This window comes from Thalia democratica, chromosome 7 (genome assembly GCF_965202585.1).
Source record: "Thalia democratica chromosome 7, ktThaDemo2.hap1.1, whole genome shotgun sequence".
Lineage (NCBI taxonomy): Eukaryota > Metazoa > Chordata > Thaliacea > Salpida > Salpidae > Thalia > Thalia democratica.
In genome coordinates this window covers 17,573,954-17,718,132 of record NC_139171.1, presented here as the reverse complement: position 1 = coordinate 17,718,132, position 144,179 = coordinate 17,573,954, and the positions used below count along the sequence as shown (strand labels likewise).

Here is a 144,179-nt window from a genome sequence, read left to right as displayed (position 1 = left end):
ATGTTTAAAAATTTCATATAAATTTTACAGTTTTTTTTATTTATAAAATATTGTATTTATAGTACTCAAAAATTTTAATTATACGAGCATTAAAGATATTAAACCAAAACTCTGTTCTAGCTTTGTTTTTTTCAATCAATTGATAAATTGATCTTTTAACTAATTACATTTTGTTTGGAGTTCAAATGTTATTATGATAATTACATTATTACTGAGAAATAATGTTTTATTAAAAATACAGTACTGAAATATATACTTAGTTTCATAAAACCAAGACTATATAACAAACGTCAAGAAGTGCATTTTGTTTACTACACTGAGCTTTTAGTATATTAAACTATACATTACTGTTTTTATATATTTTAACAGTTTAATAACTTTCAATTTTCTGTTGAAGTAAGTTTAAACTACTTTTTATAAGTAGTTATTTATAATTATAACATCCTAATAGATATAACTGGAATCAGGGAAAACATGTTTTACTTTAAGATTTTTAGAAAAACTTATTTTATATGTAAATTTAATATATATCTCATTTTAATATAAGTATAATTCAGTTTTGAAACAAAAAGGTTTACTAAACAACTTTTACTCAAAATACTTGTCGCCGTAGAATTACGACTTTCAAAATTACACATGATAAAAGAGCACAGCATTAATGCCTTCACTGACAATTAAAAACGTTATTTGATTATATACATACTGAAATATCGAACATTTGTGGTTTTTTGTATGACGTCAGCATTGACTTTATCGCGTAAACTATTTTACAAATCGTAATTATTCAAACTTGAGTTTGCGACAGAAGTTTTCTTACAATTTACGATTAAAGCTATTTGTATTTGAATTTAATCTGTAAACCACAAACTAAATAAATATAAATAACACAAAGTAAGTTACAAAAATTTGTCTTATTGTTTAACACTTATAGTAACATTACAAAAAAAACTTTTTGTTTTTGTTTTAAATACTGAAAACTTTAGAAATTCAATGTGCTCATTTTTATTTAACTTGATAATTATTAATGTTACAAATTTATGTTGTAATAATATTTACAAAAGAATACGTTATGCAAATATTTTTTAAATATTTTATAACAACTAGTTTTAAACAAAAAACTATAAACCATTATTAATTTCTTTAAATACTCAAAAGTTTTTGACATGACGCGCAAATTACAGTTTTATTTGTTTGTTTAGTAATTATATAATTTTTACAGTTTACTTTTATTTTACTTATAAAAGATTGTATTCACAGTACTAAAAAGTTTCAATTATATTAGCCTTCAAAATATTTAAATAAAACTCTGGTTCTAGCTTTGTTTTTTTTGAATCAATTGATTCCCTAATTGCTTTTTGATTTGAGTTCAAATTTTTTTATTATAATTACATTATTACTGACATAAAATGTTTTAATCAAAAAACAGTACTAAAATCTGTTTATTAACTTTTTTAAAGTCGAGACTATATAACAAACGTCAAAAGGTGCATTTTGTTTACTAAACTTAGCTTTTCGTATACTTTAACTACTCATGAATTGTTTTTATATTTTAACAGTTTAATTATTTTCAATTCTCTTTTAAAGTAAGTTAACACTACTTTTTTAAAGTAATTATATATAACTATAATATCTTAATAGATATAACTGTAAACAGGAAAAATATATTTTACTTTAAAATTATTTAGAATAACTTATTTTATTTGTACAACTTAATATAAATCTTTTTTTGATAAAAGTAAATTCCAGTTTTAAAACAAAAAAAGGTTTACTAAACTACTTTTACTCAGTATACTTGTAGCCGTTGAATTACGACTTTAAAAATTCCACCTGATCAAAGAGCACCAGATTAGTGCCTTTACTATTAAATAAAAACTTCATTTGATTAGATACATACTGAACAATCGAACGTTTGTGGTGCTTTGTATGACGTCAGCATTGACTTTATCTCGTAAACTATTTTACAAATCATAATTATTCAAACTTGATTTTGCGATAGAAATTTTTTGAAAATTTACAATAAAAGCTACTTGTATCGGAATGTAATCTGTAAACCACAAACTAAAAAATTATAAATAAAACAAAGTAATTTACAAAATGTTGTCATTTTTTTAAACACTTATAGTAACATTAAAAAAGATTATATCTTTCTTTGTTTTAAATACAGAAAAGTTTAAAAATTCAATGTTCTAGTTTGCATATACCTTGTTTATTATTAATGACCAAAACTAATATGTATAATCACTTAACAAAGTATTGATTTTAATTACTTATTTTGAACAAAATAGTTAAACATTTATACAATAATTAAAGCAACTATTGTAAAAATTCAAAAAAGGATAAATAATAAAATAAGATTAGTCTTTTTTTAAAACAACTGATTATAACAAAATAGTTATATATAATAACTTAAGCAATCATGTACTTTTATAAATTTTTCATGCAGTTAAAAAATATATAAATAAGTTTGTCCTGTGATTTTAACGTCCTGTCCTGGACAAGACGTTAAAAAGTATCTGATTTTAGAAAATATTTTGTTATTTTTAAGTTTCATTAATATATATAAGCAATAAAAATAAAAGTAAATTTTTAAATTTAGATAAACAAAGTAAATAATATTCTTTCATAAAGAATTAACTGATTAGAACTTGTTTTTACCTTCATTTTATAGAATTTTTAGATGTGAAAATAACCAAGTTCAGTGTTTTATAAGCGCAGAAATTCTTTTTGTTTATTAAAAAAAGCAATTTATATACTCTTTGTGTTCATAACACTAGCAACTCACTAAATCAGATCTTGATGAGCATTTTTTTAGTCTAGTGTGCACAAATGTTAGCTTAAAGAACACTCGACAAACTGTTCAGAAATGTTTTTAATCTGATTTTAATTAATTGTTGCATTAATTAAACTATTATTTAAGAATACTTTTTTGAAGCTTAACAGAACACTACAAACGGACATCAACTTACAAGGATTGCTGGCTAATCTTACTAATTTGCTTTAAATTTGCACCGAAGAGCAAACCGAGTTTCTGCTGAAATTTAAAGAGCTTTACGTGAAATCAAGATTTCCTTTAAAACGCCAAAAATATATTCGATTGTCTTATTTTTAATTAAAATAAATAAGTTTGTAAATATTAGCGAACTGTAATCACTTTTAATTTCAAATTTAAAGCTCAATTATCATTAAGAAACTTAACTTATATATATATAGATATACTAATTTAATTCATTTGAAAACAAATTTCTTATTACACATAAAACACATGTCCGAACAGTTGATCTATAGCCAAGTTGTTTAGCACTGTAATATTGCACTATTTCAATGTACTTGTTTAAAATATTGTCTTGTTTAAACTTTTATTTTATATAAAAATAATTTAGCTAGTTAAATAAGTTATGAAATTATATAAAATTTTAACTTTTTGATTGATTACTAGTTTTTAAACCAAAATTTAACAAAAAACCGATGCATTAGCCATTAAAATTAAAAATCTTTACAAAATACAAAGATACTTTAGCTATACAAGTTTATATTTGTATTTGTTTTTATTATAATTAGTTAACTTTAAAAAATACCAACAAGTAAATGCTAACTTAAGCATAAACACGAAAAATATCAAAGAAATATATTTAGTGTGATACAATAATTAGTTTGTAGTTATAAAAGGTTAAAAACATGTGTGTCACAAGTTAGAATAGACACAAGTTTTTTATTCATAACACTACCAATTACTTTTAGGTCACCAACAAAACTATCATTCACATCAAGCACACCATTGATCTTAGAATGAGAGATGGGCCTAGTAGCAATAATATTGTTAGATATTTTGCACATTTTTTGCTTTTGTTTTTTTTTTTTTTGCTTACAACCTCTTTAAAATGAAGTTTTTTAAAGCATCCAATGACTCTATTCAGCATATTTCTATATTTTTTGAAACTCTAATGTTTTTGCTTTATTTTTGATGACGGACTCAAACATCTGATTTTTCTTATTAATTTAAACAATGATTCACTTTGTAATCCAAGGTTAAGTTCTTGATCTGTTTTATTCAAATTCTAAAACACTGTGCCATTAAATAAACATTCAAACTCATTCCAATACTCATTCATATCTTTATCTTTTGCAGCATTCATACTTAATTTACCCAAGTTAATATTAAGATCATTTTAAAATTACTCCAACATCAAGCTTACTAAAATCTTGAACTTATTTATGATAACACAATACATTTTCATTCCTTAAAAATTTTACTTCACATATAAAAGACTTATAATAAGATAAATCATAATCAACAACATTTACATTTAGCTTCTCTTGCTAAAAGCTAGAACAAGCATGGTCAATCAAAGAACTAGAGGAACAATTAGAAGAAAGTCTAGTTTGTGAATCAACAAATTGCTTGGCATTAACACTAGAATTAAATTTCAAATAGTCACAAGTACGTTGATCTTAATAACATAAGTTTATATTTATATCACCACCAACTATAAAATCGTTTTTCTTTTCATTTGTTTAATCTAAAATATCAAGAAAATATTCTTTTAAAGTATTAAATGTAGAGTAGGGAGTAGGGTGTCTGTACAAGTTACCAAATATAAGTGAATTATTATTTTTTATATTTATATTAATACGCAAATCACCTACATCACAAAGTTTAAAAGACACACTTTCTACGACCTCATAAGAGTGACAAGCTCTAACAAAAAATTTAACACGACCAGATTGATTACTATTAGACAACTTTTTTACAAACCTTAGCCATGCAGTTCACCCATAAATGGTCTTAGACTAGCAAATCAAGTTTCACAAACACAAATTATATCAGGTAGATTTTTAACTAATAACAAAAATTCCTCAATTTTATGTAGATTTGCGTTTATGCTTCTTATATTCATGTAAAGAACACTAATATTATTCTTTTTCTAAAATTCACACAACCTAAGTCTAAATTGGTTAATATTTCTTCTATCAATACTTATCTTCTTTAAATTTGAAAGCAATCATAGTCAAGATCATCAATAATCTGTAACGGAAAAACAGATATTCCACATAGATTACAATAAAATCTAAATATATCACTTTTAAAATGGTATAGAACCTTTTTACTAGTTGTATTCACAAAATGGTATTACTTTTACATAAAAACAACTTGAACAATTTTCTGAGTCTTTAGATTCTAAATTACATCTATAACTAATAGACATGTCTTAATTTAGTTCTAATTACAATTTAAACAAAAAAGGTATATCATGTTGATATATTTTAGTAAAACTCTTGTTTGATATACCAGGGTTGTCACACATACAGGGAAACTCAGGGAGTTTTCAAGTTATAGAAAATCTCAGGGAAACTCAGGAAATCTTTTTTAACTCAGAGAAACTTTATGCAGTTTTGGTTATTTCTAAAAAGTTTGAGAAGTTTAAAGTTTTAAAAAATCAGAGAATTTTTTTTCTAGATCTAGAACGAGATTTAGTTAATCAAGTTTCAATACTTATGTCAAAATAGTTATATTTATATATTTTTTAGTGCTTATTTAGAATTCTTTTAACCTTGCAGCTATTAATTTCTTCAATATTCTCGGAATTAACATTGTATTTTTTCATTAAAAAATAAAGTATTTATGGATTTCAAAAAAACTCAAAGAAACTCAGAGAAGTTTCTGGTCACTCAGGGAAGATTTTTTGACTCAAAGAGTGACAAGCCTGTATACTAATACATTTGCAATAAATCCATTTAAAACAACCTTCACAATGCATACATTTATTTTTAGAAAAGTAGCTTTGCTAAAAAAAAATAAACTAGCCAGAGTTGACCTGAGTTACCCTGAGTAAAATATATTAAGCCCACTTATTATTATTAACCTTATTCTTATTTATTTGTGTTGTTTTTTGATTTTTAAATTTAACTAGAATTTAAACTTTGCCAAAAATTCAAACATAGTACCATAATTTAACTTGTTTTGTTTTAAGTTAAAAATTTGTTTTAACTGTAAGCTTTCATATAAAGCATTTGAGCGGGAATTTAATTTTTAATAACGATTAAAAGCACAAGATTGTTCAAATTTTCAATAATTACGTCACAATTAAAATAAGCTACACCAATTTCAATTAAATTTTAAGCTCAATTCATTAATTACACTTTCGCTTAAGCAATGTTTAGTCTGTAAATTATCTAGAAGAAAAAAGAAAGCTACATACAGCTTTGATTATTATTATTATTGTTGTTATATTGATTTTAAAACTTAGCTAAAAATTTAAACTTCTACTAAAACTCAGTCTTAATATTAAAATTTGATTTGTTTAGTTTCTTAAGTAAAAATTTTCAGTAATAATTTGTTTTTAGTTTAATTTAATTGTTTAAATGCTATTTTCCATGACTGTCACATATCTTTTTTTAGATTTGTTTAAGCACTGACGAGGTCTTTGACCGAAACTTAGTTTGCAAAATAGATTTTTGAAAGAATAAATATATTACTTCTCCTCCAGCAGTTGAGATCTCTCTATTTCTATTATATCTTAAAACCAAAACATATAAAATTATCTTGGGTATACATATTTTGACAAGTACTCTTTTTACTATGCACTTCTTATTTAGTACACCGCTTCGGACCAAAATAAAAACTTTCTGTCAGGTTTCTATTAGACTTGTAATTCTTAGCTACAAACTTTCTATTAAAGAGCTGCAGTGTTCAGAATGTGTACGAAAGATAACTGTAACAATAAGTTATTGGAATGAAAAAAGAATAATAAACTTAATTCAGGGTCGTCAAATATCTGTTAATTTTGGCAAGTTTTCTCTAGGTCAGGGGTCGGCAAACTGCGGCCCGCGGGCCAATTGCGGCCCGCGAAGGGTAAATCTGCGGCCCGCGAGCACGGTATTTTTTTGAATGGAATGCGGCCCGCGAAAGAAAATTTCGTGGCCCGCGAGTATGTAAATGTGGCCCGCTGAGCAAAAATATATTTCAAGTTGAGTTTTTTTGGTAATTCAATTTAATTTGATTAGTTTGGTTTTAAGTCTCTGTATAATATTTAAAAATAATTAGAAGAAATTACTGCTTTAGTTTAAAAATGTGAAAAATACAAATTAGCATTCTAACAGGATATTTTTCTCAGTTTCATAATAACTCCTTTTTAACAACAGCAAGTAATTTTCTGAAAAAAGAGTATAAAGAATGCTCGGATTTAATAAATTAGATATATAATAGCTATTTATTAAATAAACTAAATGCAAATGTTTTCCATTTTGTACGAAAGTATTGCACAGTAATTAACTAAAGTGTCATTTCTTTATAGCTAAGATATTCTTTTTCAATATTTTTTATACCTAAGTTTCCTTTATAGATTTTTTTTTTGTAAATGTTATATTTTAGTGTAAAAACATTTAACATAACATAGTAATAAGAAATAAGGTTTATTTGATTTTTGTATTGACACATTTTAATTTTTCAAAAGTTTTCTCTGCATTTTGAATTAATTTCTATGCACACCAACTTAAAAAGATGCTCATACTTTAAACCACTTTTTATTTAATACTTTAGTTAGTTAAAGTTTAGTTTATGCTTAGTTTTCTAACATTGTTGTTTCTACATGTAATATCTAAATTATACACACACGTTTAAAACAATATGACATGAATTAATATAGTTTTTGTTAGGTACACATTTTAATTTTTCAAACATTTTTTTGTCAAATTTTTTATGCCTTGCATATTAATACACACAATTGCTGTTTTTTTGAGCTACCTATTTAATATAAACTAGATTTAGGGATGGTAAGTTTATTAAGTTTGTACATTGTTAATCAAAATATTTCGAATTCAAGCAAATAAACAACTAAACATTGTCACACACTCAGACTATCACTATTTGAAGACTTTAAATCTTGAGCCAACTAAGTCATTTTTTAAGTTTTTGGCTAGAATTGCTTTTTGTATACAAAAATATCAGGATGTTTTTGTTGACTCAGGGTGACTTTTTTGCTTGAAAGAGTGGCAAATTAAACTTATGATGTATGTTTTGCTCAATCCACAGTGTTAGTTTGAGCTATGATATATGTTAAATTTTAAGTCTTGCAGCTAATATAATTTAAAATGCTATTTATATTTTTGTGTACATTTAAGTGTGAACAATCAGTGTTGCCAAAAAACTTGAATCCCGGAAAAGATTTGAATTTGAAAACTTATGCTTAGAAGTTCTGGAAAAAAACTTGAAATTGAGAATTTTTGAAAAAACCTGTAAAGTAATAAAATTTCGATTTGACACAAAAAACTTACCAAATAAATATTTTTCATTAGAAAATATATTGAAGTAGCTTAACAGTATTTTTTAATATTGATATATTTGTTAAGTCATTTTTATCAACTTAAATTAAACTTTCTACTAACAATAAAAGAAGGAATTGTACTTTCAAAAACTTTGTTTTGGTGCTTTCAACCTTTACTTGTAAAATTTCACCGATTGTTGTGCTTCGCTTTGAAACTAAACCAAGAAATTCTATTAAAATGTCAAAGTTAGTAAAAACATCTCTAATAAAAATTCTCATATGAACAATAGTTTTTTTGTCAGTGCTCTCATATTAACAGATTGATTAAAGTCCTAATTTGATTTATGCGACTATAACCTTAATGCATTTCCTAAACACGACGTCTAGTTGTCATTGAAGAAATAAACAAAAGCTTTTCATTACCACCAACATAAATTCTTTAGAAAAGTCTTCAATTATAAACGGTATCTCATTTTAATTAATAAATTTTGCTACTTTATAATTTGCCTTAATAATTTTTTCTTATCATTCTGTAGTTACTGAAGATAATCATGTGCTTTATGGAAAAACTGACTTTGGTGATTTGTTTTTTATCGTTTCTCGCAATAACTCCTAACTAACGTATTTTTTATTCTTGTAGCTCATCTTATATTTTTCAATTACTATTTTTATATACAATATTCTTATTTCAGATAAAGAATTGCTAATATGCTTAATAAAAAATAAGTTTTTCTACTTCGCTAATGACTGAATAGAATTTTATACTTTTGTTAAATTTGTTTAAGAATCTTAGTTGTCCATTCCAGCTGACTTATATTTTTTTGGCATGTAATTTATTTACTGTTAATAACCTTCGTTATTTCTTTATGTTGTGAACTTTATTTTAACTGGGTTGCTACACAAACAGGCTATTTTAAAAGCTTGAAAACTCAGGTGTGTGTGAAACTTTTATTTAAATCACTTTAAAGAAATCTTTCAATTCTCAGAATAGTTTTTATGACTGTAGTGTAGTTTACTGAATGTAATTTTTTCTTTTTTTCTTACATTTTGTCTACTTTTTGATAATGATGATATTTTAACTAGGTATTTAAGCTTGATTAACAACTATTAAGTAGCTTTTTTAACTTTTAATAAACTCAGGCTGGTTTGATACAACTCAGACATTTTTGCTTTTTTAAGGGGCAACCATGTAAAATACTAATTACTAATAAGATATTTTATTAAAGTTTTCGAGAATTAATTATGTTAAAGAATTTGTTTTAGATTTTTGGAATACGAACATGTAATAATTTTATTAAGTTAACTAATTAATAAATTTTCTAATGAGTGTAAATTATTTAACACGCAAAAACTTTTTTTGAAGTAAATATTCTTAGAAATATGAAAAAAGGGTTGATATTATAACAAGTGTATTAAAATAACCCATCGCAAAAACTTTTTTTGAAGTAAATATTCTTAGAAATATGAAAAAAGGGTTGATATTATAACAAGTGTATTAAAATAACCCATAAATTGTCTTTCAAGGTAGGTTTTTATAGAGAGTTAGGTTGTACGTAAAATTACAAAAGTATTAAGTTTAACTTATTAAGTGCTTATGAAAGTACATAGTTTATTAAAACTTAAGTATAACAGTCAATGTAAATTCTATTCTAATAAATATTAATAAAATAGGCATTCTATGTATAGCTAAAAGTCATTAAAAAAATATGGTGAATAAAAGTGAAACCTTTCTTTAGTGTGACTAAAACTAAAACCAAAATATTATTCAAATGTCACTAAAACTAAAACTGCGGCCCGCGAAGACTTTGGAAACTTGAAATTTGGCCCGCGACCACCAACTGCCTGCCGACCCCTGCTCTAGGTTTTCAAATTTCCTTACAGGTTTTTAAATTTACTGGTTATAGGGTCTATTTTTAGTTTAAAATTAAATTAAAACTTAACACTTTCTTAAAAATATCAGCATATTGAAAAGATATTGTAAAGCTTCTTTAATGTGTTTTTTAATAAAAAAAAAGTTGATGACAAAACATTTTTACATTTACTATAGACTTTTTTCATCAGATCGAAATTTTATTACTCAACATGTAAAAGTTGTTTAAAATTCCAGGTAGTTCCAGGTTTTGTCAATTTTTGTTCAAAGTTCAGATTTTTCAGGATTCCATGTTTTTTGGCAATCTTGTTAATTATAAAAAATAATTGCAGTGAACTAGGTATACTCTTTGCAAATAATAATAATAATACTATAACATACTTTAAATGTGGGTTTAATAATAAAATTTTTTGATGATGAGAAATATTTTTGATCAGTATGGTAGATTTTTAATGTCAAATTAAAATTTTACTTTTAACATAAGAAAGTGTTTAAAATTCCAGGTTTTTAAATGATTGATGTTCGAAATTCCAATTTTTTTAGGTGACATTTGTTCAAAATTCCAGGTTTTTTCAGGATCCAAGGTTGTTTGGCAACCCTTATGTATTTTGAAATTGCTCAATTGTATATTTTAAGTTTTCAATATATTAACACAAAAATGGTTACTACCTAAGAAAATGGCATTAATTTTTTTAACAGAGTTCCCACAAACAGGGAAACTCAGGGAATTAGATTTTTTTTAAACGAACTAAGGGAAACTCAGGTCAGTTTTGTTTTTTTTTCTATAAATTTCAGAAAAGTTTTAATATTTTAAAAATTCTTTGCAAATTTGTTTTTATATCTAGAATGAGATTTAGTTAATCCATTTTCAATATTTTATTTAAAAAAAAAGTTTTATTTATTTTTAACTGCTACTTTCGAAAATTTTAGCCTTGTTGCTATTTCATTAATATTTTTATAGTTAACATTGTAGTTGTTGATGAAAATCACAGTTTAGGCAGCTTTTATTTTGATACACTGGACATCTCAAGCAAGTATAAAGATTTAACATAAGTCCTTGAGAATATGTTTCTGCTTTACAATGATCAGGCAAGTGTTTAAAGGGGCTTTAGCATAAATAAGGAATTAATATCAACTAATATGGGAGATATGATAATAAGGTCCTGAAAAATGATCAAAGATCATCTATATTCAAACAGTCTAAAACTAAGCACAGTGGAACTAAGTTTTGCCTTGTTTTTTTTTTGTTTTAGCAGATTTTTTACAGTAATTTTAAGCTTTTAAACTTTATTTTCTGCATTCAGAACATTTGCTAGGAAAGAAAAACATTAAAGTGAATACTTCATTTGGAAATTATCATTATGAATAATTTAAGTTTGTCATTTAAATTTTCAAAAAATTAAACTATTTTCTATTATGTGTAATGTTATTTAAGAAATTTACAAAATATTGTGAATAATTTTTATTTTTTACTCTCAATTGATTTAACCTTTAAACATTGAACTTTTTTAAACAGTTTTCTTTTCATAACTTTAGTAAGCATCTAATTGTGATCAAATTGTTATTTTTAACTTTTATTAATTAAACCTTTAAACATTGGATTCTTAAAAACAGTTTTCTTCTCATAAGTTAAGTAAGCATATAATGCAGAAGCACACACATATAACTTTCCTTTTATTATTAAAGAATAAACATGCGCTTGAGGTTTCAGTAATTTGCTCCTGAAGCAAAAAAAAAAATCAGGGAAGTTTATGGTCACTCAGGGAAGATATTTAGACTCAAAGAGTAGCAACCTTGTATTAAGTTTTTTGCATTGTCAAACTAAACTAGGGAAAAGAGAAAAGAACAGATTCATCAAAATCCTAACAGAAGTCTTTTTAAGCTTCACAAAACTTTTTTATACTAAACTGACTTATGTCTATATACTTATTATTTACATAATTCATTATATAATAAAACAAATCTTTATGCACTGTTTTGGTTTATTACCTGGTTTCGATGAGCGTTAGCTGACCTTGTCAAATAAATTTAAAACAGTAAATAACGTTTAGACATTGGCAGTAATGTGAATCTGAACTCATTGATGCGTAAAAACATAAACATTAATTATTCAAATTTTAATGAAAAATGCATAATTAGGTGAACTTAGAATTGGTTTTAATTAATGAAAATGAAAACATTTAAAAAAAAACTTAATGCAATATGAACAAAAATATAACAAATTCTTTTAAAAAACTAACAGATAATTTAAATGCTATTAATATTTAAATTATTAGGTTTTAGTTTCATTCCATTAAGATAATAAAAAAATTTTCCTGTGTGTGCATGAACTCATTACTTCTGATCTTTTATTAATAAAATTTTTATCTGCTTGAAGGATCATAAAAGTTGTTTAAAATTCCAGGTAGTTTATATCTAAAACAATGTTTAAACACCATTATTCTGTTTTGTCATAGACCACTGTTATTACAAAAATTGAAACTATAAGTAAAAAAGGTAATTCTGTTGGAAATTTAAAAATGTTTTTTGTATAAAATAGTTATTTTTTTAATACTTAAATTAAAATATTTACAAAATCTGTATTTAAGAACTTTTGAGTTCACATTATACAACCCAAAACTGTGGGTTTGACTAATTGATTTTGTAGTTTTTATTAATTACTGAGATTATTACAAAAAAGTTGGACCTATTTATCATTTATTGTTAAAATTATACTCTATAAGATAATTTTCACATAGCTGAGAAAACTTAATTAACAGTGAGATAAGGTCATTTGCATGTCAAGTATTCCCATTCTTAAAAAAAAAATTATGAAAAACCTACTTTTTGTGTTGAACAGTGTTATTTTAACTGAAAAAAGCAAGTAGATGTAAATTAATAGTTTGACAAGATATTGCAATTAATTTATATTGCATTGGGTGTTTTCTCTGTGTACACGAAGTCATTAAATGCAGTAAAGGCAAAACTTAAATCTATTGGTGAGTCTTTTAGAACATTTGTTAAAAGTTTCTAACTAAAAGAGAGGTAAAATAAACTAAATATGTTCCAATAATCAATGCAAGCTCTTTTCGACATCAAATCCAATGTGAAATAATTGGAAACCTGTGGGGTGTAGCAATTAAAAATGAAATTTTTGAAATTTATGATGTCATAGTTTTCTTAAGTAGGATAATTATATTCATTTGCTGTGGAAAATGGAAATTTAATACAAATCTTGATATTTTTTATGGATTCTAAAATTTTTCATTCACAAACAAGTCATGCTAGTTCAATCAAGAAGTCAGTAAGTATAATTAAAATGAATTTGGCTTTTATTTTATTTGCAAAAACTTAATTATTAATAATAAACTTTTTTAAATTTTATAAAAATTAATGATTTTTGTTGTATTTATAAAAATTTATTTTAAATATTGAACTTTTGACACTTGAAGCAAAATAAGTAAAACTTTGCACACTTGTCCTACAAACAAGGATTTTTAAGAAAAAGTCTGTTAAGACTTTTAAACTAAAGAAACAGCCGGTTAGTTGGTGAAAAAATAATAATCTAGATTAGTTTCTGTAATGTAAGTATATCGAGAACATAAATATGTATAAATTTAATATAAAAAGCCAGGTTTGATTCTATTTGTAGAAAGATTCTATTAAAGCGTTACCCGACAGCTGAAGAAAGTTTCAAGAGAGAAATATAAAAAAACGCTTTTTGATTGCGGTCGAGTAATATATTTATCATCAGTCGCTGATTGTCCCCGTGACATCTAACTGCAATGTTGCAAGCAACTTGTTTAGAATTATTATGTTTGCTCTTTTAAACAAATTGAGATGAGATGAATAAGCTGAGCTTATATTATTTTTAATAACACCTTAAACCTTATGGCATTTTTTCGTGACTAAGCTAAAAAGTACAAAACGAGCTTTAAAATTTCGATTTATTTAAATTCAACTTATAGCATCTATAAGGTACATATTTATTTTTTTATTATTAATAAAAGTTTATGATTTACTGCGAAAGCTTAACTTTTGATAACTTAATTTAGTTTTTATCCTACAACTTTCAAGCAAGACATTTCGTAGTACAGTCACATCTCACAAATTTACGTATTTTAGACTTTTAAAAAATATATATATGGTAAATTTTTGTAACTTCGTCAAAATTTAATTATTTTACATGTTAAATTCTTATAAATTCTACATAAATAAAAGTTTTCTCAAATTACAACTTTTCCAGTTTTTACCTGAAGTTGTCAAATATCAGAGACTAATTTCAGGTTTTTTGGCAACAATAATAAAATGAACATTTCAAGAAAAATTTAAGTAAATATTTTTAAAAACGTAGGAGATAAGTTTTTATGTGAATTTAGGTTTTTGCATTTGTCTTTGTGCCTTCCATAAAAAACCTGTTGAATTCAATGGCTTTGATATTTATACTTTAGGTGTCTTAGCCCCCCCTTTACACCTTTAAATCAAACAAGCTTCAATGTTCAAATTCTCATAATATTTATGACATTAGGTTTCATCTCAAATCATTAAATGTCTCACTTTTAGCTAATGTTTCCCTGGCCAACCTAAGATTAAACGTGTTTGCACGGTATTTAAGAAACAGTGTAGTATGTTTTTTCTCGACTACTCGTTTAGTTACGTTTTTTTACTGTCGACACAATGTACATAGATTCGCGAGAGGTGACTGTAATTAGTTACCAATCTAATGATTAAGGGTTCATACATTAAATTCTTGACCACAAATGATAACAGAGTGGTTAACATTTCATAAGTGTCCCAAAGTAAACTAAAACTGTAACTATAGAAAATATTTCTTCATACAAATATAATTGTGCGTAATTGTCAGAACAAAGTTAGTGCAACAGTTCTTTGTTAAACATTTCTAAATGCAATTTTAAACTTAATTCAGAGCTTTTATCCCAAACATTCTTGTGGTATAAAGAAGAAAATAATTTTAAAAAATATAACAAAATACATTTCACTTTTACTTAAATTTATTTAAGTACTTTCAAGTAAATTTAAAGTACTCAAATTACTTAAAAAAAATGTGTTTTGTTATTTTTTATAAATAAGTTATGCACCGGAAAAAAATAATTCAAAAAAAAAAGTATAACTGAACTTCTCATTTTTCAAATTTTGATTTCAGCAAAAACATTTTTAAACAATAGTTTGTATAAACATATTAAACTTAGTAATATGTTTTTTATCAGCAAAATTATAGCGCATAACATTAGCGCAGTAGTCAGTAGGCAATTGGTCTCGAGGGCCAAACTTCAAGTCTCAAAAATATCCGCGGGCCGTAGATTTAGTTTTAGCCAGTTTTTATTTTTAATCGGTTTTAGTCACATCTAGCTGCTTATAGGGGTCTGGCTTGTTTGAAGTATATTTTCATTTTGTTGTCTAAAATTTATATTCAATATAGAACTTATGTCCTAATATTATTTCTATCATTTTTTATAAATTGATTTAAATAAAAAAACAATTTTGATCTTTATATTACAACCTAACTCTTTAACAATAAAATAAGCAATCTATCAGATCAGACGTTTTGTGTTTGAAAAAAATTTACACGATACGCAACAATAAAAGATCAGCTACAAACTCAGTGATGCAATAAAAAAATTAATAAAATTTTATATCCGTTTCCTCTTCTAGTAAAGTTTCATAAAGGTTTTTTTTTCTCTTTCTTCTAGTTTTTTGCATTTTGTATAAAGCAATTTCACGTAGTCATTTAAAAGCAACTCTTACTGACATCTGTAAAAAATTAAGCTCAAAAAACAGATGTGGATCAATTTTTATACAATCAAAGTGTATATATTTAGTTATCATTTTAAGTTGTTGAAAATAATTTTTATATTTTCATTACATTGCACAGCACAAACTTAAAGTTTCAGTTATTTTGTTAAGTTAGCTAAAATATAAACAAAGATTATAATATTAATTTAATTTTAAACAGCGAAAGTTTTTTTTTTTTGACCGTTAAATACTTTAATAGTCTATTTAAGCTTTTCTTAATTGAAACTTTTTGAAAGAAAAAAGTTACAATCAGTTACATCAAACCAGTCAGTGTTTTTAAAACGAGTGTGAAATTAGCTTGACCGTTCTTTGAAATTTTTTTTAAAAGTGTCTAAACTTTGGACCTAATTAATTTCCTTATCTTAATAGCTAAATAAAAACTTTTATTTTTTTCTAGAGAACGTTTGACTTTGTCTTTAATTAAAAAAAGTCCATTGGATTGGAGTTTATTTTTTTGAGTGGGCCGCTTAGAAAAAATTGGGTTTTTTTATATTTTATAAGTTTGAGTAAATAAAAAAAAAAAATTCATCTTAATTATATGTGTATAAGCGACTATAATTTTTTTACTAACTGTCAATATTTTGCACATTTTGTTCTTAATTGGGTTTTTTTTATGAACTTAATGAATTATGATCTAAAACTCAAAAAAGTTTATAAAAACCCAAATTAGGCCAAATTGTGCAAAATATGGACAGTTGGTAAAAAAAAACTATAGCCGTTTGTACACATATAATTTTGAAGAATTAAAAAATATGTTATTATTTTTATTTTTTTGCTCAACCTATAAAGTATATAAATTTATGAAAAAACCTATTTTTTTTCTAAAGGGCCCCACTCAAAAAAACAAACCTTAATCCAATGGATTTTTTTTAATTAAAGACAAAGGACCGTTCTTTAGAATAAAAAAAAGTGTTTATTTAGATATTAAGATAAGGAAAATACAAGGTCTAAAGTTTGGACATTTTTTAATAATTCTTGAAAACGCGGTCAAGCTAACTTCACACTCGTTTAAAGGAAAAGAAAAATCTGAACTTTAAAGAAAAACTGCTAGAACTACTATCTGTCTTTTTTCGAATATTTAAGCTTAAAAAGTGAAGATAATAAATGGTTTTTAAATGATATCAAGAAACTATAAAACAAAACTAATAAAAATACTGTTTATTTTTCAAAAATGTCAACATAAAATATAGTTTTGTTTAGCAGGCCAAATTTACATGCTCGCGGGCCGCAGCTTTTTCTTTAGCGGGCCGTATTCCACTTGAATAAAAAACATGCTCGCGGGCCATAGATTTACACTTCGAGGGCCGCAGTTTGCCGACCCATGCATTAGAGTTTTAAAAGTAATTTTCTTTAGAACGACATAAAAAAGACTTTGTAAATTTTTGATTATTATCATAAAAACGACTTTTAATTGTAAACTTTTAATGTAAATACTGCTGTGCACATTAACTTCAGTAACTAACAATTAGGCCGGTAAAAAATTAAAGTCGGTAAGCAGTAAAATGATCCTGAAGTTTTTAAAACTAATCAACCGAAAATTTTACATTTAAAATGGTTTAACTTAGATGATTCTAATAAACTAGACGTTTTTTGTGTACTTGTTTGTTATATGTTAGTTATTTAGTAAAAATAACTTATGTAAGCTTTTTTACAAACCTTTACTTATTTTTAGTAAAGTTATGATTGTTTTTGATCACTATTCAAACATTAAATGTATAAAAAACGAGTTAAAGTAGCAAAGTATGCTACTTTTTAAAAACTCACTTAGCAAAAAACATGTGTCAAGTCTCAAACTAAAGCAGATTCAATTTTAATAAACTTACGAAACATTAGCAATGAGTAAAGTTGTATTAACTTGGAGCTATGCGACGTGATAAATTTACTAAAATGACATCTAGATTCAAAAAGTAAAAATTCTCAAATTTAATTCAATGGTTAAGCCGGTACTTTCAATTAAGCTAAGAAGAAGTGTTGTAAGAAACGGGTCAGAAAAGCACGAAAGTAGTTTCGCAAGGTTTTTATACATATATAACGTTCGTTCTATTATGAATAAAAATCTTTAACCAACTATGCAGCATGTTAGCAAGCTTTAGATGTGTAAAGTTTAAAATAAACTTTATGCTTTAGTGTACAAATAATTATTTAGATTAACCTTTAAGTATCCTGTTAAATTAAATTTACAAACGTAATTTACTTGAACGAAGATTTTTTGATACTTTTACTTCTCAAAATAACTTATTTTTACAAATTTAGCAATATTTACTAGCATTATGTTTTATTAAAACTTTTTAGATAGCTTTATTTAATACGAGCATAAAGTTAATTTTATAGGCAACTTTATTATTTTTTCAAAAAACATAAAGCTGTCAATTATTTTCCTTATCTTAAAAGCTAACTAAGAATTTTTATTTTAGAGAACGCACCTTTGTCTTTAATTTTAAAAAATTTGGTTTGGGGTTGGAATTATTTCATGGGGTCCCTCCAAAAGTAAAGGTTTTTTTTTTATTGCCTTAGAAACAAAAATAAATATTTGTTTTTTAATTTTAATTTTTTTCTTAGTTTGCATGTTATTTAAACTCTTAAATGTTTTTTTTATAAATAATGTTAATATCTTTTACGATTTGGCCCCAAAGCAAAATGATGTGTATTACACCAGTGCTTCTGATATGGGGTTCCGCGGAACCCTAGGGTTCCGCGACGCCTCTCAGGGGTTCCGCGAAGCCTTTTGAAATCTAAAAAATATCATTAAAAAAGTAAACATTTTAGTAAAATTGAAATTAGGGGTTCCGCGGAAAAGTTGAACTTTAGAAAAGGGTTCCGCCACTAGAAAAAGGTTCAGAAGCACTGTATTACACTATCATTTGCCTTTGACATTTCCTAGATTAAAAATGATAAAAGGAAAAAAAAATTAAATTAGCTTAATTAAATTTGTTGTAACTCACATTCTTGTTTTTTCATCATTTTGCTTTGGGGCAAAATCGTAAAAATATTAACATTATTTATTAAATAATTATTTAAGAGTTTAAATAAAATGCAAACTAAGGGAAAAAATAAAATTAAAAAACAAATATTTATTTTTGGTTCTAAGGCAATAATAATAAAAAACCTTTATTTTTGGAGGGACCCCATGAAATAATTCCAACCCCAAACCAATTTTTTTTTAAATTAGACAAAGGTGCGTTCTCTAAAATAAATTTAGTCAGCTTTTAAGATTAGGAAAATAATTGACATTAAAGTTTATGCGATTTGAAAAATTTGCCTATAAAGTTAACTTTATGCTCGTTTATTTAATTATTATAATTCTTAAGCGTAATTTAAAAGACAAGGTGTTCAATGTTGGTTAATTTAGTTTTTAAATGATCTGATAATTTTAAAAGACTATTTGAAATTTCAATTTAGTTTTTTATACCGTAACACAAAAGATTTTCTTTCTTCTAATATATGCATAAACGCGTATTGAAATTTTTTTTTGAAGGCCACGTTAATGATTTAAGTGAACCTTAAAAAAATTTAACTTATCACCCAAATGATTCAATAAACTGAACAACTTTTTTTTATTTTAATTTAGCATTCAATTACCAATAATTTCCATATTTTCTTAATATTAGTGATTTTTTGTAACCTACAGGCAACTTCATTAAATTTAAATGGTTATATAAGTCCTAAACAAAACCTTTCAATGCATTGAAAGGTATCCGTGTTGTATGACTTGATAAGTTTAAGGTTTTCGTGCGTTAGGTCTTTAAATCAACTATTTTATCCTTTTGTGGATAACAAAAAAATACTGAAAAAAACCTTAAGGAAACCTTGAAAAATAATAAATCTATATATTTAAATACAAAAAAGAGGTAAAATGTTTGAGTGACCAGAAACCTTTTAGTTATTTATCTCACACTATTGATACCCTTTACTGTCTTGTCTAGGCAACATACTCTCTCTCCAATCATTGATATTTCTTATTAAGGTAAAGGTAGTGTTCGTTTTGGTTTAACCTAATTTTAAGATTTAATTTAACAAATTAGTATTTTTTAATCTATTAACTAAACAATACTAATCGTTCTAAGTGAAGCTGTTTTTCTGTCACCTATCGTAATTTTTTAGTCCTATCTTTTACTGTACTTACAAAAATTTTTTGTTTACCTTTCTTTGTGTTTCACATTTGGCCCACTAACTCAATTTAACCTTTTAAAGATAACGAGCATAAAGTTATTGTTATAGGAAAATTTATTAATTTTTCAAAAAACATAAAACTTTAATGTCAATTATTTTCCTTATCTTAAAAGCTATCTAAAAAATTTTTTTTTATTATAGAGAACGCACCTTTGCCTTTAATTTAAAAAAAAAATTATTTAATTTGGCGTTGGAATTATTTCATGGGGTCCCTCCAAAAATAAAGTTTTTTTTTCGTTTTTTTTTATCAAATGGTATTAGAACCAAAATAAATATTTTTTTTCAATTTTTTTTTTTGATTTCCCTTAGTTTGCATGTTATAAAAACTCGTAAATAGTTATCTTATAAATAATGTTAATATCTTTTACGATTTGGCCAAAAATCAAAATGTAGTATATTACACTATCATTTGCCTTTGCCATTTCCTAGATAAAAAATTGATAAAAGGAAAAAAAAAGTTAATAAGAATGTGAATATACAACAAATGTAATTAAATTTTTTTATTTTAATTTAGTTTGATGTAATTCACATTCTTATTAACTTTTTTTTTCCTTTTATCAATTTTTTATCTAGGAAATGGCCAAGGCAAATGATAGTGTAATATACTACATTTTAATTTTTGGCCAAATCGTAAAAGATATTAACATTATTTATAAAATAACTATTTACGAGTTTTTATAACATGCAAACTAAGGGAAATCAAAAAAAAAAAAATTGAAAAAAAATATTTATTTTTGGTTCTAATACCATTTGATAAAAAAAAAACGAAAAAAAACCTTTATTTTTGGAGGGACCCCATGAAATAATTCCAACCCCAAATTAAATAATTTTTTTTTTAAATTAAAGGCAAAGGTGCGTTCTCTATAATAAAATAAAATTTTTTAGATAGCTTTTAAGATAAGGAAAATAATTGACATTAAAGTTTTATGTTTTTTGAAAAATTAATAAATTTTCCTATAACAATAACTTTATGCTCGTTTAAAGATATTATATAATATACTTTCGACTAACTGTCTAACTTTAAACTAATCATACAAATTTGCAAGAGGATACATCGTAATTTTAAAATTTTAACTTTTTTGAGACCTCAATATTTTGTAAACTTCTTTACAATAAACAGTTATAAACATAGTCTACTGCTTTTAATAAAAGTATTTTTAAAACATATAACGAGTTTTTGTAAATAGTTAAATTTGTGGTTTCGAATAAAAATTACCAGAGACTCGAAGAGAATATAAAACTTGTGCCAGCATAAAGAGCATCAGTCAGATAAGAACCTGTGATGAATATAAGCTAGTTCACAAATGAGGGGTTAGTAAGTACCATTTCATGTTACGAACAAAAATGGCACTGGGTTAATTTGTCATTCGTGTTTAAAAAAACACAAATGCAGGGTTAGAGAAGTATATTTAATGATAAAAACCAAAAAATTTCATTAGTTAGAGTCACATGGGTTAAAGATAAAAGGTAGGGGTAGAAAGAAGAAGTTTATAAATAAGTAAAATTTTAGTAGAGTTTGCATTGATTAAGGAAAAAAATAACAATGGACTCATAAGTTGTATACTTTTAATCTTACGATGTATCGTAGTGCAAAATATTTTTTTTTTGATCATTGGCAGTATTTAATTAGTAAAAATCCGACTACACCTACATTACTAAGTGTGCTAAAATGATTGGACAAAAAAAAAACAACCTAATACATAATCAAACTTATAAACTATTTTTAGAAACCAATTACTAGTTCCTAGGAAGTTACAACAGTTTTAAGCTATTAATTACTTACAATTAACTTAACTATATACCAAACTCTGACGAATGAATAAAAACAGTGAACACAAAAAATCAATAGTTTAAAATTGTTATTTACAGCAAGAAGCAAGACAAAAAGTATTCTTGAAATAAACATTTAACTTAAAAACTATTGCTTGTATACCCTAACATAAAATTGTGTTGATTAAAAAAAAATTTAAATGTATAACTTAAAGATCCTTGCATTTAAAAACAAATTCTACAACTAAATTACAACTACACAAATTAGTTAACAAGTACGAATAAATAAAAAAGATTTGAGGCAAAAAAAATATTAGACCATTTTCAAATAGTTTGTCATTTAAATGTTTTAAAGTGGAAAACTATTTATCATCATAAACAAAAAAAAATTGTAGTAAAACTATATGTAAAACTGTAAAACAAGTAAAATTATATGAAAAAAGAAGTATTAACTATCCAGTTAGTAACTGTAATTTAATAATTAGGTAAAATTTTAAATATTTTGATAATTTCAAAGTTGAACAAAGTTTATAAATACCTTGTTGTCGTAGTTTTATAAAAGTAAACACTTTTTTTGTTTATTTTTAGTTTAAAATAAAATTTAAGGTAAAAAGCTATGTCAATTTAAAACAAATATCAAAAATATACTATAATGGTACTTACAATAGAACAGCCCAAAAAGTAAACAAACAACTGCTAGATGTATATAACTAGCCTTAAAATTTAACATTTAAAGAAATATTCAACTAGCAATTGTTAGGAACAAATTATTTTCCTATAAGAAACTCTAGTACGTAGTACATAAATGCCATTACTAATTTTTAACTGTTATTTTAGGAGTTAACTTACAATTATAAACAAAAAGCTTTAAGTTAAGGATACAAAAGGTGAAAATATAATCTAGATTTCTTGGACTTTTTTTAGCTTAAGGTACTTTTAGATATTTGAAAGCTTAGGAAACTAATTTTAGATACAGAGGTTAGAAGATCAAATTACTTAAGGTTTGTCCTAAGAAAAAAACAAAACTTTTAAGTCTAAACAAAACAGAGCACAAAAAATAATCAAATCCTATGCTTTCAACATTTATCTTTAAAAACTAAACAATTATTTGTTATAAAGATATAAAGATGTCTTTTTTATAAAACAATCACTTGACTTATAAGGGCAATAACAAATATTAAAATTTTCATTATTATAACTTCGATAAACCTCATGTTAAAATAAAAAAAATTGGCAGTGACTTTTAAATTCAATAAGACTTAAAAAATATTTTTTAACCTTTATTAAAAATGCTATAAAATTAAAATTTTTACTGATATATCTGAGAGTAGGCCAACAAAATATTGTTTTCTTAAAATATTGTTCTGTCAAAATTTTACGTATAATACACTTTAAACCCTAGTGATATCTTTGCATTGTTACAAAGTGAAACTTACTACTTAATTAACAAGATGAACTGCGGTTATTGAAAAAAACCTTAAATGGATGTAAGTAAACATGTTTGCTGTTGAAATTATAATTGGTAACAAAAAAACTTCTTAGATAAAAGTAAACAAAAATAACAGTAATATAAAATAATACCGTATACTACCTTCAAAATTAAGGGTATAGGGGAGTCACCTTGAATTTTAGTATTTATCTTATTTTGAATATATCTATCTTAGCATTCAGAAGTTTTGATCTGCTCAATAAAACTCAAATTAACTTTTAAAAAATGACGATCAAAATTGGTCAGTTCTATAGGCTCCTAATGGAATGTGCGAACCAAAAATGCGAAAAAACACTGTTTCATTAAAAATCGATCTTTTTCTTCACTTTTAACTAATATTCTTTAAATTATAACAAAGTCTAACAAGTAATGTTTACATTCTTTTCATGTAGGATTTTTTGATAAAAATAATAAAAACTTGATTTTTTTTTTGTTTTTCTTTAAAATTTTACAATTTAAATATTTTTTCAAATTCCAACATTTAAAATTTTTTAAACTGTATAAGGATTGTTTTCTGAAAATTTGAGGTCTGTAGTCAAAAATTAAAGAAGAAAGATTTTTATTAAACATTTGAATTTCTGAGAAAATTGCTTTTCATACATTGGAAATTTAATAACTTTAAAAGAAACTAACTATATCTTAAAAGCTAATCAAAATTTTAAAATCTACAATAGCTTATACTTTTAGTTTTAGTATAAGAACCACTAAAAATTTTTGTAAAAAAAACTTACTGCACCCCTATGCCCTTAACTTAAATACAAGTCATTAGTTCTGAACACTAGTCAAAGCTTCTTGCTGTAATAAAACAAAACTTAACATATTATTTTTTACTAAGAACTAGTTCCACATCCTTGTTAAAGATTTTCACCCTTTTGGACGTTCAAGCTCCACACTCTATACTCCGATGTACTTCACTCAACATGCACTCAAATATAGCGACCTTCTTTGATGATTCACTGATGTCTTCAAAACAAACTTCTGTTTTATATTTAATTTTTTAATACAGTATTACCAAAAAAAATGAGAAAATTAGTGTAGAACTAAGTATAAGAATTAGCTCAGATATTTTACAAACATTTTTGTTTTGTATTATAATTTAAGTATATTAAGGTCATATTTATGATTGCTCCAAAAGTTATCATTGGAAAGGTTAATATCTACTTTTGTGAATACTTAATTAATTGTAAGTTTAAATAGTTATTGTATTCGATTCCTGTATTAAATAACGAAATGTAATTAGTAACTTTCATAATTTTCTGTAAAAAAAATTAATATTTTTATCATTTGGTGTGAAAGTAAGGGTAGTAAAAAAATTTTAGTGTAACTACAAATTTCTACTAAGATTTGTGTAACAATCAAACTATACTGGTTTATATAACATTGAAGTATGAAAGTTGATTGAGAAGGTATAAACTTAAAAAACACATTATAGTGTACATTTTAGTTTGCACCTTCTTTAAACTATTACATTTATAAATTTAAATAGACACAACATTAAAAAAATAAATTTTCAAAATTCTGTAAACCTTGAAAACAAAGTGTCTAAATAAAATATACCAAACTATGTTAGTCAAAGCCATGGTCTTTTATTAAGATACATTCAAAAAAAGGCGATAAAAAACAGGGTTGCCACTCAATTTTTCCAATTTCTTTCCATGTTTTCCAAATTTCTTCCAGGTTTTAAAAAGTACATATTTTTGGGTCTATTTTAAGTTTAAAGCTAAGTTTAAGGTAAGAAACTATGTTAAGTAGTATAAAAACATTGAAAAGATACGGTAAAGCTACTTTAAATACGCTTTTGAATAAAAAAATTTTTTGAAGTTGATTGAAGGAAAATTTAGTGATTTTTGTTCAAAATTTCAGGCTTTTCCAGGTTTTTTTTTTTGCTTAAATTGTCAAGTTCTATGTTTTTCCAGGATTCCAGGTAAAGTGGCAACCCTGTAAAAAATTGTATACATAACAACATATTCAAAAAATTAAGAAAAAAGCTAGCAGTTAATTTAAAAGAAAAGTTAACACAGTTCATTTTATTATCAGTTACAACTTCTGAAAAATTTAAAATTAGAATTTGTATTTTGACCTGTATTGCTTGACATTCATTAAAAAAAAATTATATAAATATAATGAAATATTATTTTTATTTCTACAAAGCTTAAAACTATTCAGAACTATTTTACCAAGTATAGGTATAAATCGATAGTCAAAAGAAAAAACTCATCAGTTTAAAATAAAATAAAAAAGATATTTGAGGATATTACAACAAATAAGTCTTAAAAAGACTTCATATTTTTTTGAAATATCTTGTTTTACATTAGATCAGCTTTCGACCACCCTTTTTACAGTTAATGAGCCCTAAATTTCTAGCATTTTCCTATAACATCTAGTATAGGTTTTAAAACTAACCTTAAACAAGACCTATTTTTGTGCTCGTTTTGAAATTCAAATTAAGGCCTAATGGCCCACTGAGGCCCCTTTGCAGCTTGTGGTCCCTTAAGTTTTTAAAATTTCCCTTGTATTAAAGTTTCGCAAAATTAAATACAACTAGTAAAAGTGCAAAAGAGTAAATAGATGACTTACTAGTAATTGGCTTATATCTAATACTTATACAATTTTTTTTTAAATTTTTTAAGAGTGGTGATTATGAGTTTAGAAATCCCAATTTTATTACATAGCCATCATAAAGAATTGAGGTCGTAGGGGTAAGTAACTTATTTTACAACTTTATCTTAGTTTGTAGAGTTTTAAAGGCATAAGGGGTTAAAATATTTTTTTTACAATAAATAATGTTGGCTTTTGTTTGATAAGTTGATGTATATACTTTTTATAGAACAAAAAATGTACACATGTAAAAATTAAAAACTTAAGTAAAAAAATACAACTGTATAGAATCAAAAATATTCAAGACTAATTTTCTGGGAATTTAGAAAATTTAATATAAATCTATCGCCTTGATTTTTTAAGCTAAAGACCTAAAACTTTTAGTAAACTTTCCTTGCATAATAATAAAAAATCAAATTGTAATGATTTAAAATTTCAAAAAATAATTATTAAGACCAAAAAGAGAAAAAAAATACTTAATTTTTTTTTTAATTCCTACATAATGACCGTTTATTATTAAGTTGAAACTAAATATAAAAGGTTTTCAATAAATTGTTTAAAACCTATATGAAGAGATGAATTTTAAATTAAATAGTTTTTTTTTTAACTTCGCCCTTTTATAAGGATACTGTTGTTTTCTCCAACTTAGTCCCCTCATATCTCAAAACAAAACAACTGTTAAAAACCGTAACAAAACAACTGTTGACAGAGTTAAATATGTTTAAAATAACATAATTATTAAAAAAATGCCTTGCTCCCTTAGCTAAGCTACAAGTTTCTTTTCACAGATTAAAGCTAATGTTTGAGATATATCCAGTAACAGTCAAAAAGTACATCAAGTTTCTTATGGTACAAGAAAAATTAAATTCCAAATAAAAAAATTAATAAACATTTATTTCATTTTACATTTTTTAAGACAAATACCTAACATTTTCATGATATAATTCTAGCAATATTTACAAAAAAAATTAGGTTTTTAAAACTTTGAAAACAAAAATTTCATGAACAAAAAAACAAAACAATATGTTTAAAAATTTGTAATTAAAAATCATTTACAAATAATTTATCAAAAATTGCAAGGAAATGCTTTGGAAATTTATATACTTTATTCAAAAAATTTAGGAAAATATAATTTAAAATGATTTATTTACTATTTAGATTTCATCTCACATAAGAAAGCTAATGTACTCTCTGACTTAAACTGGATATATCTCAAAGATCATTTGAATATTAATAAGCTGTTAAAAGCAACTTGTAGCTGAGTTAAAAGTCTATAAGTTAAGACCAAGTTGTAAAAAAGTGACTTATTTTCTTTAGCTTTAGAGCATAGAGGGGAGGGTTGCCCAACAAGACAATTTTTTTTGGAATTTTGAAAAATCAACTAAAAATCTATCTCTTCTGTCTTTTTTAATTGCAATTAAATTTAAATTTTTTAAAATGCACCTTTGAAATACTTTAAACAACTTGAAGAAGCTGACTTAAAAAAGTACAAAAAAAAAAGTTATGACTTAAGTTGAAAAAAAAATCTTTTGTATACCAATACTTTAACAACAATTGTACGAAATTTAAATACCAGTTTCTTTACAAGTTGTATGAAATATATTAAAGATTACTTTGAAAAAGTTTTTTTTAAATTGCTAAAAAACTCAAGGAGATCAATTTCCAGTAAAAAGTCTACATTTTACCCTTTTAGTTTGCGTCTCCCATCCCATAAAGAATGTAAAGAATGCTTCTACTTTGATTGCTTATATCTAAAAAATTAACTTGAATTTTATAAAACCAAAAAAATTAACAAATAACTGAAAGCCATAGGGGTTTAGGCTTTTTTATAGTATTGATCTTGTTTTAATGATTATTAACTTAGCTAGCAGTTGCTTTTTACCGTTTTGTAAAATTCAATTTAGTTTTTGAGATATGAGGGTATAAATTTCGAAAGCTCAAAAGGTTTTTTATGGAAGAACCAAAGTAAAAATGCAAAAAATGAGTGATTCACTAAAAACCAGTCTTCTTCTACAGTTTTTTAGCAATCTTTCTAAAAATCTTTCAATTTAATTTCAATTAAATAATAAACAAGATTTGTTTTGAATAAAATTATAATTTAAAAATTGCTTATAAAAAAATATGATTGAATGTTTTTGTATATTGGTCATAATTTTTTTTTTCTTTTTTAATTGTTAAGATAGGACTTTTCTAACATTGCAAAGAATGAAATTCCTAAAAACTTGAGGTCAATTATCAAAAAAAAATAAAGATAAAGTTATACTTTTAGCATATTATTCAAAACTTTGAGAAAATGGATTAATTTATTTTTATTCAATAAGTTTGATGTTTTTTTTACACAACTGATAATATCTTAAAATCAAAAATATTTTATTCCCTAAAAATTATACTATAGTATATAATTATAGCTTTTTTAAAGATCTAATTTTTTTTTGTTTTGGAACCACCTTATGGTCTTAATATATTCTGTAAAAAACAAGACTAAATTTCAAATTATATATATTCTACCTTCTTATGCATTTTAATTCTTATTTAATGAATGGTGAAATAGCTGTAAACTTATGTCCTAAACCTGTGAAAAGAAATAAGAAACTTCAAAAAAATATTAGTTACAATTAAAAAAAAGGTCATAGATTGGGGTCAACCTTGTTTTTCAAACTTTATTTTATTTTGTACCATTTTATCAAACAGCCATCAGACGTTTTACTGTTTAACAAATTTTAAGTAGTTTTGAGATTAAAATAACTCATTTTCAGTAAACTTTTTACGGTTTTTATAGATTTAAAAACTTGCTAAGAATCTTATCTGTAAAATAAAACTACTTATACTTTAAACTAATTAAAAAATTTATAAAATGAAAAAAGTTAAACATAAGCAATAGCAAGGTATACCATAACTAAATGTTTTTTAAACAAAATTACTTGTTACTTTTTACTGCTTGTTAAAATTCAAAGTAACACTTAAAAGATATATGCAAATACAAGCAAAGTTAGAGCCTTCAAGAAATTCTTTATGGTAGGCGCAAATTAAAAGGGCAAAAATTGACTATTTCACTAAAAATCTATCTCAGTTTTTGCACGTTCGTTTTAAAACTTTTTCAGAGTTATCTTCAATAAAATTAAAACAACTTGTACCAAATAGATTTTGTAATTTTTGTAAATAATTTTTTTAGAAAAATATACAAAAAAAAATTTTTTTTAATAAATTTAGTCAATTTTTTTTATATCTGCTTCTTACAAGTTTTTTATAACATTATAAAGTAAATTTTTTGAAAGTTTAAACAAAATTACTTAAAAAATGAAGGTGGAGATACATTTTTAGAATTTTTTTTTTAAATACCCAAGAATCAGACTTAAAATTTTTTGATTCCGTACAGTTGTGTTGGATTATATCTTCAAAACTTGTTAAATCTCAAAAGTTATTTGAAACTTTTTGTTCTATAAAAAGTATCTTATAGTAAATACTCTAAGCTTTGAAATAAGAGCAAAATTGATTTCTGTAAAAAAATATGTTGGACCCCCCCTCCTATGCCCCTAAGCGAAATACCAATAATACACATAATATGTAATTTATAGAAAGCTAGAGAATAATGGACAAAAACATCATACGAAGCAATAAATCAATTATTTTTGTTAAGATCATAGACAAGTAAATCACTTCTCTTTTTTCTGTATTTTTAAACAAATAACAAAGCTATCAGTTACTTTTTACTATTTTTAAAGATTAAAATGAGATATAAGTGGTCAAAGTTGAGGAGTTTTAAAAGATTTTTTATTGAAGGCACAAACTAAAAAAAGCAACAATAGCTACTTCACCGAAGATTTATCACCCTCTACAACTTTCAAAGAATCTTTTAAAACTATTTCAGTCTTAAAAAAATTAGAAAAACATATTGAAAAAAATATTAAACTTTTAACAACTTCCTTTCAAAAAAGATTTTAATCAATTTTAGGTCTTTTTTTTTATTTAACTTGTCCAAAATAATTTTTATATTAGGAACACTTTCTGAAAACTTGGGGTCTTTATCTCAAGAACTAAAAGGTAGATAACTTTTTTAGTAAACTTTTAAGCTTTTAAGACAAATGACAGTATAAAAATTGAGGTCTTTAGGTTTATAATGAAAACTGTTCACAAAATGACTGTATTGCAAAAGTTAAAAGAACATTTTTTATTCTATAAAAACTGATTTAAGTCTTATACTGTAGACTTTTATAGAAAACAGGATTGCCACTCTTTGAGTCAAATAGAGTAGTGATCTTAAACTGTCCTGATTCATCCTGAATTACACTAAATCCTATAAAAAATAACTAAAATATTTTTAAATAAACTTTTCAGAATTGATAAAAATGAAGTTTTTGCAAAAAAAATGGTTATAAAATATCAAATTATTGAAACTTGAACATTTAAATCTCATTCAAAATCTAGGGAATAAAATGTCCAAAGATTTCAAAAAATCTTAAACCTATTATGAGTTAAAAAAATATCTTGTGTTAGGCTGAGTTTACAATAAATTCATAATATCCCAAGATTTCAAATATCCTAAAATTGTAACAACCATCTTAAAAGCCAATGTTAGTTTAATTAAAAAATGTTGGGCCCCCTTATATTCTTGATGTAAGCTTAGTAGTTACGTAATTGATGCTTAGCATTACATTAATTAACCAGAAAGTATTCTTAATCTGTTATGGTTTGATATTAAGCTTATTAGAAAAATTTGTAATATTGAAGTAAGATTTGCATTAAGCCCACAACTGTATAGACATTTACATTCAGGGTTGCTATAGGTCTTTGTAAAAATTTTCCCAGATTTTTTGAACTTCTTTTTGGTTTTTAAAAATACAAGTTTATTTATTAATGTTATTATTAAGTTAAATTTAGGGTAAAAAAGCTATTTCAAATGTAATAAAAATAGCAAAAAGATACTGTAATGCTACTTTAAACAGATAATTTAGTTAGTGTATTTTTTTTTCTCTCAGCATAGTTTCATACTTGACATGTAAAAATTAACAAAAACGTTGGCCAAGGTCTGCAGAGCAGAAGTCTTGGACCTATGTTTACCTTGAGACTAACTCAAGTTTAACAAAAGGTTGATCACGCCAATTTGATCATCAGACCACAAGCTCTTGGTAGATCAAATTGATATGATCAACGCTTTGTTAAACTAGAAAATGTAAAAATTATTTAAAGTTTCATGTTTTTCAAAATTTCTAGGTGTATACTGTAAGTGAATGGCAAATACATTCTATATGAAAAAATATCCCTAGAAAATTAAAACAGATTGTTCAGAGAATTTAAGGACATAGGGGGGTGTCCACCTTGATTTTTACAATTTGACCTTATTTTATACAGTTTTATCTGGGCTATCAGACATTTTTAACCGCTTGAAAAAATTCTAAGTATTTTTTGAGTTACAAGAGATCAAAGTCAGTGACCTCAATAGGTTCCTAATGGAAGGCACAATCTAAAAACGCAAAAAAAAAGACCATTTCACTAAAAATCTATCTCCTCATTCATTTTTTAAGCAATCTTCTTCAAATTTTCACACACAAAGTGTATTATTAAATTTAAAAAAGATTGAATGCAGGAATTGTTTAAACTTTGAAAAACAAATATTTTATTAAAAAAACCACCTATATTTTTGTTTTTTTTTATATCTAAAATTTTTATTTTATATTATTTTTAAAATACTAACATACAAAGTCTTAAAAACTGTAAAAGGAACATTTCCTGAAAGTTTGATGTTTCTTGCTCAAAAAATGAAGGAGAAGATAGGTTTTTCGTGATTTCTTTAATTTCTGAGAAAAATGACCAAAAAAATTTGCTTTTGTATTGGAAACTTTTTATAAAAATCACAATATCTTAAATTAGATTTTTTAATTCTATAAAAACTGGCTTGTTGTAAAAACTAGTTAAATGCCTTCATATAAAATCCAATGTTATTTTTAGTAAAAAAAAAATATCGGACCCATATGCCCTTAATATATTAGGGCTGATTAACCAAAAAAACAAGTAACATGTTGCATTTTAGGCTCAAATATAGTTAACATATTATTAGAATATAAAGTAAAGTGTTTGCGAATCATTAAAGATTTTATTGTGGAAAACTTTGAATATTTCATTTTACACCCATGAAATTGTTTCTCAACCTACAAAAGCTGTTTATTTGGACCAGCTTAAACTTTTAATACATAATGACACAAAACAGTTTTTATTTTTCTAAAATAAAACACTTAAATTATTTTTGTGTAATTAGATTTTACTTATATTTCTATGTAAACTTAAAGAACAACTTAAGTAAACATAATTCTAATGTTGATATTGCATTAAGGGCACAAGGGGATACAACAATTTTTATTTTTTTAATAATATTGGCTTGTACAAACTACAAGCCAGTTTTTATAAAATTAAAAGTTAATATTAATAAACTTTTAAGATATTGTAATTTGTGTAAAAAGTTTCTGATACCAAGCGTTTGGACTGCAAATTTTTTGGGTCAACTTTATTGTAAACTTTTAAACTACAAAAATTTAGATTATTATCCAATTTTTGAGCTATAAACCTTAAACTTTCAGGAAACTCTTTTATAGTTAAAAAGACTTTTAATATTACAATTGAAAAAAATACAAATAAAAATTTAAAACAAAACAAAAACAAATTAATAGTTTTTTTTTTAATAAAGTTTTACCTTTCAAATTGAAAAAAAATCCTGCATTAAATCTTTTTATAATTTATTTACTGTGAAAATTTGAAGAGGATTGGTTAAAATGAAAGAGAAAATAGATTTTTAATGAAATAGTCTGAAAATTAAAACTGGCCAATTAGATCTAAGTAACCAAGCAAGTGGGCTTTAAATTTGCGCCTTTCATTGAAAAACTATTTTGCACATTAGCTTTGAAAGGGTGGTCACTGGTTTTTTTTAAATTACTTCCAGAATTTTAAAAGTAAATGATTTTAGGTCTATTTTTAGTATAAAGTTAAGTTTAAGGTAAAATATAATGTGTTACATAGTACAAAAATATTGAGAAGATACTGTATAATTAATTTAAATGAGTTTTATCAAATAAAAATTTTTTGTTGATGACAATAAATGTTTATCTCATAATAGGGTTTTTGAGCCAATTTAAAATTTTGTAACTTAAAATTTAATTATTGTTTAAAATTCTAAGCTTTTCAGTATTTTTTCCAAAGTTCCAGGTTTTTTCCAAATTTTCTCAAATTCCAGGTTTGTTTAGCCTAAACTTTCAAATTCCAGGTTTAATGACTACCCTGCTTTGATTGCTTATATTTCAATAGTTACTTTGAATTTATTTAAGAAGTTAAAAATGTCTGATAGCTCAGTTAAACTTTATTAAACGAGATCAGCTTGTTATATTCAAAATTCACTAACTTATGTCCTTGAATTTGATATTTATTAAAAAAAATAGTCATTTTATTTTCAAATAATTTAAGTAGACATTTTATTGGTGTTTTGAAGTAATGTATGATGTAATGATGCCTACAACTAATGGCTTAATATTTGAAATGCTGTATAAAACAAAATCAATAATATTCTAATAAGGAGCACCAATGGTTTTCAAATGCACAGTTTTTATTTAGTTTAAAATTGTTGTTTAACTTTTTATATACTTCTAAGTAACACACCCTAAAGAATTAAAACCAGGAATAAATATTAAAAGTTTGTAAAATTCAAAAGACTATGACTAGGATATATTTTATAATAAATATAGTGAAAATCTTGCCATTGATATACACTAAACAAGAACTTAAACTATACCATTTTACATTTTTATTTTTTATATAATATTTAAAAAAAAATTATAACTTTTGTGTCACTCACTTTTTAAAGAAGTTGACCTCATCAAATTGCTGGGAATATGTTGACATTGAGCACAATTGTGGATTACTAAGCAACTCAAACTTTTAAAAGCAAGTTTGTAATCAGTTTGAAAATTCAAACTGGCCAATCAGAGCTAAGTAACCAAGCTAGTGTTGCTAACTGACTATTTTGACTTTCGTTACCAGGACTTCTATTTGCAAATTCTGTGGAACAAGGTTTACATGAAGCATTACATCGGTCATAGTTATGAGATAATACTAAGCAGTTGGAAAAAAAACTATTATTTAATCCTATTTTTTCAGTTAAAACTATATAATAAATACATAGGTCAGGTTACTAGATATTGTTTTAAAGTTAATGGTAGGAAATTTCTACTATAAACTTTAAACTTACTAGGAACTTACTTTCCTATAGGAACTTATTTTAATTACTTATTGTAATGGTAAAAACATCAGTCCAAAACTCTACACTAGTTACACTAGATAATAAAAATACTGCAGTTAAAAACTAAAATATTACTGTGAAATTAATTAGAACAAGTCACAAAAACACTGACCTATTATTTTTCACGAGCTTTTATCTGGTCTTATTAAAATCATTAATAGTTTAAAACTTTATTTTCGTACGTTAACTTCAAATAAATTTAAAAAAAATTGTTTATATACTGGTAAATAAACATTTTTGAATAAAAAAGTTTTAGTTCGTGGAAAATATATTGCTTGTCCGTTTCTGACGCCTGCCAAGAATTTTGTGTTTATACATATTATAAACTAGTTAAAACGCGTCTGCTGTGTTTCTAAGGTCGCTCTGATTGGCTAATATTTTACTTGTTTTTATTTGAGTTATAAATAGTAGTTTTTTTTTTTTTTATTTTAGTAAGGTGGGTCAAATTCGAGGGTATATAATTAACTAATTGGTTAAGATGAATTAGGTTAGGGATAAGGGTATAGATCAGACTTGTTATAAATGAAAGTGTTATTAATTCTAGCTGTTGTTTTCACAGTTACCATAAGTAGCTATAAAGCTATAAATCTTAGTAAAAAAATTGCTTTTCTGGAAGGTGGTAATAAATTAGCTTTTAGCCCTTAAATAATTGCGATAAGTGATTTTACACTATAAGCTTATGGAAAAAAATATTGCCGTTTTAATAATTTAAGAATTTCTGGGATTTAAAAACTCTCATAGTGATTTAAGGCAGTTTTTTTTCACTTAGGTTAGTTTTTTTTTTTGGCTTAAAGAGTGGCAACCCTGTATATACCTATGGAAAATTATTTTTTCATAGCCAAATATTACAAAAATTCAAAAAGTTTTATTTTTTCCTACATATTTAAGCAACTTGTTTCAAATATTCAAAACATACCATTTAATTTATTACAAACAATTAGTTTAAATAGGGTTCATTTTCAAAACAAATATACTTGTAAAGTTAAAAACTAAATCATTTTTATGTTGTTTTTTATCAAAGATTAGACTAAAAAAGTTTCAAACCATTAAAAAAATCCACTTGTTAATGTGTTTGTTAAGAACTCAGACTACATAGGAAACTTTTTAGTTAGTAGCATTTTTCAATGACTATTTTTTATTAAGCACACATTTTCTTTGAGTTTAAGGTTCATTTTATTTTCATAAACTTTTAATCCAATACTTTTTTTTTTTTTTTTTACTCTTACTATACATATTTTGTAAAAATCAGAACGGCCCATTCAATTCTAAGGGCTGCTACTCTAATAAAATGTTATAAATTAACATTATAAGTTGTATAAGTGTTATATAGCTTTTCTAAATTTTATTAATTTCTATAATGTTTTTAAAATTTTTATGAATTTTTGTTATATTTGGCTGTGAAAAAATAATTTTCCATAGGTATTAATGTTATAGACAACTTAAATAGTTGTTTATAATGTTTATTGAAAGACAAAAATGCCGTCAAAACTTCTGGTCCAAGGACCTTGTGTACGAAAAAACCTGTTAGTTATCTAATCGTTAACTACTTTGATATAAATTAACGCCATGTCAAGGACATTTTTAGTAAAACTCTGCTAACTTAAGTTTTTTTTTTAATCTCAGATAAGTTTAGCTTTTTTTTTCCTAAACTTCCATTTAAATAAATATTTCTGATATCAAATTAGCTTAAACTTTTTTTTTAAGGACATTTTAACTTTTATAAATAAATTAATTATAAAATAATTATTTTGCTTATTAACGATAATTACATATAAAGGAAATTAAAGTTCAAATAAAAACTTGAAAGAACATGATCTATAGTAATACATTGAATTTTTAAATAATTAACATTTTTTTATAAAAATTATTACAGTTTTAATTCTTCATAATTTTATTTCCTAACTAAATGGCTAATTTAACTTAATAATTTAGATAAACCATTAGATTTTTGTTTCAAATATTGGATTTAATGTACAATTTTTAACTTCATAACGTTTTTTATGGTTTTCTTATTTTATTTAAATAAACTTATTAGTGTGTAGTTAATTTTAAAGTAAATTACTTTTGTATTATTTACTTTTAGATTTTACTTTAATTTTTTGATATAATAGATGTTAAAAATAGCATTTTTTGCTAAAACGTGCATACATAAGTTATGGGTTACTTCAGTCTATTATTGAACAAAAATTTGTGCTACCCCAGTGAAGTCTAGACACGCCCCTACATATAATTGTTTTTACAGGTTTATCTATAGAAATTAGACTAGTTTTATTTTTGTTTGATGATAAAATATTACTTGGCAACTGATTTTATACTTTGTAAACTTGTTTATTATCTTCTGGCACGAAACAATAATAATTAAAGTTATTGATAGATTGTATAACTTAAATGTATATAATGTTGTTTTGATTTGATAAAGTTTGTTTAAATTTGGACAATAATTTTAATGAAATTCTTGTTTAAATTAAGTTATTGATATACTGTTAAATTTAAATCTAGTGAAAGACATCGTAGGGCCATAAGCTTGAACATAATTTGTGTATAAAAAAAATATATACATATAAAAAAATGTTGAACTTTTTTTTCAAGTTACGAAACCCTCTAATGATTTATCATCCTAAATCTAAATAGCCGATTTATAAGCTGCATACTTTTGAAATCTTCAGACTATCGGTTTGGTTGTGATAAAATAGCTTCCCGCATTTGTTTTTCCTTTAGTTTAGTTTTGATAATCGTTAAAGTTGTCATGATTCTGCATTTGTTTTCAACTTATGAATTTATTGTACTACGAACTTATATTCACATCGACACTACTATATAAGTAGAAATAACAGAATCGAAAACGAAAATAAAAACTATCTAATGTTATTCATTAACTAGAATTGTTTGAAAACTAGTGAATTTTATATGTTCAATAACTTATAAGTCATATGGTGTCAAAGAGTAAAAGCAATTGCAACGACTTACGCAAGATGAAAGACAATCAAAATTCTTTAAGTAGTCTTGACGATTATAATAATTATGATTACCTTTTTTTTTATTCTACAAGAAAAACATTACGAATGCAAATGATACTTCATCTGATAAGATTGTTAGTTCACAAGCTTATCAGATAAGTTACGAGACAGTAATTAAATTTAGAATTCTTTAACATTTCTTAAACTTAATTACCTGAATAAAAAACTTAATTTAAGTACAGATGACTTTTAGATTCTAGTTTTTTATATGTTCGTTAATAATTAAGTAAAATATAATATTTTATGTATGACTTGCTTCTAATAACTAACAGTTTTAATATTTTTATAGGTATTTATAATTTTTTGTATACAAACTTAAGCTATAAATAACTTTTAAATAACTTTTGAATTAGTTTTAGACTTGCTCTTTCGAAATTTTCCGACAACTACAACTAAACACGGGAACAGCTCTTAAGTTGTTTTCATAACAAATTTAACCTAACAAAAAGAAAATTTTAGATTTGTCTCATTTAATAAGGAAGGTAGGAATAACAATAAACTTTATCCTTGGTAAAAGTAAGTTTACTTCTTCAGTAAATATTAAACTACTTTGTTATACATGCTTTTTTATTGCTTTTTTCTTAAACTATTGTATAAGCTATTAATTGATTTTAATTTACAACAAAGTTGGTATTTTTTGTCAAAACAACCTTTGATTATTAATCTAAAGTACTTAAGTTTATTACAAACTTATCTTGAGTATTTGGAATGTTGTAAAAAATACAAAAAGCTTTCGTTATTGTTTATTTATTGAAGTGTAAAATCCTATAACAAAATCTTTGGTTAGAAAGAGTAAAACAATTACTATTTTTAGTCGCATAAAACCAAGAACACATGGAGTTGGTTAAAAGTATCAAAACAAACAAAGTGTTACTTGAAAACAGGTTTAGATTAAGCAACTACCACTATATTAAGAATGAAACGAATATTAATATTGTAGTTTTTATGTATAAACTTGCCTGTCTCTACAATCTACCAAGTCTTGCTTAAATAACTTTACAATATATACCACGTTGTTTTACAACAGTGGCTTAAAAAAAAACTTCAAAGAGCTTGAAAATTGCCATGTTAAAAAGCTACTCAGCTCATCTGAACTACATTTAACTTCAGAAATTGAAGTTTTTAATGCGGCAGATAATTGAATTGGCTACAACACTGAACAAAGAAGCGTGTTTGTAAAAAGTCTTTTGCTAACAGTAAGACTTTCGTTGTTATCAGAACCTGCATTAAGCACAATTTTACTTAGTAATTCTTGTTTTTGCAAAACTACCGACTGTATATCAATGCTTCAAAAAGCAATAGTAAAAAAAAAAAACATAAAAAATGTTAATTTAAGTAAGTGCACCACAAACAGACATTTCAACCAAAACTGCTTTAATATTGTAGATTATGACATTAAAAATAACAATTTATTTATCTTTAAGGGAAAAGGCCTTAAAACTATAACAACTTTTACTACAACTCCAAGTTATGAATACGTTAAAAAAGTACTTTGTATAAACAGTGAATTTATATACTTGTTATAAACTTGTATAATGATAAACATGTAGAGCTAAAAAAATATTCGAGCAAAATAGATCTCTGGGAAAATTTAGCACACTTTGAATATCATAAAAGTTTTTGTGCTTGTTTCATTGTTGACAAGATTTTAATTGTTGGTGGTGGGGAATATTCAATCACTTAACACGTGCAACCAGTTTGATGCGAAAAGTTTAAGATTTACAAACGTAGCTACCATGAAAAGTAGAAGAATTGACGCAGCATGTACGAATTATGAAGGAGCAACTGTTGTTCTGGTGGATTGGACATTGCGGTGGGACAAGACGATGATGTTGGGTTTCAAAGCGAAACAAACACTGTTGAAGTTTACGACAGTACAGCTGACACGTGGGCATACATGCCGAACATGGTGCAACGCAGAAGTAACCATAGTTTAGTTTCCAGAAAATTAAACTCTTTGTAATCGGAGAGTTCATTGAAACGTGTGAAGCTTTTGATAAAATCTCAAACAGGTTTGTCGTTATCAAATAACCAATAGAAAGTTATTTCAATGGCATCAAACGAATCTGGAACAGTATCCATAAGAAAAAAATGTAGTTAGTAATCATTTGTTTGTTCAAATAAATGATACAGACAAGGATGAATGGTTTACAGAATCACATAATTATTCAGATGAACAAAAGTTTTCCAATTGTGTTAAAGTACCTATAATGAAGTTCAATTAACTTTTGATAATACTGAAGGAGCTCATAAAAAAGTATCTTTATTTTATCAAAAAAGGTTATTATGGTTTAAGTTAATGGTAGTATGTACTTTTTAAATTTTTTCAAAAAATAATAAAAATATACATATATACAGTAGATTATTTGGTGTTTTTCTTTAAAAAAAATACATGTAAGTCTTTTATGTAGTTTTTCTATGAAATAATTTTTTGTAAAACTCGTATTCTCTTAAAGGTGAAACGTGTAATGTTAACGCATTTCAATAAAAAGAATTTGGTATACTTTTCAAATTGTTTTAAACTAGGGTTTATAATTATTATTTAAAAACATGTTAAGAAATTTTTGCCTTTACCAACATAATTCTTCAATTTCAAAACAGTTTTTCTACTAGGTTTTATTACTTGGCGTCAAACATACACGAATGGACACTTTTTCACCAGATTAATTTTTACTTACTTTGTTATTTAATTTATTTATGTTGTTCAGAGCTGTGTTGTTAATATTATTAGCTAACTATGCAGAAGTCTAGATCAATGGAACAAATATTTACTTGATGGATAAAAAAGATTTTGAAAAGTTGCAAGTTTAATAATTATTATTTATTTAAATAATCTTTAACAAAAAAATAGAAATCTCGATAAATAAACACATACATACATTGAAGAATTTTTAAAAGGAATAATAAATACTAACTTAAAAAAATTTAAAACGAATAAAAAAACAAATTTAAACTTTTTGTGTTTGAATTAAAATTTTTTTGAACTATAATGCTTTTACTGATAAAGTTTTAAAAGCTAAATGGTAGTTTTTTGATCATGTTTAATTTTAAAACTTTCACTGTAATTTACAAACGTTTAAAATTTTTAAAATATTCTTTTTTTTTTGTAAGAACTTTTAAAGTTATACTAAAAATCATAAAACAAAAGTAAAGTTAAAAAATCAAATGTCATACAGTAAACATATAAAAGATTCAATTAGATTTATTTTACACCATTGATGCTACACTGCATGTGCAACCAACTGGAACGTCCAAACTGGTCGTTATCCAAACTTCACTGCCATTAGCAAGGCTTCTTTTCTTCACATCCATGGGTACTGTCACCTGAAAAGAGTACCTTCTGTTGCTGTCCTTCATAAACGATCCAAAGCTGTCCCTTTCAACGCAACTCCTGCAGTTACAACAAGCCATTTGTATCCTGACCGGAATCCTATCATAGTCGTAGTCGTAACTGAAATAAAAAAGACAAACTCATTAATATTTTTAATAAATCGAAACATTTTTTAATATATTTACCTAAGGTCTACTTAAAGTATACTTTAAAACAGTGACTTTTTTGTAAAACTTAGATTGAAATTTAATTACTTAAATTTATCCTCTTAAATAAAAAACTAAAACAAGCATACTAGTAGGACCAAGGTGAAGAACTTCTTTTATTTATTGGAAGTCTGTAATAACTAGACCCTTGCCATTGTTCTTCAATAAAATAATTTGAATAAGGACACATATTTCCGTCCTTTTTGCACATGTTTTCCTTTACAAAAAGATTTACTTTTTTCCAAATGAATAAACTTATACAATTTTATTAATAACACAAAAATACAAGTAAGAACTCTTTATCATAAAAATGCATCAAAATCGATAATAATAAAAGTAAGTAACACTTGTGTATTTGTGTAACTAATGTGTGTAGACTTATTTTAAAAGAATCATAACTAGTAGAAGTTTCACTATATATAACAAATAGAAAACAAGTTGGTAAATAATAACCAACATAAACTTCTTTAACATTTTTTTGTTAAACTTATGTTAGTAGAGTCTAAATAAGTTCTTTTTTTTTACTTACTTTTTGTTCGTTTAGATTGTTGCTTCTCCTGTTGATTCTCGGGTTTTTAGGATAAACTCTGCGAAGTTAATTTTTATTTAGTTTGAACTTAATTGCAATAACTTACACTATTTGTATACCTGTTTGAAGAATGACTGTAGACAATTTCAGTAAACCCAAACACTAAAACCATGATTGAGACTGTGATGGAAAAAAGTTTCTAAAAACAATAATTTTGAAGTTTATAATCCTTTTATTATGAAGTAATAAGGTTTTTGTTTATAATTAAATTAATTTAGCTAAACTGCGAACTTACTTATATTACAAATAGTAATTACATTTATTTTGTATACAAAACTTATGTAGTTAAGTAAAAATCTAATCATTAACAAAAAAGATGAAAATACAAATTTCAGTTTAATTTTTTTCTAGTTGTTTTAGAATCAGTTTTAAGTGTTTTCGTCACATTCTAGAACATGGTTTCCCAAAGTGGGCGATATCGCCCCCCTGGGGGCGATTTTAGTAAGTCGGGGGGCGATAATTAGTAAGGGGGCGAAAGGGTGGGCGATAACTAGTAAGGGGGCGAAAAGGGGGCGATTTTAAAATTTTGGGCTGTCATAAATTTTTTATTTTTTATCTTGCTATTTTACTAATTTTAGCTTGCTATTAAAATTTTTGACCCTGAGGTAAAACTTAAACGAAAAAGTTTATTTTGTTTATGTAAAATATAGAAAAAAAAATCAAGTAATTATGACTCCCACTTTCAATTAAATTACATATTTTCATTCATATATTTTCTTATTCAACAATTACATAGGTCATAGACAATCGGAATCCCTCTCACCATTTTATAACCTGACGTATATGTTAATTGGGATGATAAATGGATTGTAAAAATCTATGTTATATATTATTAACTATCACCTCATGATATTTCTAATTGTTTTTTTTGAAAAGTCACTATGTTAGACTAAGAAATAAAACTACACAGGGTTGCTAATTTGTCTAGAAACCTGGAAATACCTGTAATTTGACAATTTAGGCAAAACAAAACCTAAAAAATCTGGAATTTTTTACAATTTCAACATATAAAGTAGTAAAATTTTGATTTGACACAAAAAAGTTATCATATAGATAAAAATATGAATCCCTTCGAGGCAGATCTTTTTGAAGTAAACGACGTACAGGAAACATTTTCAGAGTTACAAATTGACCTTGAACTAAAAATAAATTTTTCCAAAGAACGATATGATAGTTTTTGGACTCAACAAAACCTAAGGAAAAATTGTCCAATCATTTGAGAGGAATTTAGATTTTTGTTTATAGTTTTTCCTTCTTGCTATACTGTTGAGAAAGCTTTCAGTTCAGGTATCAAAATATTGAGCAAAAGATCTAATCTAGATATTTGTAAGGGAGGCGTTATTTTACTGATTAAGAATCAGATAAGAAAAATTTGCAAGCATTCATGAACCTCATTCTTCACATTATATTAGACTTCAGTAGCAGACATTATTTAATGAATGTTTTTTTTATTTTATTTTATCTTTTAAAATTCTTCTTATTTAACCTGGTTTGTATTGTATTTAAGAAGTCTTTTTATAACAAAAATTTTATTAGGTTACTTATTCTACAACAGGTTTGCATAATGCCTAATAAGCATTAATTACGGAAGACTTCCTCTTGAGTTCGCACTTTTTACCCAAAAATAGTGCAAATTTATATTTTCTAAAGTTTGACTTAAATAAAGTTTATTACTAACTAAGTATGAATAAAACAAAAAAATACACAATATTTAATAGCTATATAGATCTATTTTGTTAATGAATGTTAGTTTTATGTTTTAGTTGTTTTCATGTTTATTCCTAACCTTATTGCATATAACATATTTAAATTTATCATTTTGTAAAAAAAAAATGGTAATAATTTTAGAGTTTGCACTTTTTCATTTTGTTCAAAGTGCGAACTCAAGCGGAAGTCTACTGTATTTATTAAATGGTTTATGTTCTTTTAAATCTGTTAATAGTTTTATTTTTACCGGGTTATTTTTTTTGTTTATATTTGTTGTTTACATTACACTAAAAGTTTTTATAGCATAGTGATTAAAGTATTTGTTTAAGATAAATTTATTTGACATATTTTTGTTATTACTTTTTTAACCTGTAAAAATAAAAAAATCTTAATAACTATTAGAGTTTTTATTTAAAATTTTTTATTTGGTTTTAAAAGAGTAGAAATTTGAGGTCTCTATTTGAAATGACTTCAAATTTTTGATTTAAAAGATTCTGAAACTTAATTTTATTTTTTAACTTGATTTGTTTTTGTTAAAAAAATTATATATTAAGGAATTTTAAAATACTAATACAACTGTTTTTTTGTTTTATCTTAATTTTTAATATATTAGCAATTAGAATAGGTTGTTTATTTTTAGTTCAACTTTAGCTTTTAGTTCTTTACTTATTTCTTCTGGTAAATTATTATAGGCTAAAAACTAGATAAAAAATAAATTTAAATATTATTAAATAAACCATCAAAAAGACTGCTACAGTTACAAAACAAAAGTTTAACCTAATTTAAAGAAATTTTCAATTGATTACTTTCTGTTCATAGAATTAACTGTAAAATTTTTGATTTGTTTTTGAATTTTAATTAAGAAAAAAGATAATGTTAAAATCAAGGTTTAGTTTCCTAAAGGTTATTCCAAGTCAAATACTATTTAATGGTATTCTACTACAAAACATATAGTTGAAAAAGTTTCGAATTAAGTTTTTAACTTTACAACTAACTTGCTTATAATATATCTTGGCTTTGAAAATAATAATTTTACTGCATCAACTGAAGCTGTTGATAAAACCACTTTTCATGTGAGATAATCAACCAGTCGGTCAAACATCCCAAAACTATATCAAAAATTATGTTTAAATATTCATTTTATTATGTGTAAAATAAACTGTTCACTCTTTTATGATTTTTTAATCTCTGGTATAGTAATTTTAGAATATGCCTGTTTATAAAAATTATTCAAATATTTTATGCGGCTTAAGTAAGTTACTTAGTATTAACTTCTAAATGTCCTAAAATCGTTATATGAGAGATTATTATAGTGTCATGTTTCAGTTAAGATTTCAGATGGGTAACGTATGGTCCAGAAATATTTCGGCCCGCTAAGTACCGTAAAAACTACTTATGCAAAATAAATAAAATTTAGTTTTTTGATATTCAATATTTTGAAATGCACTTTCAATATTGTTTTCAGTTCACAATAGTATTTCCTGGATCACAATAATACTAAATCATTTTATAACACTTTTGCTAGAGTTTTTTAATTTTCATATTTTTTAATTTTTTAAATATGCAGATTGCAATTAAAGTTTTTACTAGTTGAAACTAGAAAAGATTTCTTAGTAAATATGAATTGCTGACTACAAAAGTTGTCCACCACTACCCTAAAAGTTTCATTAATTTCAAAACAATTCATATCTAAACAGAATTTATTACAGATTACAAAAGGCTTTTTAATAATTAAGTATTTTAATACACTTCACGGGGCTTATAAGAAAACAAATGTAACTTAGTTTCTCAAGCCTAGTAAACTACTTTGGACACAGCCCAAAAGTGCGTGCATAAGAAGTACCAGACTAAATTGCATTTTGAACACAACTTTTTTGGCTCAAAAATTCATACTCAAGAGAAAAACTACTTTGTAAAATCGTGGGGGGCGATTATTTTTTAAATTTCTGAAAAAGGGGCGATTTAAAAAATAAGTTTGGGAAACCCTGTTCTAGAACAATAGGGAGAATATGAAAGTGATTTAGATTAAAACAGACTTTTTAGTTTTAAACTAATATTATATTTCTTAACAATACATACAGACTTTTTTTAGTTGTTACTAATACAACTACCGTAATTAAAAAAAAATTACAACTGTTTTGATTTTTAGAAAATAATGTTCTATGTTCTTTTGTAGTATATCTTGAAGCTCCAAATAATTTATATTAATAATTGCTTTATCACTTTGTTTATTTTACAAATATATATTATCTATAGATCTATGATTTTTTAAAATTGTAATTAACAATTATTAAAAAAACATTTTTTTTACCTACATATTTGTTAACCTTGGCTTCTAAACAAGTTATCTATCTATTATATATTACTTTATTATTTAGCATTAATAAGTTTAAATAAGTGTATTTTATAAACTAGGGGTAGGCAACGTAAAAAGTTGACGGGCCGGATCCAAAAAAAAAAGTCCTCAGCAGGCCGGAGCATTTTGAGTTAGTGATCTACCGGATTCAGCTGGATCATTTTTCAGATTCGGATCCTAATTTGAAAATATTATCCTGATCCGGCTAAATATTAGTTTTAAACAAAGATCCGGAACCGAATGGAACCTAATTTGAAAAAAATTTCGATCCGGCTGGGTGTTTATTGATAAGATATATCAGAATTTTGAATCAAAATATTATACCAAGTTTTTCAAGTATGAAATTTTGTCTTAATATTTTTTAAGTACTCATAACTCTATACTTATTATAACTCTGGACCGAATTAATACTAGTTAGTCTTATAAAAACAATAATTTATTTACTAAAAAATACTCGAGCCTAATATTTCAAGCTAAAACATCAAAAAATTGTTAACTATCCGAGTTTATTTAATTTTAGCAATCCTTGGCTGGAGGTTTCATTAATAATAATATTCAGAAGTTAACTAGCATTACAAAATTAAACTACTAACTTTTAATATGATCAAACTAATAAAGATTCATTACATATTTTTACACGTATAAAAGAAACCAAACAACAAATAATTCTGCTATAATAAACAGTTTTACCATAAAATGCGAAAAAAAAAAAAACCATCTCGATGAAACACTTAAGGTTAATCATACATTACAGTTGTTTAAATTCAGTTGCACGACGGTTTGGAAATTCTGCAAGTGCACTGAAATACCGATTAGGTTTGAAATTAGCTTGTTCGTAAACATATGTATACCTAAACAGAACAAGTAACTTCATTGCCATCGTTTTTAAATTAACAAACTTTGATTTGTTAAGTAGGGCGTAAAATCTGTCAAACTTTTAAGATTTGAATTTTTTTTAGTGTACTGTCACATTGAAGTTTAGCAGTTCTAACTGTATATTACTAGGTGCATTTTCGGTGCCAAACGTCAACTATGATGACAAAATATCAAATTCTTGTATTAGTTGTTGAAAGTCTGCAAAACGACGACCAAACTCATTATCAAGTGAAACTATTGTCATCAATTGGTCACCACTAATCTTAACCATATAATTAATCAAAAAGTCATAAATAAAAAAATCAAAGGCAGAAAATATTTTAAATTGTAGTCTCAACTTAAAACATTTTGTTAAAATTTAATGTTGAGCAGTTTCACTTAAAATAATTGTAAATGTTTAAAAATATTTTTATTTTACTTTTCTAAACAAGTATAAAAACAACTCACTGGGAAAGACAGCAATTTTTGACACGTCTATTTTTTTATGAAAGTCATTATGGTACTTTAACAAAAGAGTGTTTTTATCACCACAAAAATAAAAATCCAATTTTACAAACGTTTTTATGGTCAAAGTCTTGCATTTTTGTTTTATTAAAAAAATTCTAAAAAGGTTTTTTACGAATTTTGTAGTATTTACATTAGTTGGCCGGATTTCATATAAATTTTGAAAATGCTTAGCGGGCTGGATCATCTACTCGCGGGCCCGTCAATTTTGTTCACGGGCCGGATTCCATTTAAATTTAAAAAAGGTTTGGGGGCCGGTCATTTTCACTTCGCGGGCCGTACGTTGTCCATCCCTATTTTAAACCATCAATAAGTGTGTATCAGGGTTGCGAAGAAACATAAACTAATTCAGTTTTGTATGTAAAAAACTTCTGTAATTTCATAAATATTAGAAAAATAAATCTTAGTTTTATATTCAAGATAAAACAGTAATTAATGTAAATTGTATTGATCCGTTCTCGTATGACGTCATACAGCGTCTACACTGGTTTGTATACGAGACGGAATTTATAAAAATTAAAATTTATACAATTACAAGTTATGACTTTAAACAGGTTTTGTAGCAGTAAAATAACTAACCATGGCTTAACGTTTGACGTGCTTGCTAAAATGTCTTCAATGAAGCTTGTAATTAAACAAAGTTGAATTGTGATTAAAACTGTAACTTCACTCTTATATATAGTTCTTGCTCTTTTTTCTTTAATAATGAATTTTACAGTTAAAACAGCCAAGTCATATTTTTATTGACCAAGTATAAAGTAGCGCTCAGTTTCATATTTATAAGAAAAACTAAAACTCAATACTTGTTATTTTAAACTTATTTAGAATTTCTAGTGTGCATACATATCAGGTTTGGTTATGATTATGAGTTAAATAAAATATTGAATTGAAAATGAATTATTTGTTTTGAAATAAAAATACAGTTTAATACAAAAGGGTTTTGAGAAAATATTAATTGGTAAATACAAATTACTTAACAAGCATAAAGTTCTATACAATTTAAGAAGTGATTTCAAATACTATTCACATCGAAAATTTTGGGGTAGTTTTTTTATTCTCTTTAGTAACAAAAAAACTATGAGTAAATTAATATAACTTTACTTTAGCAAAAAGGAACTAAAATCTACTTATTTTACATGCACTTTAAATGCATTTACAATAAAAATACAGTTAAAAACTTTGTTACACTTAACTTTACTAAGAAAAGTTATATGTATTATGATTATCTGTACCTTGTAAAAGGAATACTAGATACTTATTTAGATATTATAACAAAAGTTTTTCTTTACAACTGATCGAGGTTATACAAAATATTTAAAAAATTAAAAACTTGACTTTTAATAATAATCAAAATTAAATTTAATTTTGAAAAGTTCAAAAGAAACAATGTAAAACTAATTAAAACTAAAGATATTCAACGACTGCATGCTAATTATTCAATTAAAGTGTTTAGTTTTTTTCATTTAAGACTTCTTATGATATTTTTTATCTTTATATATATAAAATTAAGCTTTCTAAAGGAGTGGAAAACAAATAGATGACCATAATGACAACATAAAACATTTTAAACTTATTTTTGTTTTGAATATTCGACTATGTCACACTTTTACAAAATACTAATAATTAACAGTTTTTTGTTTTAAATATTTTACTGAATTGTAGTTTTAAAAGTACTGAAGTTTCTAACAATATAGTATTAATGTTTGCTTTTGTTTTTTAAAAAATTAAGTTTCTACTAATAAACTGGTATAAAAATTATTAAGTTTCACAAAATTATACCAATGTGTGACTTAATTGTACTAAAAATACTTCTTTTTGCTTTTAGAAAAAAATATTTATCAATTAGTTAGTTCTTTGTGTTTTAAGTAGAACAAACTTATCTATTTTTTTCTTTGATAAATGTATTGTTATGTAAAAACACACTATATTTTCTATTTTTGCTCACAAGACGTAATTTTAATAATACACAATAATAAATTTTAATGTATAGCAGAGGCGTAGCGTGGGGAGGGACACTGGCGCATCGTGCCACCCAAAAAAAAAGAAAAATGTAAAAAAAAGAATGTAATATCTTTATCCTTTATAGTTTATTTTTTCTGCTTAATTTGCCTTTTTTCAACTATGTTCATCTAGTATTCAAAAAGTTAAACGAAATTTTGAATACTAATTAGTGACAAGTTAGGAAAGTACATGTAATTACTGAATATACTGATTCGGTGCGTAATTGCAAATGCGCACCGATGTTGATGAAAAACTCCATAAGGAAAAATTTTATAAGTTCATTAACTTCATAAGAATTTAAACTCAAACAGTACGCAATTAATATAGCGCACCGCTGTAGTATAACCTTCTGGCAGATTATTTTTCTACAAAAAAGTTTACAAAAATACGTCACTCTTAAAGAAAAATTAAACAATTTTACAAATTTTTTTTTATGCTACATTGTTAAGACTACTGCTAGTTTTTCGAACTTTATTTTTGTAAACATACAAGATAAGCGTGTCGGCCTATGAGAAATAAACTTTGTTTGTGATTTTTATTTCAAACAAATACAATTAAGTGAATTAAATTTAAAAAGTATATTTTTAACTATTTTACAAAGTTGTAATAAACTGTAATAACAGTTATAAAGTTGGTCTATTTTAACTTCTGTGTAACTTTATTAAAATTATGTGCAATGAGGTGTTATTATCACTGTTGTATTGTATATTAAAGAGATTGATATTTTTACGTAAATAAAACAGTTACTTTCGTTTTATTGAATATATTAATTTTTAAAGATATAAAATTTACTATAAGTTTTAAAAACAATTTTCATTTAGTAAGTTTAAATTTTTGCAAGTATAAGTAATTCTAATGAAATTTATACTTTTATTTAATTGTTTAATTTTGTAATATATAAATATTTTTTAAAACAGTTAACGAACTTATTTTACTTAATAAATTTATTTCAATTATATTACTTATAAAAAGTATTTTTATAGCTAGTTACAAAAGTTTTGATTTAGAGGTTTTTTGAGAAAAAAATTTGCGCACCCCCTGACCAAAGTACCACGCTACGCCACTGATGTATAGTAAAATTTTTGAATTATTAGTATAATAAGCAACGTAAAAAAATTAACAAATTATTTTTTTAAATGTTATTTTGACTTTATGCAAAGTTTTTTACGATATGAGACTATTGTACAAATATTTTTATTGATAGTTATGCATTTACGTGTCAATAAAAGCGGTAGTTTTAAAATTTAGGACCTTTATTCTAGTTAAGTATTATTAGCTTTTACTTATCCGGTATTATATTGTCCTCTACTTATTTAGAAAACAAAATACAAAATTTTATTTTTGCAAGAAATAATTTTTTAATACAAATTTTATTTAAACAAACCGTTTTATACTTAAAGTTGTTTATTTAATAAACTAAGTTGTTGAGTAAAACGAGTAAGTTAAAAAGAGACAGTTAAATTAATGTTATTGAAATATTTTTTAAGGTTTATTAACATAAACCATACAGATGAATAAATTATAGCTCATATTTTACCTGAACTAAATTTTAAAACGATATGAAATCAAACAAGGTCTTTTCTTCAGTTTATTATGACAAAATAAAGTAATAATAAAAATTTTTTGAGAAATTTGTCGTTATTAAGTAATGCTAAGTAGTAAGTTATTTATTTGCTGTCTTAAAAATTAGTAAGGTAAGTTATTTTATAAAGTTTATGTTGTACCGTATAACAGTAATAAAATATATCTTCTCTTGTCATACAGTCTCATATTTACGAAAAATATGTTTGCTTAAAGATAATATTCTTTAAATGAACTTACTACGACTTTTGTTCACAAAATTTAGTTTAGTTAAGTTCTTACTTTTAGTAATCTTATTTAACAAGTAAAAAATAGTCTACGATTGGTACATTAGTTTTCAAATCAAAAATTCTTAGTATCAAGTTGATTGAGAAACTTTTATTAGAATTATTTATTTAACATGTAAACGAATAGTCTTAATACGTTAAATTTTTTTAGTCAAACATAGTTAGTATTACTTTTAAGAGTAAAATTGTATTAGATATCTTTATTTAGTATTAAACTAGTAAAAACTTTAAATTCATTTTTTTGAGAAACTAAAAAATACCCTTTTGTATATATAAAGTACTTGAGAAAATGTAGATTCCAATATCAATTTTTTTTTGCTGAATAAGAAATTAGTATAAAGTTAAAATAAAACTCTCCATTTTATTTATATTTATCTTATTTCTACAACAAGAGTAAAAAAGTTATTTTGTAAAAATATCAGGTCATGAATATTATAAATAATATTTCTTAAGTTTAAATGATATTGATCAATATTTTCGTAACTAAGGTTATAAAACTTTTATAAAATTTTTATTTTCTTAGATTAACTACAAGCCAGTTTGTAAACTCGTTTAAACCATTTTTATATAATTTTTTCTGTTAGTCGGCAGGTGCGTGTTTTAACTGATTTCCTGTGCACCTCCTGAAAAATGAAGTACAAAGAAAAAAAAGCTTAGATCATTCAATTAAAACATTATCTAATTTGAGACTTTACATATTTGAGTAGATTTAGATGTGCTTTTTTGCTAATCTTTTGAATATTGTTTAACTAAAATGACGTAGATTTTTAAGTTTTTCTCTTAAAAAAAGTAAAAACTGTATAAAGATGTTATAACTGCAAAAGTTGCACATATGAAAAATGAAACTTTTGATACAAAATAAGCCAATCAAAATTGTTTACAAAAACTATTTTTGAATGTTATTATTACTCAAAGGGTTTCATTTTTAACTTTGAAAACTTACACTTTTGCTTATATTTCGTTTTCAAAAAAATCATTAACTTTTGGTTAAAATTTGATGTTTAGCTAAACTATTTTGACTGAAATTGTTTAACTTATCAATTTATTTAGATATCATTGAACATGTTTTACTAATATTAAGACAAGCTAGTTACTAAATTTGATATTCGTCGTGTTCAGTTTCTTATTCAATAATCTTTTTTTATTCAAATTACTTCACAATATAAGGCAATATTTTCACATTGTCAATAAAAAATGACCTAGGTGTATATTTTTATTGTTTTACTTAAATCTAGAGAATTATTTTATTTATCTAGTTTTTGCATTCTGTTTGACTAGTCTGGACACGCCCCTATTACTCAGACAACTTGAAAAATAATAAAATACTTTTAAATATCAAAATATTTGTACCAAGTATGATACTTTATAATGATTTTACGTAATAAAATACGTTAATTATTTTGGTATATAATAACAGCAAACTGTATGGGAACTGCATTAGATTACAATGTCCATGAGAAAAAAATAATAAGCACTTTTATTTACTTAATTTTATTTTTGATAAACATAAGTACTAACAATTCTAAACTATCTAAATAATTTTTATATACACAGAGTGAATTTTACATACACATGTATAAATCTACAACATACAAGTACAATTACATATTCAAAATTTAACAACTATAACACGTAGTATTTAGATTGCTTATTAAAATATACAACGCGTTTCACTGAAGCTAGTTTAAAAGATTGTGATATATCATTTTAGAATTAAATTTAGTTTTGCAAAGTCTTTAACTTTAAAGAACAGTACTAAATACTTTATTTTAGTAAAGATTATTACTTTTGTCGTAAATTTTTAAACCTATTTATTCTTTGAAACTTAATAATTATTAATAATTACGTAATAGTTTTACATCCAAGAAACATGTAGCTTTGATCGTCCTTTTTCAACCAACTAAATAATGGTTAAAAAAAAGTTTAGCTGGTTTTATGGTTTAATGCCATATTTAGAATTAATAAATATTATTTTACTTGCAACTACAGTTGTTTTACTTTCTTTATTTCAAAAAATAGAAGCAAGTTATAATAATTTTTGTTATTTCTTTTTGTTTTTGTTTGTATAACGACGCCATAGATTCAGGATCAACTAAAGCACAAAAACATTTTTTTAGTTTTTAAGGGACTAAAAGTTATTTATTACTATTGAATTGACTCAACAAAATTAACAAAGTTAAATATAGACGATTTAATTATTGTTAAAAAAAAGCTGTCTTCTTATAAATTGGGGACCTTTAACTGTTCTTTGATAACCAAACCTTATTTTTTTGTAGGTGTACTAAAAAACACTTGTTTTATAATTATCTTATACTAAAATAACCTTATAAAATTTTAATAAAGTAAAATTTTATTACTAAATATTTAAGCTAAAATATTCTTGTTAAACTGACTAAAGTTAAAACATAAGTGTACTTTCAATAGTGTGCTGAAAATAAAGTATTATCATAAATTTTCGGAATAAAAATTATCGTTGTTTATTAAAAAAAAACTAAAACAATATTAGTAAGGATACTAATAGTTAAATTTTATCAGCAACTCAAGTAAAATTAATATGCAATACTGAAAATATGACTTTCTTGGTATCGGATCAAAAGATTGTAACAAGTTTGTTTGCTTTAACAGTTTTTATCAGGTGTAATAATCAAATACAGTTATACATTTTGATTAATGTGATTCTAAAAATTATAACAAGGTTTACAGTTACAATGACTGAAGCCCAAGAAAACTAAAAACAGATAGTTATTAAAGTTTTTTTTTAAAGAACTTACAAACATTTTCACTGAATTTAAGTTAAAAATTTTTAAGATATTTATTATGATTTTTAAAATAATTCCTTAACCTTTAAGCAATAGATATTTTTAAAATTGTTGCAAATTTTTAAAGGTAGTATTTTAACTATCAGTTATATTATTAGATTTTCTTCTAAAATCTGTTTTTTTCTTTTACAAAGTTTAGCTTATGTAAAATTAAAATAAATAAAAACTTAACTTGTTATGTTTATTATAAGGTTTAGAAATAAAAGGAATAACCTTATTTTTTAGTAGATTGGAAACGACAATCATTCTAAAAAAAAATTGGTTATTTTTTCGAATTTAGAATTTTGAAACACTACAACTTCTTTGTTCTAAAATAATATTTTTACAGAATTTATTATCTTTATGATGTAAGTAAAATAAATTGTGTTTCTTTTTTGAGTTCGGGTTCATTGGTTCGTATCTAGAGCCCATGGAAAACGTTTGACATTTTGATTTCGTTCTAAGTTCTCCAAACATAATTTAAAAGATACATTTGATTTTTTACTAATTTTTTTTCAGTATTTATCAGTTAATTAACTTTTTTGCTGAGTGAATTTGTCTTCTACATAAACTTTTTTGAGATATTTATATATTTTGTTTTTTCAGTTTTGGTTTTTAATTAGCGTCTTTTTGCTCAGTCAACAGAAAAAAAATATTCAAGTAAAATATAAACTCGATTTGGAGTAAAAGTATTTTCGTTAAACACTTTATAATAAAAAATGCTTATTTTTTTATTTTTCTTAAAAATATGTTGCAAGAATTAACAAACCACAAAAGAGTTTATGAATATTTTTCTTCAGTTTTCGTATTATTATTGTTACTAAAGTAAGCATTATTATCATTATATAAAAGTGCTTAAAAAAGTATTACTATCAACGAGTGAATTTATTTTTTCTTAAGTTTTTTTTTCAATTAAGCAAGAAAACCATAATTAAAGACCAAAGCTTATAAAAGACAAATGTAGCCTATATCTCAATATATATTGACTTTCTAAAAAAAAATATTCAATTACAAATAAGGTTATTTCTTGGAAGAATATTTAAAACAATAGTAAATGCTTGAACGTAATTTTTTTAAATATGTTGTCTTGCAATGTAAGTTTACTTTCTTAATTAACGTGCAAATTATTTAAATTGATCTTAGTCGTTTAAACAGTTTCTTTTGATCATGCAAACAGGGGAACAATGCAGGGGAACAGATTAAATGTGCACGAAGACACTTTTGCTCAAAGACACTTTTGCAAGAGGAATCTTTTTTGCACAAAGGGTCCTTTTTGCACGAGAGTAAAAAAAAAATAAATGAAATAAGAAAAAAACTATAAAAATAAACAAAAACATGAAAAAAAGTTTCCAACCGAGGGTAAGGGTTAAGGGTAACAGGTAAAGTAAAAAAAAAAAGATAAATAATATGGGTGGCCTCTTTTTTTGCTTAAAATAAGTATTTAGATTTAATGCTACAAATATAGGTTAATTATTTTCAAAATATACTAGGATGAGTTATTTTAAAACTAAAAAAAAAAAGTAACAATGAAACTCTTTTTAATATAGCTTTTTAAATAATTTTCCTGTAGCAAAAACTTAATTCTAGATTTTTCTGACACCGTTGTGTTTTTAATTTTTAATGTTTTATTATTTAAACTAAAAAAAACCATATAAAATTACATTATCTTGAAACTTTTTTTGTTTGATAAGCTTACTAAGCGTTTAGTCTTTTTTACAAAACAAAAATACTGACGTAAATAAAAAATTGAAATTTCTGAATGCTGAACAATTAATTTTTATGTTACTTCAAATTTAAAATATGATTAATTTATAACGACTTGCTTAAAGCTCGCCTAGCTACTTTTTAATTAAGTAATAGCTTCCAATTTTATATTTTAATAAGTATTTAATTTTTCATATCTACAAAGAAATAAAAAACCTCTTAAAGCATGTATAATCTAAGTTTTGCACATTTTAAAGTTTGTCTTAAATATTATAGTTTTTTAAAGTAGTAAATTAAGATACATTTAAGTGCAAATATGTTATTTCATTAACAATTGTAACTTAGTTTTTTTTTTCCACTTCGATTTCAAAACAAACGTTTGTTATCTAGTTAGCTTCTAATTTGTAGCTCTTTACTAAATAAACTATAATTTTGAAAAAGAATTTAGTATCTATCAGAAAGCTAAAAAAATTGTTAAATATTTTAAATTAGTATATACTTTATAAAATATGTAACAATTCTACGTAAGTTTTCGAATGTTTTTTAAAAAACTAGCCAATAAAAATAAAAAAATGCTTTATCCATTCTGTTTGTACGCTGTTAAAAATAAAAATTATATCTTAATTTTTTATTCTAAAAAATAATTTCACACTTACCATGCAATTGTCTCTGGTTTTTAGTATAAGAAGCTAATTTGGTTACTACTGTCATTGTTTACATATTGAGTTTCATGTATTTGCATGACTTCAAATTACCTGGCACAACCAAGATGCATTTAATTCTTATATATAATTATTGTTATGTAATACATAATATTTCTCACATACTATTGCATATAGTTATTATTGATACTGTTTAATAGAGTAGAACATATGTACCAACTAATATTACAAGTTTTTACACTTCAGCTTTTTTATCTTCATTTAACAATGGAATAGTTACATGAAGCTAATGTGACTTGCTTTTTTGTTCAGATTAGACTTATTTTTAGACATCTTACATGTACTTTTTATTAATTTAATGTATAATTTATACATAATGTGAGTTAACTGAATTTATTTTTACAGCTAAGGAGATTAATAAAGGGGAGAGTGAGCACTTCTGATGTTTTTATACCTTTAAAAAAAAAGTTTTAAGTCAAAATGTTGTTATTATTTGTTTTATAAATGATATTTTTCTGAACTTTAGTTCTAATTAAAACTATGTTGTGCAGAATAACATTATGTGTATAAGAAACAGGGTTGCTACACAATCAGGGTAACTCAAGCCAACACTGGCTTATTTGTATTTTTCAGTAAAGCTCTGCTAGTTTTTTTTTCCTTTAATCTAAAGCTAGTTTTTTATTTGTTTTTTTTCTTTGAAATTTCATATTTTTTCCTAAAAATTGTGTTGTTACCAAGTATTTTGTTATTATTTTTGTATACTATGTTAGTATTTAAACATTAGGATGCATCTGTTGCCCCATCTTGGAATTTCAGTTAGTTAAATTTTTGAAGTTGTGAAATCACATAAATACACAGCACAAAAAAAAAAACTAGCTTCCTAGTTTTAAGCCTGTGAAGCAAATTGCTTGTGAAAGTTTTGCTATATAACAGTAGATTGAAGTAGGGGAAAAAAGACTATTTGACTAAAAACTTAGTTTCTACTATGTTTTTTGAAATAATTACCTGAAATGGTTAGGAAATGTTCCTTGAGATATTTAGAAAATTCAGTTAACCAAAAAAAAAAGTTTATGCAAAAATAACAAAAACTCTTAACTTTTTAATAATTTTTTTTTTTTAATTTTTTAAACTGTGTTTATACAAAATTTTCTAAATATGGCAAGGAACATTTCTCAACCGTTTTAGGTTACTATCTCAAGAAATTTAGGAAAAAATAAGTTTTATTGAAATAATCTTTTTTACCCTTTTTATATATACTGGTAAAAAGTAAAATTTTAAAAAGTAATTTGCCAGAAGCTAGTCTTTTTTTGTGCTCTCTATTAATGTGATTTCCCAGTGTCAAAAAATTTTACTAAGCAAAATTTCAAAATTTTTATTTTTGAAGGGCAACAGATCCACCCTTTTAAACATGCTTGAAAGTAACTTCTTTCAGTAATGACTAGCTTGATGTAAGTCAGTTGGCTGTTTTGCCTCAAAAAGTGAAAACCAAATAAAAAATTTAGAACCATATTTTAATTAAATTTTGATAAAAAATATATATTGTACTAAAATCAGTATTTTTTACAGTCAGTGGTGTGGTCCATAGGTATTAAAAACAAAATTTCCAACTCAATTTTTCCTTGCAACTTTAGTTTGCGCCTCCTATAAGGAACCTATTGTTGCACCTGACTTTAACCGGCTAGAACTAAAAGAATATTTTGAATATTAAAAATCTGAATAAAGCATCTTAAGCTTAGTAAAAACTATAAGTAAAAAACTATAAGTACTTAGTAAAACTTAGTAAAAAATAAGATCAAATTGTAAAAAAGTGGTTATCTCCCTATGCCCATAATGTATCAGTAATTTTGTGGGAAGTTCTTGGTATTTAAGAGCATAATAAATCACTTTTTTTTACAAATTGATCTTAATTTTTACAGTTTTAATTAAGCTAAAAGTTAAGTTTTACATCTTTTAAATAGTCAAACAAATTTTACAGATACAGCCACTTTATAACTTGTAATATTTTTATATTGTAGCCATAAATATTTTTTCAGCTCACAGGAATTGTATCACAAAGTTAATTAATTAGTTTTGTTCAATTAAAATATATTTTCAAAAACTCATTTATATAATGAGTTGTAGATAAATAACATTGAATTGTATTAACTTACTATTACATTACTTATAAAGCTTTTTAGTTTTTCTACTTTCAACTTAAGATTATGTTATATTTTGTTTTCTTAATTACATTATTTTAATTTAATATTTTTGCTTGTTTTAAAACAGTCTTTATTCAGCTTGGTAATTTGTTTCCTAGCTAACTAAGTTACTAAACTAACTTACTAAAATTAATTGTTTTTGTAAGTAGTATTTTTTATCTAACAGAAATCACAAAAATAGTACTACACTAAATTTTAATTTTTTTTTGTGTAGTCTGTGCCTAAAAATAGCAGCTCTTATAAAATATATCATCATTTTACAGATAATTGTTTTGTCTGTAAATTTAATTTGTAAGAAGAAAAGCCGTTTCTTAAAACATGGGAGTACCAAAATTTTATAGGTTAGTATTTGAATGAAAGTTTACTTATGAATGTTAAAATATTTAGTTATACTCAAACATTTGCAGTATGCAAGTAGTTTACTTTAATCTTTGTAGTGTTTAATTTTTAAAAAGTTTTTAAAGAATATATAAATACATTAAAAATATTATAACACTTACTAACATACTGAAAGTACTTCAAATTATATTTATAATTTTAGGTGGATTTCAGAGCGTTATCCATGTTTAAGTGAAGTTGTCAAAGAGTACCAGGTTATTATTTTGATTAAGTTTTAAAAAAATGATTTAAAAATTTTCTGTTTGTAGTTAAAGGCTGTAAATAGGCAAGCGTTATACAAATTAAGTTTTATAAAAAAAGTTACTACACTTTAATATTTTTATATATTGATTTTGCAAGCTTGTTATTAGTTCTTAATTTCATCTAAAAACTTATATACTTAACCTTATATCTTTTTTTGAACTGATACTGAACAATTGTCATGACATGTTTTATTTAGGGTGTAGGGGGTCCAACATTTTTATTTTTGCTAAAATTAACATTGGCTCTTACATGAAAGCTTTAAATACAAACTGCAAGCCAGTTTTCACAGAATTAAAAATCTTTTTAGACTTTTGAGATATTGCAGATTTGTATTAAGTTTCCAATACAAATGTATGGACAATGGACCAAAAGTATTCGGGGTCAATTTTCTCAGTAATTTTAAAAATTACTAAAACCCTATCTTCTCTTTCATTTTTTGAGCTAAAGACCTAAAACTTTCAGGAAACGTTTCTTTTATAGTATAAAAGACTTTGAATGTAGCAATTTAAAAAATTTGAAAAAAAAATTAGGTAATAAAAAACAAAGAGAATAGTTAGTTTAAAAAAAAACTTATTTTTAAAAATTAAAAAATTTCTGCATTCAATAATTTAAAATTTTTCCAATATACTTTATGAGAAATTTGAAGAATTTTGGTTAAAAATTGAAGAAGAAGATAGATTTTTAATGAAATAATTATTTTTTTGTGTTTTTGATTTGTGCCTTCAATTAGGAACTTGTTGAGTTCACCTATTTGATTTCTTGATCTCAAAAATACTTTGATTTTTTTCAAGCGCTTAAAAATACTTAATAGCTCATATAAGACTCTATAAAATAAGATCAACTTGTAAAAATCAAGGTGGATCCCCTATGCACTTAACAATTGTTTTAATTTAGTTCAGCAATTTTTAACCAGGGGTAAATTTACCCCTGCGGTTAAATTCTCTTTTTTAGGGGGTATTTTTTTAAATTACCAGTTATATAAGTTGATGTTTATTAATTGTTTTTAGTTAATAAATTAGTACTTAATTGTAATTGTTTAAAGTTGAATAAACTCTTTAAATTTTACAATCTTTTATATTTAATAAGCTTAAAGTACAAAAAAACTTTTTTTCCTCAAAACTAAATACATTTTTATAAATTGGGGGTAAATTTGGTAATTACTTGCCATAAAGGAGTAAGTTTGGTAATAACCTTTGACTGTTTTTAGAAACCTTTCAAAAAGGGGTAAAAAATAGAAAAAGGTAAAGAACCGCTGATATAGATCAAGTAAAAAAAACATACTAAAAATATGTTGTTTTTGAAACTTAATAAAAGTCTTAAATATTTTTATTTAAAATGATTTTGAGCTTGTTTGCTTAAAAAATCCACTAAATCTCATTACCAATAAACTAAAATTAAACCAATAAATGAACATTTTCTTAAGTTTTCAAAATTTTACTAGAGATTTGATTACATTGGCAGAAATAACAAAACGAGTAAAAAGAAGAAGTGTTATTATAAGAAATAAGTAGATATAGTATCATTTTTAAAAACAACCTATTCTGAAATTTAATGACACAAACAAAAGTAAAGTTAATTTAAAAGTGAGATGTGGTTTTATCATTATTGTTATTATTATTTTTATTGAGATTTTTCTTCTTAGGTACCAGAATATGACAATTTGTATTTGGATATGAATGGAATTATCCACAACTGTTCACATCCAAATGATGAGGATCCCCATTTCAGGATAACTGAGGAGCAAATATTTAAGGACATCTTTCATTACATTGAGGTCTGTTGCTCAGCAGTATTTTAAGTTGTTTTAATTTGTATCTAAATAGTTTTTCCTTGCCTTATAAGAAAACGTTGATAAATAAAATTTTTAATCTTATTAATATTAATATTAATATTTTAATAATGTTTTTATACAAACAAATGTTAAACAGAAATAATTAATTGTTTACTACTTGAAATAATTTGAGCAAAAGTAAAGTAATCCTTTTATATTATCACTTATGTACGGTTTTATATTGATAAGTTAAGATTATCGTAGGAGTTACATAATTGATGATAAAAAAAATAACTAACAGGTATTGTTCCGGATAATAAGACCAAAGAAGGTGTTTTACATGGCAATTGACGGAGTTGCTCCTAGAGCTAAAATGAACCAGCAGAGAGGCAGGCGTTTCAGGTGAGAATAAATAGTTATAATTAAATTTTTTTTACATCATATTTTATAGTAGTTTATGATATAGTAATTGTTGTAGATGATATTATATACAGAAAATGGGGTAGGAGTTTTAGGTTAAATAAATTATTATTAAATTTTAAATCATTCATTTTGTTAATTTTAAATTTTAAATCATTTTTATTATTTAAAAAATATTAGTAACTACAAAAAAGTATCAATAATACTAGTAATGTATGTTTAAACATGCTATTTGATTAATGTAGTTAGATTCTTATTTTAAAAAAAAAAATAAAAGTGTTTGACGTAGTTTTCCTTAGTAATCTTTTTTTATTGTCTTTTTTGAAAGTTGTTTGTTAACTTCGTAATTTAACAAAAATGCATACATGTTTTTTAAAGTAATCAATTTCCATATTTTTGAGTTATTTTTTGTTTACTAGTAACTATAGATATATTGTTTTTATTAGTAAATTACTTAATTTTTTGAAATACCTTTACTATTACTTATTTAACTTTAAAATTGTAATCAAGTAAGATTAAAAATGTAAAGTAAAGTAAATTACATTGTTTAAAGTTATCTCGTGTATGTTAAATTTAAATGCTTACTAAGTTGAATAAATTAACAAAAATAAATAGCTTTAAGGTGTCAAATTTTTATATAAATATTTTTTACGTTTTATAATTTACATTAGAATAAAAAAAATCTACCAAAATTAATAACACTTTAATTAAACTAGCCTGTCAAGGTTTAAATATAATATCTGAAAAACTAGAAAGTTTAACGTAAAGCTTGATGTATAATTTATGTCGGAGGTACGTAGTCATTAGTAAGTAGCAGTTCATAAAAGCGCTCTAATGTGCCTTTGCCACTCTTCAATTATTTAAAACTTTCAGTCTAGGTTATTTTTAATTCATTATTCACATAAATTTAAAACGATATTGAACTTATACTTCATTTGAAAGTCTTCTTAAGTAGTCAATTTCGTAAGAGCTTGCAATATCTTTTGCTTTCAAGAAAAGTTTGAAATGATAAATTTTCGATTGCGTGAAAGCAAAGCTAAGTTTCTACTTACATAAAAATAAATTATGCTGCAATTTTTACCAATTAAAATCATAAAATTTTTTTAACTTCACAGTTTTCAGTAATATAGTTTTACGTATAATTTTTTTTTAGTATTTTCATTGATGTTGGTTTAAAAGTCTATGTAATTCTGTTGTAACCTCTGTTGTAACAAATGTATTTTGGACCAATAAAATATTTTATGCTAAAACTGTTGCTTCTGATCTTTTAATACCTTTAGCAATATGTTTATCACCTGCTAGTATTATATAAGTGTTTTGTTTGGCTGCAAAAGTTATCTAAGAAAAAGCTGTATGAATCTCACCCATATATACAAAATTATTTCAACATAAAACTCATCTTAATTTTCTTAGAATTTAACTATAGTTTAAAAATTAACAAATTATTTTAGAATTTAATCAATTCTAAATGGTTTTTATTTGCGTTATGATGTTTTATATTAGAATAACAATTTGTTAAAAATAGAAGGAATAATTGACTTGTAAAAATCAAAAAATAGCTTTCAATTTTTAAGGTATTAAAAATACTCATATTTTAAAGTTTAATAAAAGCTATTTAATATCATGTTATGACGTAACAACAGATCGGCGAAGGAAGTTCAAAGGAAAATAGAGGAAGCCGAAAGAAAGGGAGAAGAACTTCCGAGCGAGAAGAGATTCGATTCCAACTGCATCACTCCTGGTTTGTGGGATTTTGTTTGTTTTATGGTTTTGTGAAACGTTTGATTAAACTAAATTTTTTACAGCTTTCTAACACAAAATTAATTAGTTTTTCTTTTGTTTTTGCAAACACTACGATTTAAAAAAATAGTATTTAAAACTGCGTCACTCCTGGTTTGTGGGATTTTCAAATTTTGTTTATTTAACAGCTTAATAGCAAATGAAGTAATTTCCTTTTATTTTTACAAGACTAAGTTTTTATTATCTTGGTAATTTTAATTTTAGAAATATTATTAAATCATTTGTATAATACAGATATAGATAAACCTTTAAATGTATTTAATCACCACTTTATTGCAAGACACAAAACTTTTTCCATTATAATTTTATTAAGAATTTAAGCGCTTCCGGAATTCACAAACTCCCTTGTCAAAAATACTAAACACTCACAAGTTAACTAAACATTTTGTTTTAATTATTTTTAGTTTTTTAATATTCCATTTTCGTTAATTACTTGTCGTTTTTTTACAAATGATTTAGTTTCACTCTATATGTATTATGGTTAGTTAACTTGTGAGTCCTTATAAATAAAGTGGTATTTGAATTTATATAATAGTATTGTTTTGTGAATAGTCTAGCTTATTATCTTCATTAGTTTTCTAAAAATTGTTAGGTTTGTAATAACTTTCAGGTACAAAGTTTATGGAGAAACTGCAGAGACAGTTAGAATATTTTGTTCAAAACAAAATAACTCACGACACTCTGTGGCAAGGTCCTGAAATTTACTTGTCCGGACATAAGGTGAGAGATGTTGTTGATTAATGTTTATTTTAAGTATTAAAAATTCAACTAATTTATAAAGAGCTTTATAATTAGGATACTGTATAAATAAGGAAACATAGATTGTTGGAAGAGATAAACAAACTGTTTTTCACGTTTACGCGGTGGTCACTGAAATAAACTAATAAATGATTTTATTTATGAAGGTTTTTATGTTAAATATGAATAGTTTTACAAAAAAGTCGTTAAGGTAAACAGAAACAAAGCTTATTTTCTGTACACAAGGCAAACACATGGCTAAAAAAAACTCACATAAAATGAGAATCTAGCTATTTTATTTTAACAGACACCAGGGGAGGGTGAGCACAAGATAATGCAGTTCATACGTCATCAGCGCAGCCAGGACGATTATGACGTCAACACGCGTCACTGCTTGTACGGGCTCGATGCGGATTTGTTGGTGCTTGCGCTGTGCAGTCACGAACCCCATTTCTCCTTATTGAGGTTTGTGCGAAATATTGTTGTTTTTTTTTTATTGATTGTACGAACACTCGTCCCTTCTCAGGTGGGAAGTTGTTAGAAAATATTGATTTTAAAAGGACGGTTTATTTGAATTATTAAAATTTTATTGAATATTTGAGGGCTTTGTTAAATAAGCTTCTGCTAGAACTTGAATAAAAAATCATAAGAAGGAGTTAAATGCCTTCGTTTTTTTTATATCAATTTATTACTTAGTAATGTTTTGTTTATTCTGTTACATGAGAAATATTAACAGCCCTGTTTAGTGTTAATTAGCAACGATGCAATCATACATAAAATTCAGTTGTACTATAATTTCAAATGCGAATTACAGGGAAGAAATTCAGTTTACAAGAAACAAATCGGCCAAATCAACAGCCAGAGTTGAGGAGACCACTTTCAATTTACTGCATATTTCAATACTGAGGGAGTACATTGATCACGAATTTCAGTATCTCAAGGTCGGTAGTAAACTTTTTTATAATATGCAATTAATTATAAAATGTGTTGTTAAAAATATTTTTTATACAATGTTAAAGTTTAACTTGCTATTAATATTTAAAGGTTAACATTAATAATGACTTGTTGTTTTTAGTTATCTGTTTTTAGTAGAAATTTTATTAATTTATTTGTACTTTATAAACAATCAACACCTTAAAAATTTGAACACAAAACTACAAGTTGTAAGACTACAAGTTTTAAATTCCCATAGTATGCAAATTGCAAGTATATGATTACTAATATAATTTAAGGTCTGCGGTTTTATACTTTTTTATTGGATTTTATCTTTCATGCATTGAAAAACAGTTTTTGTCTTTTAAGTTTAAAATGGTATATATAATAGAAGTTTGTAAAACATATACTTGTGAAAAAGACGTTTTAGATATAAAAATTGTTTGTCAATTACCAGAATTGCTAAATAGTATGCAGTAAAAATTCATTGAAATAAACTATTACAATAATGATTGTTCATTAAATATAGAAACATTCTTCATTAAAAACTAAATTACATTCTAAATTAAAAACGTTGTAAATTAAAAACTAAGTTGTTTATAAATGCCAGCGGCAGAAGCTTGTAATACACGCTCTTTAGTAGTTGATTTGAAACAAAAAAACTAAGCTCAACAAGTTGTTTGAAAGTAAAATACACACCCATTTTAGTTTAAGTACAAGAAGTGCTAAAATAGTTTAAGCTGCTGAAAAAGCCGGAAGGGGAAACTCGAGTTTTGTTGCTGCTAATTACATTTCGTAGATAAACTTCATTCAAGCCCTGCGAACCTTAGTTGCCAGATTGCAATTAACAAGTGACCACATAATTTCTTAACCGTTTCATTTCAATATGTGTTCAAAAGGCATAGCAGCATTAGCATGCTGGCTATTGCATTCCTCAATTACAAAAAATTAAACAACTTAACTATAAATTTATTAATTTTAACAGGACAAACTCACATTTAAGTATGATGTTGAGAGCGTTATAGACGGCTTGTTATATAATTTTAACAACCTGTATTTGCGAGTTTTAATATTTGAATTAACAGTATATAACTACGTTGTTTGAAAATGCTTACATGAATAAACTTTTTGTTGATATTCACAGGAAAAACTCACATTCAAGTACGATATAGAGTGCGTTATAGACGATTGGGTGTTGATGGGGTACCTGGTAGGCAACGACTTCATACCCCACCTCCCCAACCTTCACATCAACGGTAACGCGTTGTCATACTTGTACGAGTGCTACATGAAGGTCATGCCTACATTGGACGGGTATCTCAATGAGAAGGGCATCATTAACTTGAAGAGGTTCCAGCAGTATTTGGACATCGTTGCAAAGGTTTGTTTGGTTTTTACAACAAAAGTACTTTATGTTGTTTAATTGTTGTATAAGACGGTTAATTCACTGATTTTAATACTTATAATATGTTATGTTTGTGTTTTTGTTTATGACCTCGTTTTAATAAAAACATTTCAAGATGTTTGTTTAAATGTAGTATAATATTGTTTATGTCATTATTTACTATATACAGGAAATATTTACTACATAGAAAGTTATGATTTAGTATTAGGCTAGTACAATAAAAAGTAAAAGTAAATTAAATAAAATTTTGGTAACTTTCTCAAACATGAAAGTTTCTATAGATAAGTTTTATAAATCGCTATGTTGAAAAGTATATTTGTTTTATGGAGATTAATTGTTCTAATTTATAAAAACTGCGGTCTACCATTTGAAGGTTAGCGTTTTAAAACATCTGATTTATTTTTATTGTTTATTTTTGACAACTATGACAAACTATTAACACTTTATTCAAGGTGTAAAATGGTTTTGTTGTAAAACAAAACCACAACATTTAAACTTGTTTTGAATGTAAACAAATAGTTTTATGTTGAAACGTAATTTATTGTTTTTTTTTATATACAGATATATGAAATGTATTTACGTAGTTAATAAAATATTCGTTCATAAAATTAAATCATACGTAAAAGTTATTACACAATTATTGCGTGCGTTTTATTATTTAATATATAATTTAATTTTTTCGTAAAGCTTGGTGAGTTTTGTATTATTATTATTGTTGTTTTGTTTTGTTATATATACAGATATATGAAATGCATTTACGTAGTTAATAAAATATTCGGTCATACAATTAAATCATACGTAAACGATGTTACACAATTATTGCGTGTTTTTTAGTATTTAATTTATAATTTTATTTTCAAACAAAGCTTGATGAATTTTGAATTATTATCGATTTGTCTTAATATACTAATTTTGTTAGCTAAATTTTAAACTATAGTTAAAAATTAAATTTTTATAGTTTGCAACTGAACAATACATTCTCAATATTTAATTCAAATTTAATAATGTACACAAAATTAGAATTTGTTTTAGACTTGTATGCTTTTATTTAAAAGCTTAAAATTTTTTCAAGTGTACCGAGTCGCTACATACTTTTGTAAAAAAAAAGTTTTGTGAAAGGGTGCAGTAAGTACAAGAATAGGGTAAATCAAATTGCATTATGACTAATTTTTATTTCAGCTTGATATTCAAAAATTTAGATCTTTTAAACTGCTTTAAGCAATATAATTTAAAGATATTTTTTAATGAAGCAAAATATTTAAAAGATAATTATATTTAAGATAGTTTTAAACAAATCAATATATTATTTCAGTTTGATATTGAAGAATCTTATATTATTTCAGTTTGATATTGAGAAGTTCGAGGAAACTTACTGCAACTACCAGTGGTTGGAATCGAAGAAGGCAAGCAAATTGTTAAACGGAAATTCAAACAATCACTCGGCCGTTCATACTGAAACTGAAAATAATAAATCGCTCAACATTATCAAAGGTATCAAATTTGTTTCAAACTGAAAAAAATCGTTTGTGTACCTTTGGTTTTAAGTGTAACAATTGGAGTTATCATTTTTGGTTTAATTATAACTAAAGACCTCTTTAATAGTGGTTTATTGTTGTGTAACATTATTCTGTAGCTTAAAAACATTTATAAAATTTGTTTGTATTAAATATATATTATAACCTTTAAATTTATAAAAAATACAACAAAAATGTGAAATCACACAAAATTGTGAAATACGGAAAAATTTAAATTTTCTACTTTTTACTACAAAATGTTCTCTAAATAATAAAGTAGAATAAAAACATAAAAAAATGTTAATAAAAGCCGACGTTTAAGAGTTTTTATTTTTATTACGTTGCATCATAAACGTAACATACAGACATTTAAAAAAATCAAATATCCAACCAAATCATTTAATGACGTTTCGCAGAGTTGGCGGTAAAGCAGGGAACTATGACGTCACTGGACGATGACGTAACAGAAGCCGACGACAAGGAACTTTTTGACGCCCAGTTCAATCAGACCAAAAGGGCTTACTACACACTAAAGTTCCAAGTTGAAGTTAGTGCAGGAAAAATTATAAGATTGTTTAATTTTTTATTATTAAAACTGGTATTCATGACAAGGCAGTGTAAATATTGTTTTATTACCCCTGATAACTACTTGGATAATCCTTATTTTAATCAACTGTGATAATCTACAGCATAACGCAGTATCTTTTTTAGTTAAATATAAATACAGATTGTTACTGTTTTGTTTATTTACTTTAAGCAAAAATTATCAATACTGCTAAAGCGTTTTGTTGCTTTTTATGTATGATTTAAATTGCTATATGGTTGTGTAAGTTGTTCTTATTTTCAAAACAGCAAAAAAAAAGTCATAAATTAATTGTAAGCTTAGACAAAATTTTCGTGATATAGTTCTATACCTATCTTTTTTACTATTGCTTCAACTATTGAAATTTGTAACCAATTAAACTCAAATATAAAAGTTTAAACTATTGACAAACTTGCGTTTTCTTTTGCAATATTGTATTCATAAAGTTGTATAATTTTTAATTGTGTTGTATAAACTTCTCATAGCCAATTGACAACCAATGATTTAATCGCTTATTACTACTATGTTTCGATACAAGGACAAAACATTTGTAATAATTTTTTTTGTTGATTAAGTTGCTGCACTTTTAATCATTACTTCAACAGTTTTATGTATACTTTTTAATCTTATGAAATTACACAAATTTCCATATACAGCCACGCGAAGAGCAGATACAGGCGATAGCATACGAGTATGTGTTGGCATTGCAATGGATCAATCATTACTACTACAACGGTGTACAGTCCTGGGGATGGTTAGTTTTTATATGAAATTATTTAGACCTTCTAAATAACTTATATAAAGGATTTGATTTCAATTATAAATTTCAAAGGTTTTATCCGTACCATTATGCCCTTTATTGTTAAAATGTTTTACCCATATCTTTTTGCACTTAGTTTAATATTTTTCAAAGTTGTTACCCATGCTACTTATGCAACTTAACAAATACTTTTTCAAAGTTTAACTCATACCCCTAGTATAATATTTATCACAGGTTTTACCCATACCACTACGCGCCATACGTATCAGATGTGATAAACGTGGCTGATATGAGACTGAAGTACAAGATGGGAAAACCATTTCTTCCCTTTCAACAACTGCTTGCTGTTCTGCCCACTGCCAGTAAGGAGTGTGTACCGGAACAATTATGGGTAAGCAGTATCAGTTGAATAAATTGTGTTTTGATTTAATACTTGAATATATTGTCACTTGCATAATATTAAATTCAACTCGTTTAAGTTTGTATGTATTAGTTCTTTTTAGTAGTCTAAAAGTTAAAGTTATTGTATAGTACAATAGATTACATTTAATTTAGGTTATAACACAACTAACTTAAACTTACATCAATAAGGAATTAGTTTTACAAATTAATTTTTAAACAACACAAAAATTGTTTACGGTAATAGACCAAGTGTATTTCAACAAATGTTACTTATTACAGCCGCTTATGGATGAGAACAATTCGCCGATATCTCACTTCTACCCTTCCAACTTCACCACTGATCTCAACGGTAAACAACAGGAATGGGAAGCTGTAGTGCTAATTCCTTTCATTGATGAGGTTTGGTTGAATTGATGGAATAAGCTAGTCTATGAAATATATTTACTCTTAATTTTTAGTGAACGAGCTTTTTAGACAAACTTCAGTGTAAGTCTCACCGTTTCATGTAAAATATTACTTTTTTAAGTCATGTAAACAGTTTAAAAGCACTTATTTAAACTAGTTAAGTAGTACAAACTTTTGCATGTTTTCCTTATATTCAATTATATGTGAACCTACTGATAAAATGTTATTTGTCGAATGAGATAGGTTACACTATCAAAAAGTACAAACTTCGATGTAATTTTTCTTCATGTTTTAAAATTTTAAATACAAACAGAACCTGTTAATAAGCGCGATGGAGCCTTTAATCAGCCAGCTTTAATTACAAATATATAAAAGAAATATCAAATAAACTTAGATACATAAAATAATGCCGCAAATACAAACAGAACCTGCTGATAAGCGCGATGGAACCATTAATAAACCAGCTTTCACTGGAAGACAAGCAGAGAAACGAGCACGGTAAATGCAAGAAGTACAAGCACGACACTTCGAATCCCCACCACGTCGAATCAACGCTGCCCAAGCACTTTGGTGACATCCATAACTGCACTGCCAGGTATGATGATTCTTATTGGTTAAAAAAATATGTTTGCAAGTGAATAATTAAAAGTTTGATAACTAGTTATACAGTGCATTGTAGTATTGACTTAAATGTTCAGGGCAAGAGTTTAGTTAGTTATAATATAAACGAAAACCCAGTTTTAAGGTTGGTAAAGTATAAAACAGCGGTAGTTTGTTTTAATTCCTTAACTAGTAGTGTTTTAATCAACTTCCATACTTATTAAAGCTCTTAGAATAAATTCAGTTTAATATTTTGTATACAGAATAAATATTTAAGGAAAACTTAATTTTTCATCCTAAACATTTATAACTACTAATAGATATAAAATATTTAAGAAAAATCACTGAATATTTCCAAACAGCTGTGAAGAGATCAAGAGCAGTTACTGGATCAAGAAGAATTATAATGATTACAAGAAGGGAATCCTGCCAGATTGCGATTTGTCCGTGTATTTTCAAGGTTTTCCCTCGCTCTATCACCTACCTCACACGTTTGTCTCACTTTTATGTTTTGTTAATTTTATATAAATAGCGTACATTCTTCATTACGCCTTCACTGTTCTGTTTGTTTGATTGTAATATATTACAAACACTTCATTATACCCTCACTATTTATTTGATTATTTACTTTATTAAGTTTTGTTTTAGTATTAGTTGTAGTTGATTGTTTGTTAAATACTGAGCTTTATTATTTAATTAACTATTTTTTATGTTCACTCGTAAATGTATGATTTAACTGACATATTGGAAATTATATTCTATTTTTTTCGTTGTTGTTTTCACACTAGCGATTTTGACATCCTCATTTCAATTTTATTTATAGATATTTTATTGTTTTTTTGTTTTACCATCGCTGTTTAGTTAATTATTTGTTAGTTAAAACTGATATCTTATTTTTATGTGTCTAAACCAGCCCTTAACCTTTTTTTTTGTGTTTTATCCTTTTTTGGAAGGTAATTACGAAGTTTACCCCTAATATACAAAATAGTGTTCAATTTTGATTAAAAAATAGATTTCTGAACTTTAAGCTTTTTGATTATAAAAAATTGTAGAATTTAAAGAGTTTTAACTTGAAATAACTACAGTTAAATATTAACATAACTAAAAAGAAAATCAATAATATTCTTAACTTGTAGTAAAGGGTATTTACACCCTAAACAAGGGAATTTACCCAAGGTTAACAATCGCTGGTCTAAACTAACAAAGTTGAGTTTTACTCTAAACTGTTATTTAATTGGCACACTATTTCAGCTCCGCATATTGAACTACTTTTGTTGAACAGTGTAACCAATCTGTTATATAAAAAAAAGTCTTGTTAAAATTATTTATTCTGGTGATTAAATACAAAAGTATTTATATACCAATTATGTGACAATATTTTATGTTAATATAATGTTTTTAATATACTAAATGTGATAAACAAGTTATAAGTAAATAAAAAACAAAATAAGTCTTTTTTTTTAAGCAAATAAGTTAAAAATTGATGAACATAGATCTTGCAAGTTGAAATCAGTAAATTTGTTTAATTTTTTTTTCCAACTTTAACAGTTTAAATTTGAAGATTATAGAAGTTAGTTATGATTAGTGAATTATTTTTTATATACCATTAAATGTGAGAAATAAGTTACAAGTAACTTATATTAGTTTTATTTTTTTAAGAAGCGTTTTGTTTAACTTAACACATTAAAAATAAACAGTTTTAGTATTTTTTTTCATTATTTAATATTTTCAAACTTATCAGAGCGAATCTGAAGAGCATAGGAGTTCGTGTGTTCCAAGCATCTTCAAGGGGAGACAACATGGTGCTGAAAATACAGCAGAAAAATCATCAGGTTGAAAAACACAAGTACTGTGCTATCCACTGTGAAAATAATGAGAACGAGGTATATATTTGTTGTTATTTTGATATCGCGTTATGCTATTTGTAATATAAAAAAATGTTTGTATTGTTTGAGAAAAGAACAAATATGGAAATTAGAATCTAGTATTTATTTAGGTTCTAATTTATGATTTTAAAATTAATTAATTTAGTTTTTCTTATTCCACAAGATTCTTAAAACTTTAAATTTTTCATATACAAGTTATCAAACTAAGCACTGTATCAGTTTATAAAAATTTTGTAATTGATTTTATTTGAAACTGAACTAATTTTTGCTTGTAACATATCTTTGCAAATTAATAATTGATTCATTTTGTAGACGATCCACGACATACAAGCTAGGCTTCTCGGAAAAACAGTTTACGTGAATTGGCCACACTTGGAAGAAGTTAAAATACTGGGAATTACAAATGGAAGGACTAGAGTGAGTTATTAATTATTAAAAAATAGCGAAGTATGTCAAGCAGTTAAAATTTATTAAAAAAAGTCGACTTAAACAAAACTTTGTCGGCAATATATAAGTTTAAGCCGAGCGTTTTGGTTTGAATTACAGTATATTTAAAAAGCTATTAGTTTTTTAACTTAACTACTTAAATTGTTTGAAACTAGTGTGAAAAAATAAATATTACTTTTTTAATTAACTTCTTAGTTGCTAAATACTTGTTGGATATACTAGTTGGTATTGGCTGTAATTAATATAATAAGTTAGTTATATACTAAAAATTGAAAAGCTTATTAATTTTAACCACAGTACAACTACAAATACGATCAACATAGGAAATTATTATTTATTAAATTTTTTACAGTACAACTACAAATACGACCAACATAGGAAACTATTATTTATTAAATTTTTCACAGTACAACTACAAATACGACCAGCATAGAAAATTATTATTTATTAAATTTTTCACAGTACAACTACAAATACGACCCACATAAGAAATTATCGTTTAGTATTTTTTTCACAGTACAACTACAAATACGACCAACTAGAAAATTATTATTTATTAAATTTTTCACAGTACAACTACAAATACGACCAACATAGAAAGGGATACAGAAGTGAAAGAGTCGATCAAAACGAAAGACAACACGACATTTTCCAGACTACATCTAGAAATTTATATGAAAAGTTTGTTTTTATATTGCACTTATTTTCAAAATTAAATGCAGAAGTTAATATGAAAAGTTTGTTTTTATTTTTGTAATATATTTTTTAAACTACATCAAGAAATTCATATAAAAAGTTTGATTTTATATAATTAATACATGTTTTCAAACTGCGCCCATAAGCTTATATGAAAAGTTACTTCAGTTGAAAATAACGTGACCGTCTATTTTATACAATATTAACATTCAACCACTAACAAAAGATATTTTCCCATTAAAAGTCAATAAGTTATTAATAATTTATCAACAATAATAGATCGTTATTGAATATATTTTAAAGTTGATAAAATGTCATATCGATAATATTGTGCTAATAAAAGTTGTCTTTGTTGTCTACAATTTTCATCCTTTAAATTCGTTTGTAACTTTAATTCGTTTCCCCAAAATATAAAGTTTATGATAAGTTTGTTATTGAGCTCTGTTGTTAATAAATTCCTTTGTTGTCTGAAAATGACGTTCCAAAACTGATATTAAAAATTTATGCAACAAAACGAAAGTTGTATTTTGTTTCAAAATGCTATTCACAAAAACTTTTGTGTTTATAAATAGCATTTACAAGTGTTTTCTCAAATCAAGCACTTCGCTATAACTACCTTCCGGATACATTTTAAAACATTTTTAGTCTATTCAATTGAAAAATTACACAGTTTGAAAATGTAATATTACAATACACAATGAAAACCTTCTTAATTCGAAGTTTTTCGTTACACAACGGAAAATTTATATTTTAATAAACTATTTAGTTTCACAAAATCGTCGCAACAAAATTTTCTAATAAAAAAGCTTAATATCGAATTTGTTTACAATAAACTTCTCAAGTGTCTTGTTACGTCACAATTGAATGAATATTGTTGTTTCTTTATGCAGTCAAGCTGCAAATCCGTGTTTATGAAATATTGTCTGAAATATATTGTATATAAAAATATTGTTTTTTATTCAAACTCTCGCAACTCCAACGTTTATTTTGTATAAACGTCTAACGTTATTTATAAAAAAATGTGAAAAGTTTTTGTAAATGTTCTATTTCTTCTACAAATTAGTGTGTATAAAATAATATTTGAAAATATTGTGCTTATTTAAAAATCTTGCAAAACTCCTACGCTTGTTTTGTAAATTTTTTTCTTTATAAAAAAAGTGCAACTTAGTGGAACAAAACATATTGTACTTTATCATTTTTAGCTCCCTCACTTATTTTTGTATGAAAATTTTGTTTTAAAACAACTCCTACGCTTGTTTCATGAAAAGGACTATTGTTTCTATATAAAAAAATGCAAGTTTGGAAAGTTTTTGAATACTTTTTATGTATACGCGTAAAACCTACGCTCATCTATTCGTCAAACAATTGATAAATTTGCATATTGGTTTGTGTTTTGTGGTTAAATTTAACTTTCTGTTATTTTTTGCAACATATTTGACTTTTATTTTTTATAAAGAAATAGCGAACTAAAATTATTTATAATTTAAAATTTTGTAAAAAAAATCTGATTTTGATTAATTTTCATTGTAAATATATAATTTATTTTCAGATAAAAAACGAACTAAAAAAAAGTTATACGTACAAAGGAACACAAACAAATTTATTTTATTAGAAAGCAACTTTAAATTTTGTATCATTTACTAACTTTAAATATACATTAATTTTTTTTTAGCTGTTGGTAATTTAAATAAAACTAACTTAACAACAGTTTACTCACCAATGCATCATACAAAGTTCTAACATTACACATATAGGTAATTAAGTTGAAAGTGGTAAATAACTTTTTACTTTTTAGAAAAGTTAAACTTGTTTTTAAACACCAAATAAAATACTTCCTCTGTGTTTGTATCTAAAATAAAATTTGCTTAGTACCATTTTAGTATTAAAAGTTTTATATAAACATTTTATGTTTTATAGTTTAGTAGTAGTATATAACTAATACTAGCATAGGCTCTAACTTATTATTAAACTTATTTTTAATTCTATTGAATTTTTTTTGTGTCACTTTAAAATAAAACCCAAGTTAAATTCATATAGTAAACCTATCAATTTTCAACTAATTTAAAATCAAACCTTTATCATAATAGAAATATAAAAATTACTTGGTTTTTTCTATTAAAACATTTTGTAAAATTTAAAAAAATTTTTGAAAAAAAAAAGAGATTTAGACCCTGACTTAAGGAATATTATGCCTGTTGGTAATAAGTGCAACTTAATTTACCAGTATACTTTTTATCTTTAAATTTAATATCTAAAATATTAAGGTTAATAGTTTATTAAAAAATAAAAATTTTTAAATTGTCCAGTACCCTTGTTAAACGACTCTTTATTTTTACACCTCACTAATAAGTAAGTCCGTCGTCTGGTAAACATTCCAAGTTAAAAAAAAAACACTATTTTATATTCATATAATCTTTGATCAAGTATAATACTATGAATAAAATTTTTTTTTTTTACATTTTATTATTCTAACAAGAACCCGAAGAGACTCGAAACAGACATAAACTTAATCAAATAATTAATAATCAAAACTATATATATAAACTATTTGTGACAAAATTACATATTGCACAGGAACCTAAAGAGGCTAGGAATAGACATTGGTGAAACGAGATACTTGGTGTACGCCCAAAACATGCTTGGTAAGAAACACATACACGGTAACTATGGCAACATCACCGTGGAAAAACAATGGGCATCAGGGTACCAACCCTACCCCCTACAAACCGTTGTTCATGTTGGTTTTTGTTTAATTGATTTTTATTTAGTAATTTTTAAATATGTGTTAATTTATTAACCTCACCCCCTGCAAACAGTTGTTAATGTTTGCTTTAATTAATTAATACTATCAGGGAAATTATTGTCTTTTTAATTGAAATAATAATTTAATAGTTAATTAAAAACTCAAGTTTTTTTGTTATTTTTGGCTACTTAATATTGTTAATTAGTTTTAGACTTTCATAAAATAAACAGTAAAAAAGCAAATAATAAGTTAAAATAATAACCATTATTTTTTGTGTACATAACTAGTGACAACTTTATAACAGGACATACTAGTAAAGGAATCTACGTTCGTGAAAATGAGGTCCATCAGCGAACTGTATCCGAAAAACAGCAATGTGTTCCACCTAGGCCTACCACACTACGGCTGCAGCGCTAAAGTTTGTTTTTCATCCGCTAAATGGCGCTATCGAGTAGCTTTTCTGTTGTGCAAATAATTTTAGCTTTGTGTGTACACAGTAGTTTGTGTTTATTCGCTGTATGGCGCTACTGAGCAGTTTTTAATAACCAAGTGCAAATATTTTCAACTGTGAATGTACACAGTAGTTTGTGTTTTTCCGCTGTATGGCGCTACTAAGCAGTTTTTAAGTAACAAGTGCAAATATTTTCAACTCTGTGTGTACACAGTATTTGTGTTTATCCGCTGTACGGCGTTATTAAGCAGTTTTAAGTAACAAGTGCAAATATTTTCAACCTAGTGTGTACACAGTAGTTTGTTTTTAACAACAAGATTGTAACGTTTTTTCTATGATTGAATTAATTACATTTTAACCTTCATCGGTTTTGAACGATGTAGAGAAACATGGAAAACAATTCATTTAAAAATTATGTTGTTTTTTGTATAAATATTTTAATTATGTTTTGTGTTTTACTACAAATGATCTACTCATGATGTTTAAACAATAATTACCATTCAATAAGAAAATAATTTAAAATAATTTAAGAAAATTGAAATAGAACATCAAATGAAAAATATAAACATTGTTTTTTAAATAAAAAAAATAAATTACTCATGTATTTTACAGCATATGACCTACTGATGATGTTTAAACAATAAACACTAAACAATAAGAAATATAATAAGTAGATTTACAAAACAAAAGTAGTTAAAAACACTTTAAATTTTAATTTTGTTTTTTTAATAAATGTTTTAATTATGTAGTGTATCTTACAACGTATGACCTACTTATTATGTTTGAAAATAAATACTTTGATACATTTTTTTTTGATTTTCAATAAATTATACAATATAAAATTTAAAAAATCAGGTAATTGAAACTGTATTTGAACTTTCTCAACCTTACTATCTTTATTTTTCTCAAAACTTACATTTAAAATGTTCTAAAAGTAAACTTTTTGCCTTGAGTTTGAATTTCCGCCAATTATGTTGAAAGAATTTAATAAACTTGATGATAACTGAACTTTCTCATTAATTAGTTTAATTGTCTTCTCAAAACTTACATTTGCATATTCAAACAAGATATATACTTTTATAATTGCATATAAACTTTGTTACAACTGAAATTTCTTACTGTAATGACAATACTACAGGTCACATCAACAGGAATGTCCCAGGTTTCCATATCTGTCAATGTTCTGTCTGAACCCGACCTAACACCTCTTACCAGCAATAAAAATGTTTGTTACATTTAATGTAATTAATATCAATATAAAAAATGCTATTTTCCAGTATTAAAAACGTTTGTTAATATGTTTAAAAAAATTAATATCAGTTTAAAGTAGTGATATAAATAACCAAAAAAAATGTTTGTTTTATATATTCGTTTAAAATGTAATGCAATTAGTTGTTAAAGTTCAGTATTACTTAAAGTAGATATTGTTTAGTGTAAAGTACATTTTTCAAGAAAAGTTATTAAATAGAAAAAAAGTAATTATTTCTATAAGTATAGCTACATTTTTAATTTTTTATGTAAAATAGTAAACTTTTTGCTTATGTTTTTGTATTTTAACAGGATTTCATACAATACTTGAAAGGATGGCAATTTTGCCAACCTCACAATATTTCTGGCTACTTATTATCAAGAATTACAGGATCTATATACATCTACTAGTTAGTTGTTTTTTGTTAAATAAATTAAACTATTAAGCTACAAATACTTGAAAAAATTTGCATGAAGGTTATAATTAAAATATTTTAATTTTATTTTTTGTTTGTACACATAATACAGCTAATTTAGTTGAAGAAATTGTATTTAAATGCAAATTAGTTTTTTGTAAAGTCGTTAAACTTAATGACCGTAAAAACATTTCAAGTTAAATATCATTAGTTAATGATTAGTTTTAAGTAAACGCTTTTTTTTTATCTTAAGTATTTTTAAATTTTTAAAGAAAACCATTATTTTCTACTACAAATTTATACTATCAATCTTAATTTAATAATAGTTTTCTCAAATTTTATCACCAATTTACAAAAAATGTGCTCAAATACATTTAAACATTACTGAAAACTAATTTTTACACATCTTTTGAATGAAATCGAATTCAAAAGTAAACCTTTTTATGTAAATAACATATACAAATTTAGTTATATTTAAAAAATAAACATATAAATTATTAATTTTTAACATGTTAAAAACAGTCCAACACCGAATCAGAAGTGGAACATCGGGCTGAGTTTGAGGTTCAACAAGGAGAAGTGCGGTGTGGCGGGATACACGAAGAAGAGGGACAAGGACTGGTTCTTCTCCACCAGGCTGAACGACCCCCTCAGACTCTACATTGAAAAGTTTGTTTGTGTTATTAAATTTCATTGATCTTTATAATTAATTCGACAATTGTTTAGAGTATAAATTACAGTTTTGAATTATTTAGAAAGGAACTCCTGAGTAATTTTGTTTTAATTAAAACTTTACTCGTTACGTAGATTTGTTTTATAAAAGTTATTATTTACAGTATCAAAAATATAAGGTATGAAAATTTAAGCATATTACATAATTGATTAATTTTATTCAGATTTCCTGAGGTGTTTGCATATTTGAAAACAGTGTTTGATAAGGAACGCAGATCGAATAGGCAAAATTCTGATAACTTAGACGCTGCTTTAATGTTCAAGGGACAAAATGTGTTAGTTTATTTATTTTACTCGAACTCTTTAGTGTAAAAATAAGTTCGTTATTAAAGAAATTAAAAACAAAATTTGGTGAGTCATGCAGCATTATTCTAGTTAATAAAAACAAATACTTAAACAGTTAATTTGCAGTAAAGATAAGTTTAATTTGCAAGTAAAAATTCTATAAAATTTAATGTGCTTGCATATTTTTTCTACTATAGTACTGTTTTAAACAATACTTTTGTTAATAAAAGTTTTTTATGTTATAAATGTAATGTTTTATATTTTGTTAAGTATTAGCATGACCTTAATGCTTTTGGTTTTTCTAAGAGTAACAATTAGAGTTCTCAGCTTGAATTCAAAGAAAGAAGTACAATTTATTAGTTTAAAGAATTTAAAAAAAAAAAACTTAATGTCTAAAGATATTTTCTCTGAAATGTATTTTTTAGTATTCGTACAAAATTAGTATAGCTTTGCTGAATATTCCAAGTACAATAATTCAAGTTTACAGCAAGAAAAAGTTTATCAGAACTCAAAAATATTTTTTTTGTTTTGTAGTACAGAGAAGAACATTTTGTAGTAAATAATAAGAAATTAGAAATGATTGTGATGTATCTTTTTTAACAAAAGTACTTACGTATTATGGTTAATATTTTATTTTAAATACACAGCAAGGAAAGGTTATCTGAACTGGCGAAGTTTTTGAAATCCTTGCCATGCTACGGAGGTAGCAAAGTGCACGAAAGTTCCAGTGTGTTGGAACAACCCGCCATTGACGCTTGCACTCAAATCATCGATGAACACTTCCAAGTTGGTTATATAAAACATATAAATAAGTAAATTAAATATATTCACATCTGCACTCAAATCATTGATGAACATTTCCAAGTTTGTAATAAAAAAAATATAAATAAGTAAATTAAGTATATTCACATCTGCACTCAAATCATCGATGAACATTTCCAAGTTTGTAATATAAAACATATAAATAAGTAAATTAAATATATTGAGGCTTGCACTCAAATAATTGATGAACATTTCCAATTTTGTTATGTATGTTAAATTTCTATTGAAAGAGTTTTGAAATAAAACGGGATTTTTGTTTAGCTAAAGGTTTTAAAAGGTGTATGTGTTACGCTTTCAAATTGTTGATGAACATTTCTAAGTTAGTTTCAGTTGTTGTATTAAGTATATTAATGTATAGCAAAAGGGTTGTATGACAATCAGGCATTTTTAAAGATTATACAAACGTTTTTTTAAGGCCATAAAAAGTTTAATGGGTCTAAAGTTGAAACTAAAGTTTTCAGACAACGTGCGTTTTGTTGTTGTACAAAATGTAACATGTTTTTTGTGAAAATCGTGATTTTTTGAAAATTGTATAAACGTTTTCGTACAGTCATAAAGTCATTAGTTTTGAACAACAGCTTTATATGATCAGAATAATTCATATGATTTTCATAACTCAATGTCTTACACTATCAATAATAAATTATAACTATTTTTATAAAAATTAAACTATCTAAAAGTCTCGTGAAGTTCAAAAAACTAAAAAACTTAAAAAACTGAGAAAATTTTTGGCATGACTTAAAAAGCTTTCAAACACTTTTGAATTAAATTTAAACTTTAGAAATCACTTATATAAAAAAACATAAAAAAACTTTTCCAAAGTCTTTAAATTTTATTCTTATTTTGCAACAACGACATCAACATTTCACATTAGTTTATCATTTAATTTTTTTTTCACTTATATTTAAAACCTTGTAAATTTTTCATTCATATATCATAAACCTTATAAAGACTCTAAACTTCTACACAAATAAAAAAAATATTTTAAGTTTTAGTTATGAACCACTTGCCTTGAAAGTAAAGTATATTTTCCAATTGCAATCTTTTAAATGTTGTAATACTTTTTTAAAAGGTCTTTAACTCTGCAAACATTACTAAAGAAAATATGTGTAAATCAAATATAGTTTGACTTTTATATTATTATTATTTCTATATTTACAATATATATGAAGAAAAAAATAAGTTTTAAAAACCTGGTGCATCAAAACTCTAATATAAACTTGCTTGCCTCACAAAAAAAAAACAAAATTTTTTAGAAAAAAACATAATTTACAATTAAATCGTTGCTTTGTTTTAGTATTTAAAAAGCTTGCCTTTTAATATTTTTTTTTTAAATAGGTTTAGCAATTTAATATTATTTGAAGTTTAATTGTTACCATCTACTGTATTTCTACTTAAGTACTATAAAGCTTCTAAAAATAAAATTTTCAAAATGATCAAAGCAGAAAAAGAAGGTATTAAACTTTATAAATTTAAATTTTTAATACCAAATAGTCACGCTAAACACTATATGTGGTATTTTTCGAAAGGTCAAATATTTCATCGAGTTTGTTATTTAACTGTGTAAAGTGTTTTGTGAAAAACTGCTAAATTGAACTATCCAATTAAAAGTAGCATTTTATTCAGAATTCTTTGTATCACAAAGCATTCGTTATATCGTAGTTCCAGTACAAACTTTACTTTTTATTTTTCATAAAGCTTAAAAAAATCTTTGATAAATTATAATTAAGTTGAAAGTTTAATATAGTATTAATTTACTGAAATTTGGATACGCGGAACTTTGTGGTAATGCACAAATTAATCTTGTTAAACATACACTGTTTTAAAAGAATTAATTCCTTGAAAAAAACAAAAAACATATGGCAGTTTAAGCACATGATGCTTTCTGTAATAAATTACGAAATTATATATCAATTACTGAGTTGTTTATTTTAAATGTATCTGACTTTATAGATAATAAAATACTTTTTTTCGAGATATTTAGTTTAGTCATAATTATGTGTATATAATGAAGATCATTTAATACTTAACCGAAAAATAAGAAGTGTAATTTGACCTTTGGAAATTGTTTATTTAAGAAGAATATAAGTTTTTATAGTTAGCACTAAAACATTAGATAAAAACTTTTTGTACCCGATGATATAAATATTAACAGACTGAGCATAAATAGTCGTAATAAATTACGAAACTATTTATCAATTACTGAGTTATTTATTTTAAATGTATCTGACTTTATAGATAATAAAAGTTTTTTTTTTGATATATTTAGTTTACTCATAATCATGTGTATATAATAAGGATCATTTCATACTTAACCGAAAAATAAGAAGTGTACTTTGACCTTTGGAAATTGTTTATTTAAGAAGAATATAAGTTATTATAATTAGCACTAAAAAAAATTAGATAAAAACTTTTTGTACCCGATGACATAAATATTAACAGACTGAGCATAAATAGTCGTAATAATCACTTTTTTAGTCATAATAACTACAAAAAATAATAAATATAAATTGAACTATTATACTTATTAATTTTTCAACAAAATAGTTTTAATTAAAATTTAAACAACGATAATGCAATATTTTCTATAAAACAGACGGAACACCCGGTGGAGGAACTGAAGATGACTTGCGAACCGAACAAGCTGTACCGGCCCACCAACAACCAGGGAACCATGGTACCGGACAGGAGGGCCAGGCACCAGACTTTTGACAGGTTGTTTAAAAACGTTGTGTTTATGCATCAACGTTTTACTGCTTAATTATAAAAAGTTGACGTGCAAAAAAATGAAAAACTAGCGAACAAAGTATATTGGTTTATTAAGTTGTAAGCTAGTTTGTGCTACAGTTGTCGTTTACTCTGAAAATCTCTACTGGTACGTTCTACTTCTTTATAAAAGTAACATTGTTTACACTAAATTTTGAGGAATTTATAATAAATTTCATTATATTTTTATACAGAGTTATAAATTTACTTTTAATTATAAGCTTACTTTGGCCCTAGTATGTTGATATTTAATGTTTATTTATTTTATATATTTGATATAATTTTATATATTTATTTTGATAATAACAAATTTAAATAGTACTGTTTCTGTATTAAACTAACTCATGTTTCTGTGTGTCAACAAGCTAACATACTTCTACGTAGCTATAAAAGTTGAAGAAACACTCGAAGTATAAATTTCAATTGTTAATAACAAACATTACAGAGTGGTGAACGTGCGTGACGGGTACACGGTTCCTTACAACTGGAGGGGAGTCATAATAGGCGTGCACGAGCAAGGCAACGCGGAGAACAGAAAAATGCTGGACGTGCTGTTTGATAAAGAGTTCCTCGGCGGGCTCACATTAGGGTTTGTAACATGAGTTTGCTTGTTTGTTTAAACAAGGTTATTGTTTTTTTAAGTAAAAAAGGTTCGTTTAAAGTCAAAACTTTGTTATTAAGATTTATTTAATTCTTTTCAATGTATACATTTTTATAACTACTGTAATTTTTTCCATTTATTTTTTGGTAAGATTTAGAAATCTTTGACTTTTAAAGCAATCATCAACTAGAATTTGAATTAGCCGTTCACACAATAAAATTCAATCAGGTTTACTGTTTAACAAAATGTCTCAAAAATATACAATCAAGTAATTATTACTAACGATTATTTCAGAGGCAGATGTCCGGAGAGGATTGTGAATTATATATTCATAATAACATATAATAAAGTATATATAATTAATAAACATATTACCTGCATTAATTATTCACATAATAAAATATAATAAAGTATATATAATAAATAAACAAACTAATTCAGAGGCAGATGTCCTGAGAGGAGGGGGTACAAATTACCTGCATGCGCAATCATCAATTTGTCATACGGAAACAGAATGCAGCAAATGCAGAACAACAAACCCACCGCACAAGTAAAACCTTATCAGCATGTTAGTGAAACTTATCAATACTTACTCCCTTTTAACTGAATTTTTGTTAACTTTTTTAAAGTAGTTGAACCGTTATCAGCATCTTGTTTTTTGAAATAATTTTGTTTTAAATCATGTTTTTATTTTATTTAAGTTAATTTTTAACAGCTAAACATGCTTAGTACCTACTACTGAATTATTAACAAACATTACTAATATTACGTCTGTAATTTTAATATTTTTTTTACAGAACATTACAAATTCAAACAACATCAGTTCTACTTCTAGTTTAAGGTATGAAAGTTTAATTTGTTTAGTTAAACAAATTAAAATGCCTGTAATTCTTTTGTACACCCTATAATCTGATAAAGTGAATTAAAAAAAGTATTTAAAACTAAGTGAAGCTTACTTACGTAGTTTTTAATGACTTTTGCAGTAATGAAAAAGTTTGCAAATAGCAAGGTAATTAAAACCTACTTTATCGTTTCAGTATGTTAAAGTTTACCAAACACATTCATCGTTAAATTCAAGTTGAAAATAAAGCTTCATGCAAGACTGTATGATTATTGTAAATCTATAAACCAGCTGTAAATATTTTAACGTAGTCAATTGCAAATGGAATATTTTTTTAAGCTCAAACTTTATATTAAATATTTTTGTTCATGCACGGGATTGTTTTACTACTTAACAACTTAATAGACACCTCATAAAAAATTCATCGGCACTTTAATTGTTAGGTTTTTTCTGCAAGGTATTTTAGTGACATGCCTACCAACATTTTTTAGTTTTTTCAAATATGAGCAAAACTTTTTTTTGCCCTACAGTTTATCATATTGCACGACCATTTAGCAATTTGTTACCTAAGAAAAAAACTCAAATAAATTTCTTAGTATTATAACCAAAAATTCGCACAATCAAAATTTTAAATACGGTGTTAAGTTTTACACCGTCTTATATTTAAACTAGTTTTCGCCGAAATGATTTAATACGTTTGACGCAAGTGCGCTGTTTGAAGTATCAAAATAAAATACTAAATTTGTGTTCAAGGAAGTAGTTTAATCACTGAAAATATCATTACATAATTAATCATTCTCACATGTTGGTTGCTTGTGTTATCTTATAACAATTTTTATACTTTTATCTTGATAAAGTTTTTGTTCCATGACTAGTTTGAAATTACTCAAGTAGTGACTTGTAAAAGTAAAATATTTACATATAATAAATAATTAATGAAAATAACAAATAAATAAACAGAGGCGTAAGGAACAGAACGAAGATATTGAGAAGGGAGGTTTCTGCCACTTCTAATGATTCTCAGGTTTATTATAATATCATTAAATTATATTGGTTTGTTAATACAATTTTATTTAGTTGCAAATTAAAGTCCTTTGTAATTACAGTTTTCTATGTTTGCAATTCCAATAAAACTTTATTGAAATTCAGTTTTTTGAGAAACTAATTTTGTAAACGGCTTAGTTTTGTATTCAAATCTACTTATTTTTGTTACAAATTGTAAAGAAACGTAATTAATAATCTTTGTTTATATTCGAAATGTAATTAATTTAGACTAATCCCCGTACAGATAAAACAAATTGAAAATTTTGTAAAAATCTACTTAAACTACTCAAAACACTTATGACCAAGCGAAAGTTGTTTTTAAAAATAACTTCAAACAAGATTTTGTATTTTTTCTCAAGAACTTAAAATATGCAAATTAAAAAAGTAATTAGACTTCAACAAAGTGTACATAAATTACTATTATTATTATTTTTTAATTATTATTTTTTAATTATATTTTTGTTACTTCTGAAAGTTTATTTGTTAAAAGAGACAGTTATTAGTTTTTTTTTGTTTAAAATTTTGATCAGAGTCAGTAAAGATTGTTTACAAAACATTTATTTAAAATATTATATTTTTGTTTAACTGAAAAATATTTATTTATTTTTTAAGATTTCAGAAGACGCAGTAGTTGAGTGTGCCAGCATTCGGCCAGAAAAAACATTTGTTGCTAAAAGTAATTATTATAATGTTTATTGCTACTAATGTTTTAAATATATTTTTGTTTTTATTATCATAGTTTGTTTACTAAACATAAAGTGTTTTTATAAAGATGTTTGTTTTGAATATATACATAATTTATTAATTAATTTTTGTTTTTAAACACTTTAAAGTTTTTATTTTTTCTTGATTTCTAATTTTTATTATTAGAAGGCAGTAGTCTAGTTTGTTTATTAAATTTGAGTGTTTTTTGTTAAACATAATATACTTATATTTGTTTTCACTTATTGATTTTTTTAACCTTTTAGAAGGCAGTAGAGCTAAAAAACCGCGTAAAAAACCTTCGAAAAATTTTCTGCTTCCCAGTTGCGGGGTGCAGCTGCAACCTGGTTACCATGGTGATATGTCTATGACATCACATAAAAACCTACCAGATTTGTTTGTGACATCACATAGCAACAAGCATCTGTTGCATGGCAACCTGTTGACAGCCAATAAGAAGTCAGTAAAGTTCAGCAATTCTACGTTGATTGTTAGGTTGATGATGAATAATATGTTTTTAATATAATATTTTTTAGTGGTAGTTTATTTTGTTTTCAATATACATACGTTTATGCCTTATTTAGCAAGGTAATTTTTTTAATAAAGTATGCAGTATTATTAATTTTATAGTTTTATGAAATTGCAGTTACTTTAAAAAGAATTTAGTTTTAAATATAGTTAATACAAACAAGTTATAGTCAGGTTTTTTATTAAATTTTATTAATGAGCGTAGTATGAAACTTAAAGTTAGTTTTATCAGATACGAGAGTAACAAAGAACTAAAAAGTCGTAAAACGAAGAAAAAGTTATCTGAAGGGCCATCTGTTGAAAGTTTTAAAACAGAGGTTTGTGTTTTATATTTGAGAAGTACTTGTTTTGTTTTTTTATTTAGAAATATTTATTTTTACTGTTTATTTTTCTTCAGATATTTTTAGCTTCAAGCTTACATGAGTTTTGTGTACGCTATTTATCAAAAAAAAAATAGTGTCTTTTATATTTTAGTTTTTTCTTCGAAAGCAGTAATCTTTATAACAAAGAGCTTTTTCACGTTTTCAAACCACTTTTTTTTACTCAAGTACTATTTTTTGTATTAATTTAGAAGTTTACACAAGCAGACCGAATATAGGCAAGAACATTTTATTTTAAAAAAGTTTAAAAATTACATACAACAAAAAAAACCGCGAACTGCGTCTTACAAGACTTCAACAACTTGTTCCTTATTTGTACATCCTACAGCCAGTCGTAAAATCGAGCAGAAAAATTTCGCACACAAAAGTCACTCCCGCTTGGGCGAGCAAAGCTACAATTATCTTCTTAGCCTGCAAATAGTAGTGAGAAAGTAGGCTGCTTGTTGTAAACGGTCGGTTGTGAGAAAGTTAGTTCAAACAAGACAGACGAAACACACACACTATGTTGTTTGTTCATTATGCAACAAGCGGGCTGTGTTTCAAAGTTGAGATATTTTATTTTCAGTTTTAAAGCGTGACTTATTCTGTTAGGCTTCTTTGTTCAAGCGCACATGAGAAAAAATATTCAACTTTCTTGTTTTTTTTCGAGACAGCGTGATTTTTATCTTTGTCAGTTGACACAGTCGCTCAACAAAGTATTTTTTTATTGTTTTTTTTTTGTTTTAATATTTGTTTTTACTTCCTTATTTTTTTGCGTTTCCTGCTTAGAAATCATAAATGAAAATTTCATAATGAAAGTTTATATTGAGCTTTAGAAAGTTTTTTTTTTCTAAGCAAACAATATTATTTTAAAGCCGGCTCATTAACTTATTTGTGTTTATTTGTTTTAGTTTTAGTTAATTATTGATGGTTTACTATTTGTTTAAACAAGTTCATATTTTCTGCAACTTTATATTTTTAATACGTAACAATGCAGAAACTAGATAGCCGCCTTCCTTGATGGTTACAAAACTTTAAAAACACTTTTGATCAAATTTAACAGTTTATAACTAGATTAGAATTTTAGTTTTTGTTTTCTTTTTTTTTATTCCAAGCAAACCTGTTAAAAGCAAGTTTTCATGGCTGTATGATTAATAAGTGTTATGAATAATTACACTACTCATTGGTTACTAATATAACTTGCAAAACAACTTTGTTTTGTTTTCAGTGGTAGTTGATTTTATTTTATCAGTTAAGTTTTTGTTTTGCTTAACTTTTTCAAGTAGTTGTTATGATTTGAATTATTTTAGTTAATTTATATTTTATTTTTTAGTTTAATTAAACTTTTTAAGATTCATTAGTTGAAAATTGTACTTAATGTATTTGAAAGTTATTGAATAGTTATTATAAATAAACTACTAATCACAATATGTAGTATATATTTCTTATTTTCAGTAGTTATTTTACAATTTTATTATTTATTTTTAACACATTTATTAGTAAATGTTTGTTTTCACAATTATGTGTGTTTACAGCTTTTTTTCTATTTTTAGCTGTCAGCAGAAATTTATACTATAAGCAACAAATCACTACTATAAGCTACATTTAGCTAGTAGTTAAGTTTGAACAAGTTTTGAATTCAATGTTTTTGTACTAGTGTGACCTTCATTACAATTTTAATTGCTTTTACTTGTTCAGATTTTTGAAATGAGAAACATTTAATTTTTTAAGGTTTTTTTTTCTCAACAATAATTTTTTTCCAATTATAAGATTAGCCATGAGGCATTTGAAATGTTGATTATTATAAAAATGTTAAGAAGCTTAACTTTATTGCGTTAAAGTTCAGCATTCAAAGGTGGTATTTATGAGAATAACATTTAAACCATAAAAAAAGTGTTTAATTAGTATTTAAAACAAAAAAGATGTTTTATTGCTGTGTAGGCTTGTTTGTATTCTGTTGTTTTATAGTTTTTTTTTGTGTTTACTGATAAAAAAGCCATACCTAAAGTTTTTGTTTTAAAAACAGTAAAGTTTTACAGTATCTTGAATGAGATTAAACTTTTTCTGTGTTAAAGTTCACTAGTTGCAAGTGTGAGCTATAAAAATAAAAAGTTTGCTTAACATTAAGCCATTAAAAACAAATTTAAACATTAAGTCCAATTTGTTTTAACTCTTGCCTAATGTAAAACTGTTCCATTTAAAAGGATAATTATTAAATAAAATATATAGTTAAAACATTTTTGTATACTTTAGATATATAATTATTAGTTTGAACTCCAATAACTTTGTTTATAGTTATGTTAAAAAGAGAATATTGTTTAACTCTTTTTAATTTAGCCTATTAAGTAATTGATTTGAACTCGAATAACTTTACATGAATGAAATTTATTTGTATTATAATAATATTTAATACTTTAAATCAATTAAGTGTTCTGAAGCTACTTTTTAATGCAAATTGAATTATGATGAGTTTAATTGTATATTAGCACCAGCCTTTAAAACGCCTTTTGTTATGTTTCAGCTTTGTAGATAAGCTTATTTAAAAAGTATTTTTTGAAATGCTGTTGAACCAGCAAAAGGTGAACAAAACAGAAATAAACCTGATACTGCTCGTAACCTTACTGCTACCGTTTGTGTACAAGTTGTACCTTTCTTCTGGTAAACACTGCCACAAAATAACAGTGATGTCCATTAACGCCGACGTTAAATACTGGACTGAGATTGACTGGTACATAAAGGTACTTTTTTTTTGAACAGATTTTAAATAAATAATGAGAAAACTGCTAATAATGCCATTAAAATTCAGTGCTAAAAATTAAGCACGAAATTATTTTAGCTCTGTAGCTTTTTGAATTTAGTCCTAGAGATAAGCCTGCAGTATATTAACTGTGATTGTAAACACCACAGTTTATATGAGTTAATTTTTATTAGGTTAAAGTTTGAAAAATATTCTAATATTTACCTGTCAACTCGAATCCCTGCAGTGTAGTTTCACCTTTTGTATGCAAATGATGTTATCAACTGATTTCGCTGAAATATTAATGAACCACACAGGCATATAATGAAAAAAATTTGCGCTTGATGGTTTACTATTTTAATTAAGGCCATAGTTTAACTAAGTAATAAGTTGCTTTTTACAAATTTTAATATTCCAACTTACTTATAAGATATATTTAGTTAAAGTCAGAGAGTAATATAGGTTCCTTATCGGAGGAGATAACTAAAACGGCGAATAAAGAGGAATCACTAAACATTTATCTCCTCCTACGTTTTTTAAAAACCTCTAAACTTCAACAAATATATTGCAAAATTTATAAAAATCAGTTTTAAGGAACTGTTTGACCTTTGACTTGAATTTTTAAATAATGAATAAAACAAAAAACTTATTTTGGGCATAAAAATTAGATTTCTAACACTGAAAAAAAATCGTTAATTCAAGTTTTTCTAAATATTTTGAGGAAGTTTTTCTTATAAATAGAGGTACTTGTTATAAAAAAAAAAAACGTAGAAGATAGATTTCTATCTATACTAATTTTTTGCAGTTTTATTTATCTCCTCCCATATTGTACTCTCCGACTGTAGCCGACTGTATCTGTATATAACTCAGTTGAAACTCTACATGTTAAGATCAAGTTGTAAAAAAATGATTAACTTTCTACTTCTTAAGGCCTTAAACATTGTGTAGTATTTAAATTAAAATTTTATGTTAGTAACACGAAATCCCCTAAACAGGAATCAGCAGACAAGTTGAAGGAGATTCTGATAGAAGAGGAGAAGCAGAGAAATAAGGAGAATGAGAAATTTCCCGCCAAATCGGTGGATGCCAAGCTTCCTGATAATTACATAATACCTGAATTCAGTTAGTTAATGAAGTACCCCAAGTGATTTTAATTAAAGTTTTACAATGTAGAAACAGTATATCTTTATTATAAATACTCTTTCGAGTATGTTTTAATAATTGTTTAATTTCGCTACAAAAAGTTTATATGGTTTGTTTATTAACTAACTCCATACTATATATATATAAGTGTTACATAATACATGTTTAAGTTTTAGATATACGGTTATTAAAAAAAAGTGTATAAGTTATAAAAATCAACTAATCACAGTACCGAAAGCGCAACGAAGCGCGACGGAAAATAACGTGACGTCATCACCATCGTCACGTGTTTCTCAACCGGAAGTAAACAACCAATCACAAGTTAGTATTCGCTTGTGTTAAAAATGTGTTTGTTTGTATGCATTGTAAGTGTTTATATTAATACAATTGCTGTTCTTCCTAATTTCTACCACAATTTTTCACTGATTTTCTTTTTTAAGTATATATACTGAAGTCCACACTCTAATGTTTCAATTTATCAAAGTTTAGTCTCTAAATGTTTTTAATTATTAGTTTATGTAACTTTATCAAATGATTTCATAAAAATTTATGGTGTGTTTTATTAAAGCTTAAATAGGTTGAGTTCTATTTGAAAAACGTTGTTTTAACCTATTTTCAAATTGATACTTCATATACAGTCTTAAGGGAATTTTGTTTGAGTAACTTCGCAGAAAAATAAACTTTTGAGTTTATTATTTAAAATAAAACTTATTCTCTAAAGATTTTTTTATTAAATTGTACTCATACACTTTTTAATTGAAGGGTTAAAGGGAGTTCAAATTATAAAATATAAACTTTATTTTTTCTAGAATACAAATAATAATATTGTCATTCTAATAGCTAAATTATTAGATCAACTAATTCAATTAGTCTATAGAGTTGTTCAAACTAAAGTTTTAACGTTTTTATTCAAACCAGATGGTTTCTTTTTATTTGGGATGTAGCTAAATTTTAAAATAATAATGTAAAATATATTATCACATTTGCTAATGCTAATAACCAGCTCAATAAGATGCCGCCCTACAGATTTATCAATAAAGTTATATTTTTACAAACTGCTTTTCCACAAACATTTTTTCTATGTTTGCTAAATTGTTCTTACATGTTTAGTTTTATATACGCAATAATATAACTTTTAACATTTTTACAGCAGCAAGTAAACGAATCGTTACCACGTGATGTGACTCCCCAGCAACCGCAAGTTAACATGGTTGCTATGCACCCAAATATCAATCAGCCCCCGCCAAGTTTGTATTAGTTTTTAATAAAATAAAAAGTTTTAGTATATATTAACATTTGATAGAAATAAAATTTGGTTATTTTCTTAGGTGTTTTAATTAATTACAGAAGTACTGCCATTAGACTTTGTATAGATTATTTTTACTTAACAGATATACAGCCGGCCTTTGCTAGATTTTGTTAAAAATACTAAGGCTTGATATGTTTTTTTTCTTTTAGTAACATATAAGTAATTGTTTTTTGTTTTTTGTTAAACTATGAAGTCAATCATACAACTACTACAATTAAAATTTTTATTTTAACAGATATGCAGCCAGCGTACTATCCCCATCATTTACCACCTCCGCCACATTACATACCAGTCAATATTCCTCCTCCAAGTATTCCTCCAACTCAACAGTTTGTTTTATTTATTAGATATTTCCAACACAACTTTTATTAAATTTTAAATACATCCAACACAACAGTTTGTTACTAATATTTATCAAGTATCTCTAACACAGCAGCTTGTTTATTGATTATATATTCCTGTTACACAACAGTTTTTTTTTAAACTATTAATGTCTCTCCAATCCAATTTTTTATCAATTTTTCCTTCTTGTTGATTTCTATGTAAAAATAATAATGTTTTTAAATTGTTTTTCTCAATTTTATTTGATGCTATATATGTTCAGAATGAGTCAGATGCACATAAGCGGCTCACCAATGTACAATCCGTACCAGCAACCACCAATACCTGCTTACCATGGCAACCAGTATGTTAATTACCATGGCAACCAGCAAAATGGTTACCAACAGATGGGTTACCTTCCAACAATTATACCTCCACCCACCTACGACCCTAATACTCAAAGTAAGTAAATTTAATAAATTTTGACTTTTTTTTGAGGTAGCAGTTTTATTTTGTCTTTAACTAAAAACTTTTAAAATTTTCCATTTATTTTTACTATTATGATACATGTAAAGCTATTATTTACAAAGTTTATTTTCATAGTACATCTTTGAAATATATTTACTATATTCCAATTTTAAACACATGTTGTGAGTTAAACCACGATATTTTACACATAAGCATTGTACGTGAAATTAGACTTAAAAGTTTACAATTTTTTTTATACCTAAGTGTAATTCTGTTTTTGCTAAAATGTGATGCAAGTTTATAAATTTTGCCTAACACTACTTTAATCAATTTTATGTTAATGTTCATTTCATTAAAGAAGTTGAGCATATGTTTTAACTGAAATTACATTAATTGTAGTAAAACTAGGTATGGTTGTTGTACTATTGACAATATTTTAAAACAGTGTCACTCTTAAATAGAGTTTTTTTTTAATTGTTGCGTCGCTTTGTTTTTGGGAGTTAGTTCAATAAAATTTTCTGTAAAGATAAGAAAATTTATTATCTTTTACAGCATATCGTATGCTAGCTACTAAAGTTTGACAGATATCGTTTACAAGTTTTATTTTTATTGAATTTTTCCAATTGTATAATTTATAAATCTGCATAACTTTTAGCGCAAATAACGACTTACTAAAACTCAATATTTCGCTTAATGTGCAATAATATTTAAGAGAAGATATTATGTGTTTTGATTTTTAGAAAACAAATAAAGAGATCTCAACTACTAGGGGAGAAATAATAAATTTATTCTTTCAAGACTTAATTTTACAAACTAAGTTTCGGTCAAAGACCTCGTCAGTGCTTATATAAATCTTATTCAAATAGAATATTCAAATAAAAATTCTATTTGAATTAGATTTATTTAAGCACTGACGAGGTCTTTGATCAAAACTTAGTTTGTAAAATTAAGTCTTGAAAGAATAAATTTATTAAAGAGAAGATGTTAAATTAAAACATGATATTATTTTTTTATTTTGCATTTTCGCACTAATGTATGATTATTGTCCAAAACTAAATCTTATTTATGTTTAAATGATATATGTCTGATCTTAATAACTTACTTAGGTATGAATACACATTTCTTCACCTAATTAATTAAATTTTGTAATTAATCGCAATAATTTGCCAGGTATGAGGTACCCAGCTGTGTTCGATAGCAACCAGGTTGGTTACCATCAGCAACAAGTTGTTTATTTGCCTAGCAACCAAGTTGTTTATCAGCAACCCCCGCCCAACTATCAGCCCCAAGTCACTTACCAACCACCGACCAGCAACGTCCCTAACAACCAATAATGACAACCAGTAACATCCCTAACAACCATTTACTATCTAGTATTATATTGTTTGTTTTTTGCTCTCATTAATAAGATATAAACATTTTATATAAAGTAACTTAATAAACTTGATATTTTTTTATTTTACGTTTTAAATTAAGCTTAAAGCCTTTTATTTAAATACATGTGGATATAAAATGTTATTTTATATAAGTTGTTTTATCTTTAAGTATATATTATAAAAGTTCGGTGATAATATGTGTTATATTGCAAGATATTTAAAATATATATTTTTTAAATGTAATAATCAAGAGAGCTAGTGTTAAAACTTTTTTTGTTTTGCACAAATAAAATATATCAAATTTTTTTTGTGTTTTTATATTTTTGTTACTTAAACATTTGCAATGATATATTTTATTTATATCGGCCTTATTGAGTTTAAAGAATAAAGAAACTTTCATCAAAGAAACTTTTATGGGAGCTAAACAGGTGTTTTTCCGCTATGTATAAGAAGTATATTTTGAAACCTTCAATAATTTTAAAGTTTATATGTATATTGCTTCTTGTTTACCATGAAAAAGTTATTTGTTTAAAAGTATAGAAATTTTATTTTAAAAAAGTTGATAAGGTGCCACAAAAAAAAAACTAATGTTGTCTAAGTATAGTTAGACTAGGACATCTTTGTTTTTTAGTTTCAAATTCAAAAAGGCATTTTTTTAACTCGATACTTGCTTACAAAAGAGTTTAAAGTCTCAAGATTCTTTTTATTATTATCGAAAAAATAATACTTAAATTTCAAACATATTACTGAACTTATTATTTCATTAAGTTTTTCTTCATGTGATTCCTACTCTAGCAGTTGAAGTATTTTTGTGTTGTAAAAAAACTTAGCTAGTTTTTGAGTATTTGTTTTAAAGTATTTTGGTAAAAATAATTATTGTTATAGACAATTGAAGCTAGAATAAATCTTGATAAGCATCAGTTTTACTTGTTTATTTGATTCAATAGAATTGATGATATATAATTTTTATGATTTTAACACTAAGATTTTATGAGTCAAATTTAATTTTTGATTAAAAATTTTTAATTATTATTATATTGATTTATTGAACTCGTTTCAATTTTTATACTTTGAAGTTAAGAATTTTTTAGTATACTAAATTTGATGAAAATGCTCAAAAAGTTTGAATCTAAGGACTTGGTTTACAAAAATACTTCTTGGTCATCAAGTCATAGACCATATGCTTACATGAATTATAAAAGCTGAAGAAAATTTAACTGTTATAATCTTAAATTTCAAAAAAAAAAAAACTTACAATAAAGATTTGACAAATAAACTCATCTTAAAATGATAATTAATTTACATCAGTAAATCAATACAATTAGGGACGTAGCTAGCTCGAAAAAGTTACGAACCTTCAAAATATAAGAATCAACTAAACGACGCGTAGTGACGTAATAGAGGGCAGTTTATACTAGCTGTAGTCTAATTGTGTTTTATATTAAAGTATGCAGTTATGTAAAAACTTCAAAAACAGATGGTATTTTGATTTATGAGAAATAACTGCACACAAGGCAGTTTATGATGCTACAAAAGAGTGGCGTTGCGTGGTATTTTTTGTTTTACTAGAGTCTGCAGAAAATAAATAAAAATCCCCAAGCTTTATAATTTTATTTTGACATAGTTTAAGACCTTTTTATATTACAACTTCTTCAGTTTGTCAATGTAGCAAAATATCTCTTTAAAAAAATCAAATTAATTATAATAAAACCTAAGGCGAAAAATAAGTTTTCGAATTGAAATTATATAATTAATATTTTTCAAGTTGAAATCGTTCTGGTCCTGCACAAGTTTTCCCTGCTCAATTTGCGTTTGCTCGAGTTGCCCCTGCTCGAACTGCCCTTGCTAGAACTCAACTGTTTACTACTTGTTGTAGTGAAATTTAGACAGCGCAAGGTAATTATTTTTGATTCAGATGGTGCTGAAGTTCATGCATCTCTATTTTAAGATATTTCACTGCTGTTTTTGTCTTAGTTTATTATTGTGTAACAAAAAGTTGTGTTAAATTCCAATTAATATTTATTTTTTAGTCAGTACTTCGATAGAAGAACAACCTATCTCACTTTTTACTTTTTTTTATTCTTTCACGTTCAAAAAAAGTATAGTTTTTAAAAAGATATTTTTACAATGCATTTATTTTTGAAAAAGAGAATCTGTGCTGAGTTAAATGTGTATAATTTATATTTACTTAATTGTTCTTTTTTTAGACACTAAAGGTGCTACAAGCAGTTTATATTTTAAAATTATATATCAGAAGGGCAAAACTAAGTATTAAATATATTAAATGTTAAGAAATCTAGGTATTTTTAAGCTTAAGAATTAAAGCAAAAGTGCGTTTTTTTTTCGCAAAAATGCATACGTTTCTGCAGATTTTAAAAAATTGTACCAAGCTACGTGCCTTGTACTAACTAAAAACTAATTTGAAGAATAAAAGCTCTATCATTTTAACTTTTGATAATTAACAAAAAATATTTATGTATTGATCGTAAGAGTTGAAAGCTGCGTGCTTAAGGTAAACAAATATTAATATCAAAAACAATTAACCTTTTTGATAAAAATATAAGTTTTATAGCTGTGAACAAATCTCTAGAAAATTACCTTTAAAAAAACGTTAATACAGACATAAAAACAACTATTATTTATAATTTTTAAACCAGGTTTTTGGATCAAAACCTTTGAGCGCTCTTTTTTATCTTTCAGTTACCATTTAAATAATTGTTAACGAAAAAAATGCTTTAAAGTTTATCCTGATTAACTAAGTTAAGAAATTGCTTAATCAAAAACAAAATTTTTAAAACTTGGTTTGTAAAAGTTGTTAAAAGTAGAAGGTAGTAATTAGTTTATCTTTGAGAAAATCATCAAAAACTGATCGAGTTCAAAGCTTAAAATCATATAAAAAAAATTCGGAAACAGAATTTTTTACATTTTTAATTCTGGAAACCATGCTTCTCAACGTATGAAATACATCAAAAAAAGAACATAGTTTTCAGGGTTTGTAAAACTAGTTAAACTTGGAAAAAATATCTAATTATTTATTTGTTATGGCTTATGAGATTGAAATGAGTAAAATAAAACTTAAAAGTGAGAACAAAATATCAAACTCTTACTTACGTGTCCAAAACATATTACTTAATATAAAGTATAGTACGTACTTTAAGCACTGTATATATCTTTTTTTGATGCATTAATAAGATATTAAGTTTCTATTTAAAAATTCTGTTTTAATAGCTAAATTAAGTGCGACAAAAAGTTAAAATAGTTAAATTGTAAAACAATACGTTTTTAAAGCAATAAAATTTATTCTGGTAACTTCATTTTATTCAAAAAACGTTTAAAAAAACTTTATAAATGTTTCACATTTTGGATGGTAATCTAAGAGTATTAAACACATAAATATATTTAAATTTGTTAGAACAAAAGGGACTGCTTTGTATATGAACATAAGTAATTTAAAGAAATAATTTTGCTTTAGTGTTAATGCTTAAATTAGTTAGTTACATGCTAAAATTAAAACATTATGTCACTATAATAGTACGTTTTTTAATGTAACCACAGTTCATTAAAACATTGAAAAAATATAGCTTGTAAAACAAGTTTGTTTACGCTAATAAAACCAGTTGAAAAAAGCAATCACCAAATAACTTTCATCACGAAAGTTTGTTTATTATGTTCGCTTCTAAAAACAATCAATATAAAGGAAGTAAACTACTACGTTTTAGAAAGTGTTTTCATTTTAAAGTACACTTTACATACTTCCTTTTCCAACTTTTTATTCTGCCTATAAAACTTTACTGTTGCAAATCCAAGACAACCAATGGCAGCCAAAAAATCTACATACTGCGAGTAATGCTTGAATAGTGCTTAACTTAATATACTGATAGTCGTCTTTTACAATTGGTGAGGCAACAGCAGTTGATTGATCAATACACAAAAATCTTAATTTCTGTGAAAAACATTGAGCCTCACGGCCAATGATCAAGGTTTTAATCATGTTTTCCAAATACACTTACGGCCACTAATTAAACTCACTAAATACGGGCACTTTGTCTGAGGAGTATTAGTGTCCTCGTACAAATGAACGTGTATACCAGGATTTCTCAAACTTGCCCAAGTGGCTCCCTTGGAGGCAGTTACAGAAGTTTAGGTAGCCATGAAGAGTATAGGGACCACAATGGGACGCTGAGATCATAATTTCAAACTTACACTAGATATTCTGGAGTTGGTGATGAAACGCAAAAAATAAAGTCTTAGGCGTTTTTAATAGTAGTTTTGAAACTTATATTAGATATTCTAGAAAAAAAAGGAAATTTAGGAAGGCCACAACCCGTAAAAGAGGGAGCCACAAGACTGTAACTTGAACTTACACTAGATACTGTTGGAGTTACGATTAATAGCAAAAAAGAGGTTTTTTAATTGGTAGTTTTTTGAGAGATCTTTTTGGAGGGTCCATAGTTTTTTTAATTTCCTTAAAGGGGCCTTTTGAAAAAAAGTTTGGGAAACCCTATCAATAATAAAATTATCATCGGTTACTTGGATTTCATCAGTTTTCTTTAAAAAGCTTAAATTAAGTTTCCTTTTTATTTAATTGTTTATTACTTTTTCTAGTGACAAACTATATGAAAATTACTTTACTAAATTCAGCACTCATACTCTTCTACTCAAAAGAATTATTTAGAGTTCTATACCTATGTAAAACAAGAAGCTTTCGCTTCCGATATTTTTATTGTAGAAGTTCCGCTACCTTATTCATTGATTAACCGAAAATGCGATGAATGTTTATTATTCAGCGCATTGAGGGGTCAATCATAAAAAAGATACAAATGATTGGTTGTAATTAAAAGCAAAAGCTTTGTTTTTACATGTTGAAAGTAATAGAATGTTTGTTAATGACTAGTGAAATGAGACATTAATTTGTGTAAATGAGATTGTTATTTATTGTTTATCCATGCATAAAAAAGAGAGTTACCATTAAAATGAGAAAGCTTAACTAGCTACGCTAGAAATGAGCAACGTTTTTGATCTGCGGACATTATTTATTAGAATAGCTGTTTAGCGGACTGGACTTGTTCGAAATGTCTGCGCATGCACCATAGTTTTGAAAAAAATTATACAGTAATAAATCTTTAAATATAAAATTATTATAAATTATTATTAAATACTTTGAAGCGTACTAAAATCTAAGTTAATAGCCTATTTCGTAAAATTTTTATTAAAAAGCTAAGTTCTATTAGTTTTACACAAATGTCTTCCAATTATAAAACTGGTTCAAATTCTTGCTTGGCTGTCCCTAACCTAACAGTAAAGGGTTAAAAACTAACATAAAATGTGTCTAACTTACTTCTGCCTTCAGACTACTTAATATATATTTTTTTGTGTTCTATGCTTAACTTTCGAAAAAAAAACTATATTCACCTTCACGCACGTAAACGGAGTTTATTATAAAATAAACACTGTTTAAAAATTTGCTACAACACTAATTAAAACATTTTATTTGCATCTCAAAGAGAAAAAAAAATCATTGAATTAAACAATTCAATCAATTTAGTTCACAATGTTAAGTAGTAAGTAAAATTATTGAAAAATTGGATTAAGCACACTAGCTAAGTTTGAAACACTTCTGTACTCATTTTATCTTTCTATTCAACTTGAAAAACGTTATGTTTCAAATTACTTATTATTAAAGTTAAAAGACAGACCTACAATCAACTCAAAAAAAAAATTATAAAGAAAAAAAAAATTAAACGTGAAGTTTCTAGATAAATGCTTTGAAATTATTGAAATTATCTTGATAAACTTTGGTTAAATTACAAAAAGATGTGCTTGAAAAATTATCTTTTACAAAATATTTTACAAGTTAGTAAAAAGCTTAATAAATGTGTTCTTAAAGATGTTTACAATATATATTGGTTTTAAGATTTATCAGATAAAGAATGTGATATAGACTTAATGTGAACTTATTTTTTGGATTTACGGGTAAAAAAGTTATAATAAGTATAGTATTAAAACTGTTATATCCAATATTTTATAATCTAAATTGAATCTTTTTTCAAGTTGTTTAGTAATAATAATGTACGAATATTATGAATATTTATTTATAAAATATCATAAAAGTAAAGTAAATTTATAAACGTTTTTAAACTTATCGTAATAAATTAAACAAAAACTGCACAAATAGCTTCGCGCCAACTGGCATTATTTAATGTGGAGATTGAACTCTAATACATTAATATATTAACAAGTAGTCAACTAGTTTAAAAAATTAGTTTACAATGAGTATTTTCTGCTTTCAGTAGCTGGTCCACTGTGTGAAACAAATGTTAAAACTTTTTTTACTATTTTTCTTTCATTTTTCGTTAAAAAAGTGTATAAATAATTAAATAAACATAGGTTACTTAGAGTTAGTACTTTTTCTTTAGTTGAATCAATGATATTTTTAATAATTCTTCTAGTGTCATTTACAATTTTAGGTAGTAACACACTATTAAGAAATGTATTTTACTAATTAAATATTAATTTTCCCTCTCTATTTTCGTAGCATAATATGTCCATTACATTATTTTTTACAAAAGAAAGCTAACGCTTCCGGTTTGTTGTAGATATTTTGCTACCTTGTTCGTTGATTAACCAGAAATGCGATGACTGCTTTTTATTCAGCGCATTTGGGGTTAATCATAAGCAAGATACTAATGATTAATTGTTTATTGAACAGGCAACTTTTTTTAATTATGTTGAAAATAGTAGAATGTTTGTGGGTGACAAGTTAAATGAGACAATCAATTAAAGCGTACTAAAAGAGATAAACTTTTAAAAATGAGAGAGTTAACTCATCTATAAATAAAAAGTGCACTGCACGTTTCAAAAGTTACATTTAACTAATTGTAACCACTTTTTTATATTTTTGTTCTACATGCTTAATTTATCACAATAGAACATATTATTTTTAATGTACGTATAAGAATTTAAATCAGGGCTTCCCAAACTGGGCCACAAGGCATCCTTGGGGGAGATTAAAGACAATTAAAGCCAACTTTAAAGACAGCTAAGGGGTCTGAGGGGGGCAATGAAGTCTTAATTTTAACTCACACTAGATTTTCTGGAGTTAATGATTAAAAAAAAAAAGTTTCCTAAGCGTTTTTAATAGTAGTTTTGAAACTTAAACTAGATCTGACATTATGGAAAAATTTTAGAAAATTTAGAGGACCATAAGCCGTAAAAGAGGGAGCCACAAGGCCAAAATTTGAAACTTACACTAGATACTTCGTAGGGAGTTGATGATAAAGAGCAAAAAAAAAGGTCTTTGGCAATTTTGTTCGAAGGGGCCATAGTTTTTTAATTTTTTTAAAAGGGGTCTTTTCGAAAAATAAAATTTTGGAATACCCTAATGTACACTCTCCTTGTACAATTGTCAGTTGGTTAATATCAAATCTTGCGACTCATCATACTGAATTACACCGAGTCAAAATTGATAAAAAGCAGCTCCTTGGTGAATCTCACATCTGTGGTCCAGTAACTTGAGGATGCAGGTTTGTCCTCAGCGGTGGTTATAGGGGCAAGTATGTGCCCCTTGTGTAAACAAAACTTCTTTGCCTGAACTTTTCAATGTATGCAGTAAATGTATTAGATGAAGTTGTTGTTAAAAAATCGCGAGTCATTTGAAATGTATTTGTACCTAAGTAATATACTAACAAAGTGTAAACAGTTCAAATTTATTATTAAAAGTATTAGATCGTGTTTTACTTCAAGCGTGTTTGGTCATATCAAATCGCAAGTGAATAAATAAACAAGGTATAAATAATTTGAAATATACATATGAAAGTTATTTGATACATTATTTTTCTAAAATATCAATTATAGGCTTAAGATAAGCTCCTTATTTCGTAGCAATACTTCATATTTTTTTAAAATTTTAGCAGGTTAGATAAATAATTTTAAAAGCTAAAGGTCTGTCGTTTCTAGTATTTATATTATTATAATAACATTTATTTCACGTTTAAAAAACGTGTATTTAAAGCTTTTGTACAAGTACATTAAAATTTTAAGAGAGTTATACTTTTTCTTAAAATAAAGTGTAAGTATTCAGGTTATTAGGCTTTTAAAGCGTTGAACTTTTAATTAAACAATCTTTAAGCTAAAATAGTCGTATAAACGTTCATTATTAAACAACTTATTTAAAATGCTTATACAATATCCCTTATAAGTTTACTACTTTAAGATTTATTTGCTGTTTTAGTATTTAAATCATTGTAATATTTTGAATACACGCATAAAACTAGTAATTAAGTTAATATATATATATATATATATATAGAATTAAGTTATCTAACTTAATAAATTAAATTTTTCACACTGAGCCCACCTTGAGGGCTTTGTTAATAAAAAGGTTTATTCAACGATGCAAAACTCGAAGAACTCAAGTTTCGTGATTACCCACTCATCAGCTTCAAAACAAAACAAAATCACTAATGAAGGTAAAAAATTTTTCTCCATTATTCTTATTCAAAAAAAATTAATATCCTGGGAAGTTATAAAAAGAGCACAGCCTATAGCCGACGGCAATAGCCCGATATGTAGGCTGTGTCTCAAAGAAGCATGAGCCGTTGTATATGCACTGAAAGACAAAAAATGTTTGAACAAAAGAAGCGAGTTTGTATCGTCTTGTAGACATATAAAAAAGTCGCTTTTAAAGTTTAACAAGTTTTAATTTCATCTTAAAATAACCTAAATTTCAATTTGCATCTTAATTTTATCTTTATCTCTTCCAATTATCTGTCCTAATATGTAGTTACTCACTGAAGTTATATGAATTTTCGCTAGTTTATTGTCTGTTGGTAGATTAGTTTTTGCACAAGCCGTTTTGCACGATTTTTGATAGTTTCAAAATTACGTCATAATCTATTTATGCAAAAAATTTTTTACCTTCATTAGTGATTTTGTTTTGTGCTTTATTTTAAACTTGTTTTGAAGCTTATGAGTGATTAATCACGAAACTTGAGTTCTTCGAGTTTTGCATCTTTGAATAAACCTTTTTATATATATATATATATATATATTACTTAATAAAAGTTATATTAAAGCTCTCAAAATTTTTTATACCTGATGTACGAAAGAACCTATTGGTTTACTACCAGATGCTTTACAATCTAAAAACAATCTTTATTTTACAATCCTTAGTTTGTTTAACTTAAAATAATATACTGCATGTTGTACTTACTACGCATTGAAATTAAACAAACGATATTATTTCTGTATTGCGCGGGCAACGCTTATTTAAAAATTTCCGTATTAAAAAAAATTAAACGAAAAACAAAAAATTATTCTAAAACACTAACAAAAATGCTGTAAAATAAATAAGAAAACGAAAATAAAGTACAATGCTGTTGAAATCTAAAGTCTAATGATTTAGTACAAAAGCATAAATATCAATAATACTTACTTACTAATAAAACGAACAGTGTAATTTACATTATAATTATTTATAATTGAAATATGAATGTAAAGATTTTTTAAATTAAAAACATATCATACTATACTACATGTTCACGTAAATCCAGTCTAGTTTAATTTTATGTAAAAGAAGCTCTTATATTGACGAAAACTATCAATTGTGTTTGTTAGAAAATAAAGAAAAAATATTTTTATAAATAACTAAGTTCACCTTGGATAGATTGTACGTTAACTAAGAAATAAAAAAATCAAGTTATTAGAATTTTTTAAAAGTTTTGACTTTTTTGTACTAAAAGTTATCTTCTTATATCAGGGGCGTGTCTCGACTTTTTTCAAAGGGGGTTCACAATTTTTTTTGTTCTTGATTTTCCGCTTAAGTACGCATTTCTTAGGTATGCACTGCCAGTTAAGTACGCAATATTTAGCCGAAAAACTCTGTGTTTAAAATGCTTTTTTCTGCTTAGAAATAAAAAAACATATAAGTAGTAATGGGAAAATATTGTTTATTTTTATTTATTATACTGTATTTAGTTTAGATAACTTAAAACTAAAAGAACCGGAAAGAAATATAGTTATAATAAAAATATTTTTTCAAGTAATTTAATCTATAAAAATTTAAATTTTATTAAAAACATAATAGTTGCCTAGTATGATGTCGCATCGATACCAAGCTAAAAATATATTAAATTCAATGTTGTCATTTTTTTTAAGTAACCTCTATTTTCATAGTTATAGGCTAAAAAATTATATTTTATAAATACATGAATAGAACTTATTTATCATAAACCAATAAAACTGAAATATTTAATTTCTTTTATTTTTAAAATAAATCAAATGATACAATAACTTATATACATTACTATACTGTGAAATAACATCAATTAAATATATTAGTTTATAACAAATGAATTTAATTCTAACTATGTATTTATATAGCTTGTTTAAAACGAAGTATAATTTTAGATCAATCATACAAGGCTTAAAATCGATATTCTAAAATCATGGTTCAAAAAGGTATTAAACACAATAAGCTTGATATTGGTGCGACATCATCCTAGGTATATACCAAAACTTCTTAGACTTTTACTACTAAATTATAATATCTTTAAGTTATAATTAAATGTTTGCCTGGTTGTGCAGGTATTCTAATTATGATTTTGAAATCTCTCTGAGTTATAAACTTCAAAAAATCAAGAATTAACTTTGTGGCCAACAGATATACAAAAATAAAACAACTTAAATAAAAAAAAATTAAAATAACATTAAATGATACAAGAATAAATTGAATTTTCCAAGGTTTAAATCCAGTTGGTTGACACATAAACAAAAGATATAAAGATATAAAATAATGATAATAAAAAATATAAATAAATTGAAATTCTTAAGTACAAAAGCTTCACACAACATTATTATATACAACCAAAGAAGTAAAATAAAATTTAAGTGATTATATTGGACATTTTTCAAGTAAAATTGTACTCACCAGTTCAAAAACAATACCGTATCAAAAGTTATTTACACTAAGTAACAATTTATAGTTGGAACTAAGAGCATCTTAATAAAAAGTTTCCTAGAAAGAAAACGCTACTTTAAAATTTTTGCCTATTATGACGTCACAATTGAATTTTTATTTAAAATTTATTTCAGCTCGGCAACAAAAGAATTTTTTGTAAAGGAAACTTTTTAATCTTTCAGTGTTATAAATTCAACATTCATTATTCAAAGTTTATTTAATAACCAAAACTAAGTCAATAAACAACGTTTTTAGTGATATTCTAAGAATCTTTTTTTCTTTTTCTTTTCAGGGGGTTCCTAGGAAACAGGAAACCAGTCAAAACACGCCCCTGTCTTACATGTTTTTTATTTGGTTTGTAAAAAGCTGTTTCAGAAAAGTGTAAAAATTAAGCAATACGATTGAATAAAGCTGCAGTAGTAAAGTTAGTAAACTTTTTATTCATAACAGTATGCAAATAAGGATGAGTAGAAAAACTACGGTACAGGGACGAGCTTGGTACGTTTCTGCAAATCTACTGAAACGTATACTTATGTGCGAAAAAACTTGATTTTATTTCAGCTTGGAAACCCTCTGCTTTCTTAGCTTTTAGTCTTCATTTATACTTAGTTATGCACTCCTAAGAGATAATTTTGACATATATGTACTCTTTAGCATTTTTAGAGTCGTAAAAATTAAACGAATTAAATACATCCAAATTGTAACATTTAGCGCGTTAAAGCTTTAATTTGTCACAAAGCTGCATTGCAAAATTGATTCTAATGGAAGCTGTAGCTTCAAAAGTCAAAATCATACAATTTTATGATACAAAAATTTGCATAACTTGTTGTTACTATTGACTACGTTGTTTGATTTTTAAAACAATATAAATGATTTTGAGTTAAATTGTAATTTTTTATAATTATTTTATATGAATGTTTTTGGGTTTACACAAGTGTCATGACATAAAGAGTCATAGGGGTTGTAGAGCAAAATAAATTGCCTTGTATACAGTTATTACTCGTACTTCAACATTCCATTTCGATGTATTGACATAACTGCATATTTTCAGATTAAATTCAATAACATTTGAGGTAGTTCAAATTGCTGTGTTCCCGCTATGACGTGTTATTTTAGATGTTTTAATTTTTACAGATTCGTAACTTTTCTGAGCTAGCTACGTCCCTGCTACGGTATATTAGTAACATACAACCCTTACCCCTAATCCAACTTACCGATCAGTATTACAGAAAAATCGAAAACAAGCTTTATTATTCTTTATTAATTTTAATTTAAAGCAAAGAGCAGTCGAATTTAAACCAATCAGAAGCGCCTAAGTTTTGCAGCTGACAGTTATTTTAGGTTTTAGCCGATACAAGTGCTTTATCTAATGTTCCTAATAGTGGTTCATTACAAATCAGTTGTATTTTCGAGATATTGTAATTAGCTAATTGTTCTGATTTATAAAAATATCATGTAAACATGTCCCAAATGCTATTTTATGTTTATACAATTTATTAACCTACATTATAATGTTTTCTACTTTTTTAAGATATAATGGCAACTACTTTCTTTTTTTCGTATACATATAATTTACCCTAATATTTAAGTTACTTTATATGTATGCGTTTTGTTTAACCTAAAGTAAAATTGTTTATAGTTGGTAATATTTTACAAAAATTAAACAAAATCTAGGCTTTTTTCATGTAATTTAAGTTTTTAGCTCGTAGATTAGTACAGTGATTTTTTTTTAATGTAGCATAACTTCTGAGTTTTTATGGTTTAATTGTTGTAGAAATTGTTGTCATTAATAAATAATTTCAATGTAATATATGAAGTTGTTAAATTACAATATGGGCTATAAAAAGATAAAATAATTACTTATTATGTATACAATTAAAATATGTTTTTTTAACAAACAAAATGTCATTAGGAATTATATTTAAATTAAATAAAAAAATAAAAATTTAAAATAACTAAAAAATTATAATACTTGGTTTAGTTAGTCTACACCTTTTAATACCAATCAATTATTCTTTAAAACTTCATTTCATATTGTAAATACTTATTCTAAATGAGATATGAGTTTAAAATTGTTAAAAACTTACAAATCATTAAATATAAAAAACTGTTATTATAAAACTGTTTTACATTAACACTTAAGGGTATTATGTGAATTAAAAGCGAATACTAATTAATATATGGTATAAGTTTTTACTTACAGCTGCCGAATGTTTCTAAACTAATGCTTTAACATTAATAATCCTAAAACAAAAGCTCAAATAATATAATTGTATATTTAAGCTTTTTAGCTGGTCTGTTAAAGGTTATTTAACAGGTAACATAACATGTCAATGAAAGAAATCACAGTGGTCTCACTAATAAATTTTAGGTGAGAGAATTTAGAAACCAATGTCAGCATTAAAAAAAAATAGTTAAATTGTCTTAAGATCTATAGTCAGTAAATTTGGACAAGTTCTTCAATCAACAATAAAATAGGATTTGGATGGTTTAAATATGACAGTCTAGGATAGTTATTGTCTGTAAGTAGACACAAAGCTTAAAAAATAAAAAAATCAGTTGGAGCTTTATAAGAGTATTGTTTGCATCTAAATTTGCACATAAAAAATACTAAAACACCAAATAAAACCAATGGTAATAAACTGTATACTTTTTTGTCAAACTATTTTAGGTCATTTATACATAAAAACACTTTTTTAAATTAAAACCAAAGCTATTTAAAACATAATAATATAAAACTCAAATAAGCTTAAAAAGTTTGAAATATTAAAAAAAAGAACTAAATTAGTTATAGGTAAAATAAAATTGTAACCTTTATATTTAAAAGTTACGAACTTCGTTAAAATTTCTTCTAAACTTAATAGAAAATTACCGAAAATTTTTAAAATAGCTTACTTAAAACGCATTGTATTTTAAAGCAGTCTAAATATTAAAGTTGAGATATAAGCAAAACTAATGCTGGTGTACAACTTCTCTTTGATGTTACATAACTTAGTGAGTTTTATAAACTACAGCTTTTTCATAATAAAACTAAGTAAATAAAAGTTGTAATTAGTATTGTTCTCACATACCTTATAAACTAGTGCTGTTCCCATACAACTTGCTGTTATTTAATACCAAATCATTTAATGTATTTTACTACATTATTTCGTTAAAAAGTGCAACAATTGACGTACAAATTTTCGGAATAGCTACTTTGTAATTCCAATAACACAAAAACTTCCATATTTGAAAAATTAAAACGCATATAAACGATAAAAAAGATTTAAACAGGTTTTGTTTTCATTTATAGAATTTAAATTAAAGTTTTTTACATTTTAATTAAAAGTTATAAAAAAGTGTTAAAGTTCAATAAACAAAACAATAAAGTTTTTTTAAATCAAACAAATAAAGTCTGTGGTATAAAATGATAAAACAATTTTTAGGTAATCGGAAACTTTTTCTCCGAAATTATTTTTAATAAACAAATACATCTATCTCCTAAATGCAATTTAGTTAACAACTTGTTTAAAGTTTGAACTTTTGTATTATAGGGTTTGGCAGGCTAAAGGTAAAATTTGAGCTTGAAACATCTTCTCGGGCCGCAGTTTTAGTTTTAATCAGTCTGATACATGAGTTAGTCTTAGTTTTAAATATACCTACAGGGCTTACTATTAAAAGGTAAATTTACGAATTTTGTCTTAGTAAATTAACTATCTATCTAACAAGCTAATATCTTTTCGCTTAGCAACTTAACTACTTAAATACCACCTAGCACCGAAACAAGCAAGCACAAAACGTAATTTTAGCCACCTTTTAAATGGTCTTATATTTTCTTGTTAAAGAATCTTTTTTTAACTCGAATAAAGTCCTTTCGTACTAAATGTTTACTAACTTTCAACATATGATAAAACTTCAATTTTCTAAATCAATAAACTAAATTAGATAAGTGAACTAAAAAAGAATTTACTTGTATTGTAAAAGAGATAGGCTAGCTTCAAAAATTTACGTTTAATTTTTTCAGTAAGCTGTTTATTTTTCAAACAGAGCCACATTTTGAGAAAAGAAAGTCGCCTAAGAAATGTAACCTGAGTACTTTAAAAGTTAGAATAAAACTCATTAAGGCTAGTTAAAATGAATAATGATAATCAAGTACTAATATCATGATTATTACTATTACATAAGTACTTAACTACTTAGCTAGAAGAAAGTAAAATTAAAAGTAAAATTAAAAACAAGGAGCTTATGTAGATTAGCTTTAGAATTGCAATATATAAGTTTTGAGCTAGATTGATTTTCAACACAAAAACTAATTTAAAGTATTCTTGTTCTTCAAGAATGTTAAACTAACCTAAATGTTTGACAACCCTATATAGTATAAAACTAGAACAAAATTCTGATAAAATAATACACACGGGCTACATAATTACCTTTCGCGGGCCGTATCTCTTTAAAAATAAAAACATGCTCGCGGGCCGCAGATTAGAGTTTTATATTGTTTATACGCAAATTGTTTTCAACGAAAAATTTTGAGCTGGACGTTTGTGTTAATGACGTAGTTTAAGCCATAAAAAACGCATTGTAATTCTAAATCAGCAGTTTAAATATTGTATGTTACAATTATAATATACTGAAAAAAGTATATGTTCAACTTTAAATTATAAGGTCGTTTAAGATTTTTAAGACACTAATATTTATTTGTAATAAATCTCGGTAAAAAAAAAGTTGATTATAAAAGTTTTATAAGCTTAGCTAAAATATTATTCCTACAACATCTTTAAAACTAAACAAAATATATTTTTTTACATTTATTAAGAACATGAATTGAACAAGTTAACTGTTACTCTTTAAATATTAAACAATTAAACATTGATTAAAATGTGGTATTATTTCTAACTTTCCACTTAGTTAGTAATTAATAATTAAAAAGTGATTTGTTTTAGAACCATTAATCTGTTAACTGTTTTGTATAACTTGCGAAAAAGTATTGTTTGATTTCTCAAAATTTGAATTTAAAATCTCTTTTAGTTTAATACTAAATAAAAGGATCTAATGAATTTTTTACTAATTATATTTCATTTAAAAACTAAAAGTCTAGATTGTAGACTGTTTTTTTTGCTTGTTTAATAAGTTTGCTTTAAGTAATCACCTAGTTAAACAAAAGTGTGTGAACAATAAATCATAGAAAGTTTCTTTTAAAAATATAATCTTAACCAAACAAAATTTTCATGAACATAAGATTGTATGACAAGGTTAGACATATTTTATTACGGCTATACCGTATAACATATACTTTTCGGTATACCTTACACTATTAAGTTTCAAGTAAGCAAATAAAAAACTTACTACCATAGTGTTACACAACAACGAGTATATACTCTAAAAATTGGTTTGTTTTAATTTCTCAAAACATAATCAAATTTTTAAAACATTTATTTTTGATTTCATAATGTTTAAAAATTTGGTTCACATAAAATTTTAGCAGTGCATCCTTTTTCGTTATAGTTTATTTAATCACTTATTTAAAAATAAAATTTTAACACAGTTTAGTTTGATTGATATAACTAACTTATTTTAACTCCTTTATTAAAAACACACAATAACTTTTGTTTACTAGATAAACTTTTAAAAGTATATAACAGCTTATATTCTAATATAAATTATATAGCATAATACGTTGCTTTCAAACGTATATACTAGTCCTGATTAAAAAAGTTGAGGACAAAATTCCTAAATGCGGAATAAAAAAGTATTAACACATCTAAAATTATTTTAAATTTAGAAGATTTAAAAGTGTTACAATTATTAATCGTAAAATTCATATTTAAAGATAAACTACGCGAGTAGTAAGTCTCAAATCGTGAAAAAGCAATGTATTTTTCTGAAAATTTAGCTGTTATTTTTTCAAACTTACATTATTTCCATTCTAATGCACTGAGGCTTATTGTTGAGAAGATGCAACAGCTGACTTACTAAAAAGTATGAACATAAATTTCAAATTCAGCAAGTTTAGTGTTAGTTTCAAAGTTTAGTTCTCCATTCGCTTTATCACAGTTTGTCAAACGATGAAAAAAGAAGTTAGAAGTGGCTGTAAGAAGTTCACAAAATCAGAAAAAAAAAGTCGTGTAAGCTGCAAAAAAAAAAAGTAAATTTGTTATAGACAAAGTTGATAAATGTCTTAAAACATCAACAAATAACTAATCAATGTATAGATTTTTTTTGAAAAGCAGAAAGAAATATTCTTTGGCTTTTATACTTGAGTTGAAATACACATTGATGAAGACCTTACTTTCGAAATGAAATAACTGTTATCCCACTTAATTAGCAGAGCTTTTATCAAAAAATAAAATCAAAACATTCTTATTTATTCGAAGAAACTTCAGTACTGTGTGAGCTACACTTTTTCTTTTTTTTAATTCTTACTTAAAACTGACAATTATTACTCTTATTGTGTTATAGTTTCACATTGGCAACTACTCGAAAAAACAAATAGTTTAAACAGTTAACTGTTGTTATTGTGGTTAATTATCTCTTTTTAAATCCTTTGGCAAGCTTAATTTTAAGTTTATTAAAATTAAAACATATCATAGCATAAGTAATCTTAAGTATAAAAATGTTAAACATGTATTTGAGTTAATATAAGACGTCTTTGAATATTTTTATATAGTTCAAATTTTTTACATTGTTTTGTTTGAATTTTGTTTTATAATTCATTTAAAATCAAGCTTTTATCTTTGTTAAATATTTTGTATAACGTTGATCAATTGTAAAGAAAAAATATTTATAATGATATCAAAGTTGATAATTAAAACAAAAAGAAAAACTGTTCTCCTTTTTATAAGCTACAAATTAATAAATACATAAATCTTTTCGTTTTAAAAATTAGTTAAATAAAGTTTTACAACTACTTAATTTTAATATAGTTATAATTGCTTATACATTTAAAACAAGTAGGTTTTAGTTTTTTTTTTAATAAATCTTAAGTAAGGTTAAATTAATTTTCATCAAATACTCGTTAAACAATTCAAACTGTCACCAAACAGAACTAGAAGTTTGTCTTAGAATTTTCGATGATATTAATACTTAAAATCACTTCTCAAAATCCATAGAACTTTATGCTGACTAATTAGTTTTGTGTGTGAAATTTGATTTATTCTCAAAACCCTCTTGTTTAAATTTTATTTTTAATTTAACACCAACAAGTCATATTAGATTTAATGTTTAATTTAGTTTCCAATTCTCAAACTCAATTTATATGAACTTTAAAGTCAACAAAAACAAATAATAAGTATTAAGTTTTTTTTTCTCACTTTTCACTTAGCACTACTTTATACTCGGTCACCATGACTTGGTTTTTTACTTAAAAAAACACCTGAAAAAAAGGAACATTAATTTCTATATAAAAGTAAAATTTTAGTTTGAACTACAGTTGTTTTTGTCAAGTCACAACACTCATTTAAGATAAGTTACCGAGCAAGTCAAAAAACAAGTCATGGTAAGTTTTATTTACTGCTATAAAACTTGTTCGAGGTCATAACTTGTAAAGTAATTATTCTTTTACTTTTACAAAATTTTTTACTCATCATTGTATTATCAGTTAATTGAACGACAATAAAGACAGTTAAAATGTTTGGTGTTAGGACCCGATGCATAAAGAATATAATTGTAAACTCTCTATACTGATCAACATAAACTACCTTAAATAACCGTAAAATAAAATAAAAATATTTTAAACTTACCTTTATTTTAACTTAGTGTTTTTATTAAATCAAAACTAAAATTTTTACACTTAAGAAAGTTGTTTGAATTTTAATTACTTAACTTAAATATATAAAAGTTGTTTAAATTAGTTCGTTTTGTACCAAAACAAACTAAAAAGCCACATGCCTTGCTTAAAAAGCACTAGAAACATCAATTTTTTTTTTCAGAAACTAGTTTTCGTCGCAATATCTCTCATTGTTTTTATTTTGGAATTCACTGAAATTGTCTGCAGCAATCCTTCAAACAGGTATAAAAAATCTAGTATACATTTTAAAGACTGTATTTTATACCTATACAAATAAATTTCAGAATTCATGCAAAGTATTCGAGAATCAACAGGAGGAATAACAACGTTAACAAACAAATAGTAAGTTGGTACTAAAGTAGTTTAGATTACAAAAAAAAAAATAAAAACTTGATTTTTTAATGTTCGTTAAGACTTTTGTAAAATTAGGAAAACTTAAGGCTATTTTTGTTTATAATTAATTAAGAAACAAGACTATTTGAATTAAAAAATATTAAGTTACAAATAATATTAGCTATTATTATAATTTATAAGTACGTTTTAGCAAAATGTGGTTATTTGCAGTTTTTTTATTACAAAGTTGTAAATGTTTTATTTTAAAAAAATCTGTAAAGGAAGAAATATGTAAAAAAGACGGTAAAACGTGTCCTTATTCAAATTATTTTATTGAAGAACAATGGCAAGGTTCTAGTTATTACAGACTTCCAATAAATAAAAGAAGTTCTTCACCTTGGTCATACTAGTAAGTTTGTTTTAGTACTGAACTAAAATTCTATGTTAGTTATCAGTCTAAAGTTGAAACTATTTTGTCTTGTTTTTGTTCAAACACTTGTTTTATTTGTAAATTAATTGTGTCACATTTCAGTTTAAATGAATATAGACTTTATTAAAAGTTGAGTGTTCAATTGGTACCTCTTAATCTTGAAACAAAAGTTTAAACCAGGGTTTCCTTATCTCAGTTTCATAATAGCCCATTGTAAAACCACTATCGCACAACCCTGTCACTCTTTATCGCCCCTTACTATTCAATTTTCTATTCACTTTTTCAATTCCTCACTTACTATTGCCAATTTTGTGGATAATCTGGTTTAAACTGTTGTATATATTTTTGTTTAACTTATCGCTATTATTTTTGTTTTGATGCTTTTTTGTGTCTGATGAGCAACTATGCAAAAAAAGAAGGGCGTTATACAAAAAAATAATAATAAATTGGTGTATGTATATATACCCTTATTGAGTTTTAAAGGTTGTTAAAGCAAAATAATGTTTAATTTGCAACAGGTACTGAATTTAGTTTAAAATTTAGTTAAATTTATAACATTAATAAATTCGTCAGTAATTTTTCAGTTACGACTACGACTATGATAGGATTCCGATCAGGATACAAATGGCTTGTTGTAACTGCAGAAATTGCGTTGAAAGGGACAGTTTTGGCTCGTTTATGAAGGACAGCAACAGAAGGTACTCTTTCCAGGTGACAGTACCCATGGATGTGAAGAAAAGAAGCCTTGCTAATGGCAGAGAAGCTTGGATAACGACCAGTTTAAACGTTCCGGTTGGCTGCACATGCAGTGTAGCATCGATGATGTGATTTTCAATTTTTAAACAAGTTTTGAGTTTAGTTTTATCGTTTTGCTTTTATAGGTTACGCAACAATTTTTGAACCTTTTTTCGTTTTATTTTTCGAAAAAAATATTGTAAAAGTTAAATGAAATAAAACAAACAATTTAATTAGGCATGTTTATAAAAACTAGCAAAACTCAAAACAAACTTAAGCTGTGAAAACTTTAATTAAAAGTTTCATGAAGAAATGAAAAAAATCAGAAATTATATTCAACTCTTAAACTTTTTAAAATAATTATATTTCAGTTTTGTTATATTTTAAACCAACAATTATAACTTAGTTTGCGTTTTATGCACTTTTTGTTTTTAAAATTTTTTTCAAACTACAATATTTTGCAAAATGTTTTTGTATTAATTTATCTAGTTTTTTTACACTGCTATATTTAAATTATTATTGGTAATAAATATCTTTTATTGAGTATTTAAAACCGTTTTTATTATATACATAAACATTTATATTTTTTATTATGACTTTTTCAAAATAAGATTAAAAAAGATTTATGTTTCTTAACTATTTTTGAAAAAAAAACGTAATTACAAACGGTTTACAATTTCTTGTTGCTTTTAAAACACAATACAAAAAACAAAAAGGAACTAATAAAACCCTGCATTTTAAAATTTTATAATAAAAGTTTAAACATGGAGAGACTAAAAGCATAAAGTGCAAAAGAAGTCGATGTCTATGGAAAATACCAAGCATAAAATTTAAAGGAGCCTGTGAATTTTTTTAAAATAATATTTCTAACTTCTTCTAAAAATTTTAATAAGTAAAAACTATCTTTTCGTGTTAAGTGCGATTATACGGAGATCAATAAAACCAATCAATTTTAAACTGTAAGTCAACTTAACTAGCAAGCTATTGAATTATACTTACGATGGCTACTATTTTATGCGGAAATCATAAAATTTAGACCAACAAAACTTACATTTTAAGTTTGCTGATTTGACTGAAGCTTTGTTTTCCAAAATAATAAAAATCCTTTCTATTTAATGTAATTTTTTTAATATTAAATTTTAAACTATGTTTTGATAAAAACTTCTTTAAAGTGTAGTTGTTAAATAATTTCATTTTCAAAGAATATTGATAAAGCTTAAAGAATTACTAGTTATGAAAACTTAAAACATTAACTTTTGACAAAAACTTTAGCTTTAATGACAAAAATTTTATTTCAAGTACACTTACAAACGTTCTTTTCTTTAAATAAACATATACAAACTAAACTTTAATAACTGAACACGTTTATTTAAATTTTACAATAAGTAAACAGATATTTGAAGAAGAAAAGCAAAATAAAAACAATAGAAGCGTAATTAAAGCAAATGTAGTTATTTAAAAACGACTTTTTTAGCGTTTACAATAAAAATAAAGTATAAAAGTATTTAAATTATCTACAATACTTAGTTTATATATTACCTTATAAAATTTACTTATGTTTTTTATTGCTAGTACGACTAACTAAATATACTTAGATTTTTATATAAAACTTTTGAGCACAAGTTGCTTTAATATAGTAAGTTTGTTACGGAAGATTTTGTTGAGCTGTTGCTCACAGTACAGCTTTAGTGTTTAAATTAAATTTTTAGTTGTTATAAACTAACAAAAGCTTACAAACAATTACTAGTGTAATTTTGACGCAACTAAGTAGTGTTCAAAGCTTAATGCTACACAACGTTTAGAAATGACTAATAGTAAACCTTTTGTTGTTTTTGTTTTTTATAAAAATCTAATAGTTTTATGATCCAAGTGGTATCATCGAAGCTTTTTTTCAACTTTAGCTTGTTTCACGCAGCATAAAATTCCAGACTCTAAAAGACTTTCGCAAATACTTTTATTTAAACCATATGTTTAACCATATTTTAATTATGGATGTTTTGTATTCTGCAAAGAACTATAAAAGCAATTAGATTATGTGATATCTTGGTTTAAATTTATTGAATAGTTGAACAATACTGCTGTTGTATGTTTTTTTGTTGATTTCGTATAAAATGAATTTTAGTATATTGCTAGTTTTTAACATATGTTTTTGATAGGCTTAAAATACTAAAGATAGTTAGTTTGTTTAGTTTTTACTAATTGTGCTTATTATTAATAATTTTAGTTTTGTTATATAAAAGTATATTTTATAAACTAATAGGGTCTTTAATTGTTTTAAAGGGGGTTTTTAATTGTTTTCAATAGGCACATTTAAGATTTTGTTACGATTATGTTTTTATTTGTTTAAAAAATTTTTAAGTTTTGGATATAACACAACTGTATTTTATTAAATTACCACTTGGACTAACTATAATTTAATCTAAAATGAAAAAGAATACTGTATAAACTCATCATAGTATAAAACAATAATGTTTTATATTGCTAAATTCTTAAATAACAAAAAACTTATTTTATAATATATTTTTAGTTTTTAATCAGTTTAGTAATTAGCATGTTTCGATTAATAGCTATAAAAATGGTTATTGTAACAGTTTCAATATAATCTTATTTAGCAGATAAGTAGAAATAATGTTTATTTAATTTAACTTAGGACTAATGTATTTCAACATATACCTAAATACAAAAGTATGTTTACCAAAACTAACAAAAAAAAAAAAAAAAACAATTTTTGTATCTTTTAATCAAGTAAATTCTTTTAATTATAGTTAAAAAGAATTGTTAGAAATAAGATATTTTATAGACTGTTTGAAGGTCTACTACATACTATGTCATTAAAAAAGATTTACTATGGTAATATAATAACTACTGAAACATAAGGTTTTTACGAATTTATACATCATCTAATTAATAATGTAACTTGTTTTAAATCAAACAATTTAAAGTTCTCGACTTAAATGTCTTTAAGGAGATTTATATCCAATATTTATTTCAACAGTATATTACAAACAAAACAATGTTTCACTCCTATACTTGCATATAGGAGTGAAACATTGTTTTGTTTGTAATAAACTGTTGAAATAAATATTGGATCATCTAATTAAGAAAATTTCAAATCCATTTAAAAGCAGTTATAAATGCAGGTATTTTTCTATATTATGATAAAGTAAAACGATTTAGTTTTACTTCTGAATAAATTTTAATTTCTGGTATAGGATAACTTTGAGACCAACTAGAAAACGTTAAATCTATTTTACATCAAACAAATTTAACAGTTATTTTTTACGTAAAATGTAAATTATCCTTGCAAAACTTAATTTATCTCTTACTGTCATATAACAAAAATAACTTACAATAGGTTTCAAAAGAAAATAGTCTTTGGTAAAATTCATTATTCCTATAAAAAATCACATGTTCATTAAAAATACGTAATTATCATTGATTTCACTAACTTAATTAAGTAAGAAGTTTGAAAAAAAGCGTTCTGAACGAAAATTTAACTTGGTTAACTAGTTTATTAATGAAAACCTATTTTAAAATATATTTAGAAATACTAAACTTTAAGCTATAATGATTAAGTGATGTTTATAAAAAAAATTTAAAAATAATGATATATTTTGTTACACGTATACAGTTTTTGAAAAATTGAAGATTTAGACATATTTCATTAGCTCAATTAACTTATCAATAAAAAATTTGCATAAACTATCAAACTTTCAAGAACTCAGTTATAAGTAGTAAAAAGCTTTCTCTTTCTTGTTATTTTTAAAGCAAAATAAACACATTAAATTGAAACATGATAAGTTTGAGTTTTCTAAGTATAAACATGTAATTTTTTTAGTTAAGGTTTTTTTTAGAAAATCCCTGTTTGATTTATTAATTTTCAGGCTTTAGTCAAAAACGATGTTTAAAAAATTTATAAATTAACTATATAAAATAATACAGTGCTTATTCACTTATCCGGACTTGTTAGGCAAAATTTTTATGTAAATATGTCCGGATAACCAAAATTCAGAATAAGTACAAAATATCTTTTTTTCATATAATAATTTAACTTCTGCATTTAAAGCAATGTATAATAAAAGTGTTATGGTAAAAACAAATACATAGTAACTGCGGAAAGTTGTTAAACAAAAATAAACAGATATAAAGTAAAACGAAAAACTTTGACTAAGTTTGAAGTCTATTTAACGGAAACATATGTAAGAATTTTTATTAAAATAAGAAAAAATAGACGTTTGTTTTAAAATTTTCTCACGTTTTTCAGAATTTATAAAATCAATTAAAATTTTCTTACAGCATGAAAGCTTAAATATTTGTATCATACAAAAATTTTAGTGTATATTATTGAAAAGTTTTTTAATTTCTTCTGACCGAAACTGTCCGGATAAGTGAACGTCCGGATAAGTGAATGAGCACTGTATATATAAAATTAAAGCTGAATTAAAATTAAAAAATTTCTTACGTTGTTTTTGACCTAAAATCTTCTATGTTTCTTTTTTTTCTTTCCTTAAATATTAAACTGATTATCATTAACATTTAAATATTTGCTTTGGATTTCTATATTTATTTTTCATTATTAAGCTTTTCATTCTTAATTGGTTTAAATTATTTTTTTTTCATCGTTAGATAAAGCAACAAATGAGTAATTACTTAACTACAGCCCGTAGCTTACTTAAAAAGCTTAACTGTTTAGTCTAAATTATTAATGTGACGTTAATAGTTACAACAGGTCTCCCAAAGTATGCCAAGTGGCCCCTTGGGAGTCATGAGCAGTAAAGGAGCCACAGGGGGTCATGAGGTCATAATTTGAAACTTACACTAGATATTTTGGAGTTGCTGATAAAGAGCTAAAAAAAAATTTAGAGTTTTTAATAGTATATTTTTACTAATCGTATTAGAGGGGGCCATAGAATTTTAAATTTCTTTGAAATGGGGCCTTTTTAAAAAAAGTTTTGGAAACCCTGATCTACAACTTAAAGGTTTTTATATTTTTTTAAGCAAAAGATTCAGCGAACTTTTATCAATAACCGTTTTGTTTTTAGTTTCAGTCACGATTACAAACTTATAATCTTGTCGTTTGCTCAAATTTAAATCTCAAAGAGTAATTGTAAATACTAAAAAATGTAAGTGTTTAGTTTGTTGGAAATGCATTTTGCCTTTATATACTAGTCAATCTTAATATTATGCATTTGATGTACAGTTAGATCGAATTTGCTTTGTAAAATTGATTAACCTTTTAAAACTGATAGCTAACGAAATAAGCTGAAGTTTTGGAAACTGTTAAAAGCTTTATGATAAAAAAACTAATGAAAGGAATAAATAAATAAAGCTAGCTGAAATGACATTTTACGTTTTATTAATCGAAGTTTTTTTTCTACCAATCAGTAGCAGCTTAACAAATTTGCATCTTGTTTAAAATTAGAAAAGTTTTAATATAAAACAAATAGCATTTTATTAATCAAACAATATCAGTAAAATCTGTTTGTAAAACTTTTATTTATTTATTTTTTTAAATTGATAGTACTGTAACCAAAAAGTTGAATATAATTTGCAGAACTTCTTTTTAAGTTATAAAAGTTGAAAACTAATTTTCAACTTATTAATTAAATTATTATTTATTTATTAGTTCTTGAATTCGACGTTTTCAATAATTTTATAGTATAACTGAGGTATTTTTTTAATTAATAAAACTTGAGGTTTTTGTAGATTTCACTCGTTTTTGTAAATTTTTTAAATAAACTATATCTTTTTAGGTCTAAGTTTTTAAATATTTTTTTTAATCTAAGTTTGTAATGATTATCTGTGACAATAGAAAAAACAACATTTAGTTTTTTTAAACCTTTTACTCAATTAAGAACTTGAAACCATAGAAAAGGTAGTTTTTAAGTTTCAAGTTATTAACAGTTCTAGAAACTTCAAAAATTTATCTTTACTTATTTTTGTTGCTTGTCTTTTGTTTAAATTTCCTATGGTTTAATGTAAAGGTCCAATGTTTGATAATAAACAACAATTAAAATAATTTGATTTAACCTCTTATTTATTACTGTTTTGAAATCAATATCAAGTTCATAGCATTAAAAGTATAATGATAACTTTCTAATAATTTGACTGATATTGTATTTTTATTGATAAACTATATTCGTCTAAGATTTCTTCTAAATTTGTCTTTATCCTCTCAGTTATATTAAAGCCTTTAATAAATTCAAGAAGTTAACAATAAAAAATAACGCAATTTGTACAACCCAGTTTTTTTCTTTTCACTTGTTAGCCAGACCTACTCTTTTATGTACTGATTAGTAATTTGGACAAAACTTATAAACTAAAATGTTATTTAAAAATAATGACTACTAAACTAGAGTAAACGAATTCTAAAGTAGTTGACAGTTAAAAGTATATTAACGCTCAGTTAAGTTATTAGAATATCTTATGTAATCAAATAAAATGATAAGCTCGATAATTTAAATGTAACTAAAAATTTTTAATTGACAAAGTGGGCCTGTTTTCTTAAAAAAACCATTATTGATAATTATGGTGCAGGGTTAAAAAAAACCATTGAGACTAAAGCTTATTTTTATAGTTGTATTTTGCCATCGCGGTTTTTAAAAAGAAAAATACTTAAGTAGTACTTGTAAACAAAAGCTAATAAATTGTTTTAATGTTAAATTATTATTTTTCTAAGCTTAGTCTTTACAGAACTAAAAGTATAATTCATGAAGGTAACACTGATGTATGTAAGAGTATAAATTTAACTTTTGTAGTAAAATATTAAAAAAAGATTTCGTTTTAAATACTACTATAAGCTTTTTTTCTAAGTTTTTGTGAAGAACAAGTAGTAAAGTAATAATCCACTATAAACAATGTTGTAGAACCTTAACTATTAAAATAATTTACACAAAGTGAAGAAATTTTTCTATAAGTGTATAAAAGTGGATTTAATAAAATGAAGTATATATAAATGAAAAAAACTATTGAACGTAGCATTTATATGAAACAAAAAGGTTTATTAAAAGGAAAAACATTAGGAAAAATTCCAAAAAACAATCTAAATACAAACAACACTATTCATAGAAATCTAAAAGCTTTTTAAAATTTTATGCTTTGTTTTGACCTTTTTATTAATTTAACTTGAAATTTAATTTTTAAATAATAGTTTTTTTAAGCTTTATTAAAAGCTTTGTTTGTTTAAAAATTTCTACGTAGTTAGCTTTTTGTGTAAATAAATTAGTAAAAACACATTTAATAATTTTCAGATAAAGCAAACAAATGTTTATGAACACTGTTGGCTTTATTTATCGATAATGCATTGCATCAAATTCACATCATTGATGCTACACTACATGTGCAGCCAACCGGAACGTCCAAACTGGTCGTTATCCAAACTTCACTGCCATTAGCAAGGCTTCTTTTCTTCACATCCATAGGTACTGTCACCTGAAAAGAGTACCTTCTGTTGCTGTCCTTCATAAACGATCCAAAACTGTCCCTTTCAACGCAATTTCTGCAGTTACAACAAGCCATCTGTATCCTGACTGGAATCCTATCATAGTCGTAATCGTAACTGAAATAAACGAATTCATAATTATTTTAAACATAATAGAAATTAACTAATTACAGAAGATTTAATAATGTATAATTTATTCTTTTCATAGTTTTCTAAACACGTTAAACTTATTTAAATTATATTTAAAACTTTACTTTAAAGATTAAGACATAGTTTTATTTTAATATTAAAACAAACATACTAGTAGGACCAAGGTGAAGAACTTCTTTTATTTATTGGAAGTCTGTAATAACTAGACCCTTGCCATTGTTCTTCTATGAAATAATTTGAATAAGGACACATTTCACCGTCTTTTTTGCACATTTCTTCCTTTATAGAACGTTTTTATTATTGTATATTATTTTCTGTACATTGCTAAATACTTATTCTATAATCATAAAACTATATACCTATTCTTACAACTATCATTAATTAACGTTTCTTTATTTGTCTTTTTTTATCAAAATTTCATATATTCTAAAACGTAATAAAGATATAGAACTAATCAGTATCTCTTAATAAAAATAATAGGAAAACTCAATAAACATAAGCAATTTTTTTAAGTTTTCGGTCACCTATACACATAACAAATATTGGAAAATATCATTATATATTAATCCTTAAGTTATTATTTTGTTTGAAATCTAATATTGCGTTCTAGTCTTTAGAAAAAATGTTTCAACGAATTACTTGTCTTTTTTAGCAATAGTCATATATCATTTGTCTACTTAAACGATGCCTAATTCTTTTTGAATTTAAATAAAATATAAAACTAAGGGGTGTTTTTTATTAATAACAATAGTGAAAAAACTTAAAAATTACAAACAGATTTTTTAAATTTTAAGTCATCTGTATACACTATAAATGCAAATGTTGCGTTAGTATTACTATTTAATTATTTGTAATATTATACAATCTAGTATCAACTTACTTTTCCTTGGTTATTATTAAGTCTTCTTCTGTTGATTCTTGGGTGTTGAGCATTAATTCTGTAAAACTTATTATATTAGTTTTTCTATTTATTTTTGTATAGAGTTTGATAACATCTGAAGCGCCCTACAAAGCGAAACGTTGTTCTATAGAAAAATTACTTTAAATATAAAATATGTACTAATTTTAGTCTACATTAAAATATATAATTATTGGTATTTTACCTATTTAATGGATTGCTGTGTACAACTTTACTAAACTCCACTAGTAAGATCGACAACAAAATGATGGTAGTGATAAACTTCTATAAAAAATTGTAGTAAAAAGTTTTAATATCAAAATAGTTAATTGAAAGTAAAAATTCTAAAATCATACTACTAAGTGATTACACCTTTGTATTTTCATTTTGTTATAATATCAACAAATAGTTTAAAAAATTCAAAACCATTACTCAGTTATACTGGAAATGTTTATACTTAAAAAAATTGTTATTTGAAAACTAAATCATAAGTATAAGTGACCTTTTTTTTAATTGAGAAAGTATACTTTAAAATTTCAAATAAATAACTATCTAATTTTGTGCATACAACACAATACGAAGCAATTTGATTTCGTGCAGTTTTCATAAAATATTTTTAACCTACCATGGCTGTTTTGCAGTTTGTTCAATAAAATATCTTCAACAAGTGTAATAAACTATTAAGGAAACAAGTTTACTTCTAGATAAAAAATCAATCTTATATACAATTTTTACTTTTTTTTCCATATCTGTTTTTGATTGTGTAATTTACAGTTCAAATTATATTTTAAAGTTGTTATCTATTTTCTTGTTTACTTTAAGTTATTTAGTTATTTATTTAAACCTAATGTTACCCTATAGCTATAAAACCAGACACTCTTTGTGTAAACTTTAGAAGCACGACTTGTTTGTTTAAATTTTCAACTAATTTATTTATGTCATAAAGTTTGGAGAAAAATAAATTGGCAAATAATACTTGTTTGGTTAGTATGAATATCTTTTGAATATCAGAAATAAGAAGAACATGACACAGCTATAAGAAATCAAATTGTTAAATGTTAACTTAAACTCCGTTTGCAAAGAAATTGGAGTATCTTATATTTATCAAGTATTCAATTCGAATAATTAACAATATTGATTAATTTAATATTCAAAAAAAGTTTTGATTTCTTCATTCGAATAATTGATAAAACTGTAGGTTGTTACGACAAGAAAAACTAAAACCAAAGTTTTACTTGTTTTTCATGTAATTCAAAATTGCTACTAGAGCTTAAAACAAAGCTGACAATGTAAAATGAACCAAGCTAGTTTTCAAAGCTTTCATGACTTATTGACATTTTCATTGACTCAAACGTCTATTAAAACTAAAACACAAAATTATAAAATAAGAACCAATGCATTTAATACATAGGAAAAGAGCTAATAACTAAACTAAAAATAAAACAAATATATACTATAAAAATCAAACATAAATCTCTATTTTTTTTTATGTAAATTTTAAATATTAATTTTAGAAAATTTAAAGTTCAATTTTTAAAAAAGTATACAAATATAAACTAACCATACAAGACAATAGCAAACTAATAAAAATGGTAAATACAAAAATAGTTCATGAGCTTACTAAATGGATACGGCTTAATTTGTTTTTAAATTTTTTTCATGTAGTAAATCATACGTACAAACTTAAATCTTGCTTTAAAAAAACAATTTCTTCATACTATTGATTTAGTTGTATATAAAATACATTTGTTTTCTCAATTAGATATTTAAATAATTGATAGTATAAACTTTAATTACTTAATATTTTAACTTTTTTTTTGATTTTTTTTATAAACTTTATAAACAAAAACTAGGTTTCTTGCTCTAAAAATTAACAATGTCAAAAGTTTTCAGACACTTTTCATACTTAATCAAAATAACTTTTAGTAAATCAAAACTACTTTTAATAAACTCTACTTATAATGTTAATTTGTGCAAATTATAGGTTATTAACTACCTCAAAAAATTTAGGTTATTAATTACCATATTACCAGTTACATAAAAATTTTATGCGTTAATAAAGTAGGAAAAATTCTTAAGACATTCATTTAAATTAAAATAAACAAGGCAAAATCTATAAATATGTATAATAATAGAAATTACACAACATAGATAGACTCGATTAACGGAAGCTGCTTGTATAAACTTACAAAAGTTTACTGTTTATAAATAGAAATTTCAGTTATTATGTTTCATTTTACTACGTAAATAAGTATTTGTTTCAAATGAGAATTTTATTTTGTAAAGCTAGTTTATGTCTTTTGTTTTAGCTAAAAAAAGGATTGTAAATGTAATTCATTCTAGATCTTTTAATAAATTTTAAGCTAGTCATAATGTAACAAAGACATTTCAGTGTAAGTTACAATTATATTACCAAACACTAGTACAATTTTTTCTTTTATTTATTTATTATGAACTTATAAATGTACTTTACACTTTTCAAAAATTTTTAAAACTTCAATTTTTTAGGCTCGAAGACCGAAAAATGTTTTGTGCACCAGATTTTAATACCAAAAATTTTAACTGCATTTTTGTCGTTCAATAAACTAAACTAATATAGATATATATTTTCAAGTAAGTAAAATTTCAATTATTTTGTCTGTACTTGGTACATAACTGGTAACTTAAACATTTAAAATTTGAAACTTTTCAAATACAGTAAACTGCCAACTAGGTACACTTATAGAAATATACTAAAAGCCACTAAAGTTTACAAAATGGCTACTAAAGGGAAATCCTCTAAAAAGACTTAAACAATAAATAATAGACATATTTGTTAGTTATATATTAGAGGTCTTGATGATTTTTTTTAGTATATGCGTTTGTATGTAGATATTTATGTATGTATTTATATTTATATTTAACCTACAAAGTTTTTTTTTGTAAGTCTTGTATTTCTATTACTTTTAAATTTACATAGTACATATAACTACTTAAAAGTTTCAGACAAATAAATACTTTTGAAAACTTTGACCATGTTTTATTCAATTGTGTGAATAATTTTTTTTTAACTGTATGGACATTAATTTAGAAAGTTTTGCAAATGTGAACATGATTGTTCTGAATTTTCTTTAAAATAATAAATTGAATATACTTGTTTAAAATATTGTACTTTGTACTTTTCATTTGTTTTTGTTTTATTTAAAACTAATACAGTATAATTATCTGATATATATTACTTTTGCATTACTCATTTTAGATTTTTTTTTGTTTAATTTATAAAAAATTGCAATTTTAACTAGGCATTTTTCATTTAAAAGTGCGTACCATACTGGCACTTCGTACCTAGGAAGAGCGTACGTAGTTCTCTGGATACGATAGATGTTTTTTTTTATAACTTGGAAAACCTTTAGTAAAGTTTTTATACTAAAAGTGCAGCTATAAAAGTTAAAGACAGGTTTCGTAGAAATAAGTTTAAATTATTTTAATATATTGTTTAAACTATGTATTCATACTTTTCTTCCTAAAAACAATAATTTTAAAAAATATGAACAATTTTTGATTTATACAATTAACGACATGTAAATTGTTAATGTTCTGTGTGTGTGTCCTGCCAATCTATAAAAAAAATTGTCTTATTTTAGGTAAAAGGTTCTTCTCAAACCTTAGTAAATTTGTAAATAATTTCAAAGATGTCTAAACAAAGGAGTACGTTTTATATCTAACTACCGATTAAAGGGTTGGAAGTGGATAAAGTCAACAGTATGATCGGACCGAACTATAGCGCACTAAACAAAGATAAATGTAGTTTTAAAATAGTCAAATGGATTAAACTTTTTTATTAAGAAAAAAGTTTTGGTAACTAAACTATGGGTCGGCAGCCTTTTTAAAGTAGCGAAAAATTTTTTCTATAAACACTTACCCACGTTTGGCAATCTATAGAATATAGTGTTTTAGATGCCACAGCTATAATGCAATAGTTTATAGAACAAAAAAAAAGCGCATAAAAAGTTCGGACCAAGGACCTGGTGTACGAAAAAATCTTTCGGTTATCGAGTACACCAAGGATACCTTTTAACGTTTTGTCAAGGACAAGTTATCAAAGTTATGCTATGTAAAACCACAAACTTTAAAAAATAAGCTACCTGGTAGTAAAAAAAATGTTTATTTGCTCATCATTATTTAAACAAGCTCTTTACAGTTCAGTAATTCGAGCAATCTCTTTCAGATATAATAAGTAGTTATAGAGGATAAGTTTAAAAAATTGTTATTACAACGTCATAGTCTTATAACGTTTTATTAACAGAATATATTAAATAAAACTGAAAATACTTTATCTAGTTTCTTAGTTCTTAATTAATCTCACTTTTAAACAAATATTTCAAAACTTATTAAGAAAAGGTTTATTTTATAAAATAAAAACTATGCTAATATAACTTAAATTTATATAAAATAAAAACTTTTTAAGATCTTTATACAAGTTTACACTGATAAACTTCGGCCATAACTACCAAAATTAAACTCTCAACTCAAATTTCAAAGCAAAATTTTCAGAAGATATCAAATTTTAGTAAACAGTGCTAAAATATAGTGAGTACTTTGATCTAAATATCAAATTCGTATTTTTTAAAATTTATGAACTTAGTTTAACTAGTTTTATTTAATTAATTGCAACGATTTACGCGTTGAAATAATTTTTTGAGACTTTTTATTGTTAAGTTCCGTTACTTTGTTTTATTTTTAATTCAGTACGTTATGTTTTAAAGTATTTGAAGACTACTAAAAGGTAATTTAAAGTTTTGTACTGATCTAGTTTTTCTTTTGACTAGTGTATATACAGTGTTAAATAAAAAAACTTTTTTTTTTAGAATTTTGTTTGTGAAAGTTTTTTTTTTGTTTTTTACCACAATAAGTCACTTACCTAGATGAAAATGCTTAAACTACGAAATAAAAATAATTTTCATTTAGTACCAAATGAATACATCTTTACGGATATTTTAGTGTAGCCAACGGCTTGTTCTACTGTTTAATATAAAATAGTTATTACTTTGAAAGTAAACTGAGTAAATATTCTACAACTTTAATTTTGTTTAAATTATTTTTAAAGGCTCAATAAACAAGCTATTAACAAAGTTTTACCTCTAAGCGTTGAAAATATTAAACAATAAACGTAGTAATAGGCCCAATTAACCTTGTATTTTGATAAACAGTTATTCGAAAATGTACGAAAACTTTATGAAAGATATAACTTTATCTTAAATTAATTTTATAAAAATTAGCTGGATTTTTCAAAAATTGGAATTTTTTACAAACTTATAACAAACTAAACGAGTTGCGTTACCAATTTAAAATACTCATATTTTCATTTTAGTGAAAATCAGTAGTAACATACTTAAGAAACAAATTTCTTTAATTTGTTACTACTGATTTTCACTAAAATGAAAACATGAGTATTTTAAATTGGTAACGCAACTCGTTTAGTTTGTTATAAGTTTGTAAAAAAATTCCAATTTTTGAAAAGTCCAGCTAATTTTTATAAAATTAATTTAAGATAAAGTTATATCTTTCATGAAGCTTTCGTACATTTTCGAATAACTGTTTATCAAAATACAAGGTTAATTGTGCCTATTACTACGTTTATTGTTTAATATTTTCAACGCTTAGAGGAAAAACTTTGTTAATAGCTTGTTTATTGAGCCTTTAAAAATAATTTAAACAAAATTTAAGTTGTAGAATATTTACTCAGTTTACTTTCAAAGTAATAACTATTTTATATTAAACAGTAGAACAAGCCGTTGGCTACACTAAAATATCCGTAAAGATGTATTCATTTGGTACTAAATGAAATTTATTTTTATTTCGTAGTTTAAGCATTTTCATCTAGGTAAGTGGTTTATTGTGGTAAAAAACAAAAAAAAAACTTTCACAAACAAAATTCTAAAAAAAAAAAGTTTTTTTTATTTAATACTGTATATACACTAGTCAAAAGAAAAACTAGATCAGTACAAAACTTTAAATTACCTTTTAGTAGTCTTCAAATACTTTAAAACATAACGTACTGAATTAAAAATAAAACAAAGTAACGGAACTTAACAATAAAAAGTCTCAAAAAATTATTTCAACGCGTAAATCGTTGCAATTAATTAAATAAAACTAGTTAAACTAAGTTCATAAATTTTAAAAAATACGAATTTGATATTTAGATCAAAGTACTCACTATATTTTAGCACTGTTTACTAAAATTTGATATCTTCTGAAAATTTTGCTTTGAAATTTGAGTTGAGAGTTTAATTTTGGTAGTTATGGCCGAAGTTTATCAGTGTAAACTTGTATAAAGATCTTAAAAAGTTTTTTTATATAAATTTAAGTTATATTAGCATAGTTTTTATTTTATAAAATACACCTTTTCTTAATAAGTTTTGAAATATTTGTTAAAAAGTTAGATTAATTAAGAACTAATAAACCAGATAAAGTATTTTCAGTTTTATTTAATATATTCTGTTAATAAAACGTTATAAGACTATGACGTTGTAATAAGAATTTTTTAAACTTATCCTCTATAACTACTTATTATATCTGAAAGAGATTGCTCGAATTACTGAACTGTAAAGAGCTTGTTTAAATAATGATGAGCAAATAAACAATTTTTTACTACCAGGTAGCTAATTTTTTAAAGTTTGTGGCTTTACATAGCATGACTTTGATAACTTGTCCTTGACAAAACGTTAAAAGGTATCCTTGGTGTACTCGATAACCGAAAGATTTTTTCGTACACCAGGTCCTTGGTCCGAACTTTTTATGCGCTTTTTTTTTGTTCTATAAACTATTGTATTATAACTGTGGCATCTAAAACACTATATTCTATAGATTGCCAAACGTGGGTAAGTGTTTATAGAAAAAAGTTTCCGCTACTTTAAAAAGGCTGAAGACCCATAGTTTAGTTACCAAAACTTTTTTCTTAATAAAAAAGTTTAATCCATTTGACTAATTTAAAACTACATTTATCTTTGTTTAGTGCGCTATAGTTCGGTCCGAACATACTGTTGACTTTATCTACTTCCAACCCTTTAATCGGTAGTTAGATATAAAATGTACTCCTTTGTTTAGACATCTTTTACATCTTGAAATTATTTACAAATTTACTTAGGTTTGAGAAAAACCTTTTACCTAAAATAAGACAATTTTTTTATAGACTGGCAGGACACAAACACAAAACATTAACTATTTACTTGTCGTTAATTGTATAAATAAAAAATTGTTCATATTTTTTAAAGTTATTGTTTTCAGGAAGAAAATTTGAGTACATAGTTTAAACAATATATTAAGATAATTCAAACTTATTTATATGAAACCTGTCTTTAACTTTTATAGCTGCAATTTTAGTATAAAAACTTTACTAAAGGTTTTACAAGATATAAAATAAAACATCTACAGTATCCAGAGAACTAGGTACGCTCTTCCTAGGTACGAAGTGCCGGTATGGTACGCACTTTTAATTAAAAATGCCGTGTTAAAATTGTAATCTTTTATAAATAAAACAAAAAAAAAAATCTAAAAAGAGTAATGCAAAAGTAATATATATCAGATAAATTATACTGTATTAATTTTAAATAAAACAAAAACTAATGAACAGTACAAAGTACAATATTTTAAACAAGTATATTCAGTTTATTTTCTTAAATAAAATTAGAACAATCATGTTCACATTTGCAAATCTTTCTAATTTAATGTCCATACAGTTAAAAAAAAAAATTATTCACACAATTGAATAAAACATGGTCATAGTTTTCAGAAGTTTATCTGAAACTTTTAACTAGTTATATGTACTATATGAATTTTAAAAGTAATGGAAATAAAATATTTACAAAAAAAAAACTTTGTAGGTTAAATGTAAATATAAATACAAAAATAAATATCTACATACAAACGCATATACTAAATAAAACATCAAGACCTCTAATATATAACTAACAAATATGTCTAGTATTTATTGTTTAAGTCTTTTTAGGGGATTTCCCTTTAGTAGCCGTTTTGTAAACTTTAGTGGCTTTTAATATGTTTCTATAAGTGTACCTAGTTGGCAGTTTACTGTATTTGTAAAAATTCAAATTTTAAATATTGTTTAAAGTTACCAGTTATGTACCAAGTACAGACAAAATAATTAAAATTTTACTTACTTGAAAATATATATCTATATTAATGTAGTTTATTGAACGAAAAAAAATGCAGTTAAAATTTTTGGTATTAAAATCTGGTGCACAAAACATTTTTCGGTCATCGAGCCTAAAAAATTGAAGTTTTAAAAACTTTTGAAAAGTGTAAATTACATTTATAAGTTCATAATAAAAAATAAAAGAAAAACTTGTACTAGTGTTAGGTAATATAAGTGTAACTTACACTGAAATGTCTTTGTTACATTATGACTAGCTTTAAATTTATTAAGAAATCTAGAATGAATTACATTCACAATTCTTTTTATAGCAAAAACAAAAGCCATAAACTAGCTTTACAAAATAAAATTCTCATTTGAAACAAATACTTATTTATATAGTAAGATGAAACATAATAACTGAAATTTCTATTTATAAACAGTAAACTTTTGTAAGTTTATACAAGCAGCTTTCGTTAATCGAGTCTATCTATGTTGTGTAATTTTTATTATTACACATATTTATAGATTTTGCCTTGTTTATTTAATTTAAATGAATGTCTTAACAATTTTTCCTACTGTACCAACGCATAAAATTTTTATGTAACTGGTAATATGGTAATTAATAAACTAAATTTTTTGAGGTAGTTAATAACCTATAGTGTGCACAAATTAACATTATAAGTAGAGTTTATTAAAAGTAGTTTTGATTTACTGAAAATTATTTTGATTAAGTATAAAAAGTGTCTGTAAGTAAATATTTTGATTTACTAAAAGTTATTTTGATTAAGTATGAAAAGTGTCTGAAAACTTTTGACATTGTTAATTTTTAGAGCAAGAAACCTAGTTTCTGTTTATAAAGTTTATAAAAAAAATCAAAAAAAAAGTTAAAATATTAAGTAATTAAAGTTTATACTATCAATTATTTAAATATCTAATTGAGAAAACAAATGTATTTTATATACAACTAAATCAATAGTATGAAGAAATTGTTTTGTTAAAGTAAGATTTAAGTTTGTACGTATGATTTACTACAAGAAAAAAATTTAAAAACAAATTAAGCCGTATCCATTTAGTAAGCTCATGAACTATTTTTGTATTTACCATTTTTAGAAGTTTGCTATTGTCTTGTATGGTTAGTTTATATTTGTATACTTTTTTAAAAACTGAACTTTAAATTTTCTATAATTAACATTTACAATTTTCATAAAAAAATTAGAGATTTATGTTTGATTTTTATAGTATATATTTGTTTAATTTTTAGTTTAATTATTAGCTCTTTTCCTATGTATTAAATGCATTGGTTCTTATTTTATAATTTTGTGTTTTAGTTTTAATAGACGTTTGAGTCAAAGAAAACGTCAATAAATCATGAAAGCTTTGAAAACTAGCTTGGTTCATTTTACATTGTCAGCTTTGTTTTAAGCTCTAGTAGCAATTTTGAATTACATGAAAAACAAGTAAAACTTTGGTTTTAGTTTTTCTTGTCGTAACAACCTACAGTTTTATCAATTATTCGAATGAAGAAATCAAAACTTTGTTTGAATATTAAATTAATCAATATTGTAAATTACTCTAATTGAACACTTGATAAATAGAAGATACTCCAATTTCTTTGCAAACGGAGTTTAAGTTAACATTTAACAATTTGATTTCTTATAGCTGTGTCATGTTCTTCTTATTTCTGATATTCTATAGATATTCATACTAACCAAACAAGTATTATTTGCCAATTTATTTTTCTCCAAACTTTATGATATAAATAAATTAGTTGGAAATTTAAACAAACAAATCGTGCTTCTAAAGTTTACACAAAGAGTGTCTGGTTTTATAGCTATAGGGTACCATTAGGTTAAAATAAGTAACTAAATAACTTAAAGTAAACAAGAAAATAGATAACAACTTGAAAATATAACTTGAACTGTAAGTTACACAATCAAAAACAGAGATGGAAAAAAAAGTAAAAATTGTATATAAGATTGATTTTTTATCTAGAAGTAAACTTGTTTCGTTAATGGTATATTACACTTGTTGAAGATATTTTATTGAACACACTGCAAAACAGCCATGGTAGGTTAAAAATATTTTATGAAAACTGCACGAAATCAAATTGCTTCATATTGTGTTGTATGCACAAAATTAGATAGTTATTTATTTGAAATTTTGAAATATACTTTCTCAATTAAAAAAAAAGGTCACTTATACTTATGATTTAGTTTTCAAATAACAACTTTTTTAAGTATAAACATTTCCAGTATAACTGAGTAATGGTTTTGAATTTTTTAAACTATTTGTTGATATTATAACAAAATGAAAATACAAAGGTGTAATCACTTAGTAGTATGATTTTAGAATTTTTACTTTCAATTAACTATTTTGATATTAAAACTTTTTACTACAATTTTTTATAGAAGTTTATCACTACCATCATTTTGTTGTCGATCTTACTAGTGGAGTTTAGTAAAGTTGTACACAGCAATCCATTAAATAGGTAAAATACCAATAATATCATATTTAATGTAGACTAAAATTAGTACATATTTTATATTTAAAGTAATTCTTCTATAAAACAACGTTTCGCGTTGTAGGGCGCTTCAGATGTTATCAAACTCTATACAAAAATAAAAAGAAAAACTAATATAATAAGTTTTACAGAATTAATGCTCAACACCCAAGAACCAACAGAAGAAGACTTAATAATAACCAAGGAAAAGTAAGTTGATACTAGATTGTATACTATTACAAATAATTGAATAGTAATACTAACGCAACATTTGCATTTATAGTGTATACAGATGACTTAAAATTTAAAAAATCTGTTTGTAATTTTTAAGTTTTTTCACTATTGTTATTAACAAAAAACACCCCTTAGTTTTATATTTTATTTAAATTCAAAAAGAATTAGGCATCGTTTAAGTAGACAAATGATATATGACTATTGCTAAAAAAGACAAGTAGTTCGTTGAAACATTTTTCCTAAAGACTAGAACGCAATATTAGATTTCAAACAAAATAATAATTTAAGGATAAATATATAATGATATTTTCCAATATTTGTTATGTGTATAGGTGACTAGAAACTTAAAAAAAATGGTTTATGTTTATTGAGTTTTCCTACTATTTTCTTTAAGAGATACTGATTAGTTCTATATCTTTATTACATTTTATAATATATGAAATTTTGATAAAAAACGACAAATAAAGAAACGTTAATTACAGATAGTTGTAAGAATAGGTATATAATTTTATGATTATAGAATAAATATTTAGCAATGTACAGAAAATAATATACAATAACAAAAACGTTCTATAAAGGAAGAAATGTGCAAAAAAGACGGTGAAATGTGTCCTTATTCAAATTATTTTATAGAAGAACAATGGCAAGGGTCTAGTTATTACAGACTTCCAATAAATAAAAGAAGTTCTTCACCTTGGTCCTACTAGTATGTTTGTTTTAATATTAAAATAAAACTATGTCTTAATCTTTAAAGTAAAGTTTTAAATATTATTTAAATAAGTTTAACGTGTTTAGAAAAGTATGAAAAGAATAAATTATACATTATTAAATCTTCTGTAATTAGTTATATTTCTATTATGTTTAAAATAATTATGAATTCGTTTATTTCAGTTACGATTACGACTATGATAGGATTCCAGTCAGGATACAGATGGCTTGTTGTAACTGCAGAAATTGCGTTGAAAGGGACAGTTTTGGATCGTTTATGAAGGACAGCAACAGAAGGTACTCTTTTCAGGTGACAGTACCTATGGATGTGAAGAAAAGAAGCCTTGCTAATGGCAGTGAAGTTTGGATAACCACCAGTTTGGACGTTCCGGTTGGCTGCACATGTAGTGTAGCATCAATGATGTGAATTTGATGCAATGCATTATCGATAAATAAAGCCAACAGTGTTTATAAACATTTGTTTGCTTTATCTGAAAATTATTAAATGTGTTTTTACTAATTTATTTACACAAAAAACTAACTACGTAGAAATTTTTAAACAAACAAAGCTTTTAATAAAGCTTAAAAAAACTATTTTTTAAAAATTAAATTTCAAGTTAAATTAATAAAAAGGTCAAAACAAAGCATAAATTTTTAAAAAGCTTTTAGATTTCTATGAATAGTGTTGTTTGTATTTAGATTGTTTTTTGGAATTTTTCCTAATGTTTTTCCTTTTAATAAACCTTTTTGTTTCATATAAATGCTACGTTCAATAGTTTTTTTCATTTATATATACTTCATTTTATTAAATCCACTTTTATACACTTATAGAAAAATTTCTTCACTTTGTGTAAATTATTTAAATAGTTAAGGTTCTACAACATTGTTTATAGTGGATTATTACTTTACTACTTGTTCTTCACAAAAACTTAGAAAAAAAGCTTATAGTAGTATTTAAAACAAAATCTTTTCTTAATATTTTACTACAAAAGTTTATATTTATACTCTTACATACATCAGTGTTACCTTCATGAATTATACTTTTAGTTCTGTAAAGACTAAGCTTAGAAAAATAATAATTTAACATTAAAACAATTTATTAGCTTTTGTTTACAAGTACTACTTAAGTATTTTTCTTTTTAAAAACCGCGATGGCAAAATACAACTATAAAAATAAGCTTTAGTCTCAATGGTTTTTTTTAACCCTGCACCACAATTATCAATAATAGTTTTTTTAAGAAAACAGGCCCACTATGTCAATTAAAAATTTTTAGTTACATTTAAATTATCGAGCTTATCATTTTATTTGATTACATAAGGTATTCTAATAACTTAACTGAGCGTTAATATACTTTTAACTGTCAACTACTTTAGAATTCGTTTACTCTAGTTTAGTAGTCATTTTTTTAAATAACATTTTAGTTTATAAGTTTTGTCCAAATTACTAATCAGTACATAAAAGAGTAGGTCTGGCTAACAAGTGAAAAGAAAAAAACTGAGTTGTACAAATTGCGTTATTTTTTATTGTTAACTTCTTGAATTTATTAAAGGCTTTAATATAACTGAGAGGATAAAGACAAATTTAGAAGAAATCTTAGACGAATATAGTTTATCAATAAAAATACAATATCAGTCAAATTATTAGAAAGTTATCATTATACTTTTAATGCTATGAACTTGATATTGATTTCAAAACAGTAATAAATAAGAGGTTAAATCAAATTATTTTAATTGTTGTTTATTATCAAACATTGGACCTTTACATTAAACCATAGGAAATTTAAACAAAAGACAAGCAACAAAAATAAGTAAAGATAATTTTTTGAAGTTTCTAGAACTGTTAATAACTTGAAACTTAAAAACTACCTTTTCTATGGTTTCAAGTTCTTAATTGAGTAAAAGGTTTAAAAAAACTAAATGTTGTTTTTTCTATTGTCACAGATAAACATTACAAACTTAAATTAAAAAAAATATTTTAAAACTTAGACCTAAAAAGATATAATTTATTTAAAAAATTTACAAAAACGAGTGAAATCTACAAAAACCTCAAGTTTCATTAATTAAAAAAATACCTCAGTTATATTATAAAATTATTGAAAACGTCGAATTCAAGAACTAATAAATAAAGAATAATTTAATTAATAAGTTGAAAATTAGTTTTCAACTTTTATAACTTAAAAAGAAGTTCTGCAAATTATATTCAACTTTTTATTACAGTACTATCAATTTAAAAAAATAAATAAATAAAAGTTTTACAAACAGATTTTACTGATATTGTTTGATTAATAAAATGCTATTTGTTTTATATTAAAGCTTTTCTAATTTTAAACAAGATGCAAATTTGTTAAGCAGCTACTGATTGGTAGAAAAAAATACTTCGATTAATAAAACGTAAAATGTCATTTCAGCTAGCTTTATTTATTTATTCCTTTCATTAGTTTTTTTTATCATAAAGCTTTTAACAGTTTCCAAAACTTCAGCTTATTTCGTTAGCTATCAGTTTTAAAAGGTTAATCAATTTTACAAAGCAAATTCGATCTAACTGTACATCAAATGCATAATATTAAGATTGACTAGTATATAAAGGCAAAATGCATTTCCAACAAACTAAACACTTACATTTTTTAGTATTTACAATTACTCTTTGAGATTTAAATTTGAGCAAACGACAAGATTATAAGTTTGTAATTGTGACTGAAACTAAAAACAAAACGGTTTTTGATAAAAGTTCGCTGGGTCTTTTGCTTAAAAAAATATAAAAACCTTTAAGTTGTAGATCAGGGTTTCCAAAACTTTTTTTAAAAAGGCCCCATTTCAAAGAAATTTAAAATGCTATGGCCCCCTCTAACACGATTAGTAAAAATATACTATTAAAAACTCTAAATTTTTTTTAGCTCTTTATCAGCAACTCCAAAATATCTAGTGTAAGTTTCAAATTATGACCTCATGACCCCCTGTGGCTCCTTTACTGCTCATGACTCCCAAGGGGCCACTTGGCATACTTTGGGAGACCTGTTGTAACTATTAACGTCACATTAATAATTTAGACTAAACAGTTAAGCTTTTTAAGTAAGCTACGGGCTGTAGTTAAGTAATTACTCATTTGTTGCTTTATCTAACGATGAAAAAAAAATAATTTAAACCAATTAAGAATGAAAAGCTTAATAATGAAAAATAAATATAGAAATCCAAAGCAAATATTCAAATGTTAATGATAATCAGTTTAATATTTAAGGAAAGAAAAAAAAGAAACATAGAAGATTTTAGGTCAAAAACAACGTAAGAATTTTTTTAAATTTTAATTCAGTTTTAATTTTATATATACAGTGCTCATTCACTTATCCGGACGTTCACTTATCCGGACAGTTTCGGTCAGAAGAAATTAAAAACTTTTCAATATTAAACACTAAAATTTTTGTATGATACAAATATTTAAGCTTTCATGCTGTAAGAAAATTTTAATTGATTTTATAAATTCTGAAAAACGTGAGAAAATTTTAAAACAAACGTCTATTTTTTCTTATTTTAATAAAAATTCTTACATATGTTTCCGTTAAATAGACTTCAAACTTAGTCAAAGTTTTTCGTTTTTCTTTATATCTGTTTATTTTTGTTTAACAACTTTTCGCAGTTACTATGTATTTGTTTTTACCATAACACTTTTATTATACATTGCTTTATTAGCAGAAGTTAAATTATTATATGAAAAAAAGATTTTTTGTACTTATTCTGAATTTTGGTTATCCGGACATATTTACATAAAAATTTTGCCTAACAAGTCCGGATAAGTGAATAAGCACTGTATTATTTTATATAGTTAATTTATAAATTTTTTAAACATCGTTTTTGACTTGAGTCTGAAAATTAATAAATCAAACAGGGATTTTGTAAAAAAACCTTAACTAAAAAATTTACATGCTTATACTTAGAAAACTCAAACTTATCATGTTTCAATTTAATGTGTTTATTTTGCTTTAAAAAATAACAAGAAAGAGAAAGCTTTTTACTACTTATAACTGAGTTCTTGAAAGTTTGATAGTTTATGCAAATTTTTTATTGATAAGTTAATTGAGCTAATGAAATATGTCTAAATCTTCAATTTTTCAAAAACTGTATACGTGTAACAAAAAATATCATTATTTTTAATTTTTTTTTATAAACATCACTTAATCATTATAGCTTAAAGTTTAGTATTTCCAAATATATTTTAAAATAGGTTTTCATTAATAAACTAGTTAACCAAGTTAAATTTTCGTTCAGAACGTTTTTTTCAAACTTCTTACTTATTTAAGTTAGTGAAATCAATGATAATTACGTATTTTTAATGAACATGTGATTTTTTATTGGAATAATGAATTTTACCAATGACTATTTTCTTTTGAAACCTATTGTAAGTTATTTTTGTTATATGACAGTAAGAAGTAAATTAAGTTTTGCAAGGATAATTTACATTTTACGTAAAAAATAACTGTTAAATTTGTTTGATGTAAAATAGATTTAACGTTTTCTAGTTGGTCTCAAAGTTATCCTATACCAAAACTACCTAAAGTACAAATTTTTATATCTAGTTTAGTTTTACATCTAATTTTTTTTTGTTTTTTAAGCTGTTTAAACTTAAAACACAGTAGCATAAAATCATATTTACGAAAAATTACATCAAAAACTTTAAAAGAAATAATTTAAAAAACTTTTTTTTTTTCAAGTATTTCAAAATTAAAAAAAAGAACATGTATGCTGTTTTTTATTAAAAAAAACAATCAGTCTCTTATTATTTTATTTATCGTTTTTATTTATCTTATTAGCAGTAGCTTTAATGAAGATATTTGGAGAAAAAGACTAATCTTATTTCAAAAAAAAAAAAAAGAATAGTTAATTCTTCTGAAGCTGTTAACTTTTTTAGTTTTATAATCTGTGTTTTTACACTTCTACAATACGCTAGTATAAAAAACTTTGATATTAAAAAATAAATGTTTCTATATTTTTACGTAAACAAATAAAGTCTTTTATCATTTAAAAATCTAAAAAAACACCAATGCTAAGACCAAGTAGTTTTTACGGTTCTCGAATATCAAAATAGCGCTTTTATTGAAATTTATTTCCTCTATGTTTTAATAATTTAAATTTCTGTTCATAAATGTAAGACTATTAAAGTTCAACTTATTTTTTGAACTTTGATTGTATTATATAATAAAACGTAGTTTTTATGTTTTTGTAATATTGATTTCAATTAGTTACTCGTTTAACTTATGAATATATAATTTTTATTAAATTCTTTTAGAAAAAGGGACTTCTATGTTTTAAAATAACCTTTACTAGATCATAAAGTTTAACTGAATAAATAAATATGAAATTTTTAAAGAATGTGTTAATAACATTAAAGTGGTAAAATATATGCACTGATATAGTGTTAAAAATGAAATCTTTTCATATAAACCTTTTTTTTTTTGGATTTTAAATTTACTAAAAGTATAGTTGAAAATGTAAACTTTGTTGTTCTAAAGTTCTTTGAATTTCAAAGTTAATGCTTTCTATTGAGGTAGTTATTTACTTAGTGGGTTGTTTTTTATACTTTGTAAAAATTTAATGATTTCATTTTTGTTTTGTACTGATAGGTTGCTGTAGAGTTTAGTTTATTACTATAAGTATGATTGTTGTTAAAACTTGATGGAAAAAAATTTGAAATAAACGTTGTTTATACTTTTTGATGAGCTAATTTTAAATTTTATTTGTTATTATAAGTATTAAAAAGGCGATATGAGTAAACGTGATAAAAAAAAGAGTTTAAACATCCGTTAAGGGGTTGTAAAGGGACAAAACACGTAATACTTGTCAAGTAATTGATACATCTTACACTAACATTAACAAATTTACAAATAGAAAACTGTTTTTAAAGTGTTTTTGTACTGTTGTACTGATAGTGATTAGTAAATAGGAAGCGTTGATATTTTTGTACTAAAACTCGTTGCCTACATATTAACAATTAAAACAAAATTAGACGATAATCCAAATGGGCTATTTAAAAAGAATCGATTACTCAAATGTGTTATAATAACTTAATTTAGTTATAGTAATGTGAGTTTGTTAAAGCTTTTTGAATTTTTAATACTCATGTCATAATGTTCAAAGCGTAGACTAATAACCTAACATTTTTTTTTGCACTAGGTATTATGACTTTATTTATTAGTAGCGTCTCATTCTTTATAATATTTTTTAAATTGTATGATCACAGTTTCAGTTTTAAATATCTGTTTCTATTTTAATTCGATTAACATATTTCTTAACACTACTGCTAAAACTCAAGACAAAAATACTTTGAACCTTATAAGTGGTGTAATACTAGTTGGGTGATATTTGTTATAATTTGAAAGTTTAATACTTTAAAATGTCTAATGTAGATATCAAAATTATAATGTAACAACACAATTGGTTATTTTATATAATTCTCGTTTAAAACTTAACGCGCTTAACGTACTAACTTTAGTTTATTATACATTTAAATTTGGTATTTAATATTGTAGTTACGCGCTACTTCGCTATAATTGTCTATTTATTTTAAACTGATAAAGTTTTATTTAGTGTTATAAATTAATTACATTTTAATTTTTTCAATTTATATGAAACGTTTAGTTTCAATCAAAACTTTCTTTTGAACATTTATATATCTAAATTAATGTTTATCAATGTTTTTAAAGTTTAAAAACACATATACTATCAATATGATATACAAAAAAAGTGTTAAAGAAAGGTCAAACAGTAAATACACTCACAATTAAGACGCTATTACCATAGATTTTTAAGATTTTCTATTTAATCAAGTATATGTACGTTTTATTTAAAGAACATTAAAATAGTAAAAAAGTATTTGCAACTATCTATGAAGTACTAAAACAACAAAAAAAAAAATTAAGATAAAAGCTGAATATATCAAGTTACTTTTGAAAAGCAACACTTTTTTAAAGCAAAAATACTAGTATTTAAGCAAATGTTTTGTTAATGTAATCTACTTAAATCTAACTTACTAAGTTTAAACAGTATATGAATAACTATGATACGTAATTGGCTATTGATAAACACTTAAAAACTTAAAAATTTCTTACAGTGAATAACTTTTTCATAAGCATTAATATATTTATTAACTAAATTACATGTAGGGACTTATAAGTAACTAGATTAATCTGAACGATTTTGTTATCAAATCATTCTGACACCTTACAGAATTAGTTGAGCAAAAGTATCTACATTTAACCAAACAATGCAGTGAATTAGGCTTGTTAAATAAAGTTGAATTTTTTATTAAACATATAAACCGAGTATTTCAGTAACTCAATTAGAAAACTTTCAGTAGTTAAAATTTTTATCAATTTGTAAATTTATAACTTTATCAGAAAATAACTGCAGTTTTTTCTTATCAAAGAATACTTTTTTAAAAAACTTGCAAGACTTAAAAACAACTATGTTTAGGAGGAACTTCTTCACTTTGGACTAAATTAGTTTCCATTAATATACTTACTTTCTCAACAACTATACGTTATTAGTTTTAAATTGGTGGGTCTTTAATGCAGTACTAAAGTTAATCTTTTTTTTAAATATTATGTTTGTTATAATGTTTAAGTAATAACATTTATAGTAATTTAATATCAATGATAAGCTTTTTAAAAAATGAAATACTTCTTTCTGACCATTAGTTAAATATCTAAGGCAGCGGTTCTTAACCTTTTTTCATGTTTTACCCATTTCTGTAATGCTAATATAAAACTTAACTCTTTTTTGAAAATAATTACTAATTTCACCCCCAATATACAAAACAATTTTTAATTTTGAGGAAAAAAAAACTAGGTTTTTGAGAATTTTAAGCTTATTAATTACAAAAAAATCAGAAAATTTACAATTTTATTTGACCAAAAAAAATTAAGTTAAATATTAACTTATAAATTTAAAAGACAATTGTATACATTAATTTACCTAAAGTTTAATAAATAAATTTTCCCCTTAAAACAGTTTACTCAGGTTATGAATCGCTGATCTGTGGTATATGATTAGTATAAAAATTACTGAGAATTAAACTCGGTTATGTTCATAAGTATGTTTTCAAAAAATATAATAATTTGTACAGTTTTTACACATTAAGTTTTCCAAAACAAAACTTAAAACTCAACTACTTTTGGTACTCGTTTAAACTTATGGTTGGTATTCGATACGATATTTTCTTAATAGTACAAATTTTAAAGTTTGTAACAAAAAATTCTTTTTATCTAAAAACAGATAATATGTTTTTAGTATAACTACCACTTTAAATTAAGTAGAAATAAAATAAGCCAGCTTTTTTTTCTCGAAAAAGTTAAATATATAGTTTACAAGCTATCTTAAATTTTCAATTGCTTTCTAAAAACTTAACTGTCTAGTGTCGGAGAGTTAATATTATTTAGTAAATACAAAACTTATACGTTAAAGTAAAAAGAAAAACTGTTAAAAAAACTAAAAAAAATTAAACTTACGGACAACAAAACCACTTTTAATATAATTTTAAAGCCTTTTATTAAAAAAAGAGAGCTTCGTCTAAAAGTATTACTAGTAGACTTTTTTAGATGTAACTAAACCATGTTACAAGCTAAACTTAATACATATGTATTTTCGTTAAAAATGCTACAAATTAAAAATTTATATATATAAAAAAGTAAGTATTTTTATTTAAAAAATTTTACACGTAAATAAAAACTTGTCAAAAACACAAAATAAAGTTGAGTGTTTCTATTTATCACAATGTTTATCCACTTTAAAGTTAAAAATGGCTTTTATTTTTTGTACGCCTTTTACTCACTTGTTTCAATACTTAATCTTGTTAAAACTTGTTTTGTCTATGTGCTTTCAATATTTGACACATACTGTTAATTTTTTTTAATTAGTAAGAAATTTCTTACTTAAAACTTTATTTTAACTTCAATTTAAATTAGTTTAAAATATTGTGCTGTGTGTTTTTTTTTTGATGTTTTCAGAAATCTACACTAATGATGGATTACACACATTTTTGAAGATAAAAGAAAAACTAGTAGTTAAATGTTGCCATTAATGTAAAAATGGAGTAAGCCATTATTAAAAAAGATAGTCAAATAAACAAGTGTCAATTACCTAAATGTTGGTTGACTGTTTCAAGTTTTATCACGTCTTCAAGTATTTAATTACTTTGAAGCTATTCAAAATGCAAATAGCCATTTTATGATATTGTTTGTGAGTTTTTGATAGTGGAATTAAAAAAAAAAATTGAAGCTAAAAAACTAAGGCATGCTATAAGTAAAATATTGAAGGTCCACTACTGCTCGGATTACTTTGCTTAAATTTTTACATAACTCGTTTTTGTAATGAAATTTCTCAAGTTGTGAAACAATTTAGAATATATAAGCTTATATAAATAATTAAATATTTATATATAATTTAAAAAAGATACTTCAAGTATCGTTATGAAACAATAACTACGTCTAGTTTCAAAACATAGCTTGTTTAATTGAAAATGAGCACGTTTTATTGAGTAATTAAATTTATTTTAAACTGGACAAAGATATTGTTTTGTCTTAAACAATGTGCAATATTGAACATTGCCTTCAGTGTGATTTATTACTTTTTAAACTCTCACATTTTTTTTGGAATTCCTCATAGAACAGTTTAACTAGTCGCTAACAGTTTAATTTTTTAACTATAAAGAAAGCTTCTCGATAAGTTTATTGACAATGACAGTTGAACACAGTTATTTCAAAATTTACTAAAAAATCCACTCCATAATAACTTCAAACTTACCGAAACCGATTAATCATTTTTCGAACAAGCATCAACGGACACTCTTACAACATTTTAAATTCCTTGATATCGAGGTCGCATCGGCATGAATCAAAAGGTAGTGTGACGTCACAAACACAGTTAATTCGTGCAGGTACATTCTAATCATTTCAATTCAAATGTTTG

General features: G+C 24.9%; 2 protein-coding genes across 3 annotated transcripts; both read left to right on the top strand.

Moving 5' to 3' along the window:
* Positions 1-58,310: 58,310 nt before the first annotated feature.
* On the top strand, positions 58,311-94,238 carry LOC145840971 (5'-3' exoribonuclease 1-like). Of its 2 annotated transcripts, none has more exons than XM_082948330.1 (37): positions 58,311-58,390; positions 58,591-58,642; positions 60,334-60,465; positions 60,764-60,864; positions 62,526-62,623; positions 63,293-63,402; positions 63,728-63,885; positions 64,235-64,361; positions 65,498-65,734; positions 67,102-67,249; positions 67,689-67,819; positions 68,512-68,609; positions 68,850-69,006; positions 69,297-69,416; positions 69,848-70,017; positions 70,385-70,513; positions 71,764-71,905; positions 72,221-72,325; positions 72,927-73,036; positions 75,626-75,788; positions 76,099-76,212; positions 77,384-77,470; positions 77,806-77,903; positions 78,432-78,578; positions 78,806-78,916; positions 79,574-79,712; positions 82,345-82,463; positions 82,960-83,103; positions 83,557-83,683; positions 83,913-83,956; positions 84,917-84,980; positions 90,322-90,448; positions 90,699-90,790; positions 91,623-91,716; positions 92,014-92,107; positions 92,383-92,561; positions 93,738-94,238. In XM_082948330.1, exons 1-37 carry the CDS (start codon positions 58,368-58,370, stop codon positions 93,899-93,901), a joined length of 4,455 nt encoding a protein of 1,484 aa, XP_082804456.1. In that variant the 5' UTR covers positions 58,311-58,367; the 3' UTR covers positions 93,902-94,238. The 2 variants fall into 2 exon arrangements, with proteins under 2 accessions (XP_082804456.1, XP_082804455.1); XM_082948329.1 differs by having other exon boundaries at positions 91,620-91,716.
* Positions 94,239-110,123: 15,885 nt separating this feature from the next.
* LOC145841150 (uncharacterized) lies at positions 110,124-114,256 on the top strand. The gene is made up of 4 exons (XM_082948521.1): positions 110,124-110,131; positions 112,950-113,007; positions 113,280-113,407; positions 114,013-114,256. Exons 1-4 carry the CDS (start codon positions 110,124-110,126, stop codon positions 114,254-114,256), a joined length of 438 nt encoding a protein of 145 aa, XP_082804647.1.
* The last annotated feature ends 29,923 nt before the right edge of the window (positions 114,257-144,179 follow it).

Excerpts from the sequence above, each read along its gene's own strand:
- LOC145841150 (XM_082948521.1), top strand. Across the intron at positions 113,008-113,279 it reads ACAACGTTAACAAACAAATA|GAAGAAATATGTAAAAAAGA; the intron begins GTAAGTTGGTAC and ends AAATCTGTAAAG. Across the intron at positions 113,408-114,012 it reads TCTTCACCTTGGTCATACTA|TTACGACTACGACTATGATA; the intron begins GTAAGTTTGTTT and ends GTAATTTTTCAG.
- LOC145840971 (XM_082948329.1), top strand. The coding sequence starts at position 58,368 with ATGGGAGTACCAAAATTTTATAG. Across the intron at positions 70,018-70,384 it reads ATCCATAACTGCACTGCCAG|CTGTGAAGAGATCAAGAGCA; the intron begins GTATGATGATTC and ends ATTTCCAAACAG. Across the intron at positions 83,104-83,556 it reads CTCGGCGGGCTCACATTAGG|AGGCAGATGTCCTGAGAGGA; the intron begins GTTTGTAACATG and ends AAACTAATTCAG.